Source organism: Ceratotherium simum, chromosome 14 (genome assembly GCF_057802395.1).
Source record: "Ceratotherium simum simum isolate JZ-2026a chromosome 14, ASM5780239v1, whole genome shotgun sequence".
NCBI classification, from domain to species: Eukaryota; Metazoa; Chordata; class Mammalia; order Perissodactyla; family Rhinocerotidae; genus Ceratotherium; species Ceratotherium simum.
In genome coordinates, this window is record NC_141913.1 from 42,467,528 (window position 1) to 42,593,222 (window position 125,695).

General features: G+C 38.1%; 1 protein-coding gene across 1 annotated transcript; it reads right to left on the minus strand.

The window, feature by feature from the left end:
• Window positions 1-23,270: 23,270 nt before the first annotated feature.
• Window positions 23,271-93,764, minus strand: MBD2 (methyl-CpG binding domain protein 2). Its single transcript, XM_014781293.2, has 7 exons — window positions 93,142-93,764; window positions 78,010-78,169; window positions 60,502-60,639; window positions 36,368-36,458; window positions 34,737-34,914; window positions 30,741-30,879; window positions 23,271-26,926 (listed from the first exon to the last, which is right to left on the minus strand). The coding sequence occupies exons 1-6, from the start codon at window positions 93,678-93,680 to the stop codon at window positions 30,753-30,755; spliced, it is 1,233 nt and encodes a 410-aa protein (XP_014636779.2). The 5' UTR covers window positions 93,681-93,764; the 3' UTR covers window positions 23,271-26,926; window positions 30,741-30,752.
• Window positions 93,765-125,695: the final 31,931 nt, after the last annotated feature.

A 125,695-nucleotide genomic window follows, 5' to 3' on the forward strand; every position in this document is an offset into this window, starting at 1 on the left:
ATTCCTAAGTCTTTCATCCAACAAGCTTGTGTGAAATACTACTATGTGCTAGATGCACAAAAATGAGAAAAACAAAGTTTCTGCCCTCCAAAACCTCCTAGGGGAAACAATCAAAAATACAGCTTGCACTATAGAAATATAAGTACCGTCATAGAGACATGAACAAAGGCCATGAGAACCCAGATGAGCTGGTGATCAGAGCGGCTGTTCCAATATGGTTGACCAGTTGCAGACAATATTTTGGGGTCTGAGAAATATTTCTATGCTGTTGCTCAGTGTTTTGCAGGAATGTATCCATTTTCCCTTGGCAGGGTTTTACAACCAGAGCGAATTTTACAGGCTCAAATCAAGCATAATACCACTATTACTATTCATCAGGCTAAAGGGTCATTTTTCAAGGACTCATCTTTAGGTGTCTCCTCTGCTAATTCGATCTCAGTGAAGTCTTTGGCTTCGTAGGGATGTGAAGCAATAGAGTTATATGAGTTGGTAGATAAATAAAAAGAAGTCATTCCAGATTGTAGACTTAGAGAAATTAGAATGAAATGCGAAACTTAGAGAAATTAGAATGAAATGCGAAAAGAAATGAGGAGGATGGTCAAGAGCTCTTTCAGAAATTTGTTAGTAATGTGCCCTAAACTGCTATCTGTGCAATCGTGTCTCCATTATGTATTATAGGCCATCTCAAAAATTGAACTGTGAATCAACATTTGAGTCAAATTCTACTTCAAATGTGCCCTAGGGCAATTTAATGAAATAATTCAGTAAATTTCCTTGCAAAGTAGAAACTCCTTTGCAATGTGAATAATAACTTCCTCATTTTATGTCTTGTAAGTTGGAGTTTTGTCAAGTTTGCTCAACACAAGGCAAACTGCACCTTATATTTTATGTTAAAAAAATAAGTAGTATGGAGAAAATGGCAGCACACTCGCAGACTTTTATCTTCATATGCATTCTAATCATTAGGTTCATGAGATCGGTTGTTCTAGTTTTGGATAACTTGCACCAGGTAGACCAGTATCCTAGGAAATAGGCAGACTAGGAAGGGGAAAACTCTGCTCTAGAAAACCTGATTTAAAAAGGAAGGAAGGGGGCCGGCCCCATGGCTTAGCGGTTAAGTGTGCACGCTCCGCTGCTGGCGGCCCGGGTTGGGATCCCGGGCGTGCACCGAGGCACTGCTTCTCCGGCCATGCTGAGGCTGCATCCCACGTACAGCAACTAGAAGGATGTGCAGCTATGACATACAACTATCTACTGGGGCTTTGGGGGGAAAAAATAAATAAATAAAATTATAAAAAAAAAAAAAAAAGGAAGGAAGGGGGCTGGCCCGGTGGCGTAGTGGTTAAGTTTGTGCACTCCATTTCGGCAGCCTAGGGTTCATGGGTTCAGATCCCAGGCACAGACCTACACACCATTCATTAAGCCACACTGTGGAGGTGTCCCACATACAAAATAGAGGAAGATTGGCACAGATGTTAGCTCAGGGTGAATCTTCCTCAAGCAAAAAGAGGAAGATTGGCAACAGATGTTAGCCCAGGGAGAAACTCCTCACAAGAAAAAAAAAAAGGAAGGAATTATCTAAGCCAGCACTTCTCAAACTTTAATGCACAGGTGAGTCACCTGGATTTTATTAAAAATCAGATTCTGATTCAGGAGGTCTGGGGTGAGGCACACAGGTTCTGCATTTCCAACAAGTTACTGGGTGATGCCAATGCTGCGGGTCCATGGACCATAATTTAAGTAGCAAGGATCTAAGCTAAGTTCCTAAAACCGATGGTTAGAAGCATTTCTTGTACTATGCAGTTTATCAGCAACTTGAACATCCAGACAAAATGCTTTGTGATATCCAAACTATATCAGTGGGGGGAAAAGACTGAGAGAGGGAACTCACTGAGACAATATTTCCTGTTCCATGTGTTTTCTTCTATTATACTCCCATCACCACCCTCACTTTTGCTGGCAAGGCAGGCGGAGAGCTCTGTTTGGAGCAGGGAGTCAGCTGCTATAACATTTTCAACAGTCTTCTATTTCCTGACAACATTGAAAAGGTAAGGCATACTGGGGACGGTCAAAGGTTTTAGCTTTGATCTCATGCAGTATCATTTCACTAAGCCACCCTATGCTCACTCTTTCAACAAAATTAATGCAATGTTTTTTATTCTGGCTCTTTCCCTCTCTTGAGATGTCTCTAGAACAATAGCACTGGATATGTAAAGTTTTTCCTTTGAACTAAAGCAAAGGGAGCATATAAGCCCCAGAACAACTTTGGGCTCTAAGCACTGTATCAACTTTGAAACTAACTATAAGACTATAGTTCTATATTTTTAGAAACATGTATTTACTGAAAAATTGTAGATGTACCATTGCACCAATTTTTTAAAAGCCATGGCCCAAATAAAGATATATAAAGAACTTTCCTTTACCTGGGCCTCAGGATAATTTGTACACCTTGGTTCTCTCAACAGCCAAACAGAAATCCATAATAAGATGAACCTTAACATTGCCATTATAAGGCTTCCATTTCTACATGATTTAGAGAACTCCCTAAAACTAGGAATCAGCCATCACATTCACCAGGATTCAACTTTCTGTTCAGTAGAAGTAAATTGGCAGAAAGGATACTCAAAATCAAAATAGTACCACTTAGAAATTGCACATAGCTCTTCTCCAAGCTGAAAAAAAATCTTGAAGTAGAAATAAATTGATATATCAGAATTCTTGTTTCAAAGATATATTAGTCAAAAGCAGGATATGACAGCAAAAATTCTTACAAAATGGCATGTCACGTCAATTAATTCTACACTTATTTCTTCTTAAAATCTCCTGTGTGATATATGTTTTATGCTTCAAAGGAAATCTAGGGTAACACAAAACATTTCTATTGCTAAATACCCTTTCCATGTCCATAAAACCACCGTAAGTGAAAGTATAGTAAAACCACTGTAAGAATATACATATCCACTTAGGATACATATCAATATTATATATACTAATATACTCTGTAGATGCTTTTAAATATTAAAGATATACAGAGAAAGATACAAGAACACAATTTCTATGTTACATGTTTTATTAACGTGGTCTTCCTTATTGTAAAACATAACTTGAATGTGTTTCAATAGGTATGACAGATCTGACCTCTGGTGGAAAGATGGGATTAGCATTTCAGGCCTTACTGTTCTGGTTCCTGCAACAGAAATTTGCCTACAACTAGAGGGACGTTTTTATTGAACTAGCAGAAGAGGACGATTCCATCCTGACCCGATGTTAAAAAGACACATCTGGGGATGTCTTTCAGAATAGTCGAGTCAGCTCTGCAAAGATATGGTTACACGAGAAATGGAGAAGCCCTGGGTAAGAGCTCATCCTATGGGTAGCTGATGGGAGCATACACTGGTCATGTGACCATGTCGTAGAATCCGAGGGAGGGGAGGAATAATTCCGAGTACTGTAGGTATCCTTCACTCAGACTGTCCTCTGGACCCAGAAGTTCCAGTCCTATGTTAGAGGTTTAGAAAGCTGAGGGCTGCTTATAAAAACTGAAAGATCTACTTTCAGTGTTATTTTAGGAGCAGAAAGTAGCACTTCCTTGGAACCAAGAAAGTGTGACACAAAGCTGGGGAAAGGATGTCCCCTCACTTCATCTGTCAACACAACATGGCACTGTCACATCAAGGGAGCAGGGCATCAAATGGCTTCAGCAGTACCAGTGCTCTAGCACAAGGCAATAGCAGTGGGGCCTTCAGGGTTGGCACAGCACAACTTCAGGGGCATCAGCAGATGCTGGTACCAAGAACAGCTCTGCCAGCAGCAGCAGCGGAACCAACAGCATCAACGAAAGCTTTGGCAGAAAATATCAGGATGTGTTGTTAAAGAGAAGGGAGATGAGAATGCCTTGCAGTGGCTGAAAGGACTGTATGCATGAGCAACGTGAGATACTCCCGGAAGACCCGTAGAATAACTGGCTGTTGGAGATACTGAAATTGAAGGACAGGAAAGAGCCAGAAGAGTAGTATTTACTGTTATTGTGACCATCTTTTTAAGCTCAAGTTGATATGACCTGATAAAGAAAGTTACATCAGTCTTGTGCACAATCAGGAACCTTTAGATGGTGTCGTAGAATTCAGCCTTGGCATGACTAACCAGTAGTCAACATAAATATTGCTACTGATGCATGAACATAGATCAAGAACCAAGGAAACAGAAGAAGGCTGGGAGAAACCAGTTTGGTTAAGAATGGAACAACCCAGACTCCACAGAGAATAACCCCTAGAGGATCTTCAATTGTCTAGACCTCAAACATACAAGGAACCCAGCAGCAGCTCATTGTATTTAATTATTCCCACCACTGGAATTCATGTTTTGTGAGTATATTTCAATAGGGCTTTTCATTCAGGTATCTGATCTCTCCCTTCTCCAAGCTCTTTGTCACTATTCATGTGAAACTTGTCCCGTAAGTTTTCACCTGTGAATCTTTCCATGTCACTTTTAAATGCCATTTCCTCCACAGTGCCTGGCACAAAATAAGGGACAAATAAGTTTTAAATAAACTTATTTTTATGAGGGAAATATTTTCTAAAGCACAGAAGGCAAACCATTTGAAAAACTCGCGTAGAAATCAGGCTTCACCTTCACTCCTGCTGCTGTTTCCATCTATTGCTCCAGAATTAGTAGGACATCAGAAATATCCAGGAATGGGACTCATCAGAATCACAAGATGTCAAAATTCTCATCCATAATTCCCGCATTATCCAAGTTTTCTAAAAGAAGCATATGTTACTTTTAACATCAAAATCAAAAAGCAAAGATATTTCAAATTCTCCTAGCTTAATTATCTTTCCCCAAACCATTTCCATCTATTTTTTTTATTCTCTGTTAACTTAGGGCCACCACCCTCCCAGTCACCCAGCGTCAAAACCTCAAGTTTTCCCAGATTCTCCTTCTGCCCATTTCTTGCCTCCCATATGCAAACAGTCTCCAGATTTCATGTGATTTTCTCCCCCTTCACAAGGTCTCTTGCAAGCATCTTTTTTCTCATTCCTTCTGCCGCTACCCCACTTAAGATCCTTATGACCTATGTCTAGATAGCTACAACTTCCTATTTCACCTCTAGCTTCTCCCTGCTATAGCCTGAAAATATTGCAAGGTTAACCCTAATTAAAAGTATTTTTTTCCTTTGTTTTGAGCAAATCACTCCACTCAAAACTGTCATTGGTCTCCCATCGCCTTGAGTAAGAAATCCAGATGTTCTAGCTTGACAGCCAATGTCCTCCCTGCCAGCTCAGCATTCTCCTACCCCTCTAGCTGCTATACCCGCACTCCACCCCCCTCATCACTACCTTCTGTGAACCCTCCGCTCCAAACAAATGGGTCTCCTCTTCATCCTGAATATACCGTCTGATCCTCACCAGCATTTTCCTGCTCACTCCCTTTTCCACACTTCGACATTTTCTCCCACCTCCTCTCATGGTACCAAGTCCTCCTCTTCCTTCAAGGCCTATATCAAGGCTCCCCTCTCCAGAGACTCTGTGAACCCCCAACCTCATAGCAATTACTTTCTCCTCTGAAACTACGACATTTACAGTCTACGTTACACATCTGATAGTCTTCATTAGCGTGACCATATGTCCCAATTTGTGTGCGACATTCCTGGTTTGCACTTGTATTCCTGGTGAAATACTTAATAGTGCCATCTTTCACACTCAAAAATGTCCCAATCTGGAAAATAAAATGTGATCACCCTACTTATCAAACGCACCTTTGCAAAAATCTCACCTCCCTTGGCTGGGCTGTAAATGACTCAGTGATGGAATTTCTCCTCTGTACCCCTCTGCATGTGCTGCTCTGTGCTTTGCATATAGTAGCAGCTCAAACAGCATTTGCAAATCAACTGGTCTCATTATCTTTGATGGTGGGCAAACCAGGAGCACTTATTTTTGCTATAAACAGTCTGCCCAACAGATAATTCTATGGGGAATTACCCACCCTACTCCCCACCACCCTCCTCTACACACACACGAAGTCTGGCCAGAGTACATGTCTAAGCTCCTTCCAGGGACACCATGTTTATTGTGCTCCTCATTCCAGGTGGGTGAGGCCAGGGGCGGGGCTCCTTTGTGCCTTGCAGAACCCAGAACTGCACTGCCAGATTTTAAATGTCCTTATTAGGGATTGGTCTGAAGCAAAATCATAACTAACAATTTGTCATTGTTGATGCTCATTTCCTCTTTTAGCACATCCACTTTCTCCTTCATTCACAAAGCAATTAATGAGCATCTTCTATGCACTAGACACCGTGCAAAGTGCTGTGGATGCAAAAAATAAGCAGACAGTCCTTCTATGTAGGAACTTAGAATTTGATGGCAGAGAAAGACACCCAGTCAGGACTCTGCATGATACGTGCTATTGAGAAATGTATCACATGCTCGGGGAACACAGAGCAGAGAAAATCTAATTCTGATTGGTCTACTTGGATGAGTTGGAGAAGGTTTCACAGAAGTGACGTCTGAGCTGAGAGACCAAATAGAGAATTAGGAAGTAAAGGTACACTGGCAGATAATTGCAAGAAAAATGTCCTGGAAATGTGAATTAATTTAGTGTGTAACGAAAATGCCAGGTGTGGGGGCTGGATGTGGAGGGGAAAAGGGCAGAAAATATGGCTAGAAGTGTAGACTGGAGCCAGACAGAGCCACAGATAACATGCTAAGAGTTTTGGGCTTTATCTTATAGGCAGAGAGAAACAAGTAAGGTTTATTAAGTTGGGGAGTAGTGTGACTAGATTTATGCTTTAGAAAGCTTGTCCTTGAAAAAAGCTCCAAAATTCATATTCAAGGGGTTAAGGGCTGCTTTCCTATAAGGAGAGGTTGGATGGGGAAATTGTGTTTGCAGAGTATGTTCACCATTTATACTTAGAGTGTATGTTTACATGGTATGGCTGGATGCAAGTGGTGGTTCAATGGAGATTATGAAGAAGCTAAAGCCCTCCCCACCAAATAAGATTCATTCTGCTCGTGTGGCAGCTATCATATGCAGTCTTTGTTGCTGGTTGGATTTTGAGGGGAAAGCAGTGGTGATGTGGGGGGTAGGAATGAGGGGAGATTGAAAGAAAGGAAGAGAAGCATTTAGCTTGAGCTACTGGATGGATTATGATGCCATTAACAAAGCTGGAGAATATAGGAGACCCAGATTTGGGGAGGTATGATGATGAGCTTGGTTTTGGAGATGCTAAATTAGAAGCATTTGTAGGAGTTCCAGATGGAGAAATCTAATAGGTTATAGAACTATCAGTGTTAGAGATCGGAAGAAGATTTGTTCTAGAGATAGAGATCGGGGTGTTTTCAGCATATGAGTATGAATTAGAACTGTGGGAAGGGATAACATCATCCAGGGAAAGGATGGATATCAAAATGAAATGGCATCAAGGACTGTAGGAGAGGCACAATTAAGACAGGCTGGACAGGAAGTATCATCCATCATGTCAACTTTCATTGACTGGCAGTGTCTGCCTGGAGCCCCCAAGGAGGGTTCTAGGGCCACATTCAGGGTGCCAAGATGGATTCACAAGGTTGGTAGTGGGGAGAGGGGGCTGGAACTGGTGCCGTGCATCTACCATCCCAGATTTAGGAGGCTGAGAGACGCAACAGTGCGATAGAATAGCAAGAGAGCACAACAGAAAGAAATGTTCAGCGGGGCGGTGCCTCAGGGAGAACATACAGAATTCAGGGCTGAAAAAAGGATGCTGGAATTTGGACATCGGTGATTTAATTGAAAACCGTCTCAGAGATGTAGTGGGGACAGAACTGAGGAGGATTGAGGAGTAAATGGGAGGAGTTGAAATTACCTCAATGAGGAGAGACTGTGCCTCAAATTCCCAGGGTCCTTCTTCACACTCCACAATGTCTGCCCAGGGATCTCAACAGACGTTCTCCCTCCCGACCTACCATTTTAGTGTGTCCTGTGCCTTTTTATCATTCTCCCCCACAGACCCCACACTACCCCCACCAGGCCCCAAAAGTTAACTCTCCCTTGATAACATAAGGAAAGAAATTAGGACTTTTCGAATTTGAAAGACAAAGGCCAAAATAATATATGTATACAAAAGGACACACACACACACACACACGGGTTCTTTCACTAAAAGAAAAAAAATAAAAGGGAGTCGAAGTGAGGTGGATAGGCAGCAGGGCTCTGCCCACCCTGGGATGAAGCTTTGCAAGGTCAGTGGGAGGGGGCAACCCCCTACGGTCAAATAGAACAGGTGACAAGCAACATATTGGAAAACAGCGCTACTGGTCCTAAATTTCAAATTAGAGCTGCCTTTGATTGCAAATGTTTAAACTTATATTAAAGGAAAATGGGCATCGAGGGGATTGCTCCCGGATCCAGGCTCAGCATGAAGTAATGGGACTGTTCCCTTATTAGAATGGAAGAGGGAGGGACAAAGCTGTGATTGAAACCTCTGCCATTCTGCTCAGAGGCTGAACGTTGACCATTTTTTACGCTGCACTGACCCCTAGAGGTTCTCCCTTTCATTCAGAATGTGCTAGGCATTTGGCCCAGGGGAAAAGAAATAAATAAAATAAGGAAAAAGGTTCTTTTGCTTTCTTAAAATCAAAAGAGGTGTGAAGGGTAGGGAAAAAGAGGAAAGCGGGATCTCACTGCCAAGTGTTATCAATTAAAACCACCTTAATAGAAGCAAATTTTCGCCCTGTATTTCTCATGCCCCGAGCGCCCGCAGTGGAGCTTGCTACAATATTAGTCAGACAGATTGGAAACAAGCGCTTGCGTTTTAAATGTGCATCTTTGATTTCCTGCCCCATGTGGCAGCTGAGACCCCAGGCCAGCTGCCAATGGTCCAGTCCCTCCCAAGACAGGGGAGGCCATGGGAAGTTGTGTCCCTGCGTGGAGGCCCCGGGCTGCCCAGATTGCCTATTACTGGCGTCACTCATAGCCTTCGTTTCTCATCTCGAAGAGAAAGTTGAGTCACGCTAAGTTGAAACACCAACGCTGCCCTGGGGACGCAAGTTGCGTCGTTGCCACAGGGTGGGGGAACAATTGTGGCACGTCAAGCTCTTGCAAGAATCTTTTTTTTTTTTTTTTTTTTTTTTTTTTTTGATGGCTAGGAAATTTATTATAATTTTGCAGTCGTCATGGAAGGATATTGGCTATAGGTGAATCAGAGTAATTTCAGGCCCCAGTTTACTGTAAAAATGCCTACCACAGGACACAGTAAATCATGCCAAATTCCTCTCTTTTCCTCCCACCTCCTCTTGCAAGAATCTTAATGACACACTCTGGCAACTGAAATTTAGATTTTTAATGCACAGGCCACCCAGGGATCTGTCCCCATATAGAGGCGGAAGGAAGGAAATCAAGCACACGCAGCATTGGGGATCTGAGAGGCCAAGTCTGCAAGTCTGACTTTGGGGGACAGGTGATTTTGAGGGTGCATTCCAGGGTTGCAGTCAGAAATTAGCCCCTCTAAAGGCAGATAGTCCAAGCGGATAGGTCAAAAAGGGGCTGGGATATGTGCTCTAAAATTCAAATGATCCACAGTTATAGTCAGGGAATCTACATAGTGTCACAAATAGGAACAAAGGAAAAATATCAGGGCCTTTGAAAACACTAGCTCTGAAGCAACAGATTTATGACTTTCTAAACACCATGGAAAATCTTTTCATCCTTAAAGCAGCCCAGACCTACCTAAAGGGGCCCTCCCTTTCCAGGACATCTCTGGTTTTAAAATGACTTCGTTTGTACCTGGCCATACATGGGGCTAAGGGCTACTTGATGGGAACTGGAGGATGCCCCCCAGAGGGGATGCCAACTTCCCGGAAGGGGTCTTTGGGTCAGCAGGAGAAGCAGCATGGTATCTGGCTCCTCCTTCCCTGATTGTCTTGGTCTGAGCAAACAAGAGCTCACATGAGGTCCCTAATCGATTTTCCTCTGGACAGTAATGGTCTCACCTACAAGATAGCTACCCTAAAGCTCCTTTCCTCAGCAGTGGTAATCCTTAACATCTCAGACAAAGCCAGCCTTTCCAGAGCACGCACATGGCAAGAGGCAGAAGTTATTGAAAAATGGTGAGCCTGAGAAATGTAATCTCAGATAAATCTCTTTATCCCTATGAACTGTGGAAGAAGGATTTCTAAGCCTGTATATACATGGGTGAATTTTTTTCTTTTTAAAAACGAACACCTGCAGAGCATGGGGGGAATGATTTCTAATCTAGACACTTGATTTGACACCAAAAATAAAAACATGGAATGTAATTAAACAGCTCATGTCCTGTGGCTAAACCAGTTGCCCATTTCACGAAAATTACAATTGGGCCTTCGACGCTGTCCCAGACTACCCACTTGGAATTTCAGGCTGTCTTTACTACTGATAATCTAGTAATTGATTGGGCAGTGATCTGATTTGATAGGTGCCTTAGCTGAAATAATTGGATTGACAATTTCCCCAGCTGAGGAGCTTACACACCATCTTTCGCCCATTAGGATCTCATGCATTTCCTTCCTTCTACAGATTCACAGAGCATCATAAATATTCACAAAATTTTCCGGTTTCCCATTGCAGTTGTCACTCAGAAAGTATGCCAAGAAGCTAAGCAAAAGAAATACAAAAATATGTAAGCACTTATCAATGCATCCAGCTTACTGTTGGCTACCTTCCATCTGAGGAGCCCCCACTTGCATTTACAAAGAATCCTGATATAGTCAGTCCCAAGGTGAAGAGGACTGCTTGTGCCTTCAAATTGATCCCTTTTCCCCACCTGTATTTTGAGTTTCAAAAAAGTATCAGAACAAGCACTTGCTGCCAAATTGTGAGGCTTCATAGTTACACCTGTAATTTCTGGGAGAATACAAATCTTTCCAAATTACAAAAAAATGTACTTTATACTTACTTTCCTTTTCAGTTTTGTCTTGTTAGTTGAGCACCTTTTGTCCAAGAGAACGAAGCATTTTTTGTTGTCCTCTGGGGTTGGAAGGTAGAAGAAAGAAAGCAAGCAGCCAAGTAGGGGCATGAGAGCAAGTGCTGACTGGCTAACTCCTGTTCCCACCCCAGCCCAAGGATGCAACTGCTCCTTTGATTTAATCTTTTGGCCTGGAAATGATAGAATGTCGTTGTTGGTTCACAACCTCGGGAGTTCCCCTGGTGAAATTCAAAACTGGCCCCCACACAAGGAGGCCAAGGAGAGACCAAAGAAAGAGGCAGACCACTCCAGATTGGTAGGTGGCAGGTTTAATAAGCAAGGGAACTTGCATATGAGGCTTGTCTTGGCGGCTGCAAGGTGAGTAGATCTATGCTCCTACCCACCAGAATCTTAAAGCTTATATAGAGGCCTTAACTGGGTTCAGTCACGTGTATACGGTCCAGGTGGTCTCAGCAACACCGCTCTCTCACGCACAGGTCAACTGGAGACCACCTCCTCTCTATGACCTCCTCCAATTGTATTTCAAGAAGCCCAATGACAATACTATTGTTCTTCCAAAGCCTACGGGAAAGTAAAAATTCTATTGAGAATGTCTTTCTTTTCCCTTAAAATGTTGGGTCAATATAAAATTATTATGATGTGGTAGAAAGCCTGGTAGAGTTTTAAAGATTGTTATTTGTATTATTAAAGTAATTATTGAGTGTTATTAAATTTAGAAGCAATTATTACTGTCCACACATCCTAGTCAAAAAAAAAGGATTTAAATTAAAAGAGATATGGGAGTTGCTTGAATGTGTGATTGTAGAAACACACAAAACTATTGATAAACGGAGGTAGAGGGTGTTAATACTGAAGGTTGCTGAGGGTAACATGCATACACTGCAGAGGCTATTATATTGGTTTCAAATTCCTTCGCAGTGCAAGTTTTGGGTAGAAATGTAAGTTATGTCAAGGATTAAGAAGATCACCGATTCTACAGGTGTAAATACCATGGCTTGGGATCCTCACGCATAACAAGAGGAGAAAGGAGAGTTGGTGGAGGGTAGTAGTTAGCATTCTTAAGCAGACTACCTGGATTTGAATTTTGGCTCTGCCATTTGCTAACTTGATGACCTAAGTTACTTAACTTTTGCATTCCTCAGTTTCCTCATCTATAAATATAACCTTCCTCATAGTGTCCCTGTGAGGATTAACTAGTTCATATTTGTGGAGCACTTAAAACAGTGTCTAGTACGGTATAAGGGCTGTGCAAAGCTGTATATGTGTATGTTGAATACAGGGGCAGAAGTTAGAGTGCTTGTTACTAATGGGAAAGGTATTCTAAGATGAACAACTACACCACCATTTACATCAGCCATTAGACCCTAACATTTTTTTGCACTACAAACCCCTTAAGAGTCTGATGGAGGCAAACTCATAATGTATGACATAAGTTTTGGCATACAATTTCAGCATGTTTATGGATCCCAAGTAGTCCATGGGCTCTAGATAAGAAGGCTTGTGTTAAACTGAAATCAGGTTTACAGTGAAAATATGTTGGCACAATGATTATTACTATAAATTGCAACGAATGTTAACATCTAAGATGTGGCTTCAAGTATATGGAGTGTTATAGACTGAGTTGTGTTCTCCAAAAATTCGTATTTTGAGTCCTAACCTCCAGTACATCAGAATGTGACTTATTTAGAGATATGGTCTTTAAAGAGGTAATTGAGTTAAAATGAGGTCATTAGGGTGGGCCCTAATCCAATATGACTGGAGTCCAGGAAGAAATTTGGACTCAGACTTAGAGAGAGAAGATGGTATGAAGACACAGGGAAAAGACAGCCAACTACAAGTCAAGGGGAGAGGCCTCAGGAGAAATCAAAACTGCCAACACCTTGATCTTGGACTTCTAGCCTCCAGAACTGTGGGAATATAAATGTCTGTTGTTTAAGCCATCCAGCCTGTGGTACTTTCTTATGGCAGCCCTGGCAAACTAACACAGGGTAATAGAAACAGCGAGAGCAATGGGGTACGCTGCACGCCAGATTTGGAAGTGTTGCAAAAAAGAGGAAGAACACGTATTCCTTTACACTTTGGTATGTGGATATTGAAAAGAGGTGAAGAAAAACTGTTGCTATTATGAATTCTACTGAGACCTTGTTTCGAAATACTTCATCCTTTGAAATTCTTAAATTATTACGATGTGACACTATGTGAAAGTGTCCAAATGAGCCAGCAATAAATACAAAGCTTTTCATATCTTGATGAATTGAACTATGTGGTAAGAGGAAAAGCCTTCATAGGCAAGTGCATACAAGCATGAATGATGTCAATGCAGGTATTTCTGTTAGGGGTAAAGCTGTGGCTGTCCTTCACCGAAAACGCTAGTCAGGCTTAGCCAGAGAGCAGAGATGTTATCTCCCTGTAGATACTTACGCTATTGCCATACCTAATTGAGGGTAACGGTGGGGCTGCTCCTGCGGCCAGATAGGACATGGATGTTAACACAAAATGTTGGTACTAGGAAAGTAATAGCCCAATTCTGTGACCCAAACATGATTGTTTTTTCCTTTCTTAGAACAGGTCCTGAAAGGAAGCTCTGCATTCTGTGGTACTGGCTGATGAGAGAAGAGAGAGAGGAGGAGGAGAAAGGAGAAGAGGAAAGGAAAGGAAAAGGAAGAGAAGCCCCATCGGGTAAATGGTTCCCTTTGATCTAGCCTGGGAAAGGCTGTTACATGTTACACATTACATACTGGCTCTGGAAAAGAATCAGGACAACATTCTAAAAGAATACGGTAAATAGAACCTCAGAAGAGTTATTTTAGATACTCAGCACTGACTTTTCAATGCTTGCTTCTCGGAGCACATTTCGTTTTAAGTATTTCATGGACGTTGATGAATGAGCTGGCAGTGCTCAGCCTAGATTTTCTTGACCAAAAACAGTTCAGAAACTAACTTGCACACTTTTTTAATATTATTTTTAGAAAGAATGTAGCATTCAGGAAATATGTGAAATTGATGACATTCCCAGGAGTATGGAAACTTTCCCATTTACCCTGCCTGGGTCATTACCTCGGGTTGGCCCAGCTGAACATGAGCTGTCTCGACAGCCAGTGAAAAATGAAGGTAATGAGGCTGCCTCTCCAACCAAAGGCTAGGAAAAGTGAAGCATTCAAGAAATAAACCATGCCATTTAAGTGAAGATGCAAAATGCTGAAGAAGCAATATTTTCTAAAATATCTAAATGTGGCTTCTTTCAACACAGAACCGTTGCCTCTATTTTCTTTCAAACTTTGACACAAGCTTTTTCTTTAAATTTTTCTTTATCATTCCCTGTTTAACTATATATATATATATTTCTATCCCAGGTCATATTTTCTCATCTTTCTCATTTGTTTCTTATTCCTGGCATACTGCCCTCAAACTCCCCACTTTCCATTTTTTAGAGGTCGTGTTACTTCTCTCAGTTCTGGAGTTTTTACTGGAATGTTGCCAGAAAGGTTGTTGTCTCACTTTAACACCGTCAATTTCTCTCTAGAAGTGTGGTGGTTCCCATGCTGTTCTTTCTGTGAATATACTCACCTGCTCCACACAGACAGAAGGGAGAGGTGAAGAGGGGGCCTTGCGTGGACTCTGGCACCAGGCTGCCCAGGTTCAAGCCCTGGCTCTGATGGCCACCAGCTGAGTGGCCTTGGTGAAGGTCCACTAGGACTCAGTTTCCTCATCTGCAAAATGAAGACAGTCGTATCTCTCTTGTGGGATTATTGTGAGTCTCAAATGAGATAATGCATTATGTCTGGCATTATTATTTATTATACCGTGAGTTGTCCTCTGAAAGTTCTCCAATTCAGTAAGAACTGATAGGCCTTTTCCATGGGAATAAAAATGGATTGTAACAGGAACAAAGTAATGCTTATCCTGGAAGTGTCTGATCTGTGTCACTTTCCTCTGCACTGGCAGAAAAATACACCAGAAAGGCCCAGCCATGGCAGAGATCATCTCTCTTTTCTCATGTGGCATCCTAATGTGATCACAAGGGTGCCCCTGGGCTTATGTCCCATATGTATCCTTTCCCCTTCCCATTTGTGTCTTCACATACAGTTCTGAAAGTAGCTGGATCTTCTGAAAGCACATCACTGGGTCGAACTGATAGTTATTGACTATGTTCACCAGTCCAGCACGATGATTTTCTATTATTCAACATCATCATAGAAGATGAAGTCAGATGTCAGCGTTTTTTCTAAAGATATTAACCAAAAAGGGTCACCAAAACCATCCAACAAAACAAAGAAATCAGTCAGCCAAGGAAAGACATTAAAACTGATATTTTTGCATTAAGGTAGATGCTACTGTAACATAAGTTCCACATTTGACTGCCACTGACCAAGATCTGTCTGGAATGTCTGCCTCTTCACAGAGCTTCAAAGAGATAAATGAGAAAGGCAACATACCTTTTCCAGATAGATCAGCTGGATCTATCCTATGGATCAGCAGTAGGCAGATATTACAGGCAGAAAGCCCTCCTACCCACATTTGTTTAATACTGGAATAGACAAAGAAATTCTGATTGCTAAGGATGAAAGGAGCTAAGACAAGAAAAAGGTCACTCAAAATACTTGATGAGGAAATTTTAAAATGAATATCAGGATTAAGTTATGATTGCATAAGAATATCATTAAGATTATATGATAGTGTTTTCTTTTCCTTTTTAGTCCCACAAAGATTGTGATTACCAAGCAAACAGCATTCCCACGTTATGTTGAGTTAGGCCAGAGAACAAAGACGATGTGTAACTCATGTGTTGCATTTGGAGGGTATTTTGTATTTTCATCATTGTATCCAGCACAACCCTGAGCATATATTAAGGTGAATGAAGGCAACTCTCTGAAGCAAAACATAGAATGATTAAAAACAGAGCAATTGTCTCCCATGTATATTTGATTTACATTAAATTTGGAACTTCACTATGTATAGAATATACAAGGCTACTCTTTTATTTGATCCTCTCAACAATAAACAAATTTTTAAAGGTATGTTAGGATTATCAAATTTTGATATTAAGAAAGAGTAGAGTAATGTCCTTCAACAGATGAATGGATAGCAATGGATAAAGAAACATCTATAACAATAAAAGAATGAACTTCTGATACATGACATTCTCAAATGCATTAAGCTAAGTGAAGGAAGCCAGACACATAAGGCTACATACTTCATGATTCCATTCATATGACATTCTGGAAAAGGTAAAAGACTATAGGGATGGAGAACACATCAGTGGTTGACAAGGGTTTAGGGTAGGGAAGGGGTTGATGACAAAGGGGTAGCACAAGGGAATTTGGGAGGGTGGTGATGATCGAACTTCTCTGTTATCAGTTACAGTGGTGGACATATGACTCCATTCATTTGTCAACACTCATAGGCCTCCACATCAAAAAGACTGAATTTTAGCGTATACAATTCTAAAAGTAAATTTTTTTAAAAAACCAGAATGGTATGTAACCCTTCAGGCATGCAGGAGCACTTTAGATTTCTTTACTCACCCATCCACCCCCATTCAGCACTGGAGAGTGACATTTTACTTGAAAGGCAAAATAAAATGCTCAGATATCTCCATATTTTGAGTATATATATTTTCACTTTAAGTGCTAACTCAAGACCCCCCAGATACGAGGACTCTATTGTAGAAATATGTGTCAAGATTTGTTCTCTGTCCTCACTGAGTTGCTTTATCCCTTTTACTAGAGTCATAAGATTAGAACCAGGGAAGTTCTAATGTGACATAGATAAAAGGATGGATTTTTAAAAAGGCCTAAAAAATATTAAATTAAAGGTAAGGAAGACCTACGACTTTGTAATTGCTGTAATATGTATGTGTTATTGATGGAGATCATTGCTTTTTCTTTCCAGGAGGTAAAGTGTTTGCAAAATTGCTCAGTCTGTGGCCTTGTTGCTTATTCTTACACCATTTATTTACTCCAGATTAAGAAAAAATAAAGCAATTATGTCTTAATTATCTTATATAATTTGTGAAGAAAGAGCAACAGAGAGATTCTCTTGCTTATTTTATGTGATGAGTGCAAGGAAGCATTCCCGTGTAGTAAGAGTAAAGGTGAAAAATAAGGCTTTAGTAGAATGACAGTAAATGCTAATTGCTATTTAAGTATGATCATTCTAGAATATCTAAATATTAATTTGATTATTAATGGAACTTTGCTGAAGGCCCTGGTAATAATCAAGTTAGTATCTGCTACCAAAATAGTCATCATGAAGTGTGTTGTAAAGAATTTGGCCTTGGGGCTGGCTCAGTGGCATAGCGGTTGTGTTAACACGCTCTGCTTTGGTGGCCCGGTGTTCACAGGTTCAGATCCCGCATGCGGACCTACACACTGCTCATCAAGTCATGCTGTGGCGGCAGCCCACATACAAAAAATAGAGCAAAATTGGCACAGATGTTAGCTCAGGGCAAATCTTCCTCACAAAAAAAAAAAAAGAAAAGAATTTGGCCTTGCCTAAAGAGAGGACTGGCCATTGCCCTCAGCTTCTGGAAGGTAATCTGTGTCATATCTGATAGGAGTATCTTTTTTAGGGCGGGGCCTGTCCACAGTCGATTTTAGGGTGGGGCTGACTACACCCCACAATGTCGGGGAAAGAGGGGCCAGCCACACCAGAATAAGACTAACCATGTGACTTAGGGTGGGGATGTTGGGTCACACAGTATCAGTCATCCAGGAGACTGAGTTCAACCATGTGGGCAATCAATCAATCAATCACGCCTACATAGTGAAGCCTCAGTAAAAACTCTGGACACTGAAGCTCGGGTGAGCTTTCCTGGTTGGCTACACCCTGTGCATATTACCACACACTGATGCTGGGAAGGTAGTGCGTCCTAACTCAACAGGGAGAAGACAATGGAGACTTTGCATTTGGAACCCTCCCAGACTCTGCTCTATGTGTTTCTTCCTTTCGCTGAAGCTAATCTGTATCCTTTCCCTGCAATAAACCATAACCATGAACATAATAGCTTTTAGTGAGTTCTGTGGATCCTTCTAGCAAATTATCAAAACTGAGGGTGGTTTTGGGAATCTCCTAAATTGCAATTGGTGTCAGAAGTGAGGGTGGTCTTGTGAGGACTGTGCCCTCAAACTTTTCAGTTAATGCCAGGTGCTAAATTGATGAACTCATCCTCAAATTCAGTCTTTTAAAAGTCCGGGAGGAACTTATAACCTAGTTGAGAGCAGAAACATTTGAGGAACAGGCAATATGGAGTCATATACAATATGTCGGGTAGAGTCATGCTACCAAGAAGGGATAGATTGGAGGGAGGGATGCATTGGACAAGCCTCCAGGAAAGAAATGTGATGCTCTTGGGCTTAAAGAAAATGTAGGACTTGGACTTATTGTGAGGAAAAGAAGCTAATTCTACAAAGAAACCAGTAAAAATGAAAGCACAAAGGTGGGAAAGCATGACACAAAAGAATAGTAAGCAGTTTGAAGCAGGTCTGGTGACTGACTCCCAGCAGCCATCTCACTCCCATATGATTAATCTACACCGTTTGGGGTATTTCCACTCCTTTCTCAGTGACTGGTTTAAGAATGGGCATTTTACCCAATTCTAGCCAATGAAGTATGAGGAAAAGTGGTTGGGGGCTTCTAAAAAGCAGGCATTAGAAGAAATAGTCTATCATCTTCTTCCTCTAGTCATTGTCATATCTAAACATGTCATCTGGAACCATCTTGCTACTGAGATGAGGATAAGGCTCATACATGGAGGGGAGGCCAGAGCCAGAGGACTACACAGAAGCAAAGCTGGGGCCCTGATGGTCCGCACTGGGGATGTGTCCTACACTAGAATTGTTTTTTATATACACTTAATATAAATTTCCGTATTATTTAAACCATTCGAGACCGATTTTTCTGTTACTTGTAGCTAGCAGTGTGTGGCAGACAGAATGGCCCCTCAAAAATGTCCATGTTCTAATTCCCAAAAACTATACATATATTAGGTTACATGGCAAAAGGGACTTTGCAGATGCAATTAAGGCTGTGGATTTTAAAAGAGGAAAATTATCCTGGATTATCTGGGTGGACTCAAACTAATCAAATGAACTCTTAAAAGCAAAGAACTTTCTCTGACTGGAATAGGAGACATGAGGCAGAAGGGGAGATCAGAGAGATACGAAGCACAGCAAGGATTTGACTTGCTTTTGCTGGCTTTAAAGATGAAGGGAGCCATGAGCCAGGGAATGTGGGCAGCCTACAGAGGCTGAGAATGTCCCTGGCTAACAGTCATTAAGAAAATGGGTACCTCAGTCCTACAACTGCACGATCCTGAATTCTGCTGACAACCTGAATGCAGTTGGAAGCAGACTGTCCCTCAGAGCCTCCAGATAAAATCTCAGGCCAACCAACACCTTCATTTCAATCCGGTAATGTCACCGACTAGGTGCCTCAAGAAACTCAAAGGTGGGTTTGGAAGCAATCAACTGTTTTTCCAGGTTGTTTCTTTTCCTTCTGTGTGTTAAGGAGATGTAACCACCAGCCATCCTGAAACTGACCAGACCTCGCCACAAGAGCTATGCCTGTGACCTAAAAATAAGGCTATTTTCAATACAAAGATCTCTCCGAGAGAAGCTTAGGCCTCGTTATGTGGAAGCGTGTTCTCCAACTGAGCCTGTGCAAGCGAATACCTGCCTCTCCCTTTTGAATATTCATTCCCCAACCAAATAAGAGTTCCTGCTTTCCTTTGTTTGGGGACGCCATGACTTTGGAAATGATTCCTCATGGCCTCCTATTTGCTGCAAATACACTTTACTTTGTGAGACAACTTCCACTGGTGTAGAGTCTTATTTAACTCACCAGGAGGCAAGCCCACTTGGTTCGGTATCAGTAAGACTCGAAGAAGAGAACCATCTGGTCACACTGTGCCAGGATTTCTGACCCACAGAAACTGTGAGACAATAAATGGATGCTGTTTTAAGTTACTAAATTTGTGGTAATTCGTTATTGCAGCAATAGAAAACTAATACACAGCCTGAATTGGTTAAGCGATTTAGTTGGGAGTATCCACAGTAAGGGGTGTTGACCAAGGGCCAGAATGTCATCTGAGGAATTCAGACCTGGTCCAAAAGGATAGAAGCCCACTGTAAAGGTGACCCAGTAGATCAGATAATCTAAGAAGTACATAAGAAAGATCTGGTGGCAATATGCAAAATGAAAGGGAGCTGGAAAAACTAGAGGCGGGGAGAGCAGCCAGAAGTCACTGTAGTAATCCAGGCGGGGTTAAGAGAAGCCTGCCCTTGAGTAGTAGCATACGAAACCACGACAATGAGAAAGAAAACTTGACAGGGCTTCCAGTGACTAACTGAATATTAGTGTGCAAAGCTGAGTCTAAAGTTTGGGTACGTACCAGTTAACAATAGCTTAAAACAAATAAGGACATGCATTCATGTATTGTTGACTTAACAAACAGCCCAGGGGAGGAATTATGAGGGCTGGTCCAAGAATTGAACATCATTGAGAACCTGGACTCTTGCTGGCTCTCCAATCCACCGTCCTTGCACTGTTGGCTTTTCACCCTCATGTTTCTTTCTTCAAGGTCACACAATGGTTGCTGAAGATCTAAGCATCAGGTCTTAACTAGGAGCATAGGAGCAGCGCCAGTACATCTGTGAATGGCTCTTGGGTTAGCCAACCTTCTGTGTCTGACACACACCAGATGGTTAAATAAAGAAATGGAAAAGATAAGAAGTTTCCCTTTTTATTTGAGGATATGAGCTAAGTCTAGTTTTGGACGTTTGAATTAACAAGAGAGTTCTAAGTGGGCATGTTTGTAAGAGTCTACATTCCTTCATGTCACATTTATTTCTTCCCCAAAGGTCCTCTGAGATACCTATCTCCATATCAGGTGGAAATCTCCTTGAGTGATTTGAATTATCTCCATCTTTAAGTCTCACTCATATTTCCTCTTGCCTCTCTACTGTTCTTTAAGGATATGGCAATAGAGCTTATAGGATTTCATTTTTAAAAGAATTGTTTTAGGGGGCTGGCCCAATGGCGTAGCAGTTAAGTGCGCTTGCTCTGCTTGGGCGGCCCGGGATTCGCAGGTTCGGATCCTGGGCACGCACCAATGCACCGCTTGTCAAGCCATGCTGTGGTGGCGTCCCATGTAGAGTAGAGGAAGATGGGCACAGATGTTAGCCCGGGGCCGGTCTTCCTCAGCAAAAAGAGGAGGATTGGCATGGAGGTTAGCTCAGGGCTGATCTTCCTCACAAAAAAAGAAAAAAAAATTTTTTTTTTTTCCCCCCGACGAACAAGGATAGTGACTATCCCCTGAATGAATTTTAAGTTCCAGGAAAGTTGAGTGTGTTTTTGACTCACTGAGTAATACTGCATTTTTCCTCCTACTGTTAGGTGACTAATTCATCCCCTTCTCACAGCAGCTTCTGACAAACTAAAATCTCATTTGCTCCAAAGAGCTACAATAGTTTTAAAAAATAACAGTCAAAGCTGTAAGGTTGTGGTTTTCTCATTTATAACATTATACTAAGTGACTCTATGTTTTGGGGGAGACAGAGGAGGGAAAGAGAAAGGTTTTAAAAGAAGGCATTCATTCCCATCATAAATGGCACATTCTACCATGTTGCTGTTTCTATCTTTCCACTTAAGTTTCCAAATGTTTCTATTTTCACACAACTAGCTATTGTTCGGTCCAAGGCCTTTTAATATAAATCATGCTGTTATCAACAAGGCACTCTGACAGCTTGCCATCAGCCTCCCCCCACACACAACTCCCAGCTCTGGTTCTCTCTCAGTCCAAGAAGTATCTGTTCAATTGGCAAAATTCAGGATAACTCCCCCAAAAGCAGATGCCAATCCCCAAAAAGTCACCAGGGTTTTTTTAAGGAAAGGGGTTGCTACCATTTATGAATAGGTTACCATATACTGGGCACTGTGATATATTTTCCCTATTGAGAATTTTGTGGAAGCTTGGATGCTACCCCAGGAGGACACACAGTCACAAAACTGCATACGATGGCAAGAGTTTGGTCAGCTCCTTGACTCCAGGGGTACATGAACCCCAGATGAGAAGTCTTGCCCTGGAGTAGCAGTCTCAAAACTTTTAAAATAATAAACCCTTTCAAAAGCAAAAGCATATATCCTAAATTTATGAGTATTTACTTCTAGGTTATATACATGCACTACTGCACTAATATATTATATGCTTAATAAAACACTCAAAAATTAAAATCTCAAAAGGATGAGATGAAAAAAATATTAGAAGGTCAGATATCTTCCTACCCCTGATGAATGCTTTTACACATGCCCTGGATGCAGGCACCCCACTTTGAAGCCTCTTCCCCAGGGCCTGTGGTCCAGTTGCATCTTGCTGTCGGACACGCTAGCATCAAGTTCATGAAGCATAAATGAACCAGGTTTCCTATAAAGAATCACTCTGCCCTGTGTAAGCTGCCAGGCCAGTCACATTGTACTTGATAAACCAAACTGTGTTGTTTTCTATCACAGACAGAAAAGCAGCTTGAGGCCTGAGTGGGGAAGAGCTTTGGAAGCTTGCATGGCATTCTAGAAACAGAAGACCTCTACCTTCAAATGTCCCTCTCTACACCTTACTGGCTTCAGTAAGTCATTTAACCTGTCTGGTTCTTATTTTCCTCAACTCTTAAATGGGAATAATAACATGAGCATATAAGCCATGTAATGGCTTAAAATTCAAACATGACATTAATGGAGGTCAAAGTGTTCTCTAAATTATAAAATGCTGTATAAATGAGAGGAAATAAAAACTTTTGTCCTCCTGTCATAATAACAAAAGCCAAATAATTGACAAAGTGACTTACATGTGCCCTTCTAGAGAAACCAGCGTGCAACTTAAATTTTAAAGTCCACCCCAGGCCCTTTGAGACATGCAAATTGGCCCACTGCTCCAATTCCCAACCCCACCGCTATTCCTAGCTAAGCCTGTTGTAAGTGACTGATGGAACTGCCCCCTCTGTGGACTTCATATAGAGGCCAGTGAAGTATATTTTGTATAAGGGACACATCTGCATCCCAGAAGTGAGGCGGGCAGGGCAGAGGCTTGGAAGCTACAGCCTCACGAGGTCTAGTGTGGCCTCCACCTGATTCTGTGGAGAACGCTTTCAACCTTTTCTGTTCACTAGACATGCAGGCAGAATGACCCAGCAATTGTCTGGGTAGCAAATGAAAATAGTGTCACTGGATAAGCTCTGAAAGCTTCGGGGCCCTAAACCCCAGTCTGAAGCTCCTTGTATCCAGGAAGCACAGGCCAGAGATGTCCTTCATGGATTAAGTCATTGAAGATGACTTACACAAACATTTTTAAAGCTTCAAAATTTATTGCTGTACATTTTCGCATAGCATTGACTATGGAAATACTAATAGTGCAAATATTTATTTGGGACTTTGTAGCATTTGAGACATCACAAAGCTTTTTGATATCTTTTGCCGTCATTTATGAAGATCTATATTATTCAACTTATTTTAAAAATTCAAACAAGTAATCTTATATTCAAAGAGATTACACAATGCTTTTCAGATCTCCTCTCTAGAACAAAAAATACCCTGGAAGCCACCAGGGGCATTCCTTTCCTTGATAATACATACATCTTGCAATAGTTTTCCAACTGCAAGACTCTTTGTTCATCCACAAATTCATTCAACAAATATTTACTGACAAACCGTTATGTGCCAGGCACTGTGCTACGGTCTGGGGACATCATGATGAAAAAATGCAATCTTTGCTTTCACGGTGCTTACAGTCTAAAAGTAGAAACAGACATGCAAAAAAACTTACAATACAATACAGTAAAGTGCTTCCATGGAGGTATTTACAAAGTGCAGTGGGAACTTGGAAGACGGAAAAAGAACATCAGCCTGGAGAAATCAGGGACAGCTTCACAGAGGAGGTAGCCATTGAGCTGAGACTTGACCAACTGTGGGGAATTTGCCATGGAGACAGGCTGGCAAAGGGAACAACAGGTGCAAAGACATAGAGGCCCAAGGGGCACTTTGAAGGAGCAGGTAACACGGTTTTTCTGGAGCCAAAGGTGCAATGGGAGAGTGGCAGGATGAGCTAGACAAAGAGGCAGGAATCAGATCATGAAGAGCCTTCTCATCATTCTTCCATTTACTCAACAGACATTTATTGAGTGCTTCCTATGTGCCAGGCACTAGGCGTTATAACAGGAACACAGACAGACACATCCTTGCTCTCATGGAGCTTACATTCTAGCAGAGAGATAGACAAAAAGTCCACAAATAAATAAAATACAGATTTAGAAGATTTCTACAAAGGAAATAAAACAGGGTGCTGAGGCAGAAAATAAAGTATTACAGGGGTGGAGGGTGGTTAGGGTTATCAGCAAATGCCTCTTGGAAGTGACGTTCAAGTGACACCTGCAGGGATAATAACAACAGCACACTCACTCTGCGCCAGGCACTGTGCTAAACACTTTATAAACAGTCTCTCATTTAGTCCTCACAACGACTCCATGAGGTAGGTATTATTATTCCTATTTCACTGAGGAGGAACAGGCTCGAAGAGATTATGTAACCTGACAAGTCACACAAATGGCAAAACTAGGGTTCAAACACAGGTTCTCTTCATTTCAAAGTGCTCGCTCTTAAAAATTACGCTAAACTGCATACACCAAGAAATGAGGAATTTTGAGCAGGGAAATAATACAGTCACATTTGCTTTGAGGACCATTCTGATGACTATATGGAGGAGAAAAAGGAGGGATGGAGAGGGAAGAAGGGAAAGGGGACAGGTGAAAAAATAAAAGGAAGCCACTAAAAGTCCAGAGGAGAGGGAAGGAGGAGGTTGCATGAAGGCAACCTTGCGGGAATGGAGAAGAGATAGAGATGTGAGAAGTGTGGTTAATAGTTCTGACAGGATTGATGGGATGTTGGAGGCAAGGGAAAGAGTGGCATCTGGGATCACTCCTGGGCTTCTGCCTTGGGCAACTGGATCAGATGATTTGCTTTTACCCAAATTAGGGAATGTAAGATGATGGTAGGTTTTCGGGATAAGACGATGAATTTAATTTTGGACATGTCATCCTGTGGGTATATTGGGAACACCTGGACTTATGGGATGGTCCCCAGTTGGACACCATGTAATGGCTTTCATACCTTGTTCTCTACCTGAGCAAAGTATATAAGAACAAAAATCAAAGCTTTGTACGTGTGTACATTGTGTTTTTGCTTTTACAAGAGCCGTTTATAAAAGCTTGTATGTCTTGGTTGGATTGCTTTGTAAATAGAACACGGATCACCAAGATGAAGTTACCCCAAGCTTGATTACAAATGAAGAATCATGGACTTAGGGGAGTCTAAGAAAAGCCTTTGGACATCCATTCTAACTAGTCATACCAGTACTTAAAAAGAAATCATTATTAATTTCCCACTACCACCCCAGGTGGGACAGTGTGATGGACCCAAACTCTGCTGATAGTCTTCCCAGAGTCTGCAAGTACCCCTGCTTATTTGCCAGCAGGTCTGCTCTGAGAAAATTGGTGGCTGAAGACCCAGAAATCAAAGATGAATGTAAGTCAGGAATTCCAAGGAGTTATGTAAGTAATTTGGCATAAGGTCCAGAGAGAGATCAGCCCAAACCCAGCCAGCTATATATCGCTTTGACTATTTTCTCTTCTTTCCCTTCCTCGGGAGCTGGAAGGGTGCTGGAGGGAGTGGTAATCCAATGTACAGCTGACACTTCTCTGGAATTGGCTACAACCTTGACCACATCATTTCAGGGTCTAATTTTAAAAGAACTCAGAGTTAAGAAGAAGCACAGAAACCCTTCCTATACAAAGATATTATTTTTGCTCTATTCCTCAAAATGTGCTTCAATTTGCTTATAACCACTCGCTTCTTTCCTCGGCATCAGATTAACTTAAGTATGTTTTGATTTTTAAAACTCCTTTAATAATGCTATGCCAGTTTTAGTAAGTTAAATATCAAAGAATTTAAGTGGTCATGAAGTAATGAGCTTATGAGTTTTAACAGAAAAAAATATTAATACTGTGGAGGCTGGGTACTGACTAGTGAAGTTCATTAAGGAACTCTGCCTAGAAAGCTGCCTCTCTCTGTGGCAAAGGGTCTGACCTGCACCTGTTAACCTAGTAAGCTAGTCGACATTAGAAACTGCAAAATGATCTAGAAAAAACCACAAATACGGACTTCTAGTAACATCCAAAGGGTATTTGTGTACTTAATTCATGCCCAAGGGAAGAAAATGCCTTATTTTTATAGAAATAACAAAAGCACTAGTCACAGGCAAGGAAAAACATTATATATGCTAGATGACAACTTAGAATTCTGGTGAAAGCAGCACAACTCTCACGATAGCCAGAGGCATACTGCAAATGTATGAACTATCTCCTACCACTCCATTGCAAACCTAAGGCCCAGGGACCACAGTTGAATGTAATCAGGAATCCTAAGGAGGGGCTATTTATCCTGTGTGCTCTTTAACAGAAAAAATTCCAATGAGTCTGTGAATATAATCATTTATTTGTCTTTACAGTGATGATGGAAGAATGTACAGGTGTCCTCTTTCAATAAAGTATAAAAATCTGTTTATATACAGTGAAGTCACAATAATCTTTAATTGGGAAATTTATTTGGTACTCCTGATCTGTTCGTATGAAAACTGTGGGGGAAACAAATATTTCATGTAAGTGCTACATTTCCAGTAGATTGCACCTGGCATCAAAAGCTCAGCTTCCTCTTAAGGGTCCTTCTTGATATTACAAAAGACTCTTTTTAAGTCCTAGGACTCAAAATAAACATCATTTTTTGAATAATAGATATATACATCAAAAATACATCTAAAAAGGCATTGGTTAGTGCTATTAAAAAGCTCTATGTGCTCGGGTACATTTTTTTCTTACAGGCAAAACCCAGTGGAAACGTTTTTGTTCAATTCTAGGAATTTGCTCTTGGGGGAAGTCCGTCGAAAGTTACCTGTAAGGGAAAACAAACAGCTTAAGTAATTCAATGATTTCTCAGGTGAGAGGTCAGCAAAACTTGAAAAAGGGGTTAGGGGCTACATTTCACTTAGAATTGGATTTTTAAAGCCTTGATTAGCATTCAGTTACAGCACTTTGTACATAAAAAGTGCTCAACATATCCTCTCACTGTTTCAAGTGTTTTATTTTGATAATAATCTTTAATCCTCATTTCATTCAAGAACTCCTAGGCACCCCTTTGTATGCTTATGCAAATATTTTCTATCTATAAGTAATTAAATCAGCATAAAAAGAGAAACCAGAGGGCATACAAATGAAAAAGCATAATAGATACAGCCAAATCCAAACATATTTTGAGAGAATTTAGGAAAATTTCTACTAATAATGATTTATTTTACTCCACAATGATTTATTTTACTTCAGAGCACTTACAGACGATAGACATGCACCAAAGTCTTACTATTGTTTAACCTGGGTGAAATGGTACTGTGCCATTGCAAATTGAACTATTTATGTATTTGATACTCTCTCTCCTTCGTAGCTAAATATTTTAACACCTTTGTTTTTATAGTTATCTTCTTCTTGCAATCACTCCTAAAATGTTTGATAACCTGGGCACTTCTCCATGACCGTAAAATCTTAAGTAACACAATAAATCTCAACCTGTTATTGAGCTTTATATATATATATAATATATAACAAATATATATAAAAAAATAAATGTCCACCTTGCTAATAATAAGGAGCATCAGAGAGAGCCGTGGCATGAAGAGGTTGATAGACCTAAACGAAACTGCATGTTACAGGTTCCATCTCTTACAGCCATGTGAACTTGGCCATGTCCCACCTTTGGTCAAGCTAAGTCCTACTTATTCCACAGGTTATTATAAACATCTAATTAAGTCATGTGTGAGAGCTCTGGTTTATTAAACACTTTAGGTGTATTTGTGGCTAAATTAGTGAGTTAGATAAATTTAATTTTGATAACTAAGAAGTACTTCTAAATCTTCCACAATCTACAAGTCTAATGGCCTGGTCTAATAACCCCATTCTCAAGTTTAAAATAGGATATATATAATATGAATCTCTCCCTACTAAACATGCCAAAATAATGGCTACTTTTTAAGTATATATTAAAATTCTAATCACACACACTAATTAGTGCATTACCACCATTAGCCACATTTGACCAGGCCATGAGCAATGCCAGCTTTTACATGAGCAAAGCGCTTAGTGCCTAAAACCCACGCTTGCTTACATAAATCAGAGGGCTGCCTTCACATCGAGCTGTAAAGTGGTCTGCAAAGCAAGCTGGCGTCTAGGAAAGCCTCAATTAGATGACCCTTGATGATCCAAAATTGTTTCCAGGAGAAAAAGCTGAGAAACAACAAAAACCTAAAAAGCTCTGAAAAAGAGGAGGGTTTTCCGAGAGCCAATTCTGATGTGGCACAGGCGCAACAATCCAGATTCCCACACTGCGCTGTGGAGACAGCGTGGCTGAAGCCTTCGGACCAAAGAAACACGCTTCAGACTTCCCTCTGAAAGACTTTACACATACTAAGTACACTCATCAAAGCCCATAAAACACATCCTTGCCAGAGTGGAAAACAAGCTTCAGAGTCAACATGGCATCGTCCTGTCCTCAATGAGGGGAAAAAAAGACTTAAAATAGCACTGAACTGGATTCAAATGGTTCTGTGTGGTCAGAGAACTGTGTGACCAAGTGGTGTTGCTGTCCCTGGATATGTAAATGTGGACATCATACTTATTACCTGCTTTCTTCATCACTGTGGCATGAGCCACTCCCTGAATTAAGACAAAGGCACTGATGGGAAGGGAAGGTCGTGTGAACAATTTCCTCATCCTCCCTGCGGTCAATACCCACAGTCTGTTCCTCTATCAAATGGGACCCCTTCCCATCCACCAGCAGCTCAAGTGAAAGACCTGGAGTCACCCTCGCCACTCTCTCACCCTCGCTTCCACCTGGTCTATCAACCACTTGGTCAAGTCAATTCTATCTCCACATGCATCTCAAATCTCCCTTTTCCTCTTCTTCCCCACACCCACAGCCAACACCTTCGTGAAGCCACCATCATCTTTTGCTGGACCACACCAGCCTCCTAACTGGTCACCCTGCTTCCAAGCTTTCCCCACTCCCATCCTTTTTTTCACATAGCAGTCACAGAGATCTTGTAAATAAGGAAATCTGATCAGTCGCTCAGTCTTCAATGGATTCTCAATGGTTTTAATGTTAAAGCTCAAAATCCTTAACAACAGTCCACAGACTCAGCATGATTAGATTCATCTCAACATGTTCTCCCAACCTCCCCAGACTTACTGCACTCCAACCACAGTGATCTTTTCTTTGTTCCACAAAGGAAACAAGGTCTCCTTGCTGTTTCTTCTGATGGGTACACTTCTTACCCAAACTTCCCCGGCTCACTCCTACTCATCTTTCAGGCTCAAAGTAAAAGTCACCTCCTCAGAAAGGAAGTTGGCCCTTCACATCAGATTAGCTCCCCTGCCACCAGCTCTCACAGCACCTTTATTTTTCCTTTATAGCACTTACCACAGTTGGTAATTATAAAGTTACATGAGTGTTTGTTTAATACGACTATACTTAGTTTTGGAAGCAAAGGGACTGTATGATCGTGTCCACCACCGAATGCAAGAATGACTATCAGGACAAGGTATGAGTCCCCAGACTGAAAGGGATGATGGGGAAGGAGGTTCAAAGACAACTACAGACGTAGAACTCTAACTCACTCTGCTCCTTCTCTTTCTCAGTCTCTCTCTCTCCCCCCCTCCACCACCCCCACCCTCTCAATGTTGGCTTCAAAGAACACAAATAAATAATCAGCCATGGGTGGCAGAAAGTGAGACAAGGCCTGCCAAAACAAAGCTGGACAGGAGTTGGGAAGGAAGATGCCACATAAACCCTTGGAGATTTGAGTGTAATCATCTAAAGAGAATAAATACCCAATGGAAGAGAGCCCATGACACTCACATGTGAGTTTAGGATAGGATCAAAATAATTTGAAATGTCCTTCTCATTCTCCCTGCATCAAGTCTGTGCTAGAGAGAACCTAGAAAAAGGGAAGGATTTTGCTACTTTGTGGCCACAATTTTATTTATTTTTTTTTTAAAGATTTTTTATTTATTTTATTTTTTCCCCCCAAAGCCACAGTAGTTAGTTGTATATCATAGCTGCACATTCTTCTAGTTGCTGTATGCGGGATGCGGCCTCAGCATGGCTGGAGAAGCGATGCGTCGGTGCGAGCCCGGGATCCGAACCCGGGCTGCCAGCAGCAGAGTGCAAGCACTTAACCACCAAGCCACGGGGCCGGCCCCTGTGGCCACAATTTTAAAGAGGGGACAAGGCACCAGCTTGGTGGCATAGTGGTTAAGTTCATGTACTCCACTTCGGCAGCCCAGGGTTCTCTGGTTCAGATCTTGGGCACGGTCCTACGCACTGCTCATCTAGCCATGCTGTCTCATATACAAAACTGAAGCAGATTGGCACAGATGTTAGCTCAGGGCCAATTTTCCTCACCAAAAAAAAAAAAAAAAAACCAACAAATAAAGATCTCTAGCAAGTGGCTTCAGGGCTGTGAATATCTTCACATCACGAAGACAAAAGGATGCAATAACTTTTATGGTCCTTAAATACAGAGGGGGCCAAAGAAGAGCGCGTGAACATGCTATGCAGAGGAGAAGCCTCTTTATTCACTGCTGAGGCTGGCTACAAAGGGCAAAAGCTAGAAAAGGAAAGATCTTAAGTGCCAAGTCTCTCTCCGGTGTCAGCTTACCTGATCCTATTCTCAGGCGTCATCTCCACTGTCCATTTCAACATCCATCTCTTCTGCATCAGCAGCTCGTGACAAGATGTCAGCCATCAGTGCTTCTTCCAGTTTCTTCCGCACTTGTTGTACTCGCTCTTCCTGTTTCCTTTATAAAAATAGAATAAAAAGACACTGATAATTTGGCAAATAATGGAAATATGAAGCTGCTACTAAAAGTTTATCTTTACTTCAAAATCATAAAAATTCCTGAGAAAAACACATTTCCTTCTGCTCAGACTTTGCAAAAGTTGCTTCTACACTCACAAAACCAAATCACGCAAGGGACAAGCCTTGCCAGAAAGAAGGATATTCAGACAGGTGGGTATCCCTCATCTCAAAGAGAATTCTCATAGGAGTAGATTCATTTCAGTGACCTTTCCCACTTCAAGAATTTCAAGTATGTGAAGATTTGGGGTTATTCCTATAAAGGAAAATTAGAAATAACTTGGAAGCAGAGATAGAAGAGAGAAGTAATATGGAAAATAAAGAAAAGGGATTTGTTCAATGAAGCATTGAGAAAGATGGAGGAAGTGGGGGCATAATAAGCTGGAATTTAGTCTGGCATTCTATGGCTATGTTAGGGGAAAGCCAGTCTCCCCTGGGTTCCCAGGCCTGCTGGCAACAGACCATCATGAAGGAGCCAAGACCACAGGATGCTACAAACCAAGAACAGAAACTGAAAGGCATCTCATCAACTGAGATAAGCTGAGTAGGTTAAGAACATGCCACAAGTTCCTCTGTGTCTTGGGGATTGCAATGGGACCTCAAAAGTGAGAGTTAATAATGCCAAGTCATAAAAAAAACGTTCTGAACCATTAGATGGAAAGCAAAGCACAGGAAGAAAGGCTATTGGTATGCACTTAATCTTAAAAAAGCAGAAAAAATTTGAGAGGAGCACCCTGACAGAGCAAGAGAGGGATGCCTAATACAGTTCTCGCAAGCAAAGATGGTGAATAGAATTTCACATGGAGAAGCAAAGGTTGAAGGAACACAAGAGAGGGGAGAAGACTGGTAAGTAAAAGTCTTAGAAATAACAAGAAAGAGAAAGAGGCAAAGGCACAGGTGGGAGAGTTAGCTTGGACCAAGGACGAATTGTCTCCTGAGACCAGAGGAAATGTGGTTAGGAAGGATGCAGAGCGGGAGATGGAGCAGCCCAGTGACAAGGAAGAGACGCAACGAGGAATACTGAGTGCACTACTGAAAAATAAGTGATTTTCTCCAGCAATATCGAGGAAGACAAATTGCAGCACTGCCCCAAACCTAGGAAAGCAGAAGGGTAGAGTAGCGATGTTCCGGAAGATGCCACTAAGATTCACTGAGTTATTCACTCCTTGGGTGCTCAACCAGTTGTAAAGCTACATTTATATATTCCAGCGTACATGTCTCTTTATCTCATGAAACTATGTCCAAGGTGGTCAAGTTAACATATATTGCGTAGCCACAAAAACTTTAGATGTCATCTTTATTAAACTCTAAAAACAGCACAAAGAGTTAAAAGGTATAGATTTCTACTTTTTAAATGAATTTTCAGAAAGAGATAGGCTGTCACTGAGTTAGTCTGAGCTCTACAGCCTCTGTCATATTAAAATAAACTGGAGTTGGACAGATTTTCATGTAGTGTGGCACGGTCAAGGACAAGTTGTTTATTTCTTATATAGTTAGTCTTGCCTCTGGCTCAGCGGCTCAAGGTTTATGACAAATAGCATATCAGTCTCTCTGGCAGTCTCTCACTCCTAACAACAGAGTATGAGAATCTGCACAACTGCCCTAGAGTAATCCCACTGGGAAGACAAAGAAAATGGAGTGAACAGTGCTTTTGGCTGGAGAAGTATATCCTAAACTCTAACGTTTACTGTCAATTCTCTTTTGTCTTGAGCATCATTTCCCATATTTATCAAAGCGGAAATTAAATAATGTCCCCACTGTGGTAGGCAGAGTTCTAACACAGTCCCCAAGAGGCCCGTCCCTGACCCCGTATACACTCGTTGTATAATTCCCTCCCTTTAAGGGCAAGCAGAACTTGTGAATGTGATGGGATATCACTCCATGATTAGGTTACTAATCAATTGATGTTGAGTTCATCAAAAGACAGATGATCTTAGAGGGTCTGACCTAATAAGAAGAGCCCCTAAAAGGGGCTGAGCCCTTCCTGAAAGAAGTGGGAATATGGAGGGAGCCATGGGGCAAGGAACTGCTGACAGCCTCTAACCGCTGAGAACAGCCCCCATTCCACAGCCAACAAGAGAAGAAGGGCCTCAGTCCTACAGCTGCAAGGAAATGAACTGTGCAACAACCATAGGAGTTGAAAGAGGACCCTGAGCTCCAGAAGAGAATGCAGGCCAACAAACACTGATTCAGCCTTGTAAGACCCTGGGCAGGGAATCCAGTCATGCCAGGCTCAGACTTTTTAATCCACAGAACTGTGAGCTGTAAATGGGTGCTGTTTTAAGCTGCTAAATTTGTGAGAATTTGTTACTCGACAATTAAATCAAGTGGGTAATTTGTTAGACAAGTTTATTCTAAGAGGAAATCATGCAGATCTGGCTTTGAGATAGTTTCCTCTACTTTCAAAAGATCTGTTGTTGGGGCCATCCACATTCCTATGCTATCACTCAAAGAACCTCAGTCAACACCCATAATGACCTGGTAAAATCTCTGCTGATTAACTGGGTTCTCATTCTAAGACAGATAAGAACTTGTCTCCTGAGTAATTTCCTTCCTCAAGGGTAAGAATAATCCAAAGAGCAAGTTGATTCCTCTCCTTGATTTTACATTCTGTTTCTCTTAAAAAATAACTGATCATAAATTCTACATATCAAGGCATCTGAATGCAACACTGAACCATTCTACATCTCTGCAAGAGGAACTACTTTAAAACCCAGGAAGGGCTTTCCAATTATAAACCTAGCTAGACTCATGCATTTAAAAACATTCTCATGCCAGCTTTTACGTACTTGGGGAAAAAAAAATACAAACATAAAACATTTATTAATTATATGATTCGAAAGTGCCATCTGCTGGTGTTGTCTAGGAATAATATTCCAGTAACACTTTATGATTTACATTCAGAGGATAGAAATAGTGAACTATACACGCTGTCTGATTTTTAAAGAAAATACAGTATACTACACTATCCTTATAAAGTAATGATACTGAAGTTCATAAATCCCATATAAGAATTTGTTTGTGGTCTTAATATCTGGAATAGTTTTAAGTCTCCTGAGCAAGGGTTTGCTTATAATTTCTGGGCCCTATCAATCTGAATTGTATGTTTTCCTTTCACTGTTTGCTGCTAAAAACCTCATTTGTGGCCCAGCCTTGGAAAGAGTAGAAGATATTACTAGATGCAGCTATGGCCTTCCTCATCCCTTCACCCTTTGCTTGATCTTTCCCTTTTACTTCTCATCTAGCTTTATTGTATGTGTGTCTTTGGAGCCACCTGAAATCTTTACTGGAAACAACGTGAAGTAGAGATAAATAAATCTCTAAATTGAGCTGAAGTGAGGTAAACATAATCAAGACAAGTAATTGAACCGTGAAAACACAACTGAGCTTAAAGAGCACGGCTCAGATCTGCTTTAGAGACTGGTTTGCAGACAAACCAATGTAAGCAATCAGAAAAGGCATAACTGAGTGAAACGGGTTCTTCAGAACAGAAAGGCAGAACCCCAAATTGCAAAAGACGCTGCAAAATCGATGCATAGAGAGTACGACCAACGTGTCCTTTGGACGTGATGGTGATGATACCCCTTATACACAGCACTTCTACCTTTGCACACATGGATTTGTTTTAAATGTCCTATATCACCTTCCATTAGTTTCACAAAAGCTTTGTAAAAAAAAAAAATGTATAACTTTCTGATTGATTCATCTCTTACTAGATGTGCCATTGAACCTAATAGGCAGTATAAAATTTAACAAATGTAAAAAACGTCTTTTTGAAGTTATGTTAAACGGCCTCACCTAATGTCTTCATCTGTGACAATGAAAGCCTTGCAGAGGGGTTGAGATGTGTTAAGCCAAACAGCAGGGTTCTTTTCCACAGCAGCGGAGACTTGCCCTGTGATGGGTGCAGAGCTTGTGTGCAGAGCACTGGCAACAGCAGACAAAAGGGTCTCATCATTACTACCCGGACCAACTCCTGCAATTAGAAATATGTACTAGTTAAAGGAAACTTCTAGATGTGCTAAAACATCTAAAACCTTATGTAACCTAAAACAACAGATATTTTTATGTTCAGTTGGGGTCACATATTTAAAACTGACACAAGCCAAAGCAGCAAAGGATAAGATTATATCTACTTAATAGTTATTATACACCAAAAAATTAACATTAAACAAACACTAATAAAATAGCTGAGCATTTTAATAAAACTTTAAAAAACATTTTCCAAGGTACTAAACTTTTAAAAAGTTGGCTACATTTCCTCAAGCAAGGTCAATTATTTTAATGATCTAAGTCCCTTCTAAAGTCACATTATACTCAAGTATCCCTATTAATGTATCCCTAGAGTCCTGTAGCTTTGAATGTTAATTTCTAGCAATAGCTCAACACGTATCTTCTTTGTTTTGGGACTTCAAAGGAAAAGCCAATGCAAGTATGCTGTACCTGCAGCTTTAACAGCTGTTTCAAAAACCTAACAAAATATCCAAATGAATAGATTTAATAATTGCACACCTTGACTACTTGTGGGAGACTGACACCATGGCCATATTTAAACACTTCAAGTCCTAACCTTGTTAAACTAGTTAAAGCAATAACTTCCAAGAACACAGAGGGATGAGAGAATATTATAATATGAATAATATTATTCATGATAATCATGAATGATAGAATATATAATAATAATATTCATACTCATATTCAATAATATTAAATAATATTCATTATAAAAAAATTCATAATAATCATGAATGACATAATAATATAATAACATTATTATAATATGAATAATATTATTCATAATAATCATGAATTATGAGGATTTTGAGCAATCCACAGTATATCAAGATTCAGAAGCCGAAGTTCTAATACTTGAAAAATAATGCTTCTCTAGAACTTGCAATTAACGTATGATATGACAGGCACACTAGCAACTGAGTTCTCCACCCCAGATCCCACTTGCTGCTGTTCCTGGACCAAGGTGCATCTGTTCCCACTGCCACCTGCAGCACCAGTTTGTGGAGGGAGAAGCAGAAGGAGAGCTGTTAGCTGTTCTTTTGATAAGAGAGCAGAGAAAGAGCAAGTGCTGGGGCCAGATGCTGGTTTGAGCAGGAAGCTTGGGAAATTCTGCCACTCAGCTGCATTTCGTTCTAACAGCAGCACATGGGTTAATTTACATGATGAGCCTAACCTAAAGCCAAAATTTTTACACAGAAAAAAAAAAATCTTAGGTAATACACTGCACTGAAGCATCGCTGCAACATACAACTTATCGTGACATTTTCTCTGGGTTTACTAAAACACAAGAGGTATGCCATCCAGCAAGGCAATCCCCCAGAGTTAAGACCTTGTCTCAGTCATTTCTGACTCCACAGCATCTAACACAGAGCCTGGCACACAGTAGGTACAGCTCAGTTGAACTTGCATAATACCTTGAAGACCTTTAGGTAGTTCCATGGTTTTTATAATTTGTTCTGTTACATCTGATGCACTAAGTCCTTGTAGCCTCTTCTCCCAGAAAAGCTGTAAGGCAAAACATCACTGTTAATAGATACATTCTTGGAACAAGAAAGTAGCGCATCGATGCTGCTGAATAATGAAATTGAAATCATTTCAATAGTTTCCTAATGTCCTCATTTTTTTCCTTATAAAAAGCTAAGTGATACTCCAAACATGAATTACTTCAACATATCGTAATTCTTTCAAATGATATTACTCAAAAAATGTTTTGTTATTTTATACAACCTATTCACTTGTTACAGTACTAGAGATTGTTATATGCTGCATACTATATATAGTTCTTCATAAGGTATCTTCCAAAAAATATAACTTGAATTTTTTAAAGATTCATTTGGCATGAAAATTTAGTGTTGTAATTTATCAGGGAAAAGAAAACAAATTATATTACATAATACCCCTTTATCCAATATCATTAGGGAAAGAGCTCCTCCATGTATGTGACTTTTCCATGACACTCAAGTTTAGCCCTTTAGTATACTTTAAGGGGAAAAGGGGCCATTTTTTACAGAAACTTTTCTAAAATGTCTTACATACTTCCTCGCTTTTTAAACAGGATGTCAAGTTCATGCGTGACTTTCTCTCTGTTGCACAGAGCCTGGGCCGCCTTAGTCACTCAGTGGCCCCAGGATCATTCTGGGCATCAGTGAGCACACTGAAGGCTCTTCATGCCCTGTGAGGATTCTGAGGTATGCAATTGCTTATTCAAACACTAAATGGTCCAAGACAGTTCTGCTATTTGATTTTATCTCCTTTGTATACTTTATTCTCTCTCCCAGTTAGCTATTACTTCTCAGTAATGTCTTTCATCCATTCAACATATATTTATTGAGTTCCTACTATGTGCTGTGCTTGCCCTGTGGATGCAACTGAGGATAAGATAGACAGTGTCTTGGTCCTCAAGCCTCATCTCTTTTCTAGTCTGTTTTGTATCTACTACAGCCAAAAAAAACAGATAAAAGAATTCCTTAGGACTCCACGTATCTGTCTTTAATCCTGATACCCAGGACCTGTCACATACTAGGTACTGAAAAAATATTTGTGTGAGTGAGTGACTGAAAATGGGAGTAACTGAACTCAGAATTAGGATCTTAAGGGACACACAAACCCAAGGCAGAACCCCAGCTCTAGATGTATGACCTTGGCCAAGTTCTATAACCTCAGAAGCTTCAACTTCCTCTTCTGTAAAATGTAGCAGCAATGACTATCACATAAGATTATTATTGGGATTAAATATGGCAATGTACAGAAAGCACCTGTCACATAGTAGGCATATGGTTTATTGTATTTACTTTTAGCAAATTTTGGCCACTCTAAGGGTTTTCAGGCTTATATTCTGACTTCTGGGTATATGTAAAGTGTCAGATAACTGCCCTCCAGACAAATGAGAAGATACAGTAAAATACTTCTATTTATGACAGAATAGTAATATGTTGGATTTATAATAACCTTAATGCTAGCACCAAGAGTAACCTGCAACAGAATGTTTCACTCTCCTCTGAAGACCTTCGGTACATGGTAACATCTCCTTACATCTCCCTACAAATTACATCATCAACAGAATATGCGGTCAATGTGAACAAGTCACCAACAGGAGGACATGAATAATCATCATGGGTAAAAATAGTTAGGTGAAGGTAATAATTTCATGAATGTGATAAATGTCCCAAGAAACTTTGCCTGCTTTCTGTTTTCTCTTTGGGAGAATAATATCATCTATGCTTTGAATATCACAACTATAGGAAAAAACAAGGAAAATAAAAGCTAGTTAATTCCTAATGAAAAAGTATTCAGAGGAATCAGTGAGTATGAGATTACTAAGCACTTTTATAATAAAATTATATACATATATATACATAATTTAATTTGAAAAAATAAATCAACACTACCAAAACACAAAGCATGGGAATTATGTACAGATAGAATTGCTAACATTTTACACCTAAAAATTCCAATTCCAGATAGCAAAAGTCAAATTTTTTACATTCTATCATTTTTAGTTCTTAATTTTTAAATTCCTGTTAATAAGAAGGAAAATGATACAAAAATTTAAAAGGAGAATTTTGCAAAAGATATCTTGGCTTGAGAAATAGAGGTTGGGCTCTAGATTACATCAAGTCCTGGTACCACCACATGACATCTGATAGCCCTCACTAAATCTCAAGTTGAATGTGATACGCACTGATGACCTCTTTATAAATGAAATGCTTATGCCATGAAAATAGAGACAAATACATCTCTATATGTTTGTGTGTGGTGTGTGCGTGCATGTGTGTGTGTGTGTATTGCTCCCAGAGGAGGGGGTGGGTAGTGAGAAAGGGCAGAGAAGGAAAGGAGGCCAGTTTGAGGAAAGAAAACATTTAACTGGTCAAGGTCACCACTGCTTCCTCTCCAACCTTTCCACTATTTATTCAAAGCTAATAAACTCACATAATTTTTATGAGAACTGAAACAGTCTTCGTGAGATAAATGTCTGTTTATATCTCAATATGTTCCTAACTCACCTTCTCTACATCCGTCTTCTCAGATTCCTGTTTTGCATTGTTTGTTTTGGGGAGGGAAGATTCTTTGCATTTTAAAATATTTTGAAAATGCACATAGAGCAGGCATTATGCTAAGTGAAGAAGCCAGTCTTTTACATACTGTATGATTCAGTTTATATGACATTCTGAAAAAGGCAAAACCATCGAATGGTTACTGGGGGTTAGGGGTCTGACTACACAGCGTTGGCACAAGGGAATTCTTTGGGGTGCTAGAATTGTACTTTCTGGTTTTTTGTAAACAAAAACTTTATCCAGCTGATACAATTACCATTTTCTCTTTCTTTCCAAGCCAGTTCCTCAAGGAATGATCAATATGCACTATCTCCATTCCCCTGGGCCCCTTTCAACTTCCATGAATTTTCACTACATTTACTCTAAAAGTCAGCCAGCTCCTCTTACCAAATTCAATGACCTTTCCTCACTATCTCTAGTCACTTTATAGGCCTGAATGCTGTAGAGGGGAGCCAGGGAAGGGAGAGGTCTTTCTCTGCCTAAATTTAAAATTTCCTGATCTACTCATTTATGAATTCCATGTTTTTACTAGGTGATTAATTGTGGTCATCTGGAGTTCTCCTTACTGTATGACTTCCCCCAACCATTAGGAGTCTAAAGACAATAATATTGAAAAGATGAGTCTCCCTATATTTATAAGGAGTTCCCCTCTACAATAGATATCTAGTCTCTTCCACCACACTTTGATAAACACCACTGCTTTCATAAATTCTAACCTACCGATGAAAATCTGCCAAATCCAACAATTTTCTCAATTTAATCTTGCTGCCTTGTGTGAGGCCAAATAATCAATGTAATATCTATAAGGGGCAGTGATTTAATATTTGGAGTAACTCCCAAAATGTGCTATCACCTTCAGTTATTACATCCCTTTCTAATCCCTACTAATCGGATCCCCCAGTTGCCTCATGATATCTTGCTCTCTTTGTCACCCTCCAATATATAAGAAAATTGGATAGCTCCCCTATGTGCATCACTTTATATTGTCAACAGTCTGGGCAATGCTCTATCAGTAAATCAGGCGATGGAGAAGGATAGGATGGGTTTAAAAATCATCCAGAACCACAAAGTGTCTAAAATAACAGTGACAGGGGCAGTACAGCTTTGCAGAAACCATCTGACTAGAAACTGGAGTTCATCTCTACACCTTTGCTCCTCCCATAGATGTAGTAAGCACATCTGCGGCAACAGTGGAGGCACAGCTGCACGTGCTTTATCTATGCATCTATCCCAGAGGACAAACAAGATGGTGTGTTACCAAAGGTGCTTATCTAGTGAGAGGAATGATCAAATCTGCTTCCTCCAAGTAAAACCAACCCAGACTACAGCGCAGCGTTTTCTTTTCTTAATTGCTGTGGATTTAGCTGGGACTTTGAGGGATTTGTGCAACTTGCCTTACAAAGTATATCCAAAGAAGAGGATGAGGAAGAAACAGGGATCACAAACAACTCCTCACAACCACACACGAACACACATCCCTATTCTGATGCTGAGAACTGAGGCTGGTCGTGTTTATTAGCTCTGTCCTCCATCATCCTGAGCTTACAATTCTCTGAAGGGATTTGTGCTCATTTGGGGAAGTCAGAACAGGATGGTTTACTGGACAAAAGTAACTAGAGGATCGATCCAAATTCAAGAAATATTCTCTGAGTGCCCATTATACGCAAAGTATGCTGCTAGGATGGTTTTTAGGATAATTGGCGATCGCTGCCCTCTAGGAGCTTACTGATTAGTGGAAAACTAGCAAAACACCAAAAGGTAGACTGTGATAACTACAACAATGAAGATATAAAATTAACTTCAATTTGGGAACATCGGGGAAGGCTTTTAGGAAGAGGTAGCCCTTGAAAAATGTGTACGACTTCTCTAGAGGAGGAAAGACTACTCCAAGCCAAGGAAATACCTTAAGCAAAGGCAAGGAGGTGAGGCAGAGAGCACAGACCAATATTTTTAAATGTTTTCATATGGAAGAATAACCAGGGTAGCTTATTTTCAATGTGTACTCCAAGGCCTCAGCCCCAGAGAGTCTCTTCATAGGTCTGGGGTGAGGGGGCTGGTTTCATTTTATTTTCTTTTACAAATGTCTTAGGTGATTCTGATGCAGGCCCAGGGATCTTGAGAGAGACTGGTCGGTTTGTGTTGAAAGAATGGTAGCGCACACATACAGCTGTTGTACACTGGTCACTGAGAGCTCTGAGTTTTATTCCTGATTATACCAGAAGACAAAAAATATATTATTCTATTCTCTCCTTGCAGAAGACTGGAGGAAGATATTTGCCTTTCTATTTTTCACTGCAGGAGGACATGTGTCAAAGTATATTTAAGAGTATACCAAATTGTTTAGGTGTAAATAGAGGAAGGGCTTACCCAAAGCTCTGTTTATGCCCAGTCATATTCTCTTGGTGGAATAAGAGGAAGAGGGGGAGGCAGAGGAGGACAACTACCACTTACCCACCAAGCCCTTTCCATAGGCCTGGCACTGTGCTAAGTGCTTTATGTACAGAAACTCAGTTCATCTTCCCTCCAGCATTTTGAAGAAGACATTATTAGTGCCATTTACGGTAACTTACCAAAGGTTGCACAACTAGCCAGTGGTGCAGCTGGAATTAAAACTCAGGTCAGTGTAATTCAACAGTCCTGATCTTAACAATAAAAGCTCTGGAAGGGCATTGACATGTTTGGCTCTGTGTTAGATCATATAGTAAAAGGCCTCAGACCCTTCTACTGATAATATCAAAGGCTGATAAAAGATCAGTAAACACTCAGAAAATTATCAAGTTACTCATTCCATTTACCTACTAAGTAATACTGTGTAAATCGTCAATTGTGGATGATCTGGGCAGGTGCCTGCCTCCTCCTTATACAAAATGAAGAGGCCCAGGCCTGTAATGTATTTAGGCTAAAGCTGGCGTAGAGTTTTAAGAAGATATCAAACCATAATTTGGGGTAGCTCACATGATAAAAAACAAAGAATTGGTGTAATATATATTCTCTGCAAATTAGCTTTCTTAGAATTAATTGCAAATATCAACAACAACGAACACCAAGTTTTTATTTGATGGATGGAAATTAAAGACTGAGACCCCTACTCCAAGAAAACATTTTCAGATAAGTCACACTAACAATGGAGTGGTAGCAGATATTTCATAAAACAGGAGAGAGGGAGTGATTTACTAAGCAAGTATAACTGAAGGCTTTTGAATTTTTTCTATAAGAATACTGTTTTAGGTTAATTATACTAACAGCTATTTCTCATGAACACATTGAAAAGCATCTACATGTAATATACCAGTATTATTTTCATCCATCATTATATTTAATTTGAAAAACATTGATGTGTCTGTGTCGTGTTTAAAATAATTCACTGATGAAAAGAAATTGACCTTCTATGTATACCCATGACCTCAACTTGAGAGTTAACTCAGAGAGTAGGAAGAATGAACTTCTGTGTAGCGGAGTGAATGGGACTGGGCTTCAGAATTAGACTGACCTATGTTCAAATCCTTGCTTTGTCACTTCCTAGCTTTATAAAGTTAGACAACGAACTTAATCTGTCTGAATATAAGTTTTCTACTCTATGGAACGGGACGATAAAAACAATCTCAAAGTGTTATGGGAACTAAATGAGGAGGTGTTATAAACACTCAAACACGCCCAGTAGAAAGCAAGTATCATCTTATTACTTAGTTTCACCCATGGTTTCTAGGATACCGCTGATTATATAACAGCACTTAATTAGTTGGTCATCTTATTAAAATTAATAAATATAAACAAATAAACAAATAGTCAACTCTGAAATGCGAGTATTCACAAATGAAGACTAAGCACGTGCATAGGAGTCCGCCCTTCCCTCCCGGATTTTCAGCTGGGGTTTTCTTGCTACTACAAGTATCTTAAAACTCTTCTTCTTCTTCTTCTTATCCAAGACAGACTTCCTTTCACCTAGAACCAAAGTTGGTTGGGAGAACTTTGGTAAGCAGAACCAGCTACATAATTTGCAGGATCCAGTACAAAATGAAAACATGAGGCCCCTTGTTTCAAAAATATTAAGAAGTTCATGATGGTGGCAGCAGAGCATTCAACCAGACATGGGGCCCTTCTAAGCATGGGGCTCTGTGCAACTGCACAGGTCGTGTGCCCACGAAGCTGGCAGTGGTGGTAAGTGTAGTGCCGGGGTGGAAAGAAGAAGAGATGAGTAAAGAAAGGTGACCCCTGTGCCGGGCAGCAGTACTTAGGGAAATGCAATGATATAATCTCATTCTGTGAATTTCTTAAAAGAAGAAGGGCAACAGAAAATAGTTCTGGCTGGATCTACACAATACAAAGGAAGCTTCCCTTCACTCCTCACTAAAATAACCAAAGGATTTTTCATCCCTCCTGTCATTCCTCATATGGAGGACCAGTGAAAGTATGACTGCCCAGGCTCTCCACAGTTGAGCAGCATGGGTAAGGAAGGAAGGAGGCCTAGGGAATGAGGAAACCCTAAGGGGGAAAAGTGGACTGAAGCCTAGAGAAGGGTCAGAATTTTGTTCTATTTAAGTCCAGTGGGTAACATGGATACCTTTTAATTATGATTTCCTAAAACTGTGATTTTCTTGTTATTTTTACTCCATCTTTTTCCATGTTGTGATGATAGTAAAGCCCTTAGAAAAACCTCAAAAGGGTTCTGAGCTTGTTTCAAGAATAGAAGGTAGGAGAGAATTAAGGAACATAAACTACATTTCTGTTCTGTAGTGAAGCAAGAAGGGGAAAAAACTCAAATCAGCAGCAATGGCCTAGGGCAGAGTTTCTCAGTCTTGGCATTATTGACATTTTGGGTTGGATAATTCTTTGTTGCGGATGTTTAGCAGTGTCCCTGGCCTACACCCACTAGATACCAGTAGCACCACCCCAGTTGTGACAACCAAAAATGTCTCTGAACGTGGCCAAATTTCCCCCAGTATATGGAGAGGAGAGTGGGGCAAAATCAGGTCTGGTTGAGAACCACTGGTCCAGAGAAAGAGAAAGAGGACAGGAGGGTCACAATGGCAGGGGCCAAGATCTCATAGCTGAAACAGAAAGGGGAGCCCTCCGTTGGCATATGCCATCACTGCAGCCAGCTCCTTTCTCAACTTTCAAGAGTCTCCATCCCAGCTCCTCATTCCTGGGCCTTATAAGGACCACCCTAAGTGGCTTGGAGCTGCCTCTTTTCTCACTGCCAGACAACTAGGAGGTGAGTAAGATAAGGCAGAAGTGGGAGAAACATTTTTTACCTTGGGAGTTGAAATTGAACACACTTCCTGATAGAAACATGGTTATAAACAGTAGTTACTTTTAATAATTCAGACACACTTTAGATTAAATGGTCTTTTATAAGCTGGTCTAGGATGCTAGAACCATTAATAATATCATTTCTATCGGAAGATGTAGAGCTCCAACGACTGAAACACAACATTTTATATCCCAACCCATAAGTTAGAAAGCATCTGTATGTACAGATTTTGGAAGGAGCTCTCTGTTATTACCACAGGATCAGAGACCATATGCACATGCAAATCTGCCACTGACTACTGAGAAAGGCACAGCTCCATTCAGAATAACTTTAGGTGTTCAAGTCAGGTACAGCAACAAAATAGAATGAACAAGTTGATCTTGAACATGTTAATGTCCATAAATTCTGAGTATGTAGCTACCAGTAGGGCCTGCCCATTTCTAAACTAAAAGCCCAGGGAAGAAGCATCTCACCAAATTGAGCCACAGAAAAACTTTAAAACTTATTTTAGCACTCACATATTGTCTTAAAATGCATTTTCCCTTACCTCTAGAAATTATAATCTCCATTAGAAAAAAATAAACTGATTATATAGAAACACACTGAAATTTCAACAATGAAACTAAGTAAAGTTCATCTAAAACTTCTATACATCTGAACTCCTATTTCTTACTGTTTATTTTGAATACCATAAGCTGAATGTTAGCTCCTAAGCCAAGAAGCCTGTAATGACTGACTCTACAGCTGACTAGAAAAGCCAGGACCTCAGGCCTAAAGGCCCTGAGCCTCTAAAATATCCTCCCTTCCACCTCAGATCTCCTCTGAACCATTTCACCCTTCCTTTACTTCTCTCTTATCTCAGAGGACTAAGCATCCTGATATCTTCCTACGACTATCTCTACAATTGGCTCTTGGTCACATCTTCTCCTGCCTCCTCCTGATCTTGCCCTATCAATTTGCCCAACTTCTCCTCTCACGTTTTCCATTTTCCCCCTTCCTCGCCTTGGGCTTCTTCCCCTGAAGTGACAGATACACTCAACACTGATAACCTAAAAAATGTCCTTCTTCACACTACTTCTCCCTCAAACCATCTCTATCATCCTCCTTACACTAGAAGAGAAACTCTCCATCTTATTTCCTCACCTTCCATTCATTCTTTTCCTTCTAACTTGGACTCTCCTCCAACTATTACATTAACACTGACCTTCCCAAGGTCACAGTAACCTTCTAATTACCAAATCCAAGTCCTGACCAAGCCTCCTTGGCCCTACTTCACTGTTGCAATCACCAGCTGTTGGGAGACTTATGAAAGTCTGCCTTTTATGATGGTTCTCTGTATGTTTCTGTATTTTCTATTCCTCTTAAGCAACAAATTAAAACTTCTAACAGTACTTGTCAAATAAATAAGACTATAAGTATTTTTTTCTAATGAAAACAAATATTTAAAATACAAAGATATGTGATATATCTTTTAAAGTACATGAGGACAAAAGTGTTAAAACTTCATAAAATAGAAGAACCAAAAGTTACCTTAAAAATCTCACCATTTTAAGAGTTTTAATCTGCACAGTCTTCATTTCTGTCAAGAGCATGATGCTAGACACATAGTTGGCACTCAGATGTTTGTGGGTTAAATTTGTGGCTAAGTAGAAGGAGTACAGGGTAACAGAAAGAACACTGGTTTGGGAGCTAAATGCTTTAGTTCTGACTCAACCGTTAAATAGAGGTGCTGTCTTAGGCAACTCACAATCTCTCTGGATGTATTTTCACTAGTAAAATAGAAATACTAATAACTGCCTTGTCTATCTCAGGAGATTATCAAAACACTGATAAAAATGAGAAGTATTAATTTTTTATTGAATTGCTCAGAATATTTTCTAATGTTAGGATTTCATAAATTCAATGAATATCTTATTCACTTTTCTAAAGCTTTTGCTAAATCTAATCAAAGAACAATGCATCTTGTCACATATTTGTAGACTAAAGCAAAACCCAGAAAATACGCACTTTATATTCACTGACTCATGAAAAACTAAACATGCAAGACACTGGGCTAGGACTATACAGAGGAATGGGTTTCCTGCCCAGAAGGAATTTGCTGTCCAGTCTATACCCTGCTCTATTTCAAATCAAATCAACCCCATATGATATCTGAGTGGTCTAGTTTTGGTCAGCAAAAACAACTTAACTTAAATACCATGGCCTGCAAACATGAAAAGTCAAACATGAGCTACCCATTTATTTTGCGAGAGTGGCCTGGGAAGAAAGAGCTGGATAATGACAAGAAAATTGTTATGTAAATCAAGGAAAAGCTTGATTCATGTGGCTGTGTAAACTACAGCGAGATCTCTTGTTAAGGCAAAAGATAATTTAGGCTAAAGAGGATGGAAAAATGAAGCAAAAGGCAAAAGCTAGAGTTGAGGACGACGGAGGAGCAGTAACCATCTGCTGTAGCTGCTTGTCTAGATTTTGTCATGAATACTCTCCAACTTATGCCAAGGGGGCGTGTAACACCTGTCAAATGCCTGAAAAGGCACAATTATCCTAAGATGCCCGTGGAATAAGAGGACTCATTCATGATGCCTATAAGTTTTCATGTGCTACTCCCACAGGAAAAGTTATAATAATAATTTTCTTATTATACATAAATCCATTTAGGGACTTACGCTCCTTCACTAACTACCCTTCGCTTATTTGTCACATTTCAGCACACTTGGAATTATTTGTTCAGTGTTTGTTTTCCTTATTAGATTGAAATTTTTATGAGGACAGGGTGCATATCTGACTTTTGTGTTTATAGAGCATCTGTAATATAATCAGCAATATATGCTGTTGAATAAATTAATTAATGATTTCAAAACCCACTCAACTGCAGGAACTTTGGTCTTTAATAGATAGAGAGCTATCATTAGCTGTTTATCAGATAAGATGCCCTTTAGAAAAGCTTTCTTGAAACTAATTTCAATAGTGTAAATTAATTCCTCATTTTTTATAGTGGGACATTAATAGATACTATTTCCTTTTTAATATCGATAAATCAATAAATAGAAGTACCTATGTACTATTTAAAATATGACATTAAGCAATGACTAGAACTAAAACCAGGTTACAAATCCTCAATATTACCAGAAGAATGAATTTAAATGGAAAACTCAGACCACAGAACAAAAATAGAAATACTAGAAAATGACAATAAAATATTAAAAACAGTATATAAACACAATGTTAGAATTAAGACCCAAACATATCTCTAAATGTACTGGTAAACTCACCTATAAAAGAAAAAAAGACCCTCAGATCAGATGAAAAAAGTAAACTCAACTATATAATTTATGCAAGAAACATATCTAAAAATAATGACTCAGAAAGCTGAAAATAAAAAGAAAGAGAAAAAATAGTAAGTGAATATAGATATAAAGAAAACAAAGGTCTCAATATTACCATAAGATTACTTCAAGGCAATAAGTATCAAATAAGACAAAGCATAACCCATTATAATAAACTAACTTCTATAAAATAAATGTTATCTTATCAATAGATTTGATGATAAAATTGAAGTTTGGATTTCCATGCGAAAAGTGCATGTATAGACTGAGTTCAAAATTTGTTAAGAAGGTTCTTCCCAGTACTTCATTTCACCTTTCATCTATATACTACCAATATTAGAGAAAAGAAGATATCACAACACATATTACAAATATTAAAAATATTACTAGAAAATATTACGAATCACCTTATACCACTAAATTTGAAAATTATGAAATGCACAAATCCCTACAAAAATAAATTTTCAATTTGGTAGAAGAAGAAATAGAAAATATGACTATTCATCTGTGTACTCATTAAATAAATTGAATCTGTTATTTCAAGATTTCCCATTTAAAATAAAAAAAAAAAACTTAGGCTGAGATGGCTTCACAATTAACTCTTCCAAACATTTAAAGAAAAGTACCAATCTTCTACAAAGTGTTCCAGAAAATATTAAAGGAGGGATCACCTCCCAGCTTATTTTACAAGACCAGCAAAACCTTGATACTAAAGCTTGAGAAGAAAATTACGAGAAAAGAAAAATGGCAAGTCAATCTCCCTCGTGAATATAAATGCAAAAGTTCCTAAACAAAACAACAGCAAACCTAAACAGTGATAACAATGATAATACATCATGACCACGTTGGGCTTAATCCACGAATTCAAAGTTTAACATTCAAAAAAATTAAGCAGGGTAATTCACCACATAAACCAATCACTGTAATTCATTATATTAACAGAGTAAAAAATAAAAATCATATCATCATTCAACTAGGTAGAGAAAAAGAACTGGATAATTCAATACCCATTCATGAAAAATACTCTTAGTAAACTTGGAATAGAAGTGAGTTTCCTTAATCTGACAAAGAGTATTTACAAAAGAAACCTATAGCAAGCATCATATTTAATGGAGAAATATTAAAAACGTTCCCTGGTATCACAAATGAGACAACTATATCTGTTATCACTTCTATTCAAGATTGCATTGGAAGTCATAGCCAGTGAAATAAGACAAGTGAAAAAAAAAAAAAAATCAAAGGTTTAGGATCTGCAAGGAAGAAATAAAACTCTCATTTGCAGATGATGTTTGTATGCTCATGTAAAAAGTCCAACAGACTCACAGATGATTTAATAAGTGAATTTAGGAAGATGACTGAATACACAGTCAATATTCAAAATCAACTTATTTCTACCTATTAGCAACAGACAATTAGAAAATAAAATTTTTTATATCACTGAGAGTAACATCAAAAAACTTCAAATATCTAGAAATCAATTAAAGATGTGTAGGATCTCTTGACTGAAAACTATAAAATCTTAATGGAGGGATATACAAGACTCATGAATTTTAAGACCTAATACTATAAAAATATTAATTGTCCCCCAAATTGATCTATAGATTTAAATCCTAGGAGATTTTGGAGAATACTGGACAGGTTGAGTCTAAAATTTATGTGAAAATACAAACAGCCAAGATTAACCAAAATAATCTTGAGCCAAGAATAACAAAGCTGGAAAACTTATACTACCAGATATTAAGACTTTTTATAAAAGTATAGTAATATTAAGATAGTGAAGTATTGGGGAAGAAGAGACAAAGAGACCAATGAAATAGAACAGAGTGTAGAAACAGATTCACATGTAAATGGTGCTGGGTCAATCTGATATCCACACGGGAAAAAAAATAAATCCATCTCCCATCATACACAAAAGTCAATTCCAAATGGATTGTAGACCTAAATGCAAAAGTAAAGCAAAGCTTTTAGAAGATGACATAGAGGAATATACTGATAACCCTGGAGTAAGCAAAAATTTCTTAAACACGTCACTGAAATACAAAGGAAGAGATTGATATATTAAAGTATATTCTTTACCTTTTGTAAGTCGTTATTGAAGTATTACATACAGGAAAAGTGTAAAAAAAATAAGTACCCAGCCTACTAAAGTTTCACAACGTAAACACTTGTGTAACTACCACCCGGATCAAGAATATTACTAGCACCCCAGAAGCCCCCACTCCTGTGCCCTCCCAGTCTGTATCCCACCTTATCTTAAAATTATGAACTTATATTTATCAAAGGACACAATTAAGAGAGTAAAAAAAGTAAGCCACAAACTAGGAGAAGGTGTTTGTGATATAAATATATCAGACAAAGGACTCATATCAAGAATATATCAAGAACTCTGACAAGTCAATGAAAAAAAGACAAACAACATAATAGAACAATACATAAAAGGCTTGATTAGGTACGTCAAGAGAAGGATATCTATATGGTCAATAAACATATAAACAGTACTCAATAATATTAATTACCAAAGAAATTCAAGTTAAAACTATAATAAAATACCCCTAAATACATACCAGAATGTTTAAAATTTTAAAAGACTGACAATGCCAAGTGTTGACAAGGGCTTGAAGCAACTGTACACTGCTAGTAGAAGTGTAACTTTGTATAACCATTTTGGAAAACTATTTGGTAGTATCTAATAAAGCTGAACACATGCATACTCTATGACCCAGCAACTCTATTTGCTAGGTAAAACTGAAAACTAAAAACATGTACTAGAGTATTCATTGAAGCAATATCCATAGTAGCCAACAAGAAAAACAGAACCTGGGGCTAGCCCGGTGGTATAGTGGTTAGGTCTGCACGCTCTGCTTTGGAGGTCCGGGGTTTGTGGGTTAGGATCCTGGGCGCAGACCTACACACCGCTCATCCAGCCATGCTCTGGCCACGTCCCATATACAAAGTGGAGGAAGACTGGCACAGATGTTAGCTCAGGGACCATCTTCCTCAAGCAAAGAGAGGAAGATTGGCAACAGATGTTAGCTCAGGGCCAATCTTCCTTATCAAAAAAAAAAAGACAGAACCTAAAATAAACAACAACAAAATGGCAAATGCAAGGAACAGAGAAAAACCAAACATCAAACAAATAAAAAGTACCCTTATAATTAATATATTCAGAGAGGTAAGAGTAGAGATTGTATCCATAAAACAAGAACAACAAAATTTTATATGTAAAATTTTATATGTAAAAGCCAAGAAACAGCTGCTGGATATTTAAAATACGATCACCAATATAAAAAATCCAAAAAAGGACTAAAAGCTAAAATCAAGAAAATATCCAAGAAAGTAAAACAACAACAACAATAAGATGGAAAATACACAAGTAGAAATAAGAAAATTCTAAGATGGCTAATACCCAACTTACACAAAGAGAGAATGGAAAGTTGGGGGGTTCGGGAGAAGAGGGGAAGAAATGACACAAGAAAATTTCCCACACGAAGGATAGGAGGCACCTATATCACCTACTGAGTGCCCAGTGAATGAACAAAGGCCTACAAGGCACATAGTAGTGAATTTTTTAAAATCATAAATATACTAAACACTCTCAGAGAGGAAAAAAAAAGAAGACAATAAAGGGAAGCAGAGATTCAGCATGGCATTGGACTTCTCTTCAGAAATCTTGAAGGTAGAGAAAAACAAAGCAATGCCTTCAAAACTCCAGGGAAAACGATTTTCAATCTAGGATTTCATACCGAGACAAATTTGATTGTGTCCAGCTGGAATAAAGTTATTTCTAAGGTGGAGGGTTCTCAAAAACTTTACCTCCCATTAAAGTTTATTAGAAAGCTCCTGGAGGATTTGTTACAAATTGAAGGCATATGCTAAGACAGAGGAAGACAGAAATCCAGAAAACAAACTCCAACTCAGCAGCACAGCAAAGGAAATCCCCAGAGCTACAGCTACACAGCAAGACCAGAGACCAAATCCAGAGTGAAGGGGAGCAGAGGTGACTCCAAGAAAAACACAAGAAGGAACCCCATGGATTTCAGCCCAAGGAAAATATTGTTGATGGGCATGTAGCAGAAATGTTAAAGCATTAGGAAAGATTAACTATAATTATAAAGGAAACCTAGCATACAATTCTTAAGATTAACAACCACCACCAAGAATTATGAAGGCAATTCTGATGCTGATGATAGAGTATTACTTGCCCTACCCATGAATATTTTCAGTCATAATAATGTAATCCCTGATTATTTAACTTACTTAACTAAAATTGTGATACAACTATTTTGGGAGACTGAAAGCAGAGAGAAATATGTACTCATCTACCATTGTGGGAAGTCAAGAAATAATATCTAAAAGTAACAAATAAAGAAATAGCATAATAAGTATATTATTCAGAAATATAGAGGTAATTATAAAGGGAAATGACCAGAATTGAGAATAAATGCTTTTGGAAATGAGATTAGAAGACAGAAAACGTAGGAAACCACCGTTTTGAAATATGAGATTTTTAGTATTTGATTTTTTTTCATCTATATTCCTGTTTCTTCGATAAATATAAAAATTTCAAAAAATGTCATGGCTCTCCCCACATGATAGCTGAAATATTTTTAAGTGGACCAGAAAAATACTGATGATTAGAGATTACTATGAATAGATAACCTATAGATTCATTAATATTTTAAAAATTCACATAGAATCTTTCAGCTGCAACTTTTACCTCCACAAATACTGACAAGTTGCCAAACCGGTTTTCTCCCCAGGACTCCAACCCATCATCTTTTACTACCTGAATATACCATGACTGCATTAAGAGTATAAATTTTCTACTACTCATATTCATATTTTATTATTTAAAAAAAATATTGAGCTACCCCTCAATATTTCTGTATTCCTGTCAATAACATCATTCTCCCAGTTACCCAAATTCTAACACTCTTCTCACAGGCACAGCTAATCAGTTAATAAATTTTGTCACCTATTTTATGACCAGCATGAAACAAATCTTATCATTTATGCCCTAACTTCCTACAGTTCCTTCTAGCCTTAAATCAGTCCTTATATTACATACAATAGCCAGATTAAGACCTCTGTCTAGAATGTTCTCCCCATACTTCACTACTTTTGAAGACTATACATTCTCTCACTCCTTTGTTTTTTTTTCATTGCACTTATCATACCGTGATACAGTATATATGTACTTATTTGTCTGTCTCTCTCCCGATCACACTAGAAAGTAAGTTCCATGAGAGCAGGGACTTTCTTTTATTCACTACAGTATCCCCACTACTTAGAAAGTTGCCTGGCACTAGTTGAGGGCTCAATTAATGAATTTTGAATTTCAAAAATTAATTAATTCATCAATTCAACAAATACATATTAAGCACTGACATAATGGAGACACTGTGGATAAAACAATGAATAACAATAACAGTTATGATTAGAAAAGGAGAAAAGAAAAACACTAAGGAGGGTTCCTAAATCCAGACTTGATAAATCAGAGGTTTTTTTGAACAGATGAAGTGGTATCTAAGTTTAGACTTGAGGGATGAGAGGGAAATAGCTAATTAAGGGTGGGAAAGAAAACATCAAGAATTATGACCAGGGAATGCAAGGGCAGGGTGCAGGGGGGAAATGAATAGCACATTCAAAAATCTGCAAAAAGTTTCACATGATTCAAGTGTAGAACAACAGAAAGTGAGGCCAGAGAGATAAGCAAAAGCCAAATCACGAAGAACTTTGCAAGTCATGTTAGGTGTTTTGACTTTGTAAGTTATATTTAGATTTTTGACTTAAAAACTAACAGGAAGCATCAAAAGGTTTTCAATAGAATAATACTATTAGATCTTCACGTCAGATAGAGCTTCTGGATGCAATATGAAGAATGAATTGAAGAGAATACGACAAGAAGCAGGGAGATGAGATAAAATGATAGTTACCTGGTATAGAGATGCAGCACGTGAATATTTAGGAGGTAGACTCAATAGGACTTGTTGGCTAATTAGATGTTTGGGGTAAAAGATGGCAAAAGTCAAGGATGATGCTCAGGTTTCTGGCTTAGCCAGCCAAATGGACAGTGGTACTTTCACTGAGATAAAACACAGAGAAGAAATTGCCAGTTTGATAGGATGAGGATAGAGTTTGGTAAGATGAATTAGAGGCGCTGGTGAGACTTCCAAGAGAACAATGGTTGTAGATGGATTGACACAAACAACTGAAGCTCTGTCTAAAGAGGTACATTTGGAATTATTACCATATAGACAATAACTGAAGCCAAGAGAATGAATGAAATCATCCATGGAGGGTTTACATACAGAGAAGAATGTATAGTATTCCCTGGGAAAGCCCACCACATTTTAAAAGATAGAGAGAAAAAGAAAATCATAAGAAGGGGATTGAGAAAAAACAAGGAAGGAGGAAAACTAGGAGAGTACAGTGTCACAGAACAAAAGAGAGCATTTCAGAAGGCAGGGTAGTCACGGTGTCTAATGCTAAAGCAGGTCAAGTAATTTAAGGACGGAAATTTGTCCATCCAATTTAACAAGCATCATCAGCAATCTTGATGAAAACAATTCAAGCGGCTTGGTGGGAACAAAAGCTATATTTCTGAGATAAAAAAATTAAGTGGTAAGTAGACAGTAAATACACACAACTCCAAGAAGTTTCACTGTAAAGGGAAAAGAAAGAGAACAATTCCTAAAGGGGACACAGAGTAAAATTAATTTTTTTTAAGACAGGGAAGATTTGAATATATATCAATGCTTTTGGGAAGAAGCCAGTTTAGAGAGACAAGAGGAAGATGAAAGGTAGTTAACATAATCCAGTGAGTGAGAACTCTGAGAAGGTAGGAGGGAATGTATCCGGAGAGCATAGATGTTGGAATTAGCCTTAAGCCACAGGAGATACTTTCAAGTTCAGTTCAGGGGGGTAATAAAAAAGCTACTCCCTTGTTCAAAATCCTCTAAACATTTCTCGTTTGCAAAATTAAACACAAATGCTTTAGTGTGTCCAACTTCACAAGTATTTAAGTAAATGCAAATTTAAAATGAAATATCATTTTTATATACTGAATTACCAAAAAAGAAGTATTGATAATACTCAATGCCATAGAAGGTAAGCTGAAACTGGAATGCATATAACTTGTTGATAGACTTTTAAATTGGTACAACCCTTTGGAAATCAATTTGCCAATAAATATCAAAAACAATAAATATTCATATTAATTATATTTCTGGGAATCTAACCCAAGGAAACATTGTAAAATATAGGAAGGAACTTATATACATAAAAATATTCACTGGAGTACTACCTATAATAGTGAAAAATTGGAAATAACAACATGGAAATGGTTAAATAAATCATATGCTAGCCCACTACACAGTTGTTGGAACAATATACAGTTAATTATAAAATTATAGCACACAAATTATATAAAATATGGATAAAATATGGATAATATAATGTTAGGCAAAATTTTTTAAAGTATGTGTATACACTATGATCATTATGTTTTCAAAAGATGCATTAAAAATATTTGAAGAATATAAAAAATGCTAAAATACTATTGTAATTGCATTATACAAAAGGAATTATAAGTAATTTTTTATTTTGCCTATCCCAAATCTTTCTCTTATAAATAAAGCAAATGATAACATTTTTAAAACCTGTAAAGATTGACATTTAAGGAAACCCTTGACAGCATTCTCAGCTCCCACTACTTCCCATGAAAACCCTGATCTTCAACAAATGTGTCTCCTCATTCCTTGCCCAATCCCATATAACAGCTTTGCAAATACTACTTTCTCTAACTGGAATGTCCTCTCCCTTCCATTTGCTTTTACAAAGTCCACCATATGTCCCTTATCTTTTCTAAAGATTTCCCCAAACCTCCTAGCCATAGTAACCTCACCCTTCTCGAATACCTGTAGCATTTGTCTGTACTATTTATTTGACACTTTGTACATGACATCTTCCCAACATCACCCAGAATAATGCTTTTAAATAGCACAGGACAACACATCATCTATTTCATCTGCCCAGGCAGCCAATTTTTCTGTCTAGAGAAAAGGAATATAATATCCTCCACGGAATTCTGTTCTTTAGCTTATCTATTTCTCAATCATAAAAACATTATAATGAGACTATAGTATAAATAACTAGCAGAGGTTAGGAAGATGTATATGTTGTTAGAATGCCTGGAATGAACAGTAATTCTCTGGGTTATTTTACAAACTTTTCACACACAATGCCTTTGAAGTACACATTTTTTAAATTTATCCCTCATCTGGAAAGTTTCTTCTAACATATTTAAAGATGTTCATTCTTGGTTATTATCAAAAAGATGAGAGAGTGCTGGCAAGGATGTGGAGAAAAGGGAACTCTTTGCACTGGTGGTGGGAATGTAAATTGGTACAGCCACTATGGAAAACAGTACGAAGGTTCCTCAAGAAATTAAAAATAGAACTACCATATGATCCAGCAATCCCACTTCTGAGTATATATTCAAAGGAAATTAAATCACTATCTTGAAGAGATATCTATACCCCCAGGTTCACTGCAACATTATTCGCAATAGACAAGACATGGAAACAACCTAAGTGTCTATCAATGGATGAACAGATAAAGAAAATGTGGTGTATGTATATTCCATTATATATATACATATATTGGATAATATAATGGATAATATTCCATTAATATATATATGTTATAATGGAATATTATCAGCCATAAAAAAGAAGGAAATCCTGTCACTTTGTGACAACATGGACGTAACTTGAGAGCATTATGCTAAGTGAAATAAGTCAGACGGAGAAAGACAAATACTGTATGATCTCACTTATATGTGGAATCTAAAAAAGCCAAACTCAGAAACAGAAAGTAGATTGGTGATTACCGGGAGCAACAGGATAGGGAGGGGAAATGAACAGATGTTGGTCAAAGGGTACAAACTTCTGGTTATAAGATGAATAAGTTCTGGGAATCTAATGTACAGCATGGTGACTATAGTTAACAACATCGTATTATATACTTGAAAGTTGCTAAGAGAAATCTTAAATGTTCTCACTCCCACCACCACAACAAAAAAAACAGTAATTACGTGAGGTGATGGATGTATTATCTAACCTTATTGTGGTAATCATTTTGCAATGTATACATGCATCAAATAATCTTGTTTTACTCCTTAAACTTACACAATGTTATATGTCAATTATATCACAATAAAGCCGGGAAAAAAAATCATTCTAAAAAAAAACAAGACTGATTTCTGGAAGGGAGTAGAGGAAAGTTTCATATCCTTTGAAAGAAGAATTAGCAAACAAAAGGAAATAATCTAGGATCAAATGGAAGATTTAAATCTGCTTCTTCACTGATTTAAATATTTACTTTTTGGTAAAAAAAGTAACTATTCTGTAGGAAATGTAATTAATATTCAAAGACTATCAAAAACACCTAAAGCCTATCAGCACTCTATAAACCTACAACTGAAAGGAAGAAGTAATGGCTCAAAGATGAAGTTTCTTTAATTTGAGGATAAAAGAAAGAAAACAGCAAGAGATCAGAAAGTGTCAAAGATGACAGCATCAAAGAAATAAGAAAGAAACAGGAACATGAGTTCTTCATATGTTGAAAGAAGAAAGCTGGGAAAAACACCCTTAACAGCAAAATCACAATTCAATTAAATTAAGAAAAATTTTGGACGTGTTTTATGTATCTGGGCAAATAAGGACATTTCGATGATCTAACTGTTTAGGATAACAGTCTTTCAGTTGGTCGAGTCCCCTCCACCCCCTCCAGATTTCTTTTTAATCTAATGAAAAGACAAGCACTCATAAAATATACTGATAGTACACATAAAAATGGCTAGCTACTTATCCTATCATAACCAGGTTTTACAAGTTCCATCTCTACCTTATAATTTTAATTATAGGCAGAAATCACTGCTGCATTCTGTTTAATGCGCTTTTGTTTACATACCCTAATTTGCACTTTTAAAGCTAAGGCATTTCAAGGAGTCAATACATTAGAAATTCATAATTTATATATTTTAGAGAATTCAAATTAGACTGCCATACAATGACCTAGGCATAGGATGTTTGTTATATAAGACAGAATTATTAATTTCTATGATTGCTTCACATCTAAGTTAATCACTTCAAACCTATTCAAGGTAGAACCTACATTAAGATCCAAAAATGTAATCCTAGCTCTAGGCCTCAAAATTCAGCACTCTAAAAGGAATTACAATACCACTAGCTTGAATATCTTACTAAAAGATTGTGATACGGTTAAAGAATAAAAACATTTATATCTACAGGAACCTCAAAAATAGAAACCTCATTGTCTAATTTATTTACTCTATGATCAAAATAACTTCTCCAAATGGAATATTTGGCCATTTATATTATCAATCCAGTTCAATGTAGCTATGCAAAAGCTAACAAAACTGGAAGGACCATTTTTGCCAACTATCTCCTCAATAATAATGTTTATTGATTAGCAGTCATCTGCCATATGTATGTCAAAATATAATTAAGACTAACATCTTTCCTTTACTAAAAAGCCTGAATCTACACTGCAATAGGAGGCGTTACAGAAAATGATTTTAAAAAACATCAAGACAAAAGTTGTCTATTATTTTCCTATATTTTCCCAATGCACAGTCCTATATTTTGAAATCCTATTGGTGAGACAGTAGTCAAATATTACCTCAACTCTTATGTTGAAGATCAAGAAGGGGAAAAGACCACTAATGTCTTAGTATAATCAAAAACATCCAGCAAAAATTGTCAGGTGACATGGGGATAAAGTGAAAAACAGTCCAAACTTTTGGAGAAGTAACCTACTAAATAATTTTAACACTTCTTGTCTATGCAAACTAAAAGAAAGATTAAACCCTCAAAAGATCTGCTTTAAATGACAGGGTTTTTTTGGGGGGTGGGGTGAGATTTAGCTTTTTTGACATATTCTTTTCATTTGAGAACAATCTCATAAACCTTAATAAAAAAAAGGAAAACTTAAAACTATTCAACATACCAAAGAATAAGGAGCAACTAATCTGGTTACTTCAACTTTAAAAATCTAGGTTACCAATATCTCTATAGCCAGATAAACACCCAGTAAATATAATTACTACAGTTTTTACAATCTGTGATTGAACTTAGGTGCAGAAAACAATTAAATTACTGTTAAAATGACCATAATTTGCTACTCGTTTGGTCTTTAACCAAAACATTTGGGTTTACAGACTATATTGAGAATGATTTGGCAAAGAAAAGATAAGAATAAAATCTACTAAATACTATCTGTTCCCAATAAGACAACTCAGATTTCCAATATGGAATTAATATTATGAGTTATTCCACTTTCTTTATCTTTCGGGCTTTTTTGAAGCAAACAGTCTTAATCACATACTTTCAAAATTTTCAATTAATAAAAACATCTTTACAAGGAAACGATTTTAAAATCACCAGAAAGGCAAAGGACAAGATGTTCAAGACTTTAGACAGTACCTAAGAAAGAATACCATCAGGGAATGGCTTTATCAAGGTGGGCAAAGTTGAGAATGGCAGAATTCCTTCCCTGTTGTAATGAATATACTGAAACTACGGACAGTTTGACTCTCCCTGGGTGCGGTAGTAAAACAGAAGGAAAAAGCCTGGTACAGAAAGCTGAATGGCCCAAAGAAAACCTAAGTGGTGACAAGAGCCTAAAGGCACATGCAGGTACGCATCTTTTATATTGGATGTGATACACTTACATGGCCCCTGTTGAATCTCTTGGGGACCAACAGTAAAGCAAGTCTAGAACTTCAAATCTTGAGACATCTATAGCAAGATGCTGATCCAATGTGGCTCCAAATATCTTCTGTTTTCCTGGCTCACCTGAAGAGGAAAAAACACTACAGAGGATGTGGGAACTGAATTGCTTTATGTAGTTTCTTCTAGAGCAACTGTCTGAAAGTTTTGGCCCAATCCTTTATGAAGTCTGCAGATGAGACACTTGAGGGACTATCGAACAACAAAATTCAAATGAAAAGGTGGAGTGAGATATCTAGAAGGGGAATATGAGAGCAAAAGATAATCGTCGTAGGTAAATCAGTGTTTCTAATCCATAAGTGGGAGGAGGCAGAGAAAGGAGAGAAAAACTATGCACAGATGTTTCTCCCTCCACTCCCTCACCCCAATTGCTACTAAAATTCACGAAGTACCTAAACTTTTTGACCACAATTAGGGAGTGAATAAGCAAGATTACTTGGAAAGTTTACGCATTTTGTCAAGTCTCCCTCCCCTGGCTATGTGGCATTATTAAGCAGCAGGGAGGCCTTTCAGACAATACTTTTTTCTAAGAAAGATTCTGGTGGAATACAGCATAAAGCAATAAAGAAAGAGAAAAATAAATTCAATTTATACAAAAATGGAAGTCACAGGACAATATACTGTATTGACAAAGTTTATTTAATTCTGTTTTTCAAAAGGGGAGGGATAGTTTTGGTGTAACAAGAAATCAGAACAAAAAGTAGTTTCCAAATAATAGAAAATATTTTTAAACTGAGCAACACAGACTGCATGCTTCATCCCCTTAGGAAATATTATCCCTGGAAAGATCATCTTTAAAAAACTAAGATTAGCAGAACCAAATCTGATATACATTACCATACAAGAGCATAAAAATGTAGTCCATAATATTAAATTAATTTAGATTCATTTTTAATTAACTTCTTAATTTTTTTCTTAAAACATTTTACCTAAATATTGTATTATTCAAGTTATTCTCCAGCATTCATGTAATAGCCTAGGACATAAAACAATTTTCTTTCCAAATACATTCCATTTAACCAGAGTTTACTTGGACTATGTCTGGTAAAAATACCAGAATTTTCTGAAAAAATAAGATTGGAGAATCAATTAGATCCTTACCTGACGTGGCTGTTCATTCATTCGTTGTGGGTCTGATTTCACTTTATTACTAGGATGATTTGTGACTTTGGTTACTGGTTGTTTGAAAATTGATGCTGTTTGTCTAATTGGCAATGTCGTATTCAAGTCTGGTTTACCCTGTGGATGAAGGATATAATTTATTAATAAATATTATGTGTAAATATAAGTAGATGAATTCTTTTTTTATTAATTTAATATTCATTACTTTAAATCAGATTATTTCAAACTTCTCAGTCTATCTCAGCATTTTAAATACTCTAAAGCACATTTTAAGCATTTTATTATGTAAGGCATGCATGAAGTTTTGTCACAAAAAGCTTTTTGCGTACTGTTAAATGTAAGAAAATTATCTATATAAAATTCAAAATTAATTTGACTAGCAAAGTACTAAGGATTTTTAAATGAACAAATCTGTTTAAGGTTGGGTCATACAAAAGGAAGGAGAACTTTCAGGACAACAATCAGGACAGCAGTCATTTCTACATTCTCAGGATGGAGGAAAATAATGGTATACTTGGCTATTAGAATATAAACTAGCTGATCAGCGATCAGCTGTTAGAAGGCCAGGCTCACATAAAACCACATAACTTAACCTTCCCCTTTTATAGAAAAAAAGATAGAAAGGGAAGTTCTAATTCCAGCAAACAGAACTCAATTTAGAAAAATGTAATAAGGAAATATTCCTTATTTTTATATCACATTCAATACTTTTAAAGAAGAGACTTAAAACTGAAGTTTCAGAAAATCAAGCAACATACTCATCTACTTTTATTCAACCAGTAAATAAAACGTAAGATATGTTCTAGTGAAGTCAAAACGTGGCACAGAATTGCTATTAAGTTCATTTGCAATACTCTTAAAAACAGTGAGGGGGAGGAGAAAGAAAAAGAACAAAATGTGATTTAATCATTGTGTATTCTGATTCTGGCAAAAAATATAAAAGGTCATATATACCTGAAAACAATATACATCTAGTATTTTTGATGTAGAAATACACTTGAAAAATCTACAGGACAATCAATTAACTTTTATCTTTACAACTATCTCCAGATAAAAATTGTAATATCAACTTCCAGACTCCAAAACAGTGGTTCTCAAACTAGGGCATGCATCAGAATCACCCAGAGGGTTTATTAAAACACAGATTACTGGCCTCACTCCCAGAGATTCTGATTCAGTAGGTCTGAGGTGGGGCCTGGGAATTTGCACTTCCATTAAGGTCTCAGGTAATGCTGATGCTGCTGATCCAGGGACCATACCTGGAGAACCACTGCTCTAAAACACAGATTGCAAATTGGTGGCAGGTGGACCAAGTCTAATTCATAGATGTGTTTTGTTCAGTGTCTTTAATAAAGTAAGCCAACATCTACAAATCTGGAGACTTCACATAAAATCTAGAATTCTAGCTTCTCTTAAAAACTCCAACATTTAGAAATACTGGACTTGATTTGGCCACAACAGGCCATGATTGATTAGTAATAGCTGCGCACTAGAGGTGTCCAGGGTTTTCCTTTTGCAAAATTCCTCAACAACTCACATTTGTTATCAGTCTGAGCTCTGTAGGCATTGAGTTTGTGACCTCTGCTTAAAAAATATTAGCGATGCCTAGAAAGGCAAGCATCACAATAAATTAATCTCACAATTATTACAATTACAGAATTATTTAGACCCACTGTTAAATGTGCCTCCACCATCCCCCTCCCATAAACACACCCCTCTTCTCTGTATGTGCTGAGCATGATTGTCATTCCTTTATCTCACTCAATTTTCTCCCAGTGTATGTGCTTACCTTTAAGAAGATATATTCATCTTAAGTAACTCTAACAATATTATTTCTCATGTATTTGGCTTTTTAATTTTTCTGTATTTTCAAAAAAATATGATTTGGAAGTGTGCAAACTTGTCCGACAGGCTGCAAAGAAACGACTTAGGATGTCATCTCTAAAAAGTGTGAGGCCAGGGCCGGCCCAGTGGCATAGCGGTTAGGTTCACATGCTCCACTTTGGCGGCCCAGGGTTCACAGGTTCGAATCCCGGGAGTGGACGCATGCACCACTCATCAAGCCATGCTGTGGTGGCCTCCCACATACAAAATGGAGGAAGATGGGCACAGATGTTAGCACAGAGCCAATCTTCCTCAGCAAAAAGAGGAGGATTGGCAACAGATGTTAGCTCAGGGCCAATCTTCCTCACCAAAAAAAAAACAAAGTGTATTTTTCAAAAGCTCTCCTGGTAATTCTGATGCACAGAAGGTTTGGACACCTTGATTTATGACATCTAGAGCATTCTGTGGCCCTAAATGAAGCCACCCGAACTATAAAATAGTCAATATTCAATCCTAAAGAAGCTGAACACATAAATGCTTAGAGGAATTTCCTGTCAATAATTAGTTATAATTAGTATGTATCACTAAACAATACATTGTTTAGTTTTTAATGTTTTTGTTCTTTAATAAAGAACAATATATTCTGCTGGTATAAGAACAAAAATGGCATCAGTAGACACAGAAGTATATTGCAACTGTTTGTATGTGCACAGTCGAGTCCGTAAGATTCTCATTGTTATAAAGGATGACTGGAGGCCACAGAGACTATTCTAAACTATGAATCCTGAATCCACAAAGACTGGAAGGAAGCATGGAACACGTAAAACTATTGGTGCTACAATGGTAAGACTGATATTTTTTCATTAAGTTATGTTTTTGGTGCAATGAATAAAAATTAAAAGAAAAATCTGGCTAAAATATTGGAAATATAAAATTAACTGCCGTTTTCTGACAATGAGACAGTTCATTCCCCAGTGGCAAGGAATAAGATTATTCAGGAGAGTGCTGTCTTACTCTTCTCTTGATCTTATTTCGGTTTTTATTTTTTTTTCTCCTTTTAACTGGTCTGAAAGCCCTGAAGACAGAGGAATTTTTTTTTACTAATTAATTTTGTATTCCAAAACCATATCATGTAGTGTAATCTGAAAAGCTGGACTAACTGGTCTTCTCAGAAACTGTCATAAAAACAGTGGTAAATTTTATTACCACTGTCCCAAGGACTGCGAAAGAGTCACTGTTAACTCATGCCCAGTTGTGTCTGAGTTTTTCTAAATAACTACCAATCTCCCATAAACTTAGGCGTTATAAAGCAAGCACTTTTTTATGGGACAAGATTAAGGCTATTCATATATTTGAATATTCCTTTTCAATATAAGAAAAAGTGAAGCAGAAGTTCATTATATTACAAAATTAAACCAGCAAACCCACACATTCTAATATGAGAATGAAAAGTTTTCAACTTTTGCTCAGTCTTCTTAGTAGACAAGCTAGCCCTCAAATCAAAATTTAATGTATTTTAAAATAATATGTATATTAGACTGGAAGTATTCAAATAAATAATTTTCGAGGGTCTATTCTATCTCCCTAAGTGCTGGGAGGAATACAAAAATAAATATTTTTTTATTTTTTAAACTTTTACTTCATCTCTTTCCAATAAATATCTGGGATGGCTCTTTGTACACTCAGAAAGGACAAATATGCAGTAAAAATTAACTTTTAAAAATAGAAAATCAAGGACAAGGAGAAAACAAATTTCCTTTTGAAAAGGTTAATAGTGATTGATGCTAGCGCTGAGCATCAAATGCGGATCTGAACTTTCTAGGGGCCTGGGTGAAAAGAGAAACATTAAATTATGTAGATATTATGGTCAGAAAGGAGGAAGCAAACCACTTAACGAAGACAAAAGCTGTCCTGGTATCAAATCTAAAAAAAAAAATTAATAAAGGTACTTAACATCACAACAAATATTAAGCAGATTTCTACTGCTTTTTCTTTTTTCAGTGACCTTCCATAAAAGCCAAGAGCATAACATTTGAAGGACAACTCAGAGAAGGTGAGTCTGAAAGGGACTAAACGAGTGTGGTCTAATTATTGTGTAGTCTTCGGTGATCTGACTTAATTAAGGCTAGAAAAGAGGATTACTAAAGAGGAAGATGAAAAGCATGTAACATAAACCAGTGGTTTTCAAACATTTGTTGCATTCTTACTCCTAAAAGACTTTTGAAAATATACACACTCCACCTACATTTTAAAGTTGCCGCCAAGAATATTTCATTTTTTATTTAATGTAAATAGTTGCAAAGGATGCACTTACTAAAGTATTTTAAATACTGACACTTTAACAATAAACTGTTCCATCTCTTTAAAATGTATCTAACAGAATCTAAATATACCCACCATCAACCACTTACACATGAACAAACTCTTCAATACTTATAAATTTTATTTCACTTTTTTCTCTTTACACTAATAATTCCATTCCTACAGTTATTTCCTATTTTAAACTTGAAAATCTTTAATCGATCATTTGTATGAAATTATTGCTTTAAACTTTCTGTGACCATAAAGCTCTTAGTGATAAAAAAAAAATCCTTCTGGTTTATTACAATTATTAGTATATAACTGACCAAAAATGGTAAATTATAAATTTTAATAAAGAGATAAAAATTAGATAGACATATATTAATGAAAATGATTTATTTAAAAAATAACTACACAGCCTAGGATGAGCTTTACTAATTGCCGGAATAGGATAAGATTTAGCATCAATTCCACTTCTATTCTTCATTTTTTATAGATATAACACCAAGAAACCTTGTTCACATAAATGAGTAAATAAAATGAGTTTTATTCTGTCACTAGTTCTTTGAACTTCTTTTGAGTTATAAGTCAAAATATCACACAGTGAACCACCAAAAAATTTTAATAATAGACATTTATATTAAGTCTTCTGTAAATTTTGTTGCAAGTAAAGAATTGTACTAGCGGAAAGAACTGTTATCTAGTCATTAATTTTCTTAGTAGCAACACCAACATGTCAAATAGTCCCTTTATTAGAGATTAAACATTTTGTACCATGGTAATATTGGGGACAAGTGAAGTGTGCTCTTCTTCTGTAAAATGGGAGAAAGTTGACTATGAAAGGGGAATTGAGGAAAAAAGAACCTGTACTTCTATCACAGGTACATTCTCAGATCAATTAAAGGAAAGAGTACATGGAAGTTAAGGATACTGAAACGTCGTCTTTAAAACCATCCATGCTGGGTATACCATACTATGCTTTCACATAGCATAGTTAGAAGAGAAGGGACTTAAACTATATTTTCTAAATACCACTTTTCTCAGCCTGGCTTTGAAATAAAGCTATATGACAGACAGTTCAGAATTGTACATATTCTATGACAAAAGCCTAGAGAACTCATTTTATCTTTAAAATTCATGCAAAGTTTGGATTTCATTTTAAAAATTAGCCATGTCTTTTTAAGTAAAAATGTTGTTCTACCTATCCAAAATGTTCAAATAAAACTGACACTTCCAAGTATCATATTCATTCTGTGATTTTGCAAATGCCCCATACCTAAGAAATACTCATGCCTCAATTTGAGAAGCAAAGATTTTATTTTTCTAAGGTCAGTTTCTTCATCCTCATAAATGAGGATAAAACAGTAACTACTCATAAGATTCTCATATGCATGTAATATGCTATATACATGAGGTATATGCATATTATACATGAGATAATGCATGTAGGATGCTGCTGCTGCTAATGCAGCTTTCATTCAGTCAGCCTTTGAACAAATACTGAGTGCCTACTATCGGCCAGGCACTGACTGCATGTCGGGTATACAGTCATGAACAAATCACCAGAATCCCTGCCTCAGGGCTTACATTCTAGGGGCAGGGGGAAGACGGCAATTAACAAATAGGTTTATAGTTTACAGTCATGTCGGCACATACATTCTGAATAAACAGCAGCTGATTTCTAGTATTAGCATTAACACGTTATTGAACATGCCACTGAAATTTAGAAACTTAACCTATTAAGCTTTCCCAGAAGGAAAGCTATCCTCTGGTTCACACAAAGTGCCTGAGTGGTATCTTTAGGTCAAACCAAGATTATCCTCAAAAAGGAACTTGAGATTTGCTCCAGAACATGTACAGTAGCCAATAGCTAATGCCTTTCCACAAAATCGAAAGTCAACAATGCAAAGTTTACAATCCTTCAAGTTTTTTTATTGAGATATAATTCACACACCATAAAATTCACCATTTTAAAATGTATAATTCAGTGGTTTTTAGTATATTCACAAGGTTGTGCAACTTTCATAGGTTTTGGCAAAAAGCAAAGAAAAATATATCTGGGATCTATGATTTTGTACTCAAAATCCACACAGTGTAATACCCTAAGTGAGGAACAAGATGTTTCCTTTTTTTAAGGAAGCAAATAGGTGGACTACACTTTGAACTCATTATAAAAGGACTTATACTGGTAGTAAATTGAAGAGGTGGAGGATTGAAATTCATCATAGAAAACAAGTTTTGAAGAGTTCTGCTTGAAAAATAACTTCTTGGAGCTTTAGTTAACATGAGGTCATTAAAGGAATTATGGCAAAAGATGCTAATAGAGCAGCTCTACTAAAACTAAGACATCTAGTGCATGGAATTCATTATCTCCTTCACAGCTAGGTTAGCACTAGCTACGTCCACACCTTTGGGAGAACTGTGGAAACAGTCGCACAAACAGTTTTCTATAGGGCTTAACTTTCTTGCTGACCTAGAGTCTAGAAAGTTAGGTAACTCTGCAGGACCTATAAAACTTAGTGAAACAACGGAAAACTGGGCATCTGAAATAAATCCTGCCAAAGCCATACATACCATAAGCAACTATGTTCCCAAACCTACCTTCATTATCTGCACGAAAGTCAAGCCCAGGCCCTCTCAAAAGGTTCTATGTATCACACTTGGATACATTTGAAGCACTAACTTGTAATATGATAAACCTAATATCATACTGAACAGATATTCTCATCAGCAAGCCTATTTCCTAACACGGCTAAAGTTCTTCTGTCCACTTTTTGCTTTTTAGCAATCTTCATCAAATCAATATCTAAATACTTAGCTCAAATTAGCCAAAAAGTAGAACAGTGCTGTTAGCTCACAATAGCTTATTAGTTATCTTCACTTATTAGCTAAAGATAAATACCCTTTATTTATTTATTAAAGATATTTCTGCATATGAGAAAGTTAGAAGTTATTTGGACAAGAGAATACTTAATAGTTCTAGTGTCCTTTGCTACATCTTACGCTTTCTTGCTTTATTCATTCAACAAGCACTGTCCAAGTCACCATCATCCCTTCCTGGAAATTTACAATAGCCTTCTTAACTGGCCCCTGACTTCCACTTCTGCACTGCTACAATACATTCTCCACACAGCAGCCAAAATAATCATATTGCCCCCTACATCAAGTCCACAAATAGCATTCCATGTCACTCCTTAGGCTGGTTTACCAAGCCCTGTGATTAGGTCCGTCTACTTCCTTCACCTCACCTAGTGCCCCCTCCCACTCACTAAACTCCAGCCACTGTGGCCTACTTTCTGCCCACATATGCTGAACATATCCTGCCTTAGGGATTTTGTACTGACTATTCCCTCTGCATGGAATGCTCTTCTCTCTGGTTTTTGTATAGCTGACTCTTTGTCATTCAGATCTCAGCCTAAAAATCACCCCCACAAAGAAAACTTTCCTGATCATTCAGCCTAAAATAGCTACCCAATCTCAATCATTCTAATTCACTGTGTAGCATTTAATATTTAAATTATGTATTAGTTTATCATCCCACTAGACTATAAGGTCCATGAACACAGAAACTTCCTCTACTGTATCCACAGAATCTGGAATAATGCCTGAGCACATAGAATGTGCTAAAAAAAAAAAAAAAAATCTGTGGAATAAATGATGCATGAACTGTCTATGACACGTAAGGTCTTGTGTTTTGCAGCCCTTACTTACCCTTACTATTCATCTCACTTTCTGCCTTAAATTTACAGGTGCTACGTAAGTGGAAAATATTACAATTCAATGTAGTCTACAATACCCATCTCAAAATTATTAAGCATAGAGTCATCTGTATTATCTGCCTCAAGATTATCAACATGAGAAATAATCCCTAGACTTGTTCCATCTATTACTATTTAACATGAAGTCACGCTTATAGACACACGGCCAGCGTCTTCCTCTGAGTCACACAGCCAGCCCTACACAAGTATGCCGCGGGAAAATCATCCTCAGTCCACAGATGGTGTTTCTGGCAAAGTCACTGTCATAGTGCTGTTATATCATGAAATTATGGGAAATAAAGAGAACAAAGAATCTAGAACTCAGCAGACTGCCAACATGAGATTAAGACATCAAAACAAACTATGCACATTGGCAGGAAGCATGCAATGCTGCTCTTAGAGAGTTACAGTTCAGGAAGAATTTTCTTCAATTATGAGTCTGAAAACTTAGATCATGTCACTGTAACTAATTTGCCATAGTAACTTTTCATCTGTATAGTTAGAAAGGAAAATAACCTAAAATTCAGCAGTGGTTCTAGACAGAGGAGACTGGTATGGAGATTAATACCTTGGGGCAAAGTGCAAGGTCAATTAATAGGATATCAATGGTAAATTATAGACATGGTTATCTCTTGGTTGAGTTTCACAGAAAGTTTAACTGGTAAGAACAATATTAACTTGGAGATAAACAGAGCTACTCAACCTTGGATACTAATAAACTTTAACGAGAATTAAGCTTGCCCCAAATGGTAAACTATTCTCCCTTAGGGAGGTAAGCAAAGGAGTTTAAGGAGCCCATACTCTGCTGAGTAGTCCTGTAACAGATCACTCACGTAGAAGGGTGAGAATTAAGGTTAGAAATCAAGTCAGTTCCTCTGAGGCTCAGAGTTCCAGACAGGTCCTAGTTGCCTAAGAAAAGTCATATAAGTTCATTTATAATATTAATCCAGCAAAGGTATATATATCTCCTTTCTAAAAAGTCAGGACTGTAACATTTCAACTGTTTGTGTACTCCACTCTAGCAATTCTCAAAACGAATCCCATCACACCTCACATCCCTGTCTATCTTGGTTAACAACCAAATAGCCAAGTCTCTCAGATCATACATTATCACCCACCACTCATCCTCATAAACTTCTGTACACCCACCCCATAGTTCTAGTGGCTCTCAAACTTTCTTGACCTCAACTAAGAGTAGAAATGCATTTTACATCATGACTCAGTACACACAAGTGTGTATCACGAAAGTCGCCTAAAATACTCACCCTTACTAAATGTGATGTGCACTATTTTCTATCCTATTGTATTTCATATTTTAAAAATTCTAGTCATGACCAATTACATTGATTTAATAATCTTAAGTTTAAAAACCAATCCCCTAACCTTACCCTTCCCACCCCATCCCCCATCCTTACACTGTGCACTCTTGAATGACTGATCAGCAGGCTCTCCCACATCAATATGTTCTCTGAACATTCTCTCCAGTTCCTGGACTTATTGAATCGTGGCTGTCCCTCGAAGATAATATCTCCTCTAAAGTTCTCTCAAATGAAGGCTTTTTCCCTCTTTCTATCTCTCTCTTTTACAACTGCATTTCTAAGGGCCAGGAAGTAGTATAGGTTTCCTCCTTTCTCCCCATTTTTCTCAAGTCATTGCTCCATTTTTCGCTCCTTCAAAAACACCAGCTCCTTTGAAGCTCATAGGATCCGGCTATACCACCCTCCGCCACTCCTCCCTGCTTTCTCCTTCATTCACTAGACTTTGGTTTCTGTTTCATGTCTTCCTCTGCATGCCAACTCTTGTCCTCATTCTCAGAGGCCTCAATACCCATGTGGATAACTCACCCAGCATCCTGATTCCACTGACCTATTCCTCTCCTCAACCTCACCCACCTAACATTATAGTCACAGGCTTGTCAACACTAGTAACTATACCATCTCCTGTAGCTCAAGCAACCAACTCTCCAATTTCTACTTCCTATCCTTGGAGCATAGTTAGGATTGCCCTCTGCCTTCTTTGTCTCATCAATATCTCCCATCCATTGACTGTCTTATTGTCTCACTGTTCTTTATAACCCCTTTCCATTCCTTCCTACCCAGTATAGATTCCACGGTCCATCATCATTATTACACTGCAAACGTGCTTAACTTTCTTGACCTCGGTGGTTTTTCCACTTGTGCTATAGACTCCATTCTTCTTAATCTTTCTAAAGTCTTTAAAATGGGAGATTAACCAAATCAGCATCCCTTTCATCTCTACTATCCAGTGATTCTCTTCCCTACCCAAGAAAATTTATTGACATAATTGTCCACACTGACCAATTTTCTCTCTCATTCACTTTCAACCCAATCCAATCTGGCTTCTGTTCCCACTGAAACAATTGTTATCAAGGTTATTAATAACCTTCATGTTGCCAAACTCAGTGGAAATTTCTGTCTTTCTGCATTCAACCTTTCAGTAGCAATCAATGTAATTGACCACTCTCCTTTTTGAAACATTCTCCTCTCCCATGTCTCTCCCACATTACTACCCATTCTTTCACAATTTACTTCGCTGATTCCTTCTACTCTAACCAAATTCTAATCATTGGATTTTCTCAGAGCTTGGTTCTGGATCCTTTCCTATATCTGGGTAATTTCCTCCAGTCTCCTTACTTGGGACACTACCTATGTGCTAATGACTTACCAGCTCAGGCTTCTCAATTAGTATACCAACTGCATACATAACATCCCCATTTGGATTTTTGTTTTTTTTGTGTGTGAGGAGGACTAGCCGTGAGCTAACATCTGATGCCAATCCTCCCTTTTTTTTTTCTTGAGGAAGACTGGCCCTGAGCTAACATCCATACCCATCTTCCTCTACTTTATATGGGACGCCACCACAGCACAGCTTAACAAGTGGTGGTGCGTCGGTGTGCGCCCGGGATCCGAAGCTGCGAACCCCAGGCCGCCAAAGCGGAGCGCGCGCACTTAACCACTTGCGCCACCAAGCCAGTCCCCCCATTTGGATGTTTGATAAGCTTCTCAAACTTTGCATATTCAAAGTTGAATTGATTTTATCCACTCATATAAATTCCTTCCTAAGGCAATCCCAGTAAATGGCAACCCAATCCACCTATTCAATCTAAAAACTAAGGGCTCACACTTGAGTCTTCTGTCATCTCCCACACCCAATTCATTAGCGAATCCCACCCAGTCTATATTCAAAACAGAACTAGAATCTATCCGCGTCTCTCCATTAACACGTCTAGGCCATCATCATTCCACATTGGACTATTATAACAGCTAATTGCTCCTCACTTCCATTTTTGTCAATTTCATTTCAAATTAATAAAAACCTGTACTCAACAGTGGCCCACACTTAAGGGAGATGCCAGTAATCCCTTGTAAGGACTTCAAGCCCTAGAAATGCTAGATTTCTCACCTGTGATCCATTCCCTCTCCCTCTCCACCTTTAACTATATCCAACAGACAGACCAGAAGACATGCCATTCAGCAAGGGCTTAATATTCTTAGAAAAAGAGTATCAGCATCTTTGGGAAAGACTTTAGTTACTTTCCAGATAGGCCAGGAATGTTGGTGGTAGGAATGAGGTCTCTGTTTTCAGTTTGGATGGAAAGATTCTAGGAAGGGAGAAGCCTAGGGACAGTTCTTACCACAATATGCTCTACCAGGAGCTGGTTACCAGAATGATCCTACCACAGGGCTCTTTAGTGGTGGTTAATTAACCACGGGGTTCCTAGGACAGAAATAAGTCAGCCCACTTACTACTTCAATAACTGAAAAATTCCTTATCAGTTAAAACAAAGGCCTAATTTGAGCTACAGCAAGTGAACTGGTCCCTCACGCCTTCTGCCAAGGCCTTGCTCCCTTTCCTGCTTCTAAAACAGTGGTTATTAAATTTTCAGCTACAGTCTCCTTTGAGAGTTTGATGAAGATAGACTCTCTCCTTAGAAAAATGCACAACAGAAAATACTGCACACAGTTCAAAGGTTCCTGGAGGGCCTCCTGAAACATGGGCTCTCAGGTTAGACATCTCCCTGACTCTCTATTGATTTCCTTCACGTTGGCCTCTCAACCTTTAAAGGAAAAATAACAATAATAATAACGTTCCTTGATATGCATTCTCTTCTGAATATTGTCCTCTCTCCGCCACCTCTCCTTCAAGCTTCATAAGAGTAGTCTAACCATTTTTATGGGGATAGGGTAAAAATGCAGATGTTTGTAAATGGCAGAGTACCTCTGGAAGGACATACAAAAAGACACTGGTTAAGAAGTTTTATCTAGGGAAGAGGACTGGGCCTGAGAGACTGAAGAGGGAGGGAGACATTTTTCATTGAATATTCTTTTCACTATGTGTACAAATTACCTAATCAAATAATAATAAATCAAAATTTACAAAACTTTAAAAGAGCAGGCTACTTTTGCTTCTAATTTCTCATTTCCCAGAAACTTTCTGGCATTTTAAATATGACTTCTGGTCCTTCTATCCCTCAAAGCTGGTTACGTTAGGTCACCAGATGCCTTCTAATTTGGAAATCCAACCGATAGTACAAAGTTTTTATCCTCCTTGATCTCTCCATGGCATTTAACAAAAATTTTCTTTCCTAGGCTTATATAACAGCATTCTCTTGATTCTCCTAACTTTCTTGAAGTTCTTTCTTACTCTCCACAAGACTATTTATTCATTTATTCACTGCCTACAGTGTCACAAGATACTTTTCTTCTATTTGCCCTTATGTCGAGCAAACTCAGTCAGTTAGGGCAAACCACTATGACAGGAGTTCTCAACGTGTGACCTGGGAGTTCCTGGGGGTCCACAAGATCCTTTCAGAAGTCCAAGAAACAAAAAAAATTGAGTTAAACTCAATCTCACCCCATCCCAAATTTGCTCTTCTTCCCCTATTCCCTATCCACCCCTGCCCCAAGTGACTCAAGAATTGTAGCAGGCTTCAACAATCCCCTCTCTCTGCAATCATCAGGTACTTACGGCTATTAATTTCTCTTGATTGAGTCTCACATCTTTCCATACCTCCTGCTACACCATTAATTCAAGCCATCAAAATTTCTCTGGATGACAACAGCCCAAACTGCTCTACTTTCAGTTTCACTTTTTCCCAACTCCATTGCACCCATTCCATATCCAATACCCAATCTGATTCCCACCATCACCATCAGCTCACTTAAGTTTCTCAAACTACACAGATATTGCCCCCAAGATATATTAGTTCTCTATAAGAATTCATTTTTATTATTTTGTTGAAGATAATTAAAACAAGCACCTGCTAGATTATTTGGTTGAGTTCCTAGGACATAGCCATACAGAATCCAAGACTGCATTTATAATCACAATAGCATACTACCATAAACCAAGATAATTCAGGAGAAATAATGGCCGACTTATATAATTAATTCCATTCAAGAGAATATGATACTCTTTATTTCCAAATGTATCAAATTTGTGTGAATAGAGAAATGTGATGAAAGAACTGAGTCCTTCCAAAGTATTAGTAGCATTGACAAGCCAAGCTAAAAAATACCTTATTCCATACCATATTCATATTACAAGCAATTTGTAAGATATACCATGTCATGTTAATGTCAGGGAACTTGAATTTTATTAGTTTTGTCACAAGCTTTAATTTATAAACATTTCAGTGTTGTTGTTAAGAGCTGGAAACACTAGGAATTCAGTTTAATGTTTATACATCTGAAACATTAAAATAAAAGGAATTTCTAGCAACTAAATGAAGCTAGGTAAGTTCCATATGTTGCACTGAGAATCACTGTACTCTTCTTTATCCAAGCCTAGAGGGTTCTCCAATTAAAATTTTAAAGAAATTAACTTGCTTCTTAAAATGTTGAGGGTCATATCTCTGAAACCTTGAAACATCTCCTCTTTAAAAAATGAAGCCCAGGGCCAGCCCCACTGGCCTAGTGGTTAAGTTTAGCATGCTCCGCTTCAGCTGCCCAGGTTTGGTTCCCAGGCACAGACCTACACCACTCGTCAGTGGCCATGCTGTGGTGGCGGCTCACATACACAAAGAGGAAGATCGGCAACAGATGTTAGCTCAGGGCGAATCTTCCTCAGCAAAAAAGTAAAAATAAAAATAAAAAAATCAAAGCCTGCATAAATGCCTAACTAACATTTAGCTTTTGAAGCAAAGGTTTTGTTGTCTTATTTACATACTGAGGCATAGCTCTAGAACTATGCTGTCCAATGTGGCAGCCACTAGGAATATGTGGCTAAACTTAAATTAATTGAATAAAACTAAAAATTCACTTATTTAGTCACACTAGCCACATTTCAAGTCCTCAATAGCCACATGTTACATGTCCATAATCACAGAAACTACTATGGACAGTGTTGCTCTATAACTTCTCCTTTTGAGTAAGCTCTGAGAAAGCTGCTCATGACTTCGAAGATCAGCTTGATGTTGATGACTTCCAAATCTTTTGCCAGTATTTTTCCATTAAACTAATGGAATATCTTCAGAAACCTACTTGATATCTCCACTCTACTTTATCAGCTGGAAAGATGGAGGTAGTGGCTGGAAATCATTATGGCAGTGGCAAGAAAATCAATAAGGTAAAATGTAATCAAGAATGGGTTAGATTTTCAGGGTAAGGTTAAGACTGAATTTGAGACAAGTGGGAATAGGTACTGCAAAAACCTTAATAAATATTAGTCAAAAGACAATTCCCATTCCACTGTACCCACCCATCTTGAAATAATAAAACAGCCCTTTGCAAAGATCTTTAAAAGATATCTTTCTAACTATACCTGAAGATATTATTTACCCAGTAAACTCATCTTTGATTTGGAAGATATATTAAGATCACAGTTTATAATCAGTCAATATAAACTACAACTTAACGTGTTTCAAAGTTTATTTTAATTACATTTCTAATTCTTTCAAGATAAGTGTTTTTTTTAAAACTCAAAAACAACACAATTAATAGTGCACTTCAGCCAGGTTTACAACTATATAACAAAACACTATCTAAGATTCCTGTTTATCACTTTTAAATCTCCCAGCTTCCTCTATACTGTATTATAAAAAAGACATATTATAGTTATTAATTACCGACAAATACTTTTTCTGCTTTATAGAGATATTTAATGTTCGTGTTACTCCAAAAGAGAGCTTATTTTAAAAAATGCAAAACTCCATTTTCTGACTACTTAGCTAAAATAAAGTCAGATGCAAAAATAAGACCATGCCCCCAAAAATTCATAAAGAAACCTTCAGAAAACAATGACAACAAAAGGCATTTCTAAAATAATGTATGGTATATTAATTTATTCAGCAAACATTTATGACCACTATAAACTTCTGGAATGAAATGGATATTAAACCAAATAAACACGAAGCCAACATTTATTGAGTACCTACCATGCATGTGCTAGGCTTTTGACTACATATACAAAAACAACAACAAAAAGACATGGTCCTGCCCTCAAGGAGCTCACAGTCTAAGTGAAGCAGACAAACAATCACAAATACAATGGCAAAGCACCAGGGAGGCATATGGAAGAAGGGACTGGTTCTGCCTGGAGAATGCAGGGCAGGCTTCACAGAGATGGAGACAATGGAGCTGGGCCTTGGATGAGCAGGAGTTCTCCAGATGGAGGGGAAGGGGGGAAGCGCATTCCAAGCAGAGGAAACAGCACATGAGCAAGCAGAATCTTGAAAGCATATGCCATGGTGCAGAATGATGAGCAGTCCAGCGTAGCTAGAGCATAAAGGTGCACACAAACTAAAGAGACGAATTAGTTTTTGGTTTTTAGTGAATCATAACTATCAGGAAATATAATCTTCATATTACACTTCGCATAGCTTAACAGCGATTATGGTAATAATAGCGTAGTTTGAAAGCATTCCCTTCATTTCATAAATGCTTGAGCCCCTTCGATAGATACCCAGCATTGTGTTTAGAGTTTTAAAAAGACAGTTTTAGACAAATAAATTGTAATTTTCCTTTGTAAATTTAAGAAGCAAAATAAACCCAGAATAAAGGTTTTCTTACACTGAAATTACACAGCTTCACCTATACACACTCAAGATCCTAACTTTTTGCTACCTTGAGCTCCTCTACTCCTACCACTATCTCGTATCCTTCTTAACACCTTTATAACTATCAACCCAAAGTGACATCATAGCTAAGCAATACAGAGGCAACTTGAGCCTTCCCATCCCATTCTACCTCTCTAAACAAGGTGACCGCCAATGCCTCTGTGGAAACCAATGCAGCGTATGAGGAAACAATGCATTCTGACCTCCATACCAATTTTTGGAAATTAAACTACTGTAAACAAACTATTAGCCTGAATTCTGAATAAAGAGAGATATGAAGCAGATACCCCATACCCTTCAGGAAAAGTAAAACGATGAGGAGGAAAAGAGCTTCGGTCAGAAAGTTTCCTACACTGGCTACCAGGCAACACTGTTCACTGAGCTAGCTTGGTGCTTAGGAAGGTGCAATGGCGAAAGGAAAGGAACTAACATGGCTCAAACATTTTGCTAGGGGTTTTCACATAAATTCTATTTACTCCTCACAGTAATGCTCAGGGAAGGACTTTACTACCTTAATTCTACAAATGAGAAACCTGAGACCATCAGAGGTTAAGAAAGTTGCCTATGACTGCATGAGCTAATAAGTGGCAGAGCCAATACATCACACCGTGCCTGCCTGGGGCCAGAGCCCTTCCCACTCTACTGCTCTGCCTCAGGGTTCCTAAAATGAACGCAGCACTCCCAAGGGGCGTGCGGGGTTGTGTCAGTCATATCTCTAGTAAGAAAAGCCCTTACTTTTCCTTCCACTATTTTCACACAGTCAGTGTGAGACAACGGTGGTGGCAACACACATACACACATATCTCTGAAATTCAGAGGGAGAATAATTGAGAAAAAATGGCTACATAAGATTAGTTGCCCTTGGGGGTAAAAAGCTTTCTTTATAAAGATATTTGGTGCTTTAATCCAATGAAATTATAATTCATCATAATTCAAATGCTACTTGTTTCAATTCTTATACAATAAACCAGCAACTAAACAGCTCAATAAAAAAAAGAGCTAATGGAAAATTCTCCAATCAGTGTATTAGGATGAAAATATTATTCCAAAAGGTCATTATCCTCAATATTATCAAAAGTAAAAATCAAAACTGCCCTTTCTCAAATCCTACTCCTGAAAATTAATACGTAATATAAATTACGTGGTAAGGATACTTGCCACATTAAAATTTTGCCTCTTTTTAGGCAACAGGAACTATTTTAAGGGAAAAAAAGGAGAGAATTAACATCAACAAAGAAATCTTTTGTAAATAGTCCCAACAGGCCAAAAGTGTGATGTATGTTGGCCTAGAGATACCGAAATGTTGTTTTCAACTGTGCACCATTTACTTATGCTCTCTCTCTATAAGTACTGCCAACTATCAGAAAATCAATCAGATTGGGAAGTCAAAATGCTTTGTAGGGGGAGAAAAAGAAAAAAAACTGGGACATTCCAACAACCAAAATTCTAGTGACATAATTACAATGTAAGATACTTTTTGGAGAGCTTTTGAAATAGCATACATATGCTATAAGTAAATTAACCAACCTTATTTTGATTGAGAGGATCATTCCGCAGTCTCTGTTTGTTCTTCTGTAATTTACTAGGCATCATCTTTCCAGTTCTGAAGTCAAAACTGCTGAGGTCAACAGTATTTCCCAGGTACCTTGCCAACTGAGGTTTGCTTCTGAACTTCTTACCACTTGGACTAGAAAAAAGATAACGTTAATTGTACAAAAGACAACAATACTTCTCCTAGATCTCTACATATACCTCTTCTGCATGCCTTCCTCCTCTCTGCTCCCAATTGTTATCACATCACAATTTTACATATGTTTATTCTCTTCACAGAAATGTTAAAGTTTTAAAGAAACTTTGTAACTTCCCTGTAAGAAGAGATAATGTGTCATCTAATATAACACTCCACTAATATAATACACCACTGGAGCACATAGCAGATGTTACTACAGATTATCCCACTGGTCACTCACTCAACAACCACCGACAGAAACCCAACACCAACGGCACACACAGCATAATATGTATACTGCAAATGTCTTCAATCTTACAAACTGTTTTCCAAATTGACTTCTGAAATGCTATTTTTTCTGTAAGTATTACATATACACAATGCCACCAGTAATCAGAAAGAACTTCAGAACAAATTCTTTTGAAGTCAACAACCCTGGTTAAAAACACACATACACACACAAGCACTTGGAATCAATACCATCTTTGGGCTACTGATCTGAACTCATGACATTTACGACTGAAAAAAAATTCTTGAATTTTGACAATATTTAAATGCTCCCTAATGTAACTACTGAAAGGAGAAAACTAAGGTAAACATTTGCAAATGCATTTGTTCGCTGCTGTCATGAGTTTTGTTAGGCAAACTCCAACCTTAGAGAAGCATACCAAGAATAATTTACTTTGTGTAAGAAATATTGTCAAAGCTGAAAAATAACAAAAGTGCCAACATTATACATAGGGCTAAACTAATCTGTTCTAAAAACTTTTTTGCTGTGTGGCATTAATCTTTAAGAAAATTTTTACAGGAAGAATGTCCCAAAGTCTCATCTAATAAATTTTCTGAGCCAAATGTGCCAGAATAAACTATTTAAGTCAGCGGGATACATCACCAGAAGAGAATTGTGAGAATTCTAGAATCTCTCTCAAAGAAGCCAACATGTCACGTTTAGAACGTAACCTTGCACCACTGACCATAATAAAAGAAAAATACTTCAACAGGAAGACAAGAGAGAAAAGGCTGGAAAACCAAGCAATAAAACATTCCCCTGCAACAGCAAAACTTCTCTCTGGGTCAGGTCAAACCAACACACCCTACTGTCACAAAGTCTACAGTATTCTGCCACCACCGACTTCAAGACAACTGAAGATCATATCAAGATTCTTTTTCCACAATCTCATGAGGTAAGTATTCCTGAAACACAATTCAAGGTACAGAATTCAGCCTACAGATGAAGATAATAACCAGTAACACCCAGAACGTAACCAAACAAAACAAAGCAGACAACAACTGGACCACACTAGAGGAAAGAATACAGGATTATGTATAAGCAAACCTCAACTCCCATTCTCACCCAGATATCCAAATATGCTCAGTATCACAAAATAAAATATCATGTAACCCTCAATATAGTCCAAAATATGCATCATCTCTGCTGAATGCAAACTTCCACCCCCACACCTGATCTTCTTGTATTGCCCTCTATTGTGGCACCACTGTCCACCCAGGACCTAATCCTCCACGCTAGAAGGCCATGTCACAATGCTCAGTGCCCCATCCCTCAGCCACGCACCCAGTACCAAGTTCTGAACGTTCAGAGATGCCTCAATGCTGACAAAATAGTTTCACCTCCTTAATAACACATCAAAAGCCTTCGATCTATTTAGATATATATTTTTTCCCCAACTCTTTTCCCCACCAGCCTTGGTACCCCACATTCCAAACAATGTCTGCAAAATATGCCATGTAACTTTGACTTCCAGCCATGTCTTTCCAGATGGAATGATGAGCATAAGCAATACCTTGCCTGTCACAAGACTACGTATCAAATCTTCCAAGCCAGAGGAAAATGTCACTTCCTCTATGAAGTTGTCTGTGATTCTCCAACTCCGGTTAGAAATAATTCTACTATCCCTGCAATTCTATTTCATTATAACAATTCCTATACATTCGCTGGATAAGTCAAATGACCAGAAATTACAATGCCACTTTTTAAAAAACCCTCAAACATGATTTATACAGACTAGCACTGAACAAAGTAACTTTCTGATAGCAAAAACCTTTATCAGTTGAATAGTAAAGAATATGGCTTTCATTTGCAGCCTCAATGGAATGGTAAATGCCATGCTTATTTAAAAGTTATATTGCATGAAATTTAAAAAATTGAGCTGGAAAATATTTTCATGATTAATCTATTATTACACTACATAAGAAATGAAGTCTTACTAAAAGACCCAAATTAATTTGAAAAACCGGTAAAGATTTCTCTGCTATTATGTCACTTATATAATTACAATTAATTTTAATTAAGCTAGAATAGCCATATAGTCCTTTATAATCAGATATTCCAGTTACTGGTAAACAAGATTTTGATAAACTATTTGACATACCTCAAAAATGAAAAAAAAAAATCTGTCCACAAAATAAAATGACAATTCTCAATCAGGTATCCCTCTAAAAAGATCTTATTAGTGCAATAAAAAGCTGAGCTCAAGAGTGGAGTTTGTTTCGACAGACTAATGTTCCGGAAGACGAAAATATTAAGGTAGCAACTTCTACCAAAAAGATTAGCACTACTATTCTTAGGATATAGCTGGAATGTCATTTTTGAAGAATCAATTGACTTAATTTCACAAATTAACCCTGCAATAAGTTGCTCCTTATGTAACAGGTGAAATGCCAGTTACCTACTGCAGCTGGAAACATACTACAGCCTCTCCATAACATTCCTCTATGGAGCAAAACTCAGAGATCCATCAGTTTTAGACACTCCTCCCCCAAATTAAGGAAACCTAAATGCTTAAGAATTAAATTAAAGGGCTATACTCACGAAATGCGATTGCATAGTTTATGATCTAGATTAGCAATTTAACATGGCTTAAAATAGTTCCTATGTTTAGTGATTTTAAAAATCAAATGGAAAGTATTTATTCTAAGAAAGGCCTGACATACTCTAATGATAACTAAATTAGCAATGAAGGAAGAAGGTGGAAATAAGTTTTAACTACTAGTATATTCAAAAAACAGTTGGAATATCAACTGGTATCCAATCAGATCTTATTCATATCAAATCACTGCCCCCTGTGGTAAAGATGGGATTCTATGAAGCATCTATATTGGACAGCTACAAGCACTGGTCATACACACTGCTGCCTTCACAACAGTAGTACAGCCATTTTCTTCTCCGTACCTGCTACAGCTTGTGCTTGGTGCTTTAAGGAGAATCAACCTGGCCGCCCCAGGGGACTTTAAGACCAGGGACCTTCCTCTGTAGGAGATGGAAAGCATCTACAAGAGCAAGCATATAGAAGAGCAAGGCCCAAAGGAATGGTTAAGCAGGAATTCTGCCCATCAGATATAGAACACCTGCATGGTGGCAAAATGACCCTGGAAGTGGCTGAGGAAGTAAATGCTAGATGAACAAAAAGACTGTATGTCACTTAAGCTCTGGTCTTACCCAGAGTGACTAACTATCATCTGTGTGCCCTCTAAGATGGCTGCTGTAGGTCCCAGTCTCAGACACACCAGGACTTAACATGACTAAGCTTTTATTCTAAAAGCATCAAATTGAAACTTAGGGAAACTATCTTTTTTTTTTTTTTAACTCTAGTAGACTAGTGAAGGATATTAGTCATTTTCAATTTTCTCCGCCCAAAGTGATTACTTCTACTCCCAGTAATGAAATACTAATATTTCACTTTCAACCACAAAAAAAATTCCCTACCAACTGCCCCCTAGACATGCCTACCCTGAACCAACTTGTGATCTCACCTTTAACTTTTCTTACCCACTAAAGACCCTGAAGAAAAGTAATAATTAAGTGAAAATCAAAAACATCAGTTATATTTTTCCACTTCATTTAAGAACATTTCATCACTTGAACTATGTCTTCACTTGCTTTCATTATGATTAAACTGTTTACAGCACTTCTTAAACCTAACTCCATCTTAGAGGTTTCTAATATAGATTGTCAAAAAGAAAGAAATTTTATTTGGCATCTGACTTTCAAATCTTAAAAAATTTAATTGATATACCAGAAATACTTAAATTATGATCACCTTAATTTAGTGATATTCATATCTTCTCACTCTGCAAACTCACCTGTAATCATCACTACCTGAGCTAGACAACTGTGACATGCCCTGCCAGTCTATGTTATAAAAATTGACTCTTCTCCTTGCATGCGAAACTGCACTCTGAAAACACTCCTCTAATAGAGCAGAACATATTTTTCCATGTTACTCTGGTAATATGGATCATCATGATGTTTAGTCAAACCATTATGAGATAGTCAAACCATTATGAGAAGACTAGAGGTCTGAGCAAACACAAGTATATCTTCACACTGGTTTCTAATAGGATGAACTGTGCGGGCAGCATAATCAGCATGGAATATGATGAACTGGGCTGTGAGTGGCAAGAACACTGTGGAGGGCAGATGGTTAGCTACATGGCTAAGGAGCATGTTCACAGGTACACCACTCTCCAACAACATCAGACAGTACTTTGTGGGGAATAATAATAACCTCCACACTAAAAATTCTATAAGCCACAGCACTGGAAAAGTTGGAGAATAAAGAAACATCAACTTTCTATTTTTTTCCACCTCTTTAAATGTTAAAGCTTACCTGTTACATACAAGAGTTAAGTACTGAAAGAAAAAGACTCTCTAACTTTACATAACAATTGTCTCCAGAAATAAAATTTTAGCTGAGACTAAAAATCTGAAACTAAAATTATCTTTTGGCACTTAGGTACAAAACATGTAATCAGAAAACTACCAAACCAATTAGTTCAAAGAATGTATGCCATTGCTTCAAAGCTACATGACATACACACAGAAAAACCTATCCAAAAGTCAGCTCCCCACTCCCCCTTCTTTAACTCCTTTCCTCCTGTAAATGCAGGCCCTTCCTAAAACGAACCACCCTCAGCCCTCCTCTATAGTTTGTTCCTGATAGATTTTATCTACGTACTCCTGTCTTAATTACATCTCCCACCTCTGATCAATTACTAAATCCAGTTCCTTCATAATCACCTGTGAATCCATCCTTCCTTTCCACTTCCATTGTCACTGCCCAAATCATTTTTTATCACCTCAAGTCTAAATCACCACAATAGGCTAACTGATTTTCTATTTGCTAGTCTCTTTGCAGTCTAAACTATCCAGACCACTCTTCCTAAAACACCACTGTGACCACAGTTCAGTTTAAAAGCCTTCAATGGACTTTAACTCATCAGCAAAAGGGAGCCAAACATCTTAGCCCTGCATCTGAGATCCTTTTTCATCTAACTTTCTCTTAACCTTTCAACCCTACTTTCCACTCCCCTTATCCAGTGACCTCTGCTCCAACCATATTGGTTTGTTCACTCTATTTTGAACAGGCTGAATGGTTTCCTTCTTCAGCCCTTTGCAAACCATGTCTTTTACCTGGTCATAATGCATGTCTCCACCCCCAACCCCCAAAAGCCCAAAAATACCAATCCACCTAACACCTCCATAAAGCCTTAACAAAACAAAGTAACAGGAATGTTTCCTGCCTCTGAACCCTACAGCAATTACTGCCTGTATCAGGCAAATAATCATGAACTGCCTCTTGGCATCTCTTATATTCTAGTTTTGAAATACTGAGTTCCATACAGTTATAAAACTTCCACAAGTTTAAATCTTATCTTCAAACAGCATACTGAAGTAGTTATTTATGAATGAAACCATATGTCAAATTTGCTTCAAAATAACGAAGGCTGAGTCTGGGGTAGTGGATTGGGGTACGGATGAAATAAGATTGACAATTGTTGAACTGGGCAATTGGTAGTTTTTTATATGATTCTCTCCACTTTTGTATATATATTTGAAAATTTCTACAATAAAATGTTTAAAACACAAACATTAGAGTACGCAAGCTGAATATTTTCCCTGAAAATTGGAAAGTACTTTTTCAAAATATGAAGAGTGTGGGCAAGTAAATTTGAGCATTAAACAATTTCCTTAGCAGTTGGGGTGGGGTTGGGGGATGGAGAATTATTTTTCAAGTATCAAAAAGGAAAAAAAATTATTCACAATTTAGCTACTAATAAAATGTGACAGCATTCCACCTTCTCCCTTGACATACATGTTTAAGAAATCATCACACAATTTTAAATGGTATAAAGACCTTAAGTATAATTCAAATTCTATACCAATCATTCTCATTCCATAAACTAGCATTTATGTAACAAAAATTTCATAAAAACAGTACAATACTGGTAGCAAATTCTATCACCTCTATATCGTGGTTAAGGAAAAATTAAAAGCCAGGATGATCCACTCAAAAATAAAAAATTAATGAATGTAGAATTCTACTTAATCTCATCCCACTGCCTTAAGGCACTCACTCTCTGAGAAATGAAAAAGGGAAAACACTGGTTATTTTGGTAGAATTGGGGACTGGACACTTGCTATGGAAATGTCAGAAATTAAACATGGCTGGGAATTATCTCAAAATATAATGAAGGGGGGAGTGGAAAAGGGCTAGATATTGATGAAACAAGACTGGCCAGGAATTGATCATTGTTAACTGGTTGATGAGCATGTGGGGGATTCATTACACTTTTCTATCCACTTGTGCTTTTGCATATGATTGAACTTTTCCATAATAAAAAATATATAGATAGATAGATAAGTATACCAAAAAAACAGACTATATTTTTTAAAAAGAGGCTAAGGCCCTCCAGGAAAGGCCTTTTTAAAACGATGCAGGGGGCCGGCCCCGTGGCTTAGTGGTTAAGTGCGCAGGCTCCACTACTGGCGGCCCAGGTTCGGATCCTGGGCGCGCACCAATGCACAGCTTGTCGGGCCATGCTGAGGTGGCATCCCACATACAGCAACTAGCAGGATGTGCAACTATGACATACAACTATCTACTGGGGCTTTGGGGAGAAAAAGGGGGAAAAAAATAAATAAATAAATAAAATAAAGAGATGCATACATCACTGCATACACGTTAAAAAGAATTTTAAGGACATTCATCCTTGCCTTAATCTATGGACTCTTCCAATATAAAAAGAATAAAAGTATGTCAAAATATTAACAGTGATTCTCTTTGGGACTATAATAATGATTGTCATTTCTCTATATATACTCTTCTCTATTTTCCCAATTTTCCACACTTAGCATGGGTTACTTTTATAACGAGGGGAAAAAACAGAGTATTTTTTAAAAACTCGATGAACGTGTATAACCTAAGATCTGTCCTAATCACATTTCAAAATACAACAAAATATTGTGACTCTTCACAAAATTAACAAGCATATGCATCTATTTATGTTAAGTGAAGAAAAAGAAACTAACATTTTATTAATCTACTGACAATCTACTACATGCCGAAAGCCTTACATGTATTTTTATTTAATCTCAAAAAAATTCCATGAGGTAAAATTCTTACCCTCAATTTATAGTTGAGGAATCAGAGGCTTATAGAAGCTTAAAAATCTGTCCAAGTTAAAACAGTAAAGCAAGGTTCAAGATTCAAGTCCCTCAATCTTCTGACTCAAAAGTCCCCGTTCTCATTCTAAACCAGTGCTATGCATATGTGGTCTATGAACTGACTTACTGGTCTTCAAATAAGTACAGAAGCAGAGAGAAACCATTTAGAAACTGCTATGGTAATCTGACAGGGTAAGTTTATGACTGTAGGATCTAATAGTAAAAAGTAGCAACATATACTTTGTATGTCCACTTTGATATCACATTATTTTTATATTATTTTTTATTGTAGACTACTTCCGACCAAGATACTGTAACAAACAGCTTCACAGTTATAGTACAAAGAAATAATACATTTGTTAAAAGTAGGTAGAAACATATTATCCTCCCAAGATGTTACAAAAGCAATTTTGATGGTACCTTTTTAAAGCAAAGGATAAAAGGATTTTTCTTTTTAATATTAAAAGGGAAATCAGAACTTCTATAGATCTCTTTAGGTCCAAAAATCTATATATAATATATACACAAACACTAAACACATACAAGTTTAAGGAAAAGTAAGAACATTCACTTCAGCTATTCAATATTGGCATACTTGATATAGTACAAGGCAGGATGCTGGGTATTGCAGGGGACACAAGACTGCCCCTATAGTACAGGCCTATTAACAGCCAGCATTAACCAAAAGTTCTTCTGGATCGCTTATTAAAAAAAGTATTAACCGTTTGCTTCATTCAGCAAGTAATTATTAAGAGCCTTCTATATACCAGGGACTGTGCTGGACACTGAAGATTCAAAAATGAATCAGACTCAGCCCCTGACCTTGAGTTCAGAATCTGGTGGTCAACAAGACTTGCCAACTGTCTATTACAGCAAATGTGGACAAGGTTAACAGAATTACGCTCAAAATGCCATAGGAGTTGCCCATTTCTGCTAGGGGACTCTAGGAAAGGCCTTTTTAAAAAGATGCATACATCACTGCATACATGTTAAAAAGAATTTTAAGGTCATTCATCCTTCAATCTATGGATTCTTCCAGTATAAAAAGAATAGAAATATCAAGATACATTATTCAAAAATCTTTAAAAGAGGATGATGTTCTTCTTCCTTACATTTGTAAATCACTCATAATTGTTCCTGACAAATGCTAAGTACTCAATTTTAAAACCTAATTTTAAATTATATTTACTATTATTTATATTCACATACAGCTTATGTAGCCAAGTTCCCAAACAAATGAGTTTGAATTTATATTTTAATAAGACAAGGCAAAATCATAAGATCCACAGATATTACTCAAATTTCATTCTATTCCATACTTTATATTCTCCTTCCTTGGGAAATCTTAGTTTTTAGAAGTTCTGATGAAATTAAGTAAAACTTCATTTTACAATTTGCCTAGTCATTTCTTAGTGGAAACGGCAAACAGTAATAAAAGATCAATAAACAGGAGCTGCAAAGGGTATTAATATTACAAGCCAAATAGTAAATCCATGAAATAAAGAGCTGATGATTTATTTCTAATTCATCATGCAAGTCTAAGAAGACCTCAAACACGGGCTAAAAGGTTATGAATTTCTACTAGTTCCACTATAAAATCCAAAACAAAAACAAAAAGAGCATCACCTCCTTTGCAAATCACCTGCTTTTGTTCCACTAATTGAAACTAAATTATGAAAAAATTAAAATATGACTATATCTCAACAAATGAAATTTTAAAAGCAACTTGAAAAAATCATCGCAACTTGAAAAAATCATCTCAACTTCTGTTGGAGATTATTTTTAGAATGTATGTGTATCAGTTCCTTTTAAGCTGTGTATTTCCTCTATTACAGGTATTGTGGGTGTTCCGGCAGGTGAGACTTTGCATGTCAGATTCTAAAAATCAGATGTAGGACAGATGGTAATGTTGCACACTAACAAAAATTCCTCTAGCACATCACAAAAAGATGTGATGGTACCGCTGAGAGAGAGCACAATTTTCATCACATCTATAGGTCTTTTATTTCTGGATCGAGGCTTCAATCAGGCAAAATCAAGAAAAAAAACCAAAAGCAAGTCAAACCTTCAATTATGCAGAAGGTGCTTAAAAAATATTGCATTTCTTTCCTTTCTCCAAGTAGAGATTAAAAATAAAAATTGGTCTGTAGGGAACATTTCAACTGTATCTCAACTCTGAAAGAAGCATCTGAGCTTTCTGCAGGAACCATATAAAACTATCTCATAAACTACATTTAGCCTGCAAGTTACAATTCGATTTCTAATTTAAATGGAAACTTTTAAAATGAAGACCTATAGCTTGCACCTTAGGGAATGTGTTGCCTATCTGAATATCTGAGAAAAAACAAGGTCAATCCTAAATTAAACACGTATCAAAAGAGAAGGGGAGGAGCAGCAAAGGGGGTACACATTTCTGAACAAAATGATCATTTCTATTACCCACAATAAAACTGCTTTAATTACGTTAATTTACCACAAGTTTTCCATTTTTTTCCCCTCTAATATTACACAGAGCTGGAAGATCGTCTTTTGGTACTATGGCTTCACTATCAAATAAGATTTAAAATTTACCCTTTGTCAATTTCAGGATGCAAGTATAACAGTAAATAATTACATTATCCTAGTGGCACAGCAAGTTCAATAAAGTAGATTAGGCATGAGATGTTGCAATATTTGAAAATACAAGTAGGGATCTCTATTCGAGGCACCGGAGCAGGGTGGTTAAGAGTTCTGGGGTTAAGCCACCTGCATCAGGATTCTAACATATTATTTACCTTCCCTGTCCTAACTCCCCACTTATTAAATGGAGATAATTGTATCTATGGTTTACAGGATTATGAGGATCCAATAAGATAATACATGCAAGGCATTTAGCAAAATAATACTTATAGCTGCCAAAACTATGAGAGCTGTGACACAGAACACACACAGAATTAAGGCACAGAAGACCCTAGACTATATCCTATACTATACAATGAAACCCAGATGTTGATTTCTTACTTGTGTCGGTGCACTAGGAGCACCTTATTTACCATTTTTAACATATCTCTGATGAGCATCTCATTTGCCATTTCACCATATCTCTAACATTCACAAAGCAAAAAGCTTTCTATCCTTTTATAATACCCTCAACATTAATGATGAAAGTTAGAAACTTGAAAATGTTTGGATTTAATAAAATACCTCAACCAGTTTCATCCCAGCACAACACCACAGGTAACATAAAGCAAGTGCTAAGTCATTTAAGACTTGTTTTACAAATTTTTAAGTGTCATATCAATTGGTAAACACTAATTTAGCATCCGAGTGTTCAGCAATGTGCCTAGGGGGAAGGAAGACAGGTATGTGAGAAAGCCACAGGTTCTACGGAAATGAGCATGAAAGTAATACAGGGGACACCAGGTTTAACTATATAGAAATGACCCGAAAGAAAACATCAGGGGAAGGACAGTTTATTGAAAGCCAAAGAGATTTTAATATTTAAGAACTGTGACACTGGATCTCCCCCCTGGTCCTTTCAGCTGGTTTTTTCCAACAAGACTACATGTGAGAGTCTTTTTTTTTTTAAGACAAAAAAAAAAAAAAGAAGGGAACAGGCCTGGTTGAACTTGGACATCCTCAATGATTGAGAATTCATGCCCTCAAAGCACCACACCCGCCTTTAGTAACAAATGGGATAATGTTTTTAAAACCTATTTATATATGTTCAGCCCATAACAACTTGAGTTATTTAATGAATTGTTTTCCTTAATTAGTCTTTAAACATATCTAAAGCTTCAAGAGATCTATGTATTTATTTTACCGTTCTGGAATTGAATCCTTATAACACTATGAGGTACAGGTACAATCATGTCCACTTTACAAACAGAGAAACCACAGCACTGGGAAGTGTAAGCGACATGCTCAAGGTTGCACCACTGGTTAAGTGCAGAGTTAGAATACCAACTCCAGATCTCTTAACTCCTGTGCTCTGCTGAGCCTTCCCTAGAGACTCCTACTTTTATCATATCACTCATGATTTTGTAGACCTCAATTATATTGCCTCTGAGTCTTCTTTCCAGCTCAAGGTGAAATCTTTTTTAGTCTCTTTTCATGTACCTGCTCCCTCTGACTGTTTTAATTGTTCTCTGGTTCCACTGTATCTTTTTTTTTTTTCAGAGAAATGATAGGTGCAAATGCATCATTTTGACAAAACAGTCAAAAATGTTTACTATTGTGTTTCCAATATCCAACCAGATTGTATTTTATGGTAGCAGCTGAAACAGTTTAGTATGACTCCCAGGTCTTTAACCCAGTTATAACCAAAAGCCTAGAACCCAACAAGTTTAGACTTGATAAAAAAGGCACAAGATGGCTACTAAAGGTTCCTGTGTAGAGGAAGATAATATTTCAAAAATATCAATCTGCAAGTGCAGGGAACCAAAAACTGGAAGTGACAGGAGTCAAGCAGACCAGTTAGAAAATGATTTTTCAAATAATGGGTTCATATGATGGCAAGGAACTTTTTCAGAAACTATACCAATGGATCCAACACTTTATCAAATGACACCCTTTTTAAAAACAAACTTTGAACGATAATATATGAACTGCCACAATACTATCAGTAATCCTGACAGAAGGCATAATTATACTGCTTAACTGGCAACCAGAGGCACACCTTCCTATTGGAACTTGGCAGTCTCAGGAAACAGCCAAAAACCATTCTACCAAAATTCGAGGTTTTCTCCATGAGCTTAATTTAAGTCCAATTAATAACTGTAAGACACACCCTCCGTTAACAGGCACAGATTTGTTTAAATTAATCTCCCCAGGGGCAGGCTAATTCAGGAGTTAGCATTATTAGAATCTGTGTGAACAACTGGGTGCAGGTGTTCACATTACCAACAGGAGAGTCAACTCTTAAGCCACCTATTAAAAGATATGGCCGGTGTTTTGTGAGCTAGTGGTTTTTAACGGGTGGAGAGTATTTGGGGATGCTAACATGCAAAGCAGTGACACTGCAGATCGAAAATAATGTGTTCACCTTAACTGTGGGTAGGTGATCTCCATCATTCACCCCTGCAAACACAATCAAAGTCAGAGTAACTGCCGTATCACAAGTATCACATCATGCTACATCTGTCTTCCTGCCTCGGAATGTAACCGCTCAGAAGGAAATCAAGACTGGATGTCACAATCCTGCATAGCAACTAACGCTTTGTAGGAAGTCAATAAACAACAGACAACGCTCCTTCTAGCCCTGAACTAAGGACATGTGGCACAAATCTATTCAATGTGTCCTTTCACTTTACATAAACAAGTAAAAGCCAAATCATGTTGCACTGTCTCATAAAAAGACTAATTTTAGAGAGTAATTATCACTACACTGGTTTGTGAGTCGTCTGAAGAAAAATTTGTTTAGAAAGTTTGTTTTAAATTGCTTTTATCGGTTTTTCTACCATAAAATATCTATTGAGTTTGCATTAAAAAAGTTAACATCAAAAAATTTACAACACATTCAAAAAAAAATTAAGTGACTACAAATCAGAATGAGCACCACAGCAACCTGCCTTTTTGAAATAACTATTCCAGCTACTGCAAAGAAAGCTTTGCAACAACCAAGTTAGTTTGAACAAATACGTCATCCCAAAACCAAACAAACCATATCCCAGGAGAAATGCCATAGGGAGTGAAACTCAAAGTTTAAGATGCTCTACTAAGAATACACTAGTCACCTATTCCTCAAAGAGTTCAATCCCAGACACAGAATATTCTTGTCAAATATAACTCGCTGTAAGACATCAATATATAGTTCACAGAAAAAAGGTTATGCATACTACCCTCGAAAATAGAGCTGTTAATTAAATATGCAAAAATGAACAACTGTGAATAGCACTAAATGAAACAAGCGAACTTGAGGGGAGTAACCATTTGTTCCACAATAACTTTCTTAGTATTACTGAAGGAAATTTAATATTTAATCATGGGGAAATACAAAACAAGATAATCACCTTTGTATGCTTAAAATAAGTTTTCCATTTTATCATTTAAGATTTCAAGATGAATGGTCTCAGATCAAGAGAGAAAATAAGTTCTAATGAACACCATTTTTTCATTTTATTTTTTTCTTACTTGAAGAGGCGAAATAAATTTACTGAAACTACTCATTCATATATTAAAGCAACCATCAGAAATATGTTCATATTTACATGTTATACTATTAGTGATCATATTCTTGCGTGTATGTACGTATACACACATACACATATACACATGTATGTATATTTTTTTAACCTTTTAAATCTTTTTAAGACTATTCTCAATTCATAAACATTGTATTGTGTGTATACATATACATACACACTTTCCAGAGGTAATGTATTAACCTACTTGATGTCGGAAGAAAGGAAATCCTTCATAACATTATTCCGGTGGCTACATGGCTGACAACGACTGGCTCCAACACCTAAATATACTCCCTGAAAAATGATTCGGCCCTCCTAGTCACTGAACATAACATGTATTTATATTCTCTTCTATAAATGGGATGGTTTATAAGAAAAGTTAGTAAATGTGTTGATAAGAAAATTCCACTGATATCAATAGCCTCAGACACTTTCCTGAGCTTACTGGGTCATCCAAACTAATGAGATGGACAGCATAACCACAGGATTGCAAGATCACATCAAGCTGAAAACCTTGAATCATTTAGACCAAGATTTCTCAACCTTGGCACTGGTGACATTTTGGGCCAGATAACTCTTTGTCGTGGGGGTTGTCCTGTGTATTGTAGAATACTTAGCAGCACCTCTGGCCTCTACCCACTAGATGCCAGTAGCACCCTCTTTCAAGGTGTGACAACCAAAAATATCCCCAGACATTGCCAAATGTCCCCTAGGAGACAAATTATGGTCTATAACTCTAACAACATATTTAGTGTCTCAGTTTTCAAGAGAGTAAATTCTGCAACAACCAGGAGAGTTCCAACAAACTTCAGGCATTCCAAATGGCTACTTCACATGCAAGTTTCCTGGATGCCACAAAGTAACTGAAACTGTGTTATTGTAAATGGCTAATTCTTCCACATGTGCATGATTAAACACTCTTGTGATGATGAATCTGGGACAGGCTGGGACAGATGCCAACAGTGACTAGATTTTATAGTTTTGATGAATTACACCTTCTTTTAACCCTTCAGTGGACTAATCATCCCTGCCAGAGGAACCCTTTCTTGGAAAACCATTTTCCCCAACCCCTTCAACATAAAACTCCCTCCTCTGGGCTCTCACCATTGAGACCTGTGCCTGTCACTGCACTGGGGTCAACTCTCACCCAAGGTCTCAGGCACCTTCTACTACCAGACCAGCCTGTCTTTACCACTTCCCTTGGGCCCCTGCTCTCATCGTGACATCCCCAGCCCAAGCCAGTGCTTGACCCTTGACCCGGGCCTGACCCCGCTGCCCCCTCCCCGCCCCCAGGGCGGTACCTGAAGTAGTAGACATCGCTCTTGCCGGCACTGAGCCCAGATTTTCGGATCACTTCCTCCTTCTTCCATCCGGGGGGGAGGGCCGGGCAATCCATCCTCTTCCCGCTCTCCGTGGCCCGGGGTCCCCTGGGCCCCGGCCCCGCGCTCCCCGACGGGAAAGGGACCGGCTCCCGCCGGGGGGCCCCGCCGCCACCGCTGCTGCCGCCGCAGCCGCCGCCGTCGCCGCCAAGGCCGCTGCCGCCACTCGGGGGACGGCCGCGGCCCCGGCCCCGGCCCCGGCCCCGTCCCCGGCCACGGCCCCGGCCCCGGCCACGGCCACAGACGCCGCCGCCCCGGCCCGCCTGCTTCCACCGCCCCCGGCCACGGCCGCCGCCCCGAGCGCCTTCCCTGCGCACGCTGCTCACCGGGGACGGGGCGAGCGCGCTGCCCTGGCCCCCCTGCTCTATGGCGGAGTCGCCGCCAGCGCCGCTGCCGCCCGCCGCGCTCTCCCCCTCCTCCTGCTCCGGGCAGCAGCGGCCTCCCCCCGGGTGCGCGCGCATCCAGCCCCCTCCCCAGCCGGCGCTGCGCTTCTTCCGTAACCGAGCCCTTGGAATCCCGGAGACCCGCCCCGCCCGCAGCGCGGCGCGCGGGGGACGCGCGCAAGCATCATAGAGCGGGCGCGCACAGAGCGGCCCTCCCGCCCGGGGCGTGGCTCCGGTCACCGCCTCTTAGGTCCTCCAAGCACTCTGGGCAGCCATCTTGTCTCCGCCTCCTCTAGGACACGCCCCCGACTCCACCCGCTCCGCCCCCGGCCGCGCCCTTCCGGCCCCCACCCCCACGGGGCGCGCGGAACCCGGAAGGCGGGTGGGACCGGGAGTCACTTTTGGAGGAATGTCAGAGGGACTGGGCCTACTTTATTTCAAGTAGGGTTAACCTTCCCCGCTATGTGATTTTCTCTACGTTTGCTTCCCAATTAATGAACAGCAAACAAACTATATCTCATATTTTATATTCACTAACCCGACTATTGATTTAACGGGATAACAAACACCCCCTTTCCAGCCTCTCTGCACCAAACCCTGCCAAGGGAGCTTGGATTGAAGAAGTGAGTCCAAGTGCCCCATTAGATGAGTACCACTATCCTCCAGAGTCTGGCTTCTGGGCCTTAGGACCCTGGATTGATTATCCTCCTAGAATTCGGTAAAGCTGTAGGAAGGGAAGTGATAACTTGGAACATGCCCTTCAGTTTACGGAGTTTACCTCTAAATTTTCCTTAAGATGACCAGAATCCCTGAATCCACTAGAATTTACCAAATTTCTTAGGATCTTTTCTTAATTTGGACTTTCTTGTCTAATGGCCTTTGACAAATATCAATGGCCTTTGACTTGGTAAATACTGCTGTATGTTGAAAGACCAACTTAACCCACTGTCACAAGCCTTTAGGAATCTGTGTGGAATTCATTTGGATCTGCCAACTCATCATTCAGGAGTGATTTTAAAGAATAATGCCAAATTGATTAAGAAAACTGATTAAATTTTAAAGAAGCGCATTTTCTATATGTTGTTTAACATTTATAGAAATGTGCTATCGAAATTCAAGATGATGTATTATGAAATGTTTGGAAGACTGAAAAAGGTAATGCACATTTTATCAGATTTATGATAAACTATCTTCCATTTTTGTACACGTAGGACCTAAAAGTTGAGGGCCAAGTTTAATGTATAGAAAAAAATAATTAATATAAAATAAAGTAAAATCAAAATTTACTTGATTTGCCATGGAAATACATGCAAACATTAACTCATACACACAAACTTGTCTGTCTTCTGAGACTGACCTAGACTTCTTTTAATGTCCTTGAGACTTGAGATACACTAAGTTATAGCCTTCTCCAGGAAATCTATCTAGAAATGTGTCCAGCAAAGAGTTGGAAATTCAAATCAAGTTCTCAAGAGAGAGAGGTCAGTTCTGCAGACACACTTTTAGAAGTCATCTTGTAAAAGTGACAATTGAAGGAAACCCTGCAAGTAAATAAGATCTCCAAGGAAGAGCATGCAAGGTAAAAAATAATAATTAAAAAGAAAAAGAAAAGAAAGAGGACCAAGAACTGAATCTTAAGGAACACCTATATTTAAGGCTCAGGTGAAGGACTAAAAGTCAGAGAAAAATGAGGTCAAAGTTTGGATGACAAACACTCTGTAAGAGGAAAGACTTTGATTTTCACACCTAATTAAAAGTAAAGGGTAAACATCAGCAAAAATCTCAGTAGAAATGGTAGTTGAGACAACAGATGGAAATTTTTACCTTCCCATGCTGTGTCTAACAAGGCTATAGATCAATTGATATAATGGCTATAAAAGCATATTTAAAGGAATAAGTCACTATGAATTTAGGGTAATTACTTTGACTTTTACTACCAGATTCCATTTGCTAAATCAACAGATATAGTTTTATGTTCCCTCAATTAAGAGAAATCTCATTTAGGCATTTTAAAAGCTTTTTCGGTCACACTTGAATTTTTCTGCTATGATACCATAAAGCAAAGCAAAAAAAAAAGAAAAAAACAAAAAACATCTATTCTCCCACTAAAAGAAGAAAACAATCTAAGGAAGCAGATTAAATTCTCAAAGGGACTAGATTGAGACCCTAAAAGTAATGAGAACAGATCTAAATACCTAAGAGATAGATCTCTTTGTTTCCCTTAAGATACTGGACAAATAATAAACCTTTTATAATTCTGAAAAAATACATTTTATATCGTTCCTTGAAGGAGAATAGCAACATTGCTTTTCTCTGGCAGTGAAGTTGTAACCAACTTTTTCTATTTTATCTCTCTTACAATGGAAAAGGTCGTGCTGGCTTCACCTTCTGGGCAAAGTGAAAGACAACAACAAGAGAGAATTCAGCATGAAATCTGGTCCATTAAACAAACAATAGAGATTTAATCACCTCTGATCTCTGTCTCCCAGGTGTAGAAGCCGGTGTCAAAACACCAACTGTCACCCTGGAAGACTATCCATTCTTTAAAATGTTTTTCCCTTTATTGTTGACCACGTAAAGCTGAGGTTAAGCCATTAAAGAAAAAGTCCTTTTCAAGAAAAATAGGTGTCAGTCTGGATTTTTGTTAAGAAAAATAGAACAAATTCAGGGAACGAAACTTAAAACAACTGTTGGGAGGTAATGACTGCGTTTGAGATCTGTATATTTTATTGAAAAAATGTATAACCTGCACTTGAATTTTTGAGTGTGATAAGATACTCAATAAAAGAATGATTTAAATATTGGAAAACCTTACTTTTTCCAATGAGCATGTTTGCATGAAGTAATAACAGGGGCTTCTCTTTTCCTCTTACAGAGTCCAAACAGTATGGTCAGAATTTATGAAAACATTAAATAGGAGTAAGGGCATAGTCAAAAAGCATTTTCCAGCTCCAATTAGCAGGTTTTGTGACTCACTGTGTTGGCCCAACTACTGTTCACCTAATTCTCAACTAAAACAAAATGCTGCTGGTGTGACATGTTAGGAGGCCGAATGACACTTTCAAGTACATGCAGGATAAATAAAGATTTTTTATTACCTTTCACTTGGAATGACTACAGAAGAATCTTATACTGCATAGTTCAAACTAAAAAGAGAAGAGTTAATTACTTGAAATGCAAGAGAAAACAAGGAGGGGTAAATTTTGAACCAAGGGAAATTATTTCAGAAGATAGTGTCTGGTATGTTAAAAATTCTCTGCTAGTTGTTACATTAGCCATAGGTAAGTGGCCAGTGTTAAGTGTTTAGGATTAAGGGATGGAGAGACACTTATTTGATTTAACTTCCTAAAAATAGAAAACGTAGTCCTACCAGTAGAAAGAAAATGATATTTAGGTTTCAGAGATACCTCTTAATATGCTAAACAGTGGTTTTTAACCTCAATTCTGGCTGCAAAACACCAGAATGCTAGGACACATGGTCCATGAGAAATAAGGGCCAGCTACGGCTGCGGTTCACAAGAAGGGGAGGAGAGGTAACTGAATAGATGGGAAAATACATCTTGCCAGATTTCATGCTGTCGGTGGCTTTCCCCATGTCTCACATATGTCTCAGAAGTGACAGAGCTGGAACTAGAACTCAAGTCCCCTGCCTCCAAGTTTAGAGCTTTGTCTGCACAGCTGCTTTCAAACTTCCCTACCGCCTCTGGTTTCTTCACCTTGAACTTGCTGCCAGCTCATAGTGGAAAAAGCTCCTTTGTTTCCACACCCAACCCAGCACATTTCTTTGGCTAATTCCTGCTTATGTGTTAGGTCTCACCTTAGATGTCACTTCCTCCAAGGAGCCTGTCCTGAACTCCTCCAATGCCCCCCCCCCCACAGCCCCCTGGGTTGTGTGCTCTGTGCCACACTACCTTTAGGTGTTTCTCCCATCCATTTATTATAATGTTATTTAATTGTCTTTCCTCACCTACCAGCCTAGAAGGCTATTCCTCATGTTCACCATTGTATCCCCAGCGCCTATTACTGGGCTTGCCTGGAATACGGGAGGGGTTATTAGATAGATACCTGATGAATAAATCAAATTACCACATTTTGTAAAAGTTGTGTACTCTCAAAATAATGAGCAGCATATTTTCTTCTCAATGGAAGTATATAATCACATGGATTGCACAAAATCAGAGTATTAACAGCTGTTCTTAGAAAATGTGGGTAGGTTTCCATGTCCCAAGAAATATTTAACAATAAATTTGACTTAATTAAAAATGAGGCTTAAATTCGTTTTACACACGTGTTTGATTAGTAGACAGTTATAATGTTTCAAGAGACTTTAGAGTAGTCTCTTCTACATGAATTGAAAGTAACTTTAACTATTCATCAGTTCCTCAAAAATTTTATGTACTATGTATCACAAAAGACTTAATTACAAAATGAGACTCCACTTCTTAATAACCATTCTTGAATTTGTATATGTATCTACATGTATGTTTCTGCTCTTTGACTTCAAATAACTTGACTCCTCTAGTATTCTCTGAAGTTATATACACACACTTATATTTCAATGTCTTTTTGTTTATTTTGGAATTTTTTACTAAGTTTTTCTCAGAATGTTTTCTTTTCTGCTTTGCTAATTTCTATTTTACCCCTAATCTGGGGTACTTTTTAGTGTAGCTTAAAAAAACTAATAAAGAGCCCATGATTTGGCCTAATGATCCTTATTCTGAAATACTTTCAGACTTTATGGCCCAATCCTTCACCTACCTCAAGACTCTCGCAGAAACTAATTAATCACAGTCATACAGTTAATCTTGAGTCCTCATATTGCTTATCTCAGGCATCTATTATTAATGTCATATATTATTCTGCATATCTTGGAAGTCTGTCGTCTGAGGTGGAAGATGGGAACAGGAGTGATTCAGCAATTTTCTCTGTCACCACCTGTGGTAGACACGTTGGTTGGTCTAACCCAACAACCATTACCAATTACTCGCCCACTTCCACTAGAGAGACTAGAAAATCTAAATACTTACTCTCCAAGGCTAGTTTAGGTGACAACAGGGTGAGCTGGGAGTAGTTCTGAGAAAGTTTTTATGTCTCTATTTAAACAAAACAAAATAAAAACATGATTGGCACTACCCTCTTCCCTTTGTTCCTGCCTTAAACATGCGCATGATTTCTGGAGCCGTGACAGTCATCTTGCGACTATGAAGCAAAGCACAGATTAAAGGCAAACACTCTAAAAATAGCCAGAGGAAGAGGCTAACACCATAAGGGAGTCAGAAGGTGAGCCTGAATGACATTATTGAGCAGCTGAACCAAGTCTTGGAACTGTTTATCTCCAGACTTCTGTGTTATATGAGAAACTAGACAATTTTTGGAATAAATCACTGTTGGGTTTTTAGATAACTGCAGCAGAAAGCATTCTTTACTGAGATACAATTTCTTCCCTCAATGAATTGTGTCTGTCTTGCTGGAAATCAGTCAGCGCCCAAACTTAAGATCCCTGGGTAAGAGATTGCAGAGAGTAAAGGAGCGTGTCAGAGAGAAGGGGAGAGAGAGAGCAAAGAAAGTGGTTGGGAGGCTTTGCCCCTGGCAGTAACAGACCAAGAAAGGTCTCCCTTTCATACTCTAATGGAAAGAAGAGCGTTCCGAGAGGTCACCTCTACTTTGGCTCCAATTTTTATCCCCTTGCTTGGCACAGTGACAGGTCCAGCTCCAGAGAGTATAGTCCAATAAATTATATTTGAACTTGACATTTCATTGCAACTGTCCTCTTCTCTCAGTGGAGCAAAAGTGTGGAGTGGGAGAGTCTAGATCAGTGTTTCTACACCTGAAATACACAGATATACTCAGTTTGCCAATTCTCCACAAAGAAAATAAAATTTGTGAAAACAAAATTTTAATGTGAAATTTTCATTTCAATAATTATTTTATTATTATTATTTTTTTTACAAAGCCCTAACATAAGCATATAATGGACCGTCTGCGTAACCAGCTGGAATCTGAGTCATGCCACCTTGTTTCACTGCCTGAGATTCATCTAGTTGGTAACAAGCAGTGCAACTTTGAATGACATTGACTAATGGTAAAGGAACAGATGCCAGCTTAATATGTGAACAATGAGGCTGTGCCTTATGAAAACCAAATAACTTCAGGGCATGTAGAATGAAAGTTTTGCAGTCATTTAATCAGAAAAGAGTGGTGGGAAAACTTGTTACCTGAGGAACACAGTGGTACCCATAGGCCAAAACCCAAACTATCTGACTGGTGGCAATTTGTACCATATTTACTTTGGGATCAGTGATTTGGCTTCTGGTGGGGAAAAATCATCCATAATAGTAAATCGATTTAATTTTATGACTATTTGACAATTTTACTTGTATTCAACTTATAAATTTGTTCAATTTTTTTAATTGCGTAAGAACCATAAGCATAATGAGGTCAAAACAAGTTTCTTATTTTTACATATTTAAGCAACATCAGAACAATAATTTAACTCAGCACTGTGGGGGAGGTCTTCAATAATTGTATCCTTGTAAAAAGAGCATGTATCTTCTCAAGTTTGAAGAAAAGTGCCCTAATTTGCACTCTCACAATCATGTCCTTTTTTCCTATGCAATGAGATTTTTGAGAAATTAACATTTGGTGACCTCTCCCCTCTTGAAATTCTTTCCTTTTTCGGTTTATGTGACATCATACTCTTCTGATTTTCCTTCTGTCTCTCTGTTACTTTCCACTTACCTTGATATACCTTCTTTCTTGGATAGTTCCTCAAATTATGGTGTCCTTCCAGGTTTCATCTTTGGGTCCCTTGTCCTCTCATTCTACATGCTCTCCCTTGGCAATGTCACCTACTCACCAGATTCAGCCACAGGAGCTGACCCTGGCCTTCTGATGCCAGCCTGGCCTAGGTAACATTGGCAAGATCATCCTACTAAAGATACCCTATAGCAGTTCTCCAGAAGAAAAAGAGAATCTCACTCATTGGCTGCTTTTGAGGTCTTAAAGGGCCTAAGCCTGGCACCTCTCTGTCACACTTGAGTAGTGAATATAATTAAGAAATAAGAAAAGAAATAAAAAAGATGATGTCCACAATAACTCTTTTCTCACTGAGAAAAGCTTGGCCAGAGGACATAACATAGTGCAAGAGCTGAATGAGCTTGTCACTGAACCCCCAAATTTAATAGACTAACCTGCCTGGTTAGGACTAGATAAATAGGGTCTCTCCCTCCACTCCTCAGGGCCTGGTCTTTACTCTTAGTCTTTATAACATGGCCAAAAATAGTCAAGAATAAATGGGCTGGGCAGGCAGCAAAATGCCAAAGAGGAAAAGAAGAGAGGAAGGAGCTGAGCTGCAGAGATCTTGGTCTTTCCTCAATTCTCCATTCACTCCACCTCTTCAGGGAATTGGGGCAAGAAACCAGGAATGTTTAGGGAAACCAAAACAAAACATAAACAGACATTCCCTTCTAACAGTAGTATCATTTGTGAGTGCCAAAAATTGTCCCATTACATGTTATGTTTCAAAATCATATGTTAACGTTTTTGGGTTTTTTTCTGAGAATTTTGGAAAATAGTCAAATGAGTTAACCCTAAACTTAGAATAATAACTAGATTATAAGATCTGAATGGTCTAATAGGATAGAAGGACAAGAGACTGCCAAAATATTTCCATAAAGTGAAGCAAGTTTTGATATTTCACTGGGGTGTTTATTGCAGGGGAAGGGGTAACACAAAGAAAGTCGGTAATGTGATTAAAGAAATACAGTTTTATTCAGGTCTAGTTTTTGCCTAACCTTGCTTTATCATGCAACAGATGAGATAAGGGAATAATCTCTAAACATATTTTGAAATGTGAGCCTGTTGTAACCATCACGAGAATGCGAATTTCTTTGCCAGAGAAATATCTGGCATTTTAGAATATATGCTATTTAATCATTCAAGATACACCTGAATTGGGGGGGGGAGCGGGACTTGTAAGTGGAATTTTTTGCCTGTCCCCTGCTGAGATAATTGAATTGTAGAAATAAGAGACAATCAGAATGTGAAATTTTCATATTCCTTTTACTCATTGGTACTTTGGTGTTGATCTTGTCTTTATAACAAAAGGCAGATCATGCCATATGTCATTTTCACCCCCATAGAAGCAGCACAATGACCAGACTACTGAATTCTCTTCCTTGAACTAACATAGTATCGTCAATAGATTGCTCAGCACGACAGCCTGTCCTTAACTCACTTCCAAATGTTTTCTCTCACTATCATTTTGATCCCACCACCCGATTCTTAGGTTCTTATTATACCTTCTCACTGTAATTTAATGAGGTAAAGTCTTTCAACTTCAAAGTTCAATTTGATTACATTTCAGATGCTTCACCAGCTTTGGCCTAAGCACCTTTACTTGGTTTGCTTCTATCGTGTTTCTTTCACTGTTTACATAAGATAGATTTTTCTCAGAGGGTATTATTTAACTCTTCAGCACTTATCTCCAAGTCTTTTTCTAGGGACATAAATGCCCTGCTTTCTATGTATTGTACTATTTCTTTATACTTTCAAGACATTATTAAAATCTTTCCTGTCCATGTACACAGAGCTTCCAAACAGCTTTCTCGTGTTTTACTCTTTAATATGGGCAGCTCAGGATCCCCAGACATTTGAGGAAAGCCTTAACATGGAAAAATACAGCAAAAAAAAAAAAAGGAAAAAATAACTTTGGAAGAAACAGAGTAATAAAAGGAATTGAATAAACTTTAAAAAATCAATTAATACACTCAGAGATTAACATATTCAGAAGATATTTCACGATGAACAAGATGATATTAAAAAGGAACAGAGAATAAAAAAGAGCTCTTAGAAATGTAACTATGACAGCAGATTTAAAGAAAAAATCAATGTAAGTATTGGAAAATTAAGAGAATCTCCCAGAAGAATTTTTAAAAAAAGCTAAGAAGTCCAGCATCTGACCAATAAAAGTTCCAGAAATAAAGAACAGAAAAAGCAAAGAGAACTTAATTATCAAAGAAAAAAATTAAGGAATTTTCTAGAGTATGCGTCTCCAGATTGATAGGCCCTCTGAGACTCCAGCATAATGAAGAAAAACACAAACTCACCCCTAGATACAGCATCACAAGATTTCAGAACATCATATCTTAAAGTAGAAGTCCTAAAAGCTTCTAGAGAGAAGAGAATCCACATACAAAGCTTTGGCAATAAGAATACTACTGCTCAGAAAATTCACCTACAAAGGATTAGCAGTAAGGATACCATTGAACTTCTCAATAGCACCTAAAGCTACAAGGCAAAGAAACAATGCCTTAAATTTTGTTTTTAGTTATTTTCAAACTAGAATTCTATATCCAATCAACAGTCATTTTAAGCACTGCAAGATAGGTCTCAAAAAATGAATTTTCCAAGGAGTCTTTCCCAGGAGGCTGCTGAAGGATATGCCCTACTAAAACATGGGAATAAAGCAAGGTTGAGGAAGATGGGGGAATCCAGGAGAGGGAGATTCCACCAGCACAAGAGAGAGGAAAAGGAATGCCAGGATGATGGGGAAAGGAGCTTCTCAGAGCTGTGCAGTAGGCCCAGAGAACAATAGTCCATTTGGGGGGAGGAGGACAGAGGTTACAGGAAGCACATCTCTAGGAAAAAAAAAGGAGGACTGGTTATCTATGCTGATGCCTATGAAGAAAATTATATTAGAAAGCTCCTGGAGGGGCCACCCCGTGGCATAGCTGTTAAGTTCATGCGCTCTGCTTTGGTGGCCCAGGGTTCGCACATTCGGATCCCAGGTGCGGACCGATGCACTGCTTGTCAAGCCATGCTGTGGCAGAGTCCCACATAAAGTAGAGGAAGATGGGCATGGATGTTAGCCTAGGGCCAATCTTCCTCAGCAAAAAGAGGATGATTGGCATCAGATGTTAGCTCAGGGCTAATCTTCTTCACCAAAAAAAAAAAAAAAAAGAAAGCTCCTGGAGACTGTGGAGAAAAATCAGTGATAATTACATAGAACACTAAGAAATTTTAAAAAGAGGTACCTCAGGAAAACAGAAATGAAATATAATTATGGTCATAATATTGTGATATTGTGTACGATGTAGTAATGTTTGAGTGTTTTAGCCAAAAATTAGGCAGCATTTTGGAAAGTGAATCTATACTAGAGAAAACAACTAATCAAGCAGAAATTTGTTGCCTCTGGGGAGTGGAACTGAGGAATAGAGATGGGGCTGGTACTGCATATTTTCTTTTTTGTGTGTGTGAGGAAGATCAGCCCTGAGCTAACATCCATGCTAATCCTCCTCTTTTTGCTGAGGAAGACTGGCTCTGAGCTAACATCTATTGCCAATCCTCCTCCTTTTTTTTTTTTCCCCAAAGCCCCAGTAGATAGTTGTATGTCATAGCTGCACATCCTTCTAGTTGCTGTATGTGGGACACGGCCTCAGCATGGCCAGAGAAGTGGTGCGTTGGTGCACACCCAGGATCTGAACCCAGGCCGCCAGTAGCGATGCGCGCACACTTAACTGCTAAACCACGGGGCCGGCCCGCATATTTTCTTTATATAGTTCAGTATTATTTACCTTTTTGAACGATGTGCATGTATGATTTTCGTAAAAATATAATTTTTTGAAATTTAATGTGACTTCCTTTGGAACCTTCACTCACCACCACATGATATTAAGGATAATTACCCTTTTTTCCTGGGTGCCTATTACATGCCAGTCCTTGTGTTAGATACTTCACATGCATTATATCTAATCATTGCGACGGCATGCAGAGTGAATATCATTATCTCCAGTTTACAGATGAGGAAACTAAGACATTGAGAGGTTAAATTACCCCTCAGAGTTTACCTAACTGGTAAATAATAAAGCTGGAGTGTAGCCATCTGGTTTTAAAACCCGAGCTCTTTCAATGACACATTGTGGTGAAATACAGCTTCATCTTTGTCTATATATAATTCTAATTTTCGCAGATGTTGCACATGTTGCATAAAGCCCGGTGTGGGGTTTATGTATGTGTGGGTCAGTGCTGTCTGGTATGCTGTCACTCCTTAGGTTGATATTTTCAGCATGGAGCTTGCTTATCTTCCTCAGGTTCCTAGTGTATAATTTTGAATAACTCTTCATATTGTTTCTTCTTGAGCTGATCCGAATTTCAGAGATTGCTCTCAGCTCTAAACCTGAGCTTAAAAAAATTTTTAGCACTGACTGATAGCCCTGAACTGCTCACAGTATTCATCGGCAAGTCTGATTGCTTGGTGTGGGGAGAAGAAAAATGCTAGTTGAAGAAGGTAAGATGTGCCTATAAAGTCAGAGTTTCTGTAGGCTGACTGACTAAAGAGCCAAATATTATATAGTAGCAGCCTCAGGAGAAGGAAAGAGCGAAGCATACTCTCTTGTTACGAATTCTGCTCTCATTCCTCTCCCCTACTCATCTCCATCTATTAATCAGAGAGTGTTTATTCCAATATAGGGATTTCATGACAGTAAAAAAAGATGAAAATATTAATGTCAAAAAATTTAGTGGGAAATATTTTTCTTTAAAAGACGTGAAAGACAGAAATGTTTACAAACTTCTAAACACGTAACGTGTCTATAGTAATTATATATGAGGAAGATACTTTTTGGAATCTGGTTAACAATAAAAAGAAGATAGGGTTATAAATTGATTTTTTTTTAGCATCTAAACTTAGGTCAGAAAGAAATGGTTTTCCAATTGTATACTTTTGTCGTTTACACTGAAATAACATTTGTATATCTATGTGGATATGCTATTAGCCGCTAGAACTTGTAGAATAGTGTAATTAACTGGTCTTGAATAATAAATAGCACTTGAGGATGCATAAGGAAAAAAATCCCAAACTAAATTACATTTTAGAGAGAAATGGAGAATTAATGGATGCATGAAAATATGAAAAGAGAAATTCTTACTTATTTTAACAAATATCTTCTGCAAACCTTTCCAAGTTTATGATTATACAAATCATCATCTATCACAAAGGGAAAAAAATTAAGCAATTAGTGAAACCACAAAAAAGAAAATGATAGATTTTACAGTTTTTAAAATGAATAGAAAAGTTGTATGGTTGCTGTATAGATGAGAAAATAAGAACATTGTGTTATTTTTGGAGAAAAAGCAAAACAGAGACTTTTAAAAACAGCACTCCATTGGAAGTGCTAGAGGGGTTCCCCAAACGCGTAATTTCTTAAAAGCCCAAGTACACAGTTTTTTGTGTACCTTTAAAACTATCTCAAACTTCCAGAAAATTTTCAAGAACATCTTTTTCCTCACTATTTGAAGGTAAATTGCTAACATGGTACCCTATACCCCCAAATACTTCAATGTGTAACTCTTACAAATAAGGACTCCATAATAACTTTCTCCTCCATAACTACTACACAACCATCAAAATCAAGAAATTAACACTGATATATTACTGCAATCCTCAGTCCCCATTAAAGTTCTGCACTTATCCCAACAATGTGCTTTATAGCAAAAGGGTCCAGTCCAGATCATACAGTGCATTTGGCTGTCATGTCTTTTGACCTTCTTCAATTGTGGAACAGTTCTTCTGTCTTTCATTGACTTTCACAACCTTAAAGTTTTTGGAGGTTGCAGGTAGGTTATTTTGTAGAATGTCTTCAGTTTGGGTTTGTCTGATGTTTCCTCATGATTAAATTCAGGTAATGTGCATCTTTGACAGGAACATCAAAGAAGTGATGCTGTGTTCTTCTCATCACATCCTATCAGCTGACACATCCTATCAGGATTTCAATTTGTCCCATTACTGGTGATGTTAACTTTGATCACTTGATTAAGGTGGTGTCTCGCAAGCTCCTCTACTGTCAAGTTACATTTTTTTACCTTTGTAATTTATACATATTTGTACATAATTTAAGTATATAGGCTAAATTTTTTTAAAATGATAATAAAACACCCTTGAATATGTTATAAATCAACTTTTAACTCACTGGAGGCCATTTCAAGTTATCGGCTTGACTCACTTTTGCATAGAGTTTAGGATGTTGCACACAATCTTCCTCAGGTTCTTAGAACATAATTTTGAATGACTCTTCATATTGTTTTTTCTTTAGCTGAGCTGAGTTTTCTGAGCTGATCTGAGAGACACTCAGCTATACCTCTGAGCTTAAAGAATTTTTAACACTGAACGATAACCCTGAAGTGTTCACAGTATTTATTTGCCTGGGAATAAAGCATCTGCATTAATTTTCTATTGCCAGAAAGCAAATTAACACAAATTTAGCCAGCTTAAAATAACACATTTATTATCACACAATTTCCCTGGTGCATGGTTTAGCTGGGTCCTCTGCTCTTGGTCATATGCAAGGTATTGACTGGGGCCAGGGTCTCAATCTGAGGTTCAGGTCTTCTTCCAGGCTCGCGTGATTATTAGCAATATTCATTCCCTGAGGCTGTAGAACTCATGACAGCCTGTTTCTCCAAGACCAGTAAGATAGTCTCTGACTTCAGATCTCTAGATTCTCTTTTAAAAGGTTCACCTGGTTAAGTCAGGCCCACCAAGGATAATATCCCTTTTGATTAGCTCAGTGTCAACTAATCAGGGTCATTAATTACATCTGCAAAATTCCTTCACCTTTGCCATCTGGATTAGATACTTGAACTTCCTGTATTGCTTCACTGGCTATTGAGTTTGTCACTCTGTTCTGACTCAGCTTCTTCTTTCTTCAATTTTAATTGAGTTTTTGCATGTCGGAACACATAAAATTGTACAAGTAAAAACACTGTTACAACATGTGTGCGCAATTGTGAAATATTAGATGAGGCTTGGGTATGTCTCTTTATACATGCTGTGTAGTAAAAGTTGTACCATAACAAGTAAATGCACAGCACATTGAGTTGTGATACTTTCACATTAAATAATTTTAATACTTGTAAATTTTGATTGCTTCTTGCCTGCCTTTTTTTGGTAAGGAATGAGATCAGTTATTAGATAGTATTAGTGATGCCACTTAGAGGCAAACATTTATTAACATCCTCTCAAGCTTCTAGATTAGTTTAATTGAAGAGTATACTCAGTTTACAGTGAAGATGGAGGTTGATAGATCAGCAACAATCATCCACGAAACCTATAGGGCAAGCCTGTGGTTACTATTCTCTAGTTACATTACACTCATCCTTAAGAATTTAAAATGTAACCTTATAAAATAAAACATTGTCACAAGTTTCTGCTTTTATCTACGGCAGAGGCAGTGATCAAGGTGAATGTTTTAAGTGAGATTTTGCTTGATTAAAGAGTCTATTACTTTAAAAAAGTTTAAAAGCCACAAAAGAGTTTGACTAAGATAGTATTGGGAAGGTTGGATCTATAGCTAGTTAATGAATCCAGGAAATTCAGGAGCCTAATCAAGTCATAATTTAATTCAATTCTTTCTTTAATAGGACTTAAGGAGCTGTTACATAATTTGACCATTTGTATATCCACCCAGTCTGATAACAGGACTACTGACATCACTTCCTCCAGCTAAGGGTTTATTGCACCCGATCAAGACCCTGTTTTTCACACTCTTCTACAGAGATATATGATAGCCCATCTTGCGTTGCTGAGTAAGCCTTATATCTGAATCTATAAGTCTCCTACCACCAAGATCTGACCATGTGCATTTTATCAGACAAAGTCAGTTCTCTCAACTGTCAGCTATAGTTCTGGCTACATAAAGTCCATGATACAATTTCCCAAACAGAGTAGATTCCTTGGTATATGTCTCCTAAGTGACAAAGATTTCCTCTCCTAGAATGAGGCCAGGAAGGATCAAAATCTAAACATTCTAAAGTGTTAGGTTTCTCAAGGTATTTTTCTGCTCAATCTTATTGAGGTGTAATTGAAGTATACCAAACCACATACATCTAGAGAGTACAGTTTGATCCATCTTAACAATACATATATCATAATCAAGATAATGAACATTTCCATCAGCCTCAAAAGTTTCCTTTGCTTCTTTGTAATCCTTCCCTGCCTTCACCCTCTTCCTCAGAGAATCACTGATCTGCTTTCTGTCATTATAGATTAATTAACATTTTCTGGAATTTTATATAAATGGTATCATCCAGTATTTGCTCTCTTTTTGCCTGGCTTCTTTCACTCAGCTACTTACTTTAAGATTCACCCACGTTGTGGTGAACATCAATCATCCATTCCTTTTTGTTGCTGAGTAGTATTCCACTGAAAGGATGTATCACAATTTGTTTATCCATTCATTCTTGAGGGACATTTGAGTTGTTTCCAATTTTAGACTATTACAAATAAACTTAATATAAACTTTCATATATATGTCTTTATGAGGGCATATGTTTTGTTTTGTTTTTTTTTTGTGAGGAAGATCAGCCCTGAGCTAACATCCATGCTAATCCTCCTCCTCCTGCTGAGGAAGACCAGATCTGAGCTAACATCTATTGCCAATCCTCCTTTTTTTTCCCCAAAGCCCCAGTAGATAGTTGTATATCATAGTTGTACATCCTTCTATTGCTGTATGTGGGACGCGGCCTCAGCATGGCCAGAGAAGCGGTGCATTGTGCGTGCCCGGGATCCGAACCCGGGCCGCCAGTAGCGGAGCGTGCGCACTTAACCGCTAAGCCATGGGGCCGGCCCCGAGGGCATATGTTTTAATTTCTCTAGGGTAAATAGCCAGGAGTGGAATGACATATGGTAGGCATTATGTGTAACTTTTTTTTTTATTTTTGGTGAGGAAGATTGGCCCTGAGCTAACGTCTGTTGCCTAATCCTCCTCTTTCTTCTTGGGGAAGATTGTCCCTTAGCTAACACCTGTGCTAATCCTCCTCCATTTTTTATATGTGGAACACTGCCACAGCACAGCTTGATGAGTGGTGAGTAGGTCTGCGCCTGGGATCTGAACCCACGAACCCCCGGTCGGCCGCTGAAGTGGAGCATGCGAACTTAACCACTACACCACCGGGCCAGCCCATAGGTTTAACTTTTTAAGAAACTGACACACAGTTTTCCAAAGTCACTGCATCATTTTGCATTCCCAGGAACAATGTATGAGAGTTCCAGTTGCTCTACATTCTCATCTACACTCGGTATACTCAGTTTTTAGAAGTTTAGTCTTTCTAACGGGTGGGTAGTGGTTTTAAGTTCCACTTCCCCAATGACTAATGATGTCAAATATCTTTTTTTGTGAAGTGTCTGTTCAAATCTTTTGCCCATTTTCTTGCTGGGTTGCCCAATGTGTTTTTAATGAATGGGTCTGGGAAAGACTGGGCATTCAAATAACTCATTTCCTCATGTTGAACTTTTTAGCTCAAGAAATGATAAGTTAACCACTTTGATCTCCACCAAATTTGAGGGGACAGCTACTTTCCTCTCTGTATAACAAGAATCTATTCTGGGCTGCTTGATCTGATCACCTAGTACGTTACATGCCCTCTACCTCTATACTTATATCTCTCCTGCCAGGGCATGTGCTGCCTGTTAAAATATTCAGCTACAATTTGGTGTCCTCTTTATTTCGCATACCCTGTGATATTATTATTGGAGATGTGAGCACTAGAATTGGTGCAGGGGCTACTGAAAGCCTCCTTGCAATCAGCGTAGAATGGGAGAAAGTGTTTTGTTTTATGGTTTTCCTTCCAGGGAGAGCATGTCAACTTAAATGGAAAACTTTTCTCTAACTGTATCAATAAATACATGAGATATTGCCAATAGAAATCTAAGGGAAACCATATATCTATCCTTAGACTTAGCATAGTCTAATTAAAACGAGAGGTTAATTGAAAAACAATTAAGCTCTCTTTGCTCACTACCATTCTCAAGATAGATATTTTGAACTCTATAGACAGCAACTAATATGTCCTTACTCCACATCTTACATAGCCATCTCCAAGCTGAGCTGTGTACATGATCCGACTTGAAATCAATACTGCCTGGTAAAACAAAGTATAGACAAAAAGATGAAGTCACATCCAAAATAATAGTGGTTATCCATTTTTCCAACTATTGCAGATTAGAGGCAGGTGGTGTTAAATATTTGATCTTAATATTTCAATAATGAAGAGGACTTTTGTTCTATTCCCCCGGAGGCAATGTATTTACTTTCTTTCTTTCTGCCTCCTCTCTTTGCTCTTCCCTAAGGCAAGAACAGATATTTATTTAATTAGTGAGGAGGAGAGCCTGACGATCATAAGGCCAGGTGGGCTCAGCCTTTAGAATCCTTTCTGGACTGCCTCTCCTGAGGCACTGTGGGCTCACTGCCTTCCAGGTTCTAATCAGAAAACTGGCAAGTGTGTTCGGCCTCCTGCAGGCTCTGACAGGCCTCTGTTCTCTCGGAACCAGCTTCTTACCCTGCTACTGCATGGAAAAGTCAGGTTGGCTGTTCATGTTGGGCTGTTTATCTATAGTTCTTGGTGGGTAGGGCAACGCAGGAGATAGAGGAGAGGCCTCAGAAAAAAGATTTTTCCTTCAAACCTAGTTTTACTGCTGATAAAGTTGAGAATCAAAACATATTCTATCTCCTTGGGTCTATTTCTGAGTTAGTAGAATCTGGAGGGGATTGATTAGAGCTACTGGTTTTGAGATTCAGAAAGAAAAAAAAAAAAAAAAGCTTGAATTGACTTATGGGAATGGGCATCTCCATTCTGTTCCCTTCACGGATGCATTGCCCAGTTCAGAGGATACATACATGATGTGGTTCATGGCAAGCTCTGTTTTTGCCCCATCCTCTGTATATGCCTTCAAGACCAGACTCTCTTCTCTTCCCTAATACTTAAATATTGAGATACTTTGTAAAAAGTCGGGGTGTTACACAAGCATTTGCTGAGACTTGCAAAAAATGAAGGAAAGCATAAGTAAAAGAAACAGCAAATTTCAAGGTACAAAGGGCTGCTTTGAAAGCATTAAATAGAGTTACAGTCTGATAACACAATGTGAGAACTGATGAGTCTGATAACATAAGAATCTACCTCAGCAATTTTTCCTGAATAGTGGGTAAATGTGACTCAGGAAAAGGATAACCTTACTGGAGCAGGTATTTAGTGCTGGCAAATCTGGTTTGTTTCTAATGCAGACACTTTCTACTTTTATTTATTGAGTTAAAAACACATAGCCAGCGCTGGTGGTCTAGTGGTTAAGATTTGGGGCTCTCACTGCATGGCCTAGTTCAATTCCTGGTCAGGGAACCACATCACCTATCTGTTGATTGTCATACTGTGGCAGCTGCATGTTGCTGTGATGCTGAAAGCTACGTCACTGGTATTTCAAATACCAGCAGGGTCACCCATGCTGGGCAGGTTTCAGTGGAGCTTCCAGACTAAGACTAGGAAGAAAGACCTGGCCACCCACTTCTGAAAAAATTGTCCATGAAAACCCTATAAATAGCAACTGGACATTGATATAGCATAGGAAGGTGAGAGGATGACCCAAAAAAGATCATGCAGAGTCCTGCTGTGCTCTACACAGGGTCGCTAGAAGTTGGAGTCAACTAGGCAGCGCTAACAAAAAAACCATATAATATTTTTATGGCACGCATTTTTCTCTTCACACTGTATATTCTTTGTGATCAGGCTTATAACAACAGTGGTTTTGCCAAACACAGTACATTTTAGGAATTTAACCTCCATAATTGATAGATTATCATATTGCTTTTGTATTTGGGGGAAAAAATATTAAATTAAAAAGAGAAAAGTTAAATGACCTGGTTGAAAATAATGAGCTTTCAAATTCTATTATTTCTTGAAATTTGCCTCAGATATGGGAAAACAAATCAATAACAAACTAAAGCTGATTTTATCCTTCTCATGTTTAAACTTCCATGATTAGTGAGCCGGAGACACACCCTGGAGGCGCAAACTCAGATGAAGCTGAGAACTCAATAATTTTCAGTTTTATTGTAAATTTATTACCTGTAAAAATGTGTGTAAGATGTTGGATCTGGCCATTCAAACCTTCACTGAGGACAGTGGAATAACTCTGGTGTATGGGATTACAGAGCCCTAGCCTTGACAGAAATTTTGGAGGCCTTCTCAGCTCTAATCTCCTGGGACAATTGCCCTGAACTTTCTAATTACAGTCTTTTGTATAACTGAAACCTAATAATACTTCCCCATATAACTCACTTGAATAAAAAGTTTGAATTAAATAGGGGGCACAGTGCAGACTTTTGCTATCAGAACAGTTCAAAAATCTTCTCAGACTTGTGAGCTTCGAGTCTTGCCACCTTCTTTTCTTACATTCTACCAGTAAGGTTGTTTGAATGGACACAGAGTAGATTCAACCCAATGTCCAAGAGGATAGTCTTCCAACACTCAACGCGACAAACAAATTAATTTGTTGCCTATTTCATCTAAAAATGATGCCAGTATCCTCTTCAATAATTGTAAGTCTAAATTTGTAGACCAATATTGAATTGAGCTTTAGGCAACACTATTCCACTACTAATCTGTTAGGCTGTGTCAGTGCCTTTGTAATGAAATCAGATGAAAAATGATGCTTATTGACACTTAATATTGGCCATTTATTGACCTTGAATTAATCTGTTTAAGCATAACATAGACCCTAGTCGTTGATGCTTTTACAAAAACTGCACCTCAGTGAGCAGGAATGATTTCCTGAGAGGCATTTCAAACAATGTCAAATAAAATTTTAAGTCACCTATACTCCTTGTTCTTTTTCTTTAAATTGTCTCACTCTTTCTAAACTTGTATATTTATTTATACTCTGTACAATTGGTGCTTTAAAAATTTTTGGCTCTTGGGACTGTGCTCTTCACAACATCAAATCATGCTGTGGGGAGGATAAACATGAGCAACCTGAGAGGTAGACTCTGTTTAGGAAGACAATTTGCTGAGATTAAAAAAAGCACTGGTTTAGGAACCAGGAAACATGGTTCTGCCAAATAGCTCCATGACCGTGAATGAGTAATTTCATTTCCGGTTTTTAATTTCCTCATCTGTAAAATGACCCAGTTGGGCTGGATAATCTCTATGATCCCTTCCAGTTCTGAATATATGAACGTATGCTGTTTTAAAATACTCTGGCATTTCTTATAAAGCCCTTTCACGTATACTTTATCAGTTTATCCTCAAAACAATCCCTAAAGTTGACAAGGCAGGTCTTTAGAAAATAGATATAGAAACTGGGTGTCATTTTAGATGTGGTAGCTACGATTGTGGGAAATTAGGTGATTGGCAAAGATTATCTATCTGATAAACAGCAGAACTGGAACAAGAACTCAGGTCTTCTGACCCCAGCAAATGTCTGTGCAGGCCACACAAAAACACAAGAGAAACCATAACTGGAGTCATGAATTATATGTATGAATTATTTCTACTAATGATACTTCCTTTAGTTACTTAAACCACACTAAACTCAAACTAAAAGTAAATAACGGAAATAAAAGTAACAAAATGACCAGTGATCTATTGTGATATGAATGTGGGGTAATTACAAGGGATTGAAAGATAACAACCGGGCTCTGGGTGGTAAATTTGAGGCTGCAGTGTCGAGCAAGGTTATGATTCAGTTATGGCCACTGCTTACCAGCCCTTGCATCAAAGCATGAGGTGACAGAAACGTAGAGATAAGGTACAGGGGGCAGTTGGGGCACAAAGTCATGAGGAAAGACCAGGAATTGGGAAACTTTTCTGTAGGTCTAAAACTATTTCAAAATTAAAAGTTAACAAAAAAGAGTGACAGGAGCACAGTCACACAACAATTAAACAATGTAGCAGGACTCTTAGAGCTGAGAGAGACTTCATATTATATTTCATGAACACATCAATAGACCTGAATTATTATCAATAGACCTCTAACTACGCCATCTTGGACTACTCTTTGAAAAATTGTGGTTTTGGACTAAATCAGTGATTTTAAAACTGTTGTGTGGATTCTGGAAAAGTACTCCAGGCCCAAAAGAGCAAAGCAGGAGTTGCTCCAGACCTGCCTTCCATCCCTGTTCCCATTCATCCAGAGCAGCTTCCCTTTTTTTGGATGTACTGTATAGTTGTATTTGAAGAAAGGTTCCACTGCTTCAAAACAACTTTTTTCCCAAAGCTGCCGAACTAGATGAACTTTACGAATGATTTCAATTATGAATTCTTGGGCTTCAATTGTTTGGAGGGAAACTATGTTATATTAGAGATTGGCAAGGCAGAACCCATGGACCAAATCCAGCCTCTAGATAGTTTTTGGAGGACCCTCTAGCTAAGAATGGTTTTTACACTTTTAAATGGTTAAAAAAAAGAGAGAAAGATTTTATGACTCATGAAAATTATACGAAATTCAAATTTGATTGTCCATAAATAAAGTTTGGTTGGAACACAGCCACACCCATTTGTGTATATATTGTCTATGGCTGCTTTCACTTACAACGGCAGAAGTAAATGGTTGTGACAGACATCAGAGACCTTAGGCCAGCAAAGCCTAGGTGTTTATTATCTGGCCCTTATAGAAAAAGTTTGCCAACTCCTCTGTTATAGAAAAACCAGTGTAAATGATACAGTTCAGGAAATCCAGTGACCTCTGTGCAGGTATTCAGTTCAAAAGGAAAACGGCCTTTTAGGAAAGCTCGGAATAACTAGGGTAAGCCCTTGCATCAAAGCATGAGGTGACAATGAGCTGCATTTACTCATTCCTGCATTATAGGCGTCATTTTGAAATTGATTGTGATTGGATAGTTAATCTTCTCCCCTTCCCACAAAATCTGCCTCCTCCCATGCAATCATACAAAGGAACTTCTACTGTCAACTCCATAACTTCCCCCAAGAATATATGCACTGTAGGAAGGCCTTTACAAGAACCCTTGTCCAGGGGTGGGGATTTCAGGTGTTTTGGTGGGACTGTGGAGAGTTGGAAGGGCATGACATCCTTGGGCAGCGTCCTTCAGATCTCATCTTTTCCATATAAGGTCTGCCTTAGCTCTACCTCTCCCTTGATTCGCCAGGCAGTCAATTTCTGCACAAACCAGAATAGATACTTTCTGCTTTCTTTTGCTATCTGACACAATTATTCCTGATTGGGGAATAAAACCCCACCCAATTCCATAAGGATTTGGGAGATCAGCAGAGGTTATAAACGGATAGTATTAGCAATGTTTCTGTCCTAGAACTTGGCCCCATTCTTAAGGGTGATATGCTAAGCTCCTGTCTGGCTCAAGGTTTCCGTGACGATCAAGAGAGTTAATGAAAGAGAAAGTACTTTATAATGACAATGAAAAAATACAAGTGAAAGCATTCCTGAACTATGGCAATATGACTATAATGTATACATAGCTGTTATTAAGCTAAAAGCAATCCGAGATTAGAACTGAAAAAAATCATCAAATTGGTAGTCTCGTTTTTTATACTATAAGCACATAACGGACAGTTTAGCTGCCCTAATCCTGATAGATACAATATCCACTGCTGTTTTTTCTTTCCAATGACTCATGAAGTGTATTAGTTTGCTAGGGCTGCTGTAACCAAGTATCACAAACTGGGTGGCTCAAACAACAGAAATTTATTGTCTCACAGTTCTTGAGGTTAGAAGTCCAAAATCAAAGCGTTGGCAGGGTTAGTTCCTTCTGTGAGGGAAGGATCTGTTCCAGATCTCTCTCTCTTGGCTTGTAGATGGCCGTCGTCTCCCTGTGTCTCTTCATATCGCCTTCCCTCGATGAGCACCTGTGTCCAAATTCCCTCTTCTTACAAGGATACCAGTCATATTGGATTAAGACCCACCATAGTGACCTCTTTTTAACTTGATTACTTCTGTAAAGACTGTATCTTCAAATAAGGTCACATTCTGAGATACTGGGGGTTAGGATTCAATATATGAATTTTGGGGTGACACAACTCAACCCATAACAAGAAAGATGGTTTATTTTGTGAACTTAAGTACAAAGTCCTTTTCTTGAAGACCTAATTCTTTGATGATCCATTGATTTTAGTGAAAGATGCCTCTTTCTTCTTTATTTTCTCAATTTCAAGCAAAGCTTGTCTCATTTCCACTGCTAAATCTATCCTGTTGAAATGGAGAAAAACAATAAGCTTGCCCTCTACAATATTGCAAAGAATCATCAGTAAATTCAAAGGTCTACCATGTAGAATTCCAGGCATACCCAACTTGGTGATACAGTCTTTCAATACACAGATCTTCTCCTAAGAACATAGGAACAATAGGTGAGAACACACCTCACCACTTTTTGCAAGAGCATAGAAAACAGGAGAGGTGTGGTTGTGGTTGAAGTCAGGCTGCTGGCTTAACTACAGAATATAGTGTAAACAGAAGCCTCTGAGAATGGGTGTTCACCTGTTTAAAGGGAAAATAAAAAAGAATATTTTTAGAGGAACGTATCAGTGATAGAACACTTACAAATACCAGATTTCAATAAGTCCTGTTGGGGAGCACACATTTTAAGAGACACGAGGCATCGAAGAAGTCTTTCTTTTTGTGGCTAGAATATCTAGAAATCTGAGAATTAGCCTATTTATTTATTTTTAAACATTAAATTACATTTATTTGCTATTTTAATAAAATCATTCCAGCTAAAATAGTGATTGCAGCAGCTGGTCTTTTCCACTGTTCCCTGAGTGCACCCTCAAAGTTTAGAATGTAGTCTTCATTTTCATTTGTCATGTACTAACATGTGCTGCACATCCTAATGCAGGCAATTACTAAAAATGTCTTTGAGGCAGTAAGACAGGTTCTACCTAATTCTCCTGTTCTGACTACAACATTCAATGATAAACTCCAGAAATGAAAAGAAAAAATAAAAGGAAACACTAAAACCTTTTATGAAATCTCCTCCAAATTTTTATTCAAGCAGTGAGGAGTTCAGTTATTAGCTGTAGGCCTCCCCTGCTACCAATAATTGCTACATGGTAGCAAAAGCTGTGTAGGAAACTGTCAGTTTGTGTCAGTGAGGCACACATAAGAAGCTCCAAAATAATCCTTAGAAAAGACTGAAAAGCGTGTGTTGTTGGCTTCACGTCTGAGTCAGTGTACGGGGGCAAAGGCCTGAAGGTGAAATCTTGAGTAACCTTTTGCAGTAGCCTGATTTCCAGCCTATGCATTTGTTTATTTATGAATGTCTTTCCACTGTGCAAGAGCTGAAATTTACCTGATGGGCTTAAACCAACAGTAAAAAATGGTGGTGACAGTCACTGAGCCCAGCTGTATTGAATTATTGATACAACAAATATAATGAGAAGGAAAAAATCTAGCATTTCCTGAACACTCACTCAGTGACTAGGTCAGCACTTCACCAACTTTAATGTGCATATGAATCATCCAGAGCATCTTCTTAACAAACACATCCAGATTCAGCAGGTCTGGGGCAGGGCCTGAGATTCTGCATTTTTAACAAGTTCTCAGTGACTGCCTGCGCTGGTCCCCAGACCACACTTTGTGTAGCAAGAGTCTAGATCCTTCATATTTAACACCTACAATAAATTTGAGAGACAGATAGTATTATTACCTTTTAAAACAGACGTTGAAGGAGAGGTTAAAAAATTCGTAAATGAGGAAACCTAATATTTGACTAATAGCAGAATTCCTACTCTTTCCAATAATCTCATAACACCCCATAGGAGTAACAGATGTTTGATTTTATTTTATTTTTTAAAAATTCGTGTCTCGGGGCCGGCCTGGTGGCGCAGTGGTTAAGTGTGCGCGCTCCGCTTCGGCGGCCCCGGGGTTGGCAGGTTTGGATCCTGGGCGTGCACCGACGCACCGCTTGTCAGGCCATGCTGTGGGGGCATCCCATATAAAGTAGAGGAAGATGGGCATGGATGTTAGCCCAGGGCCAGTCTTCCTGGGCAAAAAGAAGAAGATTGGCATCAGATGTTAGCTCAGGGCTGAACTTCCTCACCAAAAAAAAATTGTGTCTCAAATATGCCTGATAAACTGTGACATTTATCTAAAATTCAGATCCTTGGGTCCCACCTCAGTCTTTAAATTAGAATTTTCAGATGATGTGCTTAGGAAAAGGTCATTTAAACTGGTACCTAGGTGATTCTTGTCATCAGGGAAGTTTAGGAAACAATGGTCATTTAGGTCAAAACACTGTAGTTTTGAAACTTAAGTAAAGAGCTCTAGTGTTCTATGTTTATAAGACAGCTTGAAAGAACATGGTCTGCTGAGGCAAAAAAGATCTCGAAACCCGTTTAATACATTTCAACTTCACTAAGAAGGACTGCTGGGGCACACGGAAGGAAACTTGCTGGCTTCCTGATGTAAGGGATAGGTTTAAACCTGTATCTTATAACAGGGTGCTAATGTGTAGTATCTAATTATGTCCCTTTTAATTGTAAGGTGAAATCAACAACAGCCACCAAGTTTTCTTTCCCTCTTTATCCTGTAAAGGATCTTTGCCTACCAATTCAATTATAGAGCATCTGTATTCTAGAATAAAAGCTCATCGAAATAATATTTCCCATATCCAAAGTCCATAATTAAATTTTTTAGTAGGAACTCTCAATGAGATTGGAGTCGGGTTGGTTACTTATCTCTGCTTTGAAAGGGCAACTTTGCACCAAGGAGATTACCCATAAATTTTTCACTATAGTTCTGAAGGGTAAAGAAAGGGCCAAAGAAGTAGGTTTTCTAAAGTAAGCATTGAGTTACTTCTTTTAGATCACTGATATTTTTTCTGGCTTTTAAAAAACGCATTTAGTGTATTACAATACTATACATTATTAAAAGGCACTCTAGGATCTTGATATAGTTAACGTATTTATGAAATTATTTATTAGCTTAATACACTCTGTTATTAAGAGAACCTAATAATTTAATACCTAGAAGACTTTGGATTTTCTTATATATTTATATTTTGAATAAAATATAATTATATATGACCATTTTCAAATGAATTATTACATTTCCTCTTAAAATTAACAGGATATTTCAAATATGTCGAAAGACTTGTATACTGAAATCTCACTATGACACAATTCACTAAGGGTAGAATTTGTTGCAGGGTAGGTCAACCAGTATAAATAGACATTTAGAGACAGCCCAATCTGAGTTTGAAGCCCAAATCAGACCAGTTGCTTGACTTCTCTGTGTTCCATTCCTCATCTGTAAAATAGGGACATTTCATTGCCAAGTTATGTATTAGACTAATGATAGATAAATGGGCAAGTGTGTGGTAGGTGATTACTGAATTGTAATTATGAAACAGAGTATAATTGATGAACTGTCAAAAGGACATCCTTTTAATGATTATCACTTATAAAGTAATCTCAAATAACGAATTTCCCCATCACTTGTTTAGCAAAGTTCCTGTGTTATTTACTTCCTCCATCAGATTACAGTGAAGTCACATGATATCTACACTTTACTTATTCAAATTCAACTATATGCATTGACAAGAAAGAAAAAAAATGGAAAGAGGAAAAAAATTCCCCAATCTTAAATGATCTAGGCAATGTAGCCCAACATTCCACTCAACGAGCAACTACGTTGGCATAAATATAAGATGAGAAATGTGAATCTTTCTCTCAATTGGTCTCACTTCCAATGGGACTCTTAAAGTATGAACATGTCACTGTACAAAGTATAATTATAGTATCTTCAAATATTTATTTCTGTACAAAATATTCCTAAAGCACAAGCCAACAACTTCCCTTTATCTGCTGCTCAACTGAAGACACAATGATCCGTTTCAAAGCTGGAGGGAAAACTGGCTCTCTTGGAACGATTGAGAAATATTATGTCTCTCTCTGAGGTAACAACTTTCTGAGGAATTTTCCAATGCAATTTGTAAAAATCTTTTTATTTTGAAATAATTTTAGACTTACAGAAGTTGCAAAAAAGTTGGAAAAATAGTTCAGAAAGTTGTTGTCTATCTTTTACCCAGCTTCTCTAATGCTAACAACTTACATGTCCATAATATAATTATCAAAAGCAGGAGATAAACATTGGTATGAAACTATTAACTAAACTACAAAGCTTATTCAACTTTTGCCAGTTTTTCCCCAATGTCCTTTTTCTGTTCCAAGATGTGATCTAGGATCCCACCTTTCAGTTATTTGTTGCATTTTCTTAGTGTCCTCCAGGCTGTGACAGTTCCTCTGTCTTTCTTTGTCTTTCATGACTTTGATCTGTGTCTTCATGAAAGTAAAGAAAGATAATCAAGTCAACATTTAAAAAAAATGTCTTAAGTAGGTATTGATTTCTTAGGTAATTCTGCGTAACTACAAAAGCAGGATATTTTCTACAGGGGGTTATTTATTAATTTGTCATTACACAAGTGAATGTAGCAGATGCCGTTATCAGAAGGAATATAACTACCCGAATGATAACAAAAAGTATGAACTGCTGTTGCTCCTTGATAGTTACTATCTTACCGTAGGAGCCATTTCAGACACTGGTGGAAGAATCTGTTGTTAGCAATCCATTTCCAACACCTCAGATGGATTGGAGAGTCAGCAATTTTGACTTTAGGTACTCATTACCATTGATTTCTTAATAATCTTTTTGGGATTTATTCAAAAGAAAAATAAGCGAAAATTTATAGACAAGTAAGAATCATCACACGTAGAAACTCTTTTTTAAGGAGTGATGATTTTAACAGCAGTAATTATGTCTGGTGCCAGTACGTTCAAAAACATCCTTCAATTATAAACAATAAATGGGCATTCACTGCAAAGATAGCATCTTTTAAGGATTTTAAAGTATGGTGACAGAAATGGAAATAATAGTTGAGACCTATGAAATTTAAAAATTTTGTAAACATAATTCAAAGGATCATAGTTATCAATCTATATGTATGTTAACTAACATAAAAAGGCAGAATTTTCATTGTACTTTTGAAGATCAGTAGCAACATGTATTTCTCTAGAGGACTCTTTTTCCCCAGCTTTATTGGTATAATTGACAGATAAAAATTAAATATATTTAGAGTATATAACGTGTTGATTTAACATACATATACCTTGTGAAATGATTACCAAGATTAAGTTAATTAACACGTCCATCACCTCACATAGTTATCTTTTTGTGTATGTGTGGTAAGACTAGAGGACTCTCTGTTTTCAGTTTTTTGTTCTTTTATTTGTAAAGATTTGAAAAAATATTGTGGGTTATTTAGATTCTGGTTTGTGATTACCTATTTTTTTTTAATAAATGTTTTATTTTGGAATAAATTTATGTTTACAGAGAAGTTGCAAAGACAATAAAGTTCTCATAGAGCCCTCACTGGTTTCTCCTGTTGTTAATATTTTACCTTACTGTGGCACTTTGGTTAAAACTAAGAAACCAACATTGATACATTTCTGTAAACTTGCAATTTTATTTGGATTTCACCCGTTTTTCCATTAATATTCTCTTTCTGTTTTGGAATCCAATCCAGGGTGCCACAGTGCATTTAGTTGTCATGTCTCTTTCAACCTCTGAGCTCCTTTTACCTTGTCTTTCATGACCTTGACACTTTTGATAAATACTGGTTAACTGTTTTGTAAAACACCTCTCAATTTGGGTTTGTCTGAGTCTTTCTTATGATTACATTGAGGTTATGCCTTTTTGGCAAGAATTCCACAGAAGTGATTCTGTGCCCTTCTGAATGCATCCTGTCAGGGGTGTGTGTTAGTCACAGGATAGTTTGGTCAAGGTAGGGGCTGTCAAGTTTCTCCACTGTAGATTTACTATTCCTCCCTTCCTATCCTCTGTTCTTCGGAAGCAAGTCATTGTCTAGTCCATCAGCAAGAGGGGGGAGATTTAAGCTCTACCACCGGCAGGGGGGGCTTATCTACATATATTATTTGGATTTCTTCTATAAGGAAGATTTGCCTGTACAGGACTTTTAAAATCTAACATCATTAGTTATCCAATTGATGTTGAAATAATGCTATTCATTTATTGCACATATATTTTTGGTAGATACCAATAAAGTACAAGGCATACTAGGTCCCTGCGTGATACGATTTATATCTAGCGGAGAGAGAGATTAAAAACAAATAAACAGCAGATAAAAAATTGCATAATGGGATAAATGTTATAAATGATACTCAGTATGTTGTAAGAGAATGTGGCGATTCTTGGGGAGGCCGTCTGAGAGAGTGTCGTTTGGAAAGGTCAGTTAGAGGTGTTGACATTTGAATTGAGAAGTGGAGGAAGAGAATAAGTCAGTTCTGTGAAAAACCTTTCAAATGATAGAGTGGTCTAGAGGAGGAAATTGTCCTGTAATGGTTAACTTCGTGTATCAACTTGACTGGGCCACAAGGGTGCCCAGATATTTGGTTAAACATTATTCTGAGTTTGTCCATGAGGATGTTTCTGGATGAGATTAACATTAAATTGGGAGACTGAGTAAAGCAGATTGCCCTCCCCAATGTGGATGGGCCTCATCCAATCTGTTGAAGGCCTGACTGTCTTAGAGCTGGGACACTGGTTTCTTCTGCTTTCAGACTTGGACTCAAACTGGAATTTACACCATCAGCTCTCCTGGTTCTCAGGCCTTCTGGCTCAGACTGAAACTATATCATCAGCTCTCCTGCTAGAGAGCTAGCTGACTGCAGACTAATATATGTCCCCAGAACAGAAAGGGGGCTAGCGTGGCCCAAGTGCCATGAAAAACGAGAAACTGCTATGAGAAGAAGTAGGGAAGAAAAGTGAAGGCTGCCCCATTGGGGCCTTGAGGACCAAAGTGAGAAAGGGGTTTGAATTTTGCTCTACAGTTTGTAGAAAGCCTTTGAAAGGTTCTTAGCAGGAAAATTAAATTATATATTACATTATTAAAAGATCATTCTAGGGCCCATAGATGGTAAAGGGCAGATGTTAGGAGGCCATTGTTGTAGGCTAAGCTGGAGACGACTGTGTGTCTCCTGGATGAGGAGTATGCCAGCTCAGATGCAGAGAAGTGGAAGGATTTGAGAGAACGTTTGCAAGTTGGACTGACAGGCCTCGTGTATCATGGTTTGATTTCATATGGTGTTTATTAATTTAAAAAGATAAAGGTGGGTCAGCCCCGTGGCCTAGTGGTTAAGTTCAGCACACTCTGCTTCGGCAGCCCAGGTTTGGTTCCCAGGCACAGACCTACACCGCTCTATTAGCGGCCATGCTGTGGTGGCGGCCCACATACTAAAAAATAGAGGAAGACTGGCACGGATATTAGCTCAAGGTGAATCTTCTTCAGCAAAAAAAAAGATAAAGATAACATTCCTATAGAATTTTAGAAGGTTAAATTTGTCCTAGGGAAGGGGAGTATCAAACTCCTGAAGAAGGATAGAAAGACATTCACTGCAGCAAAAAATCAGAAACGTGTCCATCAATATGGAGCTGGTAAAACAATGCATCCATTAAAAAGAAGGCAGTAGATTTTTGTACATGGAAAAGAAATGATGATCAAGAGATACTAAGTGAAAAATATGGTGAAGAAGAGTCTGTATAGTATGATCCCACTCATGTGAATTAGAAATGATGATCACTATGTCTACCTATATTAAGTATTATAAGAAGTCTGATGAAGTGTATCAATATATATTGTTAACAGTGGTTAACTCTGTTAACAGTGGCTATCTCAAGATGCAGTAGGGATTGTGGGGGGGTTTCACTTTATACCTTATCCCTGTTTGTCTTACTAGAATATCTTAAACAATGGATGAGAAGAAAAATTTCTTTTTATCAGAGGCACAAGCAGTACTTTCAGGATTAATAGGTACTTTAATGAAGTCTTTGAATCAACTTTAAGAAATAAGTCCTATAAATATAAATATTTTCCTTTATAGAGAGTTTACATTACACTCAAACCAGGAAAATGGAGATTATTGACTAAATTGAAATTATTAACATTTCCAAGATGACATTGCAACCATATTTATTCATTTCCTTCAAATTAACATCAAAAAGAAGTAAGTTTACAAAGGTTTTTCTATGTCATTTATTCAGCAATGCCTCTCACAATGATTTTCATAGCTTGATAGAGAAATAGATATAGAAATTTATTTGTGAAATAAAATAAAAATTTTCTTCTTAAATTATGCTTTATGAAAAGACTGTCAAAGCATGGTCATCTCTAAGCACCAAGATTATACATTATGTCTATTTTCTTCTTACCTCCTGTCTATATTTTCCAAATTCTCCATAATAATCACGAATCACTTTTACAATCAGAAAAAGAGGTTTTTTAAAAAAATTGTTACATTAAAGTTAGGTGTCCATACATTTAACACAGTATATCTGATCCATGTCAATCTGCTTGCCCTTTCTATATGACATCAAGTAGTTATCTTTTTCTCAATGACTGAACTTTGCAGACTTTATTTACAAACTGGGAGCAAATGACTTGTATTGTGATCAGATTAGTCCCCACCTCTCTCTATCCAAAATGACAAGGCAAAGTCCATTGAGCACACCCTGACAAGCAACATTTTAAATGTCGTTACTAAAATGACTATGCAGGCCTCTACAGAACCACAAAGAAAGGTCAAAGCAAAGAGAAGCTTACTGTTAGAAAAACTCCAGCCTCTTACACCTTCTCTTAGCCACAAACACATAGTATGCAGCAAATACTTTTAGGTTACACTGAGAAAGTTTGAAACTGCAGCTTTGGTGTGCATTGTGATGTGCAGAAAAAAGGGAGAGAAAAATAGGGGTTTCTTCATGACGATTGAAGTTTTTATGCAAAGGGTTTGAGATCCTTGGATGAAAGTTACTAAGTAAATACTGCATGACATGCACATTGTACAACAGCATATCATAATTATAGTTCGCTTTCAACCATCTGAAGCCTTTCTGTATTTTCTGGTTTTAGCTTCTAAGCCTTGTAAATTATTTCTGACTCATGAGCCTTTCACCCTAGGGGCAACTCACAAGCTCCATAAAAGTATGGATATTTTTCTTAAATCTCTTTTCCAGCAAATGCATTCATTTGCTGTTTAGCCTCAGAATGTACATTCCCACAGTGAAAAGCAACTAAATAATACCTGTCTTCCCCTTTTATATCCTCCTTTTTCTAAAAATGTCATATTTATAATTAAAAGCACATATCCGAAGACCAATTTTTTATTACAACTGAGGATCTTAAGCTGAGGAGGGAATTGGGAGCAGGATGGTGTAAATACTACTAGGCCAGAGTGCCCCAACCTTGGCCCAATTGGCACCTTGGGCTGGATAATTCTTTGTTGTGAAT

What these genes read in the sequence shown, in the direction of transcription:
- MBD2 (XM_014781293.2), bottom strand. Translation starts at nt 93,680, where the DNA reads ATGCGCGCGCACCCGGGGGGAGGCCGCTGCTGCCCGGAGCAGGAGGAG. An exon ending in AGCGATGTCTACTACTTCAG is followed by an intron (nt 78,170 to 93,141) that starts GTACCGCCCTGG and finishes TCTTTTTTCTAG; the next exon opens with TCCAAGTGGTAAGAAGTTCA. An exon ending in ACTACCTAAAGGTCTTCAAG is followed by an intron (nt 34,915 to 36,367) that starts GTATTATGCAAG and finishes TTCTAATTGCAG; the next exon opens with GAGTTGGTCCGGGTAGTAAT.